The sequence below is a fragment of the Heteronotia binoei genome, chromosome 2 (assembly GCF_032191835.1).
Source record: "Heteronotia binoei isolate CCM8104 ecotype False Entrance Well chromosome 2, APGP_CSIRO_Hbin_v1, whole genome shotgun sequence".
NCBI lineage: Eukaryota > Metazoa > Chordata > Lepidosauria > Squamata > Gekkonidae > Heteronotia > Heteronotia binoei.
Window position 1 is genome coordinate 80,772,234 of NC_083224.1, and position 144,179 is coordinate 80,916,412.

General features: G+C 44.5%; 2 protein-coding genes across 3 annotated transcripts; one reads left to right on the top strand and one right to left on the bottom strand.

Moving 5' to 3' along the window:
* The first annotated feature begins 355 nt into the window (after window positions 1-355).
* On the top strand, window positions 356-84,468 carry USP49 (ubiquitin specific peptidase 49). 2 transcript variants are annotated; one of them, XM_060231410.1, is made up of 7 exons: window positions 356-420; window positions 64,859-65,000; window positions 65,690-67,100; window positions 69,745-69,949; window positions 81,278-81,386; window positions 82,833-83,038; window positions 84,047-84,468. In XM_060231410.1, exons 3-7 carry the CDS (start codon window positions 65,718-65,720, stop codon window positions 84,235-84,237), a joined length of 2,094 nt encoding a protein of 697 aa, XP_060087393.1. In that variant the 5' UTR covers window positions 356-420; window positions 64,859-65,000; window positions 65,690-65,717; the 3' UTR covers window positions 84,238-84,468. The 2 variants fall into 2 exon arrangements, with proteins under 2 accessions (XP_060087393.1, XP_060087394.1); XM_060231411.1 differs by having other exon boundaries at window positions 82,833-82,887; window positions 84,047-84,230.
* A 7,430-nt stretch (window positions 84,469-91,898) lies between these two features.
* TOMM6 (translocase of outer mitochondrial membrane 6) lies at window positions 91,899-99,605 on the bottom strand. The gene is made up of 4 exons (XM_060231422.1): window positions 99,374-99,605; window positions 95,419-95,680; window positions 93,310-93,414; window positions 91,899-92,266 (listed from the first exon to the last, which is right to left on the bottom strand). Exons 2-3 carry the CDS (start codon window positions 95,538-95,540, stop codon window positions 93,318-93,320), a joined length of 219 nt encoding a protein of 72 aa, XP_060087405.1. The 5' UTR covers window positions 95,541-95,680; window positions 99,374-99,605; the 3' UTR covers window positions 91,899-92,266; window positions 93,310-93,317.
* Between the last annotated feature and the right edge of the window lie 44,574 nt (window positions 99,606-144,179).

Below are 144,179 nucleotides of genomic sequence, written 5' to 3' on the forward strand. Positions count from 1 at the left end.
CGTTAACCAGAAAGGGAATTCGTGCTTTTCAGCTACGCTGTTAAAATAAGCTGCATGGAAAGAATCTCCTGAAATAACCCCCTCCCCTCCCACACATAGCTTCCGACGCGTCACTAGCGTAAATTAGTGAAACGATTCCCGCTCTTTCCCGTTACGCATTTGGCGTTAAGAAGAAAAAACGGTCAAAGAAAACTGCCAGGAGCCTCCTTACGCAGGGAGCCTAAACTAGATCGTTGAATGGCGAGTAGACGTACGGCGCCACCAGCCGAAGGTGGGAAGGAAAGAATGTGTGGCGTGCGATTCGGCCAATGACAGTCCGGGGCGGGGAGTGGTCATCAGCCAATGGCGGGGAGGGGGCGTGTCAGGCACCGGTTGGGGTGTCTCGCGCTTGGTGACAGCTCGCGCGTGCTGATGATGGCGGTAAATAAAGGGGCCGGAGGGAGGCGGGAGCTTTATCCCCTTGGGGCTCAGACCCTAAACGGGGGGAGGGAAGGACCCGTACCTGGGTTGGAGCGGGGGGCCTCACGTGTGACCCAGGGAAGGGGGGGGCTTGACCCCCGAATTGGGGTGGGAGGTTCGAGGGTGCTCCACCCCTTGGGGGCTTAGATTCTAAAGTGGAGGTGTGGGATTGTGTGGCTTAAGCCTTGCCTTTGGCCTGGAGGGGATCTCAGATGCCCCTTTGGCCAGGCCGACAGAGGGGAAGAGATCTCGACCCCCCCCCCCTTCTTGAAATAGTGGAGGGTTTGAGGAAGACCCTTAACACCCCCCCCCCCACTCCTCACAGTAACCGATATGGAAGGTTTCGTGCACTAAAATGTGAGGGGGGGCGTTGACCCCTTGTGAGAGGGCTCTTGCCTGGTGTGAAGGCTGGAAAGAGCATCAACACCAACTGAAAAGGAGGAGAGTTGAGAAGACTTACCTTACGCCTCTGGCTGGACAGGCAAAGATACTAGCTTTAAATGCTTAACAACGGACTTCCACCCCGGTTGGATGAACAGAGATTATAGGGTCGTGCCCTACCCTTCTGTGGACCTAGGGGCATATCAAACTCGCAGGATTGGTGTGGGGAGCCAGAGGGCTCAGCAGGGGATAAGTGTGTGTGTGTGGGGGGGGGGGGGGTGCCGTCTTCAACTAACTGAGAACAATATAGGAAATAAAGCTAAAGCAATGTCAAGGGAGAGAAGAACTAAAAGCTGGATGTGTGTGGTGTAGTTGCTGAACAAGGAGCTGTTTGAGAGTGAGTGTAGTGAAATTAATAGGGTCCTCCATTGCTGGGAAGCAGCAGGAGTTCAAAGAAGTACTGAGAAGTAACCAGAATGGAGCTAGGACTGTAAGGAGTAATTATATTATTGGAGGTATTAGCATGGGCAGTGCTGAAGATAACTTGGATAGTGATGGGCAGTAGGGTGGTAGATATTGATGCTGCTAAGCTGCTTGTAGTTCTTTGTTTGCCTGAAGTAAGATGTTTAGGTGGTTCATTTCAAGTGTGATGTTACTAACTTTTCCTCCCTTTCAGAGTGTTGTCCTCTTAATCATTGATTTTTTTTGTCCTTTAATCTTGTAGCATTTCCTTCCTCCTGTGTCAAATTAAATACATTAGTATGAAAATAATTTGACAAAAAGAGTTTTACTGTTGCTCTTGTGACTGTGTGCGTAGCAGTGCTGGTGAAGTTGTTTGAGAGAAAATCATATGATGGAACTTGGGTGTCCCTGGTGTTATTGCAAATGAGGATATTTAGCCTTATGAGATGTGTTCAACTTTTGCAATAACTCCTCTGCAAATGCTGTTTGTCATACAACAGTTATGCTGTTGAAGGCAATGCTGTTACACTGCCTTCATATATAAAAAGAATGGAATGGTAATCGTTTTTCACACAGTGCTGCTGATAAAATGATCCTTATTTTAAATGTTGTATACCTTATCTCGTGAAAGTTAAAGAAAAGTGTTATATTTTAACAAACTGTTTCTTAAAAAGCTTCAGCACATGTGAAACAAATGAAGTTTGTTGAAGTTTGTTTCCCCTCCATAAATTGATTAGTTGTTTTGTAGAATGAACATATCTTGAATTGGTAGCATATTACATAAATGAGCCTTTTGCAGTCACCTGCTGAATGTAAAGACAGCGGGGTTAAGACTGGGGTTCTAGCCATTTAAGATACTGCTGGATTCCTGATGCTTTACTAAGAAGGAAGAAAGAGCATTTCATTTACTTGGTATCAGGGTGTGTTGTTTTCCTGGGGGAATACTGTGGAACAGAGTTCTGGAACCTCTTGCACAAACAAAATTCTCAAAAATGTTTAAATGTTCAGGGAGGCATCCATGTGTTTCTCCTTCTTTTCCCTCTTGAGAGTTCCAGCACCTTGGGATGTTCCAGGAAAAAAGCTCCGCTTGGTATGAAGTCCCCCCCCACACACACATCAGTTCTACACTCATTGTTTTTTCAGGTGGTGCAGAAAATAGTAAAACAGATGCCAGGTTAGGTATCTCTGTTTCTTTATATTGCTGCTCTTATTCTCTAGAAGCCATATTTTGTTGGTGGTGATCACATTTAAAAGAAAATTGCAGTGTAAGAAGGCAAAAGTAGTTATTTTTTTGTGTGTGAAACAAATTTGAATTTAATGCTATTTTGTTTAATTACTTGTAGGTCCCAAGCTTAATTTAACAATTTTGTTGGGTCGGTGGCAATGTTCGCTCTAAACTGTGGAGTCTTGTGAGCAAAAATTCTACTTAGTTTGCTCTGAGGCCATTTTTCCTGAGCGAAGAAAAAAATGTGTGTTGGAGGCTAAAAAACTGTGAGCTGGCTCATGCTAATTCAGCTTAGAGGGAACACTGGTTGGTGGTACTTGTGCACAGAATCTTAAAGCTAGTGATTTGAATCAGATAAGTCCTCTTGTTCCTTTAAGGGTCTAAAAGTTATTCAGGATCCAAGTAAAAAAATACTAAGTGCATATTTAAAAACAATTCTAGTCATTTACCAGGCGCTGCTGATTGAAGGAATCACGATTTCATGCCATTTTATTTGTAACTATAGACAAGGAAAGTAGACTTCTCTTTTCAAAATGTAAATGTGCTGTCTAGTAACTGATGCATTTATCTCTGATATAATGGCAAAACTGATGTATTTATCTCATTGATGTATTGATTTCATTGACTTTATCCTTTAATATATATGGCAGCTACTTTAAAAATATAAAACCTAATTGCAATGCCAAACTCAAGCTGCTAAATTTCAGATGCACTCTAAGGTTTCTCCAGGGATCTGTTGCCTTTGGGTAGCGGTGTTATTAAAGGAAAACTGAATAGAACACCTCAACATTGGCACATGTGCTGTAGTTGAGAGAAGATGAATAAATCAGTTAAAGTAAACCTTTTATTTAATTTTGTACATTAGCTATTGAAAATCAGATAAAAATGATCTGTCTTATGGTGAAAAATTTCCAGCTTCTAGGCATTTGCTGTATTTTTGTTTTTTTTTAGATTTCAGGGTGACCAGGCATCTGGGATTATTCTAGCCCTGCCTTAGCCATTAAAAGCCTACTTAACACATTTCATTGCGTCCTGGGGATCTGGCAAACATCCACATAAGCAGTGTTCCAGAAATGGAGTATAGGAACTGAGAATGCTTCTATATGCATTTGTCTTTATTTGAGGTACTAAGAAGGCATTATCAGGAGACAGTCCCAACACTGGGAATATTTCTTTTTTAAAAATATTGATATGCCACCTTTCTCCCCAGATAACTGGGACCTGAGGCAAGTGAAAAAACATTGGGGAAAAAACACCTAGAATAAATAAGCATTAAAACAACACAGACAATAACAATCGTTAGTTATAATTCTCATTTAAGAGACTGCTGCCCATCACAAAGGCATAGCAATCGTTTGGACATCTCTGCTGTCAAGGGACACCAAAAGTCCATTTAAACAGTCCTGGCAGTTGTTACAAAACTGCATCAAAGATTAAGCTCTCCTAGGTTCCTCTAGAACAGGGGTGAGGAACCTCCATCCCGACGGCCATATACAGCCCTTGAGGTCATTTGGTATGGCCCTTGGGGATTGCTGGACCGAACCAAGCCATGTGGTAGCCTCCCGGGGCCTGGCTGGCCAGCCAGAATTGCTGCAGGGCCTGGAAAAGTTACTGTCACAGTTCAGTTTGCACTTGATTATCCCAGATGGTGTGACCTAATATGCTAATATTAGGGGATGTGGTCTAATATGCTACTGAGTTCCTGCTGGGCTTTTTCTACAAAAAGCCTTGGATATATGTATTTGCCTAGGGCGGTGGGCCGTGTGTGTGTATGTGACAGATTAGGCTCTCCCCACATGACTTCAAACAGAAAAACAATTATTTGCATTAATTTTGCTGGCTTGAATCATTCTCCCTCGGCGGAGCAGTGTTTTTTAAGTTGATAATTTTTATGGCCTGTGAATGATGTTATAAATATCCATATGGCCCTTGGCAGAAAAAAGGTTCCCCACCCCTGCTCTAGGGTATCATCCCAGAGGATGGGAGCAGTCAATGAAAACCCAGTAATTGAGCAGCAAGTACTCACTCATTTGGGGAACACATGTTCAACAAATGTTACTATAGTGTTCAGTGAAATAATCATGCGGGCTCATAGGGAGTGAGGTCATGTCATTCTTCAGGTATATATGTCTCAGGCCATGAAGGGCTTTAAAATTAAGTACCAGAACCTTCAACAGAACCCAGAAACAAGATGGCAGTCAAGTAACAGATTTTAAAATAGAAATAAAATGTTCCTCTGGTTAACATCTGATATTATATTGGGTAGCCACATTCTGTGCCAGTTGAAGTTTTTCAGATATTTTCAAGGGCAGCCCCATGAACAGGATGTTACTCAGTCAGCATGGGAAGATACATGGTCTTCAGAGGGGTACATGTTTTGTGCTGAGTGCTGCTGGAAAAAGCATATTCTTAGTCATCTACTTCTCTAATAAAAGAATGATAACCAACAAGACCTGGGAGACCATAACAGATAGCTTTAGGGATCTGGACCCTATCCACAGTAAAGATCATATTCCCATCAAACACAGACACCTTGCTGACCAGCATCACCTCCATCTTGTCAGGATTCAGACATTTCATTATGGCAATCGAGACCTAGCCTTAGACAGAGACTGCAGCATCCAGAGGCTTATTTAATGAGAAGTATAGCTGTGTATCATTTGCATACTGGTGACATCCAGTTCCAAATGATCTTGTAGTATTCGCCATGACAGATCCCACATCATAGGCAACTTGTTTCCTCCAGCTACCTTCTGTATATCATTGGCTAAAAAAGACACAAACTATCTCAAGGCCACATCTTAAATTCCAATGCAACATTTTAAACACCTTCGAAGCAGCAGGTGAAAGATTACAGTATGAAAGATTACAGTTTGCAAATAAATAAAATCAAGGCAGTCTAGAAATGAGGCATTTGCCTAATCTAGCTCTCAATAAGAATCACAACTAGGAATGGCTAATGCCATTTCTGTCCTAAAATCAGGCCTGAATCCAGAATGAAATGAGTCAAGGGAAGATATGTCATCTAGGTACTTCTGGAGCTCCTCAACCACAATTTGCTTTAAAGAAAAATAGAAAGTGGCCTATATGTGGCCAGCATTTGAAAAACCTACAAGGGCTTTTTAAATAGTGATTTCATCATTGCCTGCTCAGTACTAGTGAGGTAAATCTCCACAACTAATTCTGCACGGTGGAATATAAAATGAGTCCTTTCAAGATTTCAAGACCCATGACTGGCAAGGGTCTAAGCCAAGCGTGTCAAACATGGGTTCCTATCAGGCCCCCGAGCAACTTCATCTGCTTCCTTCACCCTCTTTCTTGCTTCCTTCTGCATAACAGCTTGCTTTGCCAGGCTTGCTCAATCATACAGGAACTACAAAGCAAAACCTCTATTATTGGCTCCTCCTTTGGGGAGGAAGGGGGGGAGGCAAATCTTGCTTTGCCAAGCTCTCTCAACTGCCCAGTAGAGCTACTGAGCCAAGCCTCTCTTCCTTCTATTGACTCTTCCCCCTCCTGGTCCCCTGGGGAAGGAAGGAAAGAGTCAGAGCTTCCTTTGCCCAGTTTCCTGGAATCCATGGGAGAAATACAAAGAAAGCACCTTTATGGCCAACAAATGCTAATGTTTTAAGCATGTTTTATTTTAAGTTTTTTTTAAAAAAATCTTTGTGTTTGTCTGTGTTATTTATAAAGTTTATATCTCTGTTACCTAATCTTAAATAATTATACACATGGCCTGGCCCGACCTGATAAGGTCTCATTTATGTCAGATCCAGCCCTCATAAAAATGAGTTTGACACCCCTGGTCTAAGCTATACACTTTACAGAACTCAGAACCTTGTTGATAGTCTTCAAGGAGATCAAGCTGTCCTGAGTTAAATAGGGTCCTCACAGACCCTATTTAAAATGTTCACCCACACCCAGTCCCCACTAGCAACCATAGTATAAAGAGTGTAGTATTAGACACATTTTGGAATAAATGGTACCTACAACAAAACCTCCAGACTCAGTAAACATGCCCAGGTGCCATCTTATGTGGATGTTAGTTTAAGATTCTTTGGTTTAACAGTAGTGTGGAAGCTCAGAAATAAACAAACACAGGGATCTCTCAGTCTCCTTATGTGATTATTTTCTGGTTGTGTGCTCCGTTTAATTTCAATTTAACAGTAAAAATTGACGTTGCTGCCTGTCAATCTTCTGGCTCTCCCCTTCCAGCCACTGGCTGAGATACTGTGAAGTTATACAGGCTTTGAGTAGAGATGGAGAGGAGTGGAAATAATAAATCAGAAAGGGAGAAGAAACTGAAAGTGAGTACTGGGGCCTAAGTTAAGGAATGTGGAACAAAGGGGGACAGAGCAGGCAGTAGAAAAAAAGAAAGGAAAGGCCTGGAAAAGTAAGTATCAGTAAAGTAGAGTAGGAACCTAAAAGAAGGATGAGTAGGCCAGTGCATTGAAAGAAAAGCAGGGCATGAAAGGCGGGGAAGACTTAACGGGGCTTCCACTTCTTGATGCAGATTGATTTGCTATCACATGGATTTCGCACAAAGCAAGAAAAAGAAGGCCTGTCTTATTGGATGGGAAAGGTTGGGAGAGTCAAGAAAACAGAATTCCACATGTTCTCTCTGCTTCTGGGGGGCATAGTCATATCACCAATAACTGCCTGAAGCAAAATGTTCTCCAAGAAAATACAAAAGTCCCAGATTTTCCCGTTATGGCAGTGACTATTATGGCTTTGGCTCACTTGTTTGGCAGACAAACATATGCAAGTTTTAAACATAGCTACTTCTGTTAAATTTGAGCCATTTGCTAGTGGAGAGAAGGCATATAATGGTGACTTTTGACTGTATCATTATTCAGAATGTGGGGAGCAAGGGAGTAATAATGGTAATAAGAGAAAGAGTATTTGTGTAATCCATTGCCTGTAGCGCAAGTAATTGAGAAGAGTAAGTAGTAAGCAGAACCCAAAAGTGATTGCACCTAATGCTAGGTTAATGTAAGAATGCATGAGAAAATAGAGCTTTAGCAACAGATACCAGCCTTCTCTTCATAAAAGTACTCCCCTAAATTTTTTACAAATTACAATTATTTACATTATATTAGATAATGAGTGTCTTGTTAACGATACTGAATATGTAGGTTGTGGAATTTGAAAATATATGCCACTTGCTCCTTCATACTTCACTAGTTCTTTAATATATTTTCAGTAGAAAAGAGCAAGAGTCCAGCAACACCTTAAAGACTAACAAAATATGTGACAGATTATGAGCTTTTGTCAGTCACTGTTCACTTCTTCATGCCCTGCCATGAATTTTGTTAAGTCTATAAAGTGTTACTTGCTGGAAGGTGCCTGAATTTTTTTTTAATAAATGGATGTATTTAAGAATTGGTAAAAGATGAAAAGTTAGTATATGATTCATCTGGATTAGTTTTGTTTGCAAGGATTATCAGGGCTTGGTTTGGATGGTATTGGACATAGCTCCATGGAGAGTTTTTTGACAGAACAATGCAGTGTAAATAAAAATGAAGATAGTAAAGCCTTCATAAAATGTGTGATGAAGAATTTTTGCTAAGCAAAACTAATTAGAGACTTTAATTTTAGTTGTCTGCTATCTCTATATATGATAGGTTCTAGTTAATTTTTTTACCCCTGTGGATTGTTAGCAAGTAAGGCCAATTCTTCATTTCATGTTTGTTGTTCATTTGGAATTTATTTAGCAGTCTCTTTTTGACCTTATTGGGTTTTGTAGCTTAAAAAAATGGTTGTGCTGTGAACACCTTTTTACACAGTCATTTGAAAATATTGTGGCCCCCTGGATAATCTTGTGTAGTTAATGATCTAGTGTGTATCCCTGCCCTGTGCAGGATTCAGCATTCAGTGTGTACAGATAGGCACAAGGAAGGAAAGTTCTGGAAAGGTTACACTGTTGCAGCAAGAACACACAGGAATCTTGTGGCACCTTAAGACAAACAGTTTTTTTCTTGGACTCTTAGAAATACCACCATACTATTTTGTGTTTTAGAAAAAATCATCATTTCCTAAAAGCTGATTTCTGCATATGGCGGTGTTGAGCAAGAACTCAAGCTTTTAAAACTGTGATAAAAGAGAGGCTCTTAATTATGCTCTTTTTTTACAAGTTATGGTGGAGACAAAATATTTTAAGAATATTTTGAAATAAATTGGTAAACATGGCCAAATAGATCTGATTCTGGTTTAATTTTCAAATGAAGATGTGCAATGTAATATCTTTGAAATTCAGAGGTCAGGTTTTCAAAGCAGATTTAGTTGTGAACCAAGTTATTAAAACCTTACCAATAAGGACATCTGGGGTAAGTGTTGAAGTATTCTATTCATAAGAACATAAGAGAAGCCATGTTAGATCAGGCCAATGGCCCATCCAGTCCAACATTCTGTGTCACACAGCGGCCAAATATATATATATATATACATACATACACGCACACACATACACACATACACACACACTGTGGCTAATAGCCACTGATGGACCTCTGCTCCATATTTTTATCTAACCCCCTCTTGAAGGTGGCCATGCTTGTGGCCGCCACCACCTCCTGTGGCAGTGAATTCCACATGTTAATCACCCTTTGGGTGAAGAAGTACTTCCTTTTATCCGTTTTAACCTGTCTGCTCAGCAATTTCATCGAATGCCCACGAGTTCTTGTATTGTGAGAAAGGGAGAAAAGTACTTCTTTCTCTACTTTCTCCATCCCATGCATTATCTTGTAAACCTCTATCATGTTACCCCTCAGTCGACGTTTCTCCAAGCTAAAGAGCCCTAAGCGTTTCAACCTTTCTTCATAGGGAAGGTGTTCCAGCCCTTTAATCATTCTAGTTGCCCTTTTCTGAACTTTCTCCAATGCTATAATATCCTTTTTGAGGTGCGGCGACCAGAACTGCACACAGTACTCCAAATGAGACCGCACCATCGATTTATACAGGGGCATTATGATACTGGCTGATTTGTTTTCAATTCCCTTCCTAATAATTCCCAGCATGTCGTTGGCCTTTTTTATTGCAAACGCACACTGTCCTGACATTTTCAGTGAATTATCTACCACGACCCCAAGATCTCTCTCATGGTCAGTCTCTGCCAGTTCACACCCCATCAACTTGTATTTGTAGCTGGGATTCTTGGCCCCAATGTGCATTACTTTGCACTTGGCCACATTGAACTGCATCTGCCACGTTGACGCCCACTCACCCAGCCTCAACAGATCCCTTTGGAGTTTCTCACAATCCTCTCTGGTTCTCACCACCCTGAACAATTTAGTGTCATCCACAAATTTGGCCACTTCACTGCTCACTCCCAACTCTAAATCATTTATGAACAAGTTAAAGAGCATGGGACCCAGTACCGAGCCCTGCGGCACCCCACTGCTTACCGTCCTCCACTGCGAAGACTGCCCATTTATACTCACTCTCTGCTTCCTATTACTCAGCCAGTTTTTGATCCACAAGAGGACCTGTCCTTTTACTCCATGACTCTCAAGCTTTCTAAGGAGCCTTTGATGAGGAACTTTATCAAAAGCTTTTCTGGAAGTCAAGGTAAACAACATCTATCGGGTCTCCTTTGTTCACTTGTTTGTTCACCCCTTCAAAGAAATGTAACAGGTTAGTGAGGCAAGATCTTCCCCTACAGAACCCATGCTGAGTCTTCCTCAATAACCCGTGTTCATCAATGTGCCTACTCATTCTGTCCTTGATAATGGTTTCTACCAACTTTCCCGGTATTGAAGTCAGACTGACTGGCCTGTAATTTCCCGGATCTCCTCTGGAACCCTTTTTAAAGACGGGGGTGACATTTGCTACCTTCCAGTCCTCAGGAACAGAGGCAGATTTCAATGAAAGATTACAGATCTTTGTTAGAAGATCCACAAGTTCAACTTTGAGTTCTTTCAGAACTCTCGGATGTATGCCATCCGGACCCGGTGACTTATTAGTTTTTAATTTGTCTATTAGTTGTAGGACCTCCTCTTTTGTCACCTCAATCTGACTCAGGTCTTTCAACACCCCTTCCAATATTAGTGGTTCTGGAGCGGGCAAACACTTCTCATCTTCCACAGTGAAGACAGAGGCAAAAAATGCATTCAGCTTCTCAGCCATTTCCCCATCCTCCTTCAGTAATCCTTTTACCCCATGGTCATCCAAGGGCCCCACTGCTTCCCTGGCTGGTTTCCTACTTCTAATATATTTGAAGAAATTTTTATTGTTGGTCTTTATGTTTTTTGCAATATGCTCCTCATAGTCCCTTTTTGCCTGCCGGATCACAGTCTTGCATTTGATTTGCCACTGCCTGTGTTCCCTTTTATTAATCTCACTTGGACTGGTTTTCCACCGCTTAAAGGAGTCCTTCTTACCTTTTACAGCTTCCATTACTTTGTTTGTTAACCATGCTGGCCTCTTCTTATACCTGTTTGTGCCTTTCCTAACTTGTGGTATGTATTTTATCTGAGCTTCTAGGATTATAGTTTTAAATAGTCTCCAAGCTTCCCTAAGGGTTTGACCGTATTTACCTTTCTTTTCAGTTTCCTCCTCACATGCCTCCTCATCTCAGAGAATTTACCCCTTTTAAAGTTAAATGTGGTTGTGGCGGTCTTTTTGGGCAACTCCCTATTTATACAAACAGTGAAATCAATAACATTATGGTCACTGTTCCCAAGCGGCGCAATCACTTCTACATCTCTCACCAAGTCTTGGGCATTACTTAGGACCAGATCCAGGATCGCCCCACCCCTGGTAGGTTCTGAGACCATCTGCTCCATAGCACAGTCATTGAGAGCATCAAGAAACTCAATCTCTTTCTCTCGACCAGAACACATATTGACCCAATCAATCTGCAGGTAGTTAAAATCACCTATTACGACACAGTTTTTACGTTTAGCCGCTATCTTTAATCCTTCCATCATATTATAATTGTCCTCTCTCTTTTGATTTGGTGGGCGATAACAAACTCCCATAGTTAAATTTCCTTTTGGGCCCTCTATTTCAACCGAAAGCATTTCTAAAAGGGAATCTAATTCTCTGACCTCAGTCTTACTGGACCGTATATCCTCTCTGACATACAGAGCCACCCCACCTCCAACCCTTCCCTCCCTATCCTTCCGATATAACTTATATCCAGGGATCACCGTGTCCCACTGATTCTCCTCATTCCACCAAGTTTCTGAAATTCCCACAATGTCTATGTTTTCTCCCAACACTACTAAACATTCCAATTCACCAATTTTACTTCAACATCAAGCTTTAACAATGGGATGGGATGGTTGTTGCTCTGGCTGGTGGAACCAGAGGGTTGAGTTGGTGCTACAGAGTTCTTCAGCAGATATGCCTGAACAGGGCTTTTTTTGTAGACAAAACCCAGGAGAAACTCATTTGCATATTAGGCCACACCCCCTGATGCCAGGCCAGCCTGAACTGCATTCCTGCTCAAAAAAAGCCTTGTACCTGAAACTGAATTGAAGGCCTAATGTCCTTCTGTTGGCACTGCAAACAATGAGCTATGATTATTCCTGATCAGATATATAAAAATATGAATGCATAGTTTTAGGGCATATTTACGTCAGTCATATTCCCAATACTGTGCATGCTTAGGAAAGCAAAATGAAAGCTAAGAATATGTAAGACTGGGAACATGAGTGGTGTTAATATGTCCTAAAACTAAGTAGATATTGTAGGGCTTTATGTTAGGCATGGGGGTTTTTTGGTGTCGTTTTGTAGTTTTCATCTTTAATGGTTTTACTGTATGTGTCCTGTTGACAATTAAGCTTTTATGAGAATAGATTCTGCTGATTCCTACCCACTTGTATTTTGCACACTTCTTGGGCAGGAAAAGCCTTGAATGAAAGAGCATTGGGAATCACTGTTTAAATTGTGTCCAGCATTTCCAGCGCTATTTGAAATGCAAATGTGAAGAGTTAAGGTTGCTATTGTATTTTTTGCTTTCCAAAACTTAAACTTGACACATTAACATTTTTTGTTTGTTTTCTAGTAGCTAGTGTATTGAACTAGATGTAATTTTTGAAACAAGACTAGCAATTCATTAGGGGAGAATTTTACAGCCTGTCTTGGAATCTGAGATTACTGAGTTCCAAATCAGAAGGGGCAACGTAGAGGTTCTAAATTCCAACTCAAAACATAAGCACAGGATGAGTTTTATAGGATACTATATACGGAGAAACTGATTTGAATATTTGTATTACTTTAAAAATACAATAAATTATTTGTGGTCCTCTACCTTGGTGAATAATACTCTCTGAAAGAACCATTAATGACTGGGGGAGGGACATATGAAAAGTATGTCTCAGTGCCGTTCTTTTAGCAGGTTCTCAGTTAATCACGTTGGAAAAGGAGAAGGGGGGAAAGGAAATTGATAAACCCTTTGAAGTTTTTGCCTCAGCTGTTGTATTGTCGACATATAACAAAATTAACAGTTCAGCTCTCCAAATGTGTGTCCTTGCTTAGCAGCTTGTTAATGTAATTCTGACATTCTTTACAGACTAGCTCTCTCTTTTTCCCACCCTCACCCTTATCTTAGTGAATGTAAAATTGTTCTGATTGGGCATAGAGCAGGGATGAAAAAAAATCTGGAAAAGAGCAATCATTTTATGAAACTTTATATTATTCAAATATATTATAACATGTTTTAAAGGTGTAACGCAGACATGGTTTTTAGATGGTGGTGGTAAGCCATTGAACATAAGTACAGTTTTCCTTGTAGTCAGACATGGAACTTTATTATTTAAACTTAGATCTGATAGTGGATGTGTTATGGCAATGCTAAACACATTTACGATGTGGTTAAATCAATTCATTAATGAATTTTTAAAATATTTTAAAGCTGATTTTAATTTGCATTGCCCTTTGTTAAAGGACTAATACCATTTCTGGATTTAGGTAATGCATGATTTTTTTTTTTATGGCTCACTTTTTAGGTAATGCATTATTTTTAAAAAACGGCTCTCTTTTTGTTCATATTGATTCCACCTTATGTCATGAACCTTTGTCTATCTGAAATGCTGTTGACATTGGGTCCCATTTGGAAGCCAATATAACTTGGATGAAGATCCAGTTGAAACGTGATACAATACCTGGAAGTGTGTCATCGTTTGGTTTTTGGAACTTTGCATGAACCAATGGTCTACTCCTTAAGGAACTTTGGGCGTATAGATATTGATTAAAGAGGAGATTTTTGCAGGGGTGAGACCAACATACTTGTAGTTTTTGGATAATTTGCTATTTGGGACCTTTGTATACATGTACATATTGTTTTGTTTCACTTTGGATATATGAGAATATTGTATATTGGCTTGGGACCACAAACCATTTGATATGAACTTTAAAAAAGGAGACTCAATATAAGATGAATGTGGGAGGTTTTACTGTGCGAATGTATACAGTGGTCTTAACAGTGGTTCTGTTTTTTCCCTGTTGAGTTTTAAAAAATGACTCACATTTTGTTCCTTGACCTGTTCATTCTTTCCACTATATAGTGAAATCCAGTGCAATAATGCTGGTAAATATTATGGAACTGGGATAATTTGTGTGTGTTAAAGTTTGTCTCCTTGCATTCTTTATTTATGCTGCTTTTTCTTTCATTATATCGAATATCCATGTCCTTTATTTCTTGCATCAGTGTTTTGGTACTATGTGTCCCCTACAGTTGCCAGGTTTTTAATCTTGATTCTTTTCCTGTCATTTTATAAAATAATAATAATAATACATTTTATTTATATCCCGCCCTCCCCGCATGGCATGGCATAAGCATGTGAAGTTTTTCTTCTGTATGCCAGTCTGGTGCTGAGGACACAGGAACAGGGTCAATAAAAGAAGGTGGCAACCCTATTTGGCCACGTCCAGATCAGCTTAGCTTTTCCAATACAGCTGCATAATATGCTTTCAGATCATTCTGAAAGCATATGAGCAAATGTGTGTGAGCATAGTAGCACATAACCTATGGGATGTTCTGCCCCTTGAACATCCTCTTTCATACAGTGACTGAACACTTACTGTGGAGGGCCAACAATAGGGCATAGAGGCCAAAAGCTTCCCCCAGTGTTCAGGGCCAGTGCTGGTCACAGGGGCAGTGGATGCCCCCTCCCAGCATACCACCTCAGGCCCCTTGCCACTGCACTTATCCTCACCGCCGCCTGCCTCTCCATCCAGCCTGGTGGCCTACCAGGAGTGCTGCAGGTGGGTGGTGGCGGGGAAGGGAGTGCAACATGTGCACTCCCCCTCCAGCATGCCACCTGAGGGCAGAGGCAGGTGAGGTGCGGTGAGGTGCCCTTGACTCATGCCCATCACTGCCGCATTGGCCCTTGCTGCTGCCCACCTCTCCACCACCCTCCTCAGCATCAACAAGCCACAAGGGCCAGGGCCCCCATGAGACCTGGCTGCTTCGAAGTCCTGACTCACCCCCCATACTCCCCAGAGCAGCCTGGCCACCAGCAAGAGTACATGTGGAGTGTCCACCCCGGGGTGAGCAGAGGGAGACAGGTGGCAGCGGGAGGGGAGTTTCAACCGCCCCCAACTTGGGTGCCTGCAGGCAAGAGCGACCTTCTGAGGTGCCCCCCCTCCTGTCCCCACTGCTCACATGCTGGTCTAGCCAGGCTGGAAGATGCGGGTCAAGGACTCTCTAGGCTCCCCAACTGGCTCTTGAGCTCAGGAAGTGATGGCGGTGGCTCCTCCTCTGCTTGCTTGGCGGCCAGAGCAGGGGGTGCAGATAGGAGCCCCAATTGCTCACAGGCTCCAGCAGATGGAGGGGCCTCACGTTGGTGTCAAAAATTTGGTGCCAGCCCTGCCAGTGTTGCTTCCCAAAACTGATATTCCCCCCCTCTAGCCAGTTTAGTGTAGTGGTTAAGTGTGCGGACTCTTATCTGGGAGAACCGGGTTTGATTCCCCACTCCTCCACTTGCACCTGCTAGCATGGCCTTGGGTCAGCCATAGCTCTGGCAGAGGTTGTCCTTGAAAGGGCAGCTGCTGTGAGAGACCTCTCCAGCCCCACCCACCTCACAGGGTGTCTGTTGTGGGGGAGGAAGGTAAAGGAGATTGTGAGCCGCTCTGAGACTCTTTGGAGTGGAGGGCGGGATATAAATCCAATATCTTCTATCTTCTTCTTCTCTAAACATGGAGGTTCCCTTTAGTCACCATGGGTGGTGGTCCCTGTGTCCTCTGTGAATATGGCTAAACCCATCTAACCTTGTGACCATAACTACATTCTCTGACAATTAATTCCATGTTTTGATCATTTGTTGAGTAAAGAAATCTTGAATTATGCGTAGAATTATGTCCCATGCATAATTTTATAAACCTCTAGCATGTTCCCTCTCAGTTGCCTTTTTTCTAAACTGAAGAGCCCCAGACACGTTAGCCTTTCCTCATAGGAAAGGAGCTCCAAATCCTTAATCATTTTAGTTGAATCTTCTGTTCTTTTTTTCCAAGTCTGCATTGTCCTTTTTGAGATGCACTGACCAGAACTTCAAACAGTGTTCCAAATGAGGCTGCCCACAGATCTATACTAGTGCAATAAAATACTGGCTGATTGATTTTCAATCCTTTTCTTAATAACCCCCAGCGCAGAGATTGCTTTTTTCACCTCTGCTGCATACTGAGCTGACTTTCATTGAACTATCCACCATAACCCCAAGGTCCCTATCCATCTCAGTTTCAGACTAAATTTGCTTGTTCCTAAGATTCCATTGAACTTCATTTGCCACATTGTTGTCCACTCACCCAGTTTGTGTAGATTCTTCTGGAGCAGGAGTGACCAAACTGCAGCTCAGGAGCCACAGGTGGCTCTTTCACACATATTGTGCGACTCCCAGAGGTCAAGGAGAAACGTAATGCAGACTTAGTCTCAAATAAGCATGTTTAGCATCAGAACTTCAGTCATCCTCTGAGCACTGACCCATGGGTTGGTGTCATGAACCCAGTGGGTTGCTGCCTTACACTGCCACCACTCTGGATTGATGGTCCCTTGGGAAGGCCCAGAGTACCCTCCCAAGTCCAACCAAAATGCCTTTTAAGCCAAGAAAAAAACCAGGCGTGATGACCAGGCCGAAAACACTAAAAAAGATAAAGGTTTATTAATACAGGGATGGGTATTTAAACAAGGCAAGGTGCTTAATAGATATAACAGTGGATAAAGGAAAATGAAAATAAACCCTAACATGGCTACCTGTATTCCCCATGCCTGTTAGTTGTCAGGGACCACAGCCCCTTTCCCCAGGCCGACTGCCTGTGACTCACTCTACCTTCTGAGTGAGAGATCCTTCTCTCAGCCTGACTCTGCGAGAGAAAAGAGAGCACAAGAGCTGAGGGAGCCACTGGAAGGAGTGACAGAATTAAAGAGGGCTGCACAGGGTTCCCCTTTAATTTCATAGCTCTTGTAGGAGCTATATTTACCAATCTTGTTGTTAAGGCAAAAAGATGATGCAAACGGTGGCCAGTTATTTATATGGTAAATGTGTGTTTTTTTCTTCCACTGGTGTAAAAAAAAATAATTCCCTAACCTTTCCCTATGCTGGTCTTATGGGGAATGTTATTTCCAGCTTTTGTTTTTGAAAAAGTCTCCTTCCAGCATGATTGTGTTGTAAAGCACACAGATATGTATTCTACCTTTCTGTGCAAAGAAAGTATTAAGAGTTTTAATAAAGACATGTGTGTAATATTTGTTCATGTCTTGTGATTCTCAAATATTTGATGCTTATTTTATGTGGCTCTTACATTAAGCAAGTTTGGCCACCTCTGTGATCTGGAGCATTTTACAATCCAACTTGATTTTCATCATACTAAGTAGTATTGTATTATTTGCATGCTTGACCATTGTAGTGCTCACCCCAATTCCTGTCTTTGTAGGATGCCCTTGCTTAGTTCTCCTCTCAGGCAGAGAATGCCTATAAGAGGACCTCTGAAGTTATCTCCTGACTACTAAAATTACTCAGGATTCTTTGACCAGGTGATTTATCAAAAGCCTTTTGGAGATCAAAATATATAATATCTACTGGATCACTGTTATCGACATGCTTGTTTACTTTCTCAGAGAACTCCCAAGGGGTTGGTGAGGCACGACTTCCTTTTGCAAAAGCTATGCTGAGTTTCTCTCAGCAGGCTTTGTTCTTCTGTTTGTTTAATAATGCTGTCTTTTAACAGCTTTATTAATCTACTTGCGACAGGCATTAAGCTAGCAGGCCTGTCATTTCCTGGTTCCCCTCTGGACCCCTAGTTAAAAATCAGTGTAACATTTGCTGTTTTCCAGTCCTTGGGCACAGAGGCTGATTTGAACAGCAAGTAGGGTTGTCAGGTCCTGCTTCCTCCCCACTGGAGGACTTTAGGAGGCATTCTTGGAGGAGGTGATGATGCCCCCCCATGTGATAACATCACTCAGAAGTGACATAATTACATTGGGGACGTGCCTGAATCCCAAGCGGCAAATTTGAAGCTTGGAATTCAGGCACTTTCGGCTCCCCAAAGCATTTAAAGGGGTGTCAAACACATGGCCTGTGGGCCAGATCAGGCCCACAGAGGGCTCCAATCAGGCCCTCCAGCAACTGGCTGTCATCTGCTTCATTTTCCCTTGCCTGCTTTTTTTGGTCGCCATTTTGTGTTTCTCCCCGGATAAGCCAGGCAGCAAAGCAGCCTTTCCCTCTCCCCCCACCCTTTTCCCAAAGGGAGGAGGAGGGAGGAGCAGCCTCAGCCAATAAGACAGCTTGGCTCTATAGCTCTGCTGGATGATTAAGTTTGCCAGGCTCAATTAATCACCTTGCAGAGCTACTGAGACAAGCTGCTCTTCCTTCTAATTAATGGCTGAGGCTCCTCCCCCTCCTCATGCCCCAGGGAAGGAAAGAAGGAGCTAGAGCTTCTTTTGCCAGTCACCACCATCAGGAGAGCTACAAAGAGTGTTTTTAAGACTAGCAACGTTTTAGTGAAGGTATGAGCTTTTTGCCTTGCTACAGAGAGAGAGAGTTTTGTTAGGCTTGTTATGGGTGTAACTGGGTTCCCCTCCTCTTTTTCTCTGTACTCATGCCCTCCAGTCTTTCTCAATAGGAAAGCATGTGAACTATTTAGAAATATCAGCATTAGGCTGAGAGTGTGTTCCACTCCAGGTTTACCCAGCAAATTTTCCTTAATTTTTCTATCACGTTTTCCTTTAGTTGGGGGTCTTGAATTTAGAATTCCCAGATAGTATGCTGACTCTTACCACTGTACATGGCTGTCCCTCTGTTCTTGTAGTTGTTTTTTGGGGGGAAAGTTGTATTTTTTTTTAGTTATAGTCATTTTTCTGTGGGAAATTATGGTTTTGTTGACAAGCACAAAGCCCTCAGTCTGTGCCATGGTGCTTTCACATGTTCTTGCCTAGTTCGTGAAGCAACTTCTGTACAGAAGCTCACAATGCCCAGCTGCTTCATGTTCCTCTGAGTCTTAGGCTCAAAGCATTGACCATGAGATGTCTGTAATGAATGTCAATCAAAAGTAGGTTTGCAACTTACAGATGTGCACACCTGAACAGCACATATTCAAGACTGGTACAGCACAGACATTGTCTGCAGTTTTTGATGCAATAATTCATAGTAAGAGGTGAGATTTATCAGAGACTGTAAAACAAAATATTGCAAGTCTGCTAATATTTTAAGCATGTTTTATTTTAAGTTAAAAAAATCTTTAATTGTATGTCTGTGCCCTTTATAAAGTTTATATGTCCACTACCTGGCATTACATTTTATGATACACATGGCCCGGCCTGACAAGGTCTCATTTATGTCAAATCCGGCCCTCATAGCAAATGAGTTTGACACCCCTGATTTAAAAGGTCCCTTTAAATGGTTTTGGAAAGCAGGGGTTGCATGCACCTGAATCCCAAGCTGTGATTCAGGCACGCACAGACCATACTCTCAAAAAGGGTCCCTTTAAATGCTTTCAGAGGAGTGGGGGCACACTGGATTCACTGTGGTGGATTCACTGCTTGGAGTGCAGATGTGTGGCCACCAGCCATCCCTCTCCCTCTCCTTCTACCAGATTGAAAGGGCCCTCCAGTTAATTGGTGGGCCACATGCTCCCACTGATCAACAGGAGGCCCCTTTAAATCTGACAGAAGAGAAGAGAGAGGGCTGACTGAGAGGAAGAAGGGGTGACTGGTTTTGGGTGTGGGGCTTCCCCATGCCGGCCAGCTGACCAACGAGTGGAGGAGCCCCTGAAATCATGGGATCCCCATTCCCTCTGGGGACTAGCAACCCTAGCAATAAGTAACATATCCCATTTTTGTTCCTAAAGAATCCTGTGTTATATGCAGGCCTCATTTTGGGCCAGAACAGCCCGGAACACCACTCCAGAAGATCTCTTACCCCCACGTCCTCCCCACATATCTCTGCCCTCCCCCATGGCCTCTGCCTGGCCTGGCCTCTCCCGGGGCAGCAGTGAGTGGCTGCTCCTTTGGGGGGGGGGGGGGGGGGCGGAGAGCATCTGGACTGGGCCAGGCCTTCCCTGGCCCCAGGTGACCCGGGGAAGCCTAGGCCTGGACTCTCCTGGGGTGGCAGCAGGTGGCTGCTCTTCCTTGCAGGGGTAGGGGGCAGTCAGAGAGCAGCCAGGCTCCTGTGCAGCACAGAGTATGTTGCTCCAGTCAGTGGCACAGAAAATCTTGGATTTCCTTTCTCTTGGCCCTCAGTGTGGGGTGGAGGTGGCTGTGAGGGGCCAGTCTCTTTCTTTTTTCTGTCCTTCACTTCTTTCTCCCTGTCTATTTCCTTTATTCCCAACTTCCTCCCTGCCTGTCTCTTTTTTTCTCCCTGTCTATTTTCCCACTCCCCCTCTCTATTTATTTAGTTATTTCTGTCCATTTGCTTTATTTCCCCCTCCCTCCCTCCCTCCCTCCCTCCCTCCCTCCCTCCCTTCCTTCCTTCCTTCCTTCCTTCCTTCCTTCCTTCCTTCCTTCCTTCCTTCCTTCCTTCCTTCCTTCCTTCCTTCCTTGTCTCTGTTTTTCTTTCTCCCTGTTTGTTTGCTTTATTCCCAACTTTTCCTTCCTTCCTTCCTTCCTTCCTTCCTTCCTTCCTTCCTTTCTTTCTTTCTTTCTTTCTTTCTTTCTTTCTTTCTTTCTTTCTTTCTTTCTTTCTTTCTTTCTTTCTTTCTTTCTTTCTTTCTTTCTTTCTTTCTTTCTTTCTTTCATCAGTATGCTAAAGATGCTTTCTTTTTAATATCAGAACCAGTATCAGAATGTTGTTAGATTTGTGTCAGAAAATCTCTGTTGGCAATCAAAATCTTCTTTGGTAAGTCCCAATTCAAAAGTTACTGAAGTCGGGGGTGGGGGTGGCATATGCAAATGAATTATACAAACAAGTTATGCTAATGAGTACCTCTTTTTCTACAAAATGATCTCTGATTATATGCCATCTGGATCCAGTGACTTACTAGTTTTTAATTGTGCCCAGTAGTCTTAGAACATCTCCTGTCACCTCAGTTTGACTGAGTCCTTCAGATTGCATTCCTGCAAAACTTTTATTTTAGGTTTCAGGTCAAAACATTCCTTTTTACCCAGACTTTTAACTTTTGCTGTGGCCCAAAATGAGGCTACCCCCTCCCTTCCTGTCCCGTCCCTTCCGCTCCACCTCCCCCAATGTGATCACAGCGCGCTGCATCTCTGCCCCACTGGCAGCGATGCGGCGTGCATCTTATCCTTCTAAGAATGCACTGGAGGAGGCTTGGCTCCCCCTCCCTTCCAGTTCTGGAAAGCAAGGGGGAGAAACGTCCTTCAGCGCGTTCTTAGAAGAAGGATAAGATGCATGCTGTGTTGCAGCTGGTGGAGCCGAGGCACCACGCACTGTGATCACGGCGGGGGGAGTTAGTAGGCAGAGCGGAAAGGTCGAGGCAGGCGCATCACAGCCGGGGGAGGGGAGGCGAAATGGGGGGAGGGGCAGTGCCAAGGCACACTCTGATGTGGGGGGCAATGGAGGCGGGGCGACGGGAGGGGCGCTGTGTTTTGGCCTGTCCCTGGTGCCAAAAAGGTTGGGGACCAGTGGGCTGCTTGATGTTTTTATGTCCTCACTTGTATTTTAAAAATTGCACTGTAGGATTGGGACCTAATAACTCCAAATTAAGGAACACCTTCTGAAAACATAGGAAAATGACATATTATAAGTGTTAGAATATTTCCAATACTTTATGAAATATTCTATCCTTAACAGCTTTTTTCAGGTATGCTACATCCTTTCTTTTCCGTAAATAAGGAGTAGGTGGCAAACTTAATATATTTTCCATCTGTTTCCTTGTTATCCCAAGCATTCATACTTTTTATTTATTTTTATTTAGTTTATTTCTATCCCATCCTTTCCTGCGAATGGGCTCAGGGTGGAATGCAACATTTCAACAATAACAATAATTAATCACTGTAATTAATTAATAAAAACACACCATTAAAACAAAATCAACTTCAACAAGAAGCAGTTGTGGCACAATAAAACATATCAATGCTATAGCAGTAGGCCCAATACGAGGTAGAATGACATAACAAGGGAAGCTGAGTTAGATGTGTTATGGATGTCCGCTGCCTCACCCAAAGGCCTGGCAGAACAGCTCCATTTTATAAGCCCTACAAAAAGATAGCAACTCAGGTAGGACCCAGATCTTTGCTGGGAGCTTGTTCCACCAGACCAGAGCCAGGGCAGAGAAAGCCCTGGCCCTGGTGGAGGCAAGACGGACATCTCTTGGGTCGGGGACAACCAGTAGATGTTGATTAGTTGAATGTAGAGATCTTTGGGGCACATATGGGGAGAGGCGGTCCTGTAGGTATGTTGGTCCCAGGCCATGCAAGGCTTTAAATGTCAGTACCAAAACCTTGAAACAAATCTGGTATTCAATGGGTAGCCAGTGCAGTTGGCGTAATGCTGGCCATATGCTTGCCCGGAAGGGCAATGCAGTTAGCAGGCACGCCACCGCATCTTGCACCAACTGGAGTTTCCAGATTAGCCCCAAGAGCAAGCCCACGTAGAGCAAGTCATAGTAGTGCAACCTAGAAGTGACCATTGCATGGGTCACTGTTGCTGAGTCCTGAGGGAAGAGATAGGGCACTAGCTGTCTGATCTGCCGACGGTAATAAAAAGCAGACCTGGCAACCACAGTGACCTGGGCCTCCATGGAAAGTGAGGCATCCAAAGTCACTTCCAGACTTGTCACCTTCTGGGCCAGCACAAGAGGTGCACGCCGTCCAGGGCTGGGAGCCAGATACCCAATTCTACTCTGCCTCGGCTCAGGTTCAGGACCTCCCTCTTAGTTGGATTAAGCTTCAATTGGCTCTGTCGCAACCATCCAGGCACAGCTTCCAATGTCTCAGCCAGATGATCTGGGGCGGAGTCTGGATTGCTGTCCATCAACAGATAAAGCTGGGTGTCATCTGCATGTTGATGACAACCCAGCACAAAGCCCTGGGCAAGGGGACCCAGGCCCAATCCAACCCACCCACTGACAACCCTCCCTGTAAACTTCAAAACTTCTAATTAATCTCAATAAAATTAATCCATTAAAGTAGGTAGTCAATATAATAGACTAATCAGGGCTAAAATAACAATTCTTCGTTCCTCTGACCAGATTCCCTACCCACTTATCACTATTTAATAATTAACTGCTAAAACGTTATTACAATCACAGTTAATTCATCTAACAAACTTGATTAATTGCTACAACCATATTATAGGGAAGCTGTCATATCATATCATAAGTAAATCCTGTTGAAATAAATGAAACTTCTGAGTAACATAGATCAGTGTTTCTCAAATTTTTTCCGACCGTAGCCCCCTTCTGTCCTTGTTTCCTTCCTGTGGCCCCCCTGTCCTACTGGTATAAAGGTATATATTTTATATGCCAATAAAGGTGTTGTGCTTGAAGGTAGTTATTTCAATGTTTTGTTTGTAAATACCCAGGGAACAAAGAAGCATAAGGAAAGGAAAGGAAAGGGAAGGAAAGGAAAGGAAAAGTCCCTTTTGCAAGCACCAGTTGTTTCCGATTCTGGGGTGACGTTGCTTTCACAACGTTTTCACGGCAGACTTTTTATGGGATGGTTTGCCATTGCCTTCCCCAGTCATCTCCACTTTCCCCCCAGCAAGCCACACAAAATGTACACATGCAGTTCTTATTGGGAAATTGAAATATTATGTATGTTTGCAACTGCAAACTAATAAGGAAGATCACTTCTCAGAAATAAAACAGTGTCAGAACATCTGAACAAACACAAATGAAAAATTATGTCTGATCCCAATAGATCTTTACAATGAGAAGCAGCTGAACATGGCAACCGTGAAACGAATGGCAAACACAATGGCTTAAAACACCTGAAGATTACATGCAGAACTCTTGCATGCAGCAACATACCTCTTTTCACAGTAATACTTGTGTAACTCTAATTTAATTAAAACAGGGATACCAAAGAAAACTTTTCAGTTAACGGAGGTCAAGTCTTTGACAATGGGATCCCACCTCAATTAACATGTAACAGTTCAGGCCTGCTGTGTTCAACCTGATCAGGGGCTCAGTCCTTTCTGACTTCTATAGTCCCATGAAGGTGAACACCCTTGAAGCTCTGCGCTGTCTTGGTCTGTCAGTTCCTCCTTTCAAAAGTTCCATGTAGCCCTGGCCTATGAATACATTCTTGTATAATAAAGCTGTAGGGCAGTTCAGGCCCTCCAATAACTCTCAGAAGATTCATATAACATCCGTTACAAACATTCACAACAACAATCAAAATACTGATAGCCAATTAACATAAGTATAAGGAATTCTCATACCTAGAATATCAAATATGTAGGTTTATAACAAAATCTGGAGTCCTTCAGGCCTCCCAATAACTGTTTGGAAATTGTGCTTTTTCTTCCTTATATGGAATACCCCTGCTCTTTAGCTCCTCTAGTGGACTCAGGGTTACACTTGTATGAAGAAACAGCACCCCACGCACTGTCTTTTCTGTTTTCTTTTTTTGGTCACTTCTCTGTTTTCTTCACTTCTCACTTCCCGCTGTGGCCCCCCATTTATGCAATTTTTACCTGTGGCCCCCTTGGAATATCCTGGGGCTCCCTGGGGGCCATATGGCCCCAGGTTGAGAACCACTGGCCTAGATTATGGTTGCCTGCAAGTGGGTAGTGGTTGCTGTTGTTACTACTAGTATTATTATTTTACATCCTCAGATTCATTCAGCATTCCTGTGGCAGAGGAACATATTTAGTCAAAGCTAACTTGTTTAAAAAATCTGAAGAAGTGTGCTTGCGCACAAAAGCTCATACCTTGAATAAACTTTTGTTGGTCTTAAAGGCGCCACTGGACTCAAAATTTTTTGTATTGCTAAAAAAAAGTACTGTGTGCAAATAGCACACCTTTTTCTTCATCACTTTAAAAATATTTCCATGTTGTTAGTTTTATACATCTGGTAATGACTTTTCAAAATAATTATTTCAAATTAAGGGAGAGAAATGTAGGGAATGCTTTCAGTTCAACTTGGCATTTATGGCAGCTAAGGAGGCAAAGAGGCCAGTGCCTGCTCTTAGCTGGGAACTCTTCTTTTACTATCCAGCTGAGGGGTCAGAGTTGCTAGGACAGCAGATCTTTGTGTGTGCTTTCCTCTGCCAGGAGAAATTTTGATGCTAAATTGTTTCTTGTCCCATATGCTGATTGCCATAAATTTTTCATCACTGTACTACTTTAACTAGATAATATCGCAGTTAGATGCTCTTTTCATTGTTCCTCACACTCTACAGCCTTCTATTCGTGGCTTCTCTCTGAGGTCTTGCACAAGTGGCTTCCTGGCAATCTTCCACTTTATGGTAAAATCCTTGAAATTCCATGCTCTCCAGTTGTTACCACACTTCTTGAATTTGGAATTTATTGTTGGTGGAGGTTTGACACAGCCTGTATACTTTTGCATACTGAACTTTGACAGATCTGTGTTTTGACTGTGTTTGGACTGAGCTTTGACAGATCTGTGTTTGGACTGTGTTGTACTGCTGTTTTGATAGATGCTTTAGTACTTAGCTACAAACGATTAAATCTTATTAATCATCTAACAGAGGTCCATTGTTTTGCAAAGACAACAGAATGTCACTGGTGATATTTTATTCTTTATTTCTTGTGAACGTAGATCCAGAGGAATAAATTACAGGAAAAGTAACTTCACCTCACATGTAGTACTAAAACTGCTGTTGGTCATATGCTATAAGATGCACTGAGTGGGAAATATTTTAAAATAGAAGCTAATAGTTATTTCAGTCAAGTCCAGCCCATCTTTATTCAGAAATAAATGCCTGATTTTACTTAGGCGAATTCCTTTGCCAGTCTACATAGGAATGCAGCTTTTGTATTGGCAGCTGGTGATTGCAGTGTGTTTGGTATAATTCCCTAAACACTGGTGGCATGTGAGCATCTCATGTCAGCCTTAAAAGTAAGACTGAAATTAGGGCGGGCATTCTACTGGCCTGGTTTAAGGCTCTGGTAGGGCAGCTCTGAGTTGCTTCTGCATGGCTCAGTTTTTGTTCCTAAGCAGCCCTTTTAAGCTTGAAGTGACAGCACTGTGATGTATAAAGTAACCTGTCATTATAAGGTCTTGGGCCAGTCATTATCTCTCAGTCTAATCTACCTCAGGGTTGTGATGCTAGAATGGGCAGAGAGGAACAGTATATGTCATTTTGAGGTTCTTGTTAAAGATGCACAGTCCCATGTTTATCTGTGATTAGGTCTTCTGCAGTGTTTCTGTATATACATGATCCTGAGATACTATAAAAATGCCTCTGAGAAATCATAGATACAGTAACTTTGTTTTGTAATAGAAATTGATTTTCATATTTAAGCAGTGTAGCCTTGTATATGTGAACACATATGCATGTATGTAAACAATATTAAAACCTTTGAGAACATGTTGTCTTCTATTGCAGAACATGAATTTTTATCCATTAGGTGTAATTTTTGATCCCTATGCACTCTTTGTATACCGTATTGGCTTCTGCTTTTGTGCAATGTCTGAAAGCATTTTCCAATAATATATCCTTCCTGCTTCATGTAGGAGTTACATATAAGTGTAGATTTATTAATATTTTGTAGTAGCAGAAGAGCCTTCCATCAGGCTGACATGTCTCTTGTACTAGAGAAGGATCCTTGTGCCAAGGAAAGGCTCTGCCATTAGTGGACTGAAGCACAGAGTTAAGATTTTTCCAGTCTGTTCTGCTGGCACCAGTGTGTTATTCTATTGCAAGGAGCCTTCTGTTGACAAAAGAGACTCTTCCATTGCTGCAAGAATGCACCAGTTCTAATAGGATGGATTGCTGAACCAAAATCTATAATGAAAGATATTGAATAGCAGATAACATTTTTGAGGTATTTGACACTTGATAAATGATTTTTATTTTTAATTTGCTGCTCAGTATGACTGCCAGGTTGCTTCCGTGGAGATAATTGTTATGTTAATTATACTTCTTTAATTCTTAAGACAGATAAAAACACATTTCTGAACCAAACGATCACCCTCAGATAGGCTTACAGAGAACTTTAAAAGTCATTAATATGAAGATATTCTTGCATACTTAATACTGAGGAGCTGCTACTTCATTGGCAAAAAACTTTAGATTGTTGGATGTATTAACTTGCCTTCATTATTATTATTACTGTCTTGTGTTTAAGGAAACCATTGTAAGAATTTGTTTTATACATGGCCAAAAGTAAACATTGGAAATTCTACTATTTTAATGGTTCACTTGACAATTTTAATTCAACCATAGATTTAAATCATAAAACTGATGACGTGATTTAACTAATGAGAAGTATTGGGGAGGCACAATTGTTTGAAATGCCTTCTAATGGATGGAAATTTTACTATCTCAAAATATATAACATTAAAAATTTTATGTAAGACAATGCTGTGCTAAATAAAATATCTTTTTGAAGGAATGCTTATTGCTTGAATGTAAACCATTTTGTGAACGAGTAGTATGATATAATTAATAAATTTCTAATGAGTTGTGTTTTCTAAGTAATTAACTTGATATCTACATATTATGACTGTATAAGATCATTTATATCCAAATATACTTTATTTTACTTACAAATTTGTTTTTTTTTTTATTTTGAATGTTTATATTGTCCTGCCTCTTGGCAAAAAATAGCATACATATGTTAAGGTAGCCCAGATTCAAGCAGTATGCATCTCTGTCAAGTACTGGATCCATTTGCAGTGTTTGCTTGTGGAAAACATTGGCATTTACACTTTTACATTACATAAATATGCTGATTTCATATGTTAGATAATTTAAAATCATGTGTTTAACATTGCTAAAGGAACAAAATAAGTTTAAATTTGCATGTATTCAGTTTCCCCCCAAATTGCTGTTTTCCCTCACCTACGGCTTCAAAGTTCCCAGAATTTTTATAACTCTGACTAATATACTTTTTTTTTGTCAAATTGCAGCGGACATGCCAAACCCCATAAGGTTTTGAAGGCAAGAGATGAACAGAGGTGGTTTGCCATTGCTTGCCTTCAGGACTTAAATTTTGCAGGAGCTCACAGGAGCACAGCTCCTGAACCTCCAGCCAGGGTCTGCATGCAGGGGGTAGTTCTCTCCCTGCTGCACACAGATCCCAGGGCATATGCAAATGAGATATGCTACTGAGATCCTGCACCTTTTCCCCCCTAAAAAATTACCCCTGCCTCTAATATACCTGTTAGTGCATTCTAAAATAATTTGTTATGTGGGAAAAGCTAGCTTTTGCTTATATCGTTCAAATACAGAAAATAGATACAGAAAATGCAGCTACGGAGTAACATTAATCTAAGCCCATTAACTTCAGTTGATTTAGAATGGTGTAATGCTGTTTAGGAATTCAATGTGTTTCCAGTTAGAGGTGCCAACTCCAGCTTGGGAAGTATTTGGGGGTTGTGCCTGGGAAGAACAGTTTTGGGAGGGAAGAGAGCTCAGTGAGGATGTGATGCTGTAGAGCAGGGATCCCCAACCTTTTTGAGCCTGCAGGCACCTTTGGAGTTTTGACATAGGGTGGTGGGTTGTAATGTACTGGGTTCGGACACAAGTAACAGTCAACATTATTAGCTAGTACATCACAAAGACAACATGGCGGGGCCGGGTCCCTGATTATGTACATTACCCGGAACAACCCCTTTCCTGGTCAGGTCCAATCCTGACCAGTTAAACTTCCCTCCAGTGATCGTCATAGGCAGATTGCATTGGTCCCTTACATCAGCGCCTGTGGTTGTGCTGTGTTGTAAATTCAGGGACCGAAATGCAAGACCACAACACTCCTCCCCCCTAGTTCAAGATACACAGTCAAAATAAGCTGGTGGCTGCTGCTCCCTGTGGACCGCCAAGGTTCAACCTGGGGAACGGGGACTGCTGGAATCAAGTGCGGAGCAGCATGTTCCTCGCTGTGGGACGAGGCTGGAAGAGCGCCGCCCTGCGTCTGAGGCTCCTCCTGTTCCTCTGCTGGGGAAGAGTCGCTCCAATCTCTGTAATGCTCCACCGTCTGTAAGACCGGGGCTGGCAGGGCACCTGCTGGTGGCGTTCCTATGCTCTCCCCGTTCCCTGCTCCCTCAGGCCCCACCGGTTCGTCCAGCAGGGTGCAACAACGCAACTGGTCAATGTGCCTATGGAGGAGCTGACCCCCACTCTATTGAGATCTCATACGAACGAGACCCGGTGACCCACAGCACTCCGGGCCGCTCGAAAGGTTCTTCATGTAGTCTGGATCCCCTGGAAAGAATCTCCTAGTGGCCTTCCAGGTCTCAGGGAGCTGCGGAGGTCCAGAGCCTGGTCAGGATGCAATCTATCTAGCCTGGTGGTAAGTTTCCTGCCCATGAGTAGTTCAGCTGGGCTTAGGCCTGTGACTGGGTTTGAGGTGATCCGGTTCCCAAAAAGAAAGGCTGCCAGACGGTGATCCCAATCCCCCTGAACTATGCGACCCAGGGCCTCCTTGGTGGTGTGATCCACACACTCCGCTTGGCCATTTGTGGCCGAGTGAAAGGGAGCGGACTGTATGTGCTGGATGAGGTACCTATTCAGGAACTCCTGGAATTCCCGGGAGGTAAATGCGGTACCGTTGTCCGTCACTATGGTCTCTGGAAACCCATGGGTGCAGAAGACTCTCCATAAGGCCCTAACTGCATCCAGGGTGGAGGTTGAGGGTATGGGAATCACCTCCAGCCACTTCGTGTAAGCGTTAACCAGGATGAAGAATATTTGACCTTGGTATAGCCCCGCGAAGTCTAGATGTAGCCGGGATCAAGGTTAGATTCCCAGCGGTGAATGGGGGCGCTGGGCAGATCTGGACGGAACTTTTGGCAGGGCTGGCACCTTCTAACCCAACCTTCTATCTCTTCATCCATTCCTGGCCATCACACATAACTACATGCCAGAGCCTTCATGCGCATGATCCCTGGGTACGTCTCGTGCAAGGCTTTGAGCACTTGCTTCCAAAGTGGGGAGGGGCGGAACTACCACCCTGCTGCCTCAGAGAATGCAACCCTTTTGTGCTGAAAGTTCATCGCAGCAGGAGGCAAAGAGCCTAAACTCCACATCAGTTTTTCCCGTGGACCAACCCCTTCCCACCCAGTCCAAAACACGTGCGAGGATGTGGTCTTGGCCTGTGGACTGAGCTATCTCAGCGGCATGGAGGGGCCTCTCTAGCAGAGTCTCTATTAGCATCACATGGTGAGCTGGCGCTTGATCGGGGTCCTCCAATGGGAGCGGGAAGCAGCTGAGGGCATCTGCGTGGCCCATTGCTTTGCCCGGATGGTAGACAAGGTTGTATGAGTATGCCCAGAGGAACTCGTTCCAATGCAGGATGCACTAGGACAAGATCCGAAGGGTGGGAGGGTCTGAGGCGAGTGGCTTGTGGTCTGTGGCAACCGTGAACTGCCACCCATATAAATAGTCATTGAATTTGTACAGCCATGCCACAATTGCCAGTACCTCTTTATTGATCTGAGTGTAATTGCGCTCCGCCAGCGTTAGGGTGTAGGAATAATAAGCCACGGAAACCTCCCTCCCATCCGGCAGCTGATGGCCCAAAACCGCTCCTTCACCATATGGGGAAGCATCACAGCCCAACATCACCAGGAGGGACTCATCAAAGTGGTGTAGAACCTCATTAGACACCAAGATGTCCTTGACTGCCTGAAAGGCGGTGGCCTGGGTTTTTTTCCAGACCCACCGGGCATGTTTATTGAGGAGTCTGTGTAGAGGTTCTGCGAGGGCGGCTTTGTGGGGCAAGAAGGAATGGTAAAAGTTCTGGAGCCCCAAGAAACGTTGAAGCTCCGCTTTGCACGTGGGGGCCGGAGCTTGGGTTATCGCCCTGGTCTTGTCGGCTGTAGGGTGGATTCCCACGGCATCAACTGCGAACACCAGGAACTCCACTCTCAGCACCCCAAAAGAGCATTTCTCCCGCTTCACCTTCTCCCGTTTCACTGTCTGGAAATGGCGTAGCACCTCTCAAAGGCGGCGACTGAATTCTTCGACATCAGGTGCTGCAATTAAAACATAATTGAAAAAGGTTGTACTCCAGGAATCCCTCTGAGAATAGAGTCCATTATGCTTTGAAAAATTCCTGGAGCCATGCTAACCTCGAATTGCAGCTGCTGCACCTTGAAATCTCCCCAGTGTGTAACTATGGTCTGGGCCTCGACAGTCTGTGCGTCCACCAGGAGCTGTTGGTAGGCTTGGGCCAAGTCCAGCTTCCCTAAAATCTTAGATCCAACCGAGGACGTGGCTAACCACCTGGACAGGGTACGGGTGGTCCTGGACAGCTTTATTTATTGTGCATTTATAGTCTGCACATATGCGCACCCATTTGGTTTTACAGGAGTGACTATGGGAGCCTCCCAAGCAGTGTGGGAGACGGGCTCTAGCACCTCATGGGCCGCAAGGCAGTCCAGGTCGACTTCTATTTTTAGTTTCAGCACAAACGGAACCCGCCAAGCCTTTAGTTTTATGGGCCTCACCATGGGGTCAAGCTGCAGTGCTATGGGTGGCCCTTTGTAACATCCTAGAGCACCTCTGGGAATTCCTGGCACACCTGGTTGAAATTATGGGTCTGAATTTGGTTCACCTCGACTATTTCTATTCCCAGCAGCTTGAAACAGGCCATTCCCAGCAAGGTGTTGAGCTGGCGCTTTACCACAAGTAAGTCCAGCACATGCTTAAAGTGTTTGAACTCTACCCTGACTCTGGTCCACCCCTTAATCTGGACAGGGTTTTTCTGAAAGTCCCTCAAAATGAACTCCGCTGGCCGCAACTGCAGCCAGCCGTGGGGGCATAGTTTATTAAGGGTATCCTCCAAAATTATGGAGATGGAGGACTCCGAGTCCAGTTCCATCAGGCAGGGAGCCCCCTCAATCTGGACCGACACTTTGACCTTATTGGGGGTGCCCAGGGGCAAGTTCATTACCTGGAGGCTGGTAGATGCAGTCATGTATGCGTCAGTCAAGTCGTGTGTGGACTGGTGCCTCCAGTTGGTCTTGGCCTGGCAGGCTCGTGTGATGTGGCCCAGTTTCCCGCAGTTTCTGCAGTCCACGTTTTGGTAGGGGCAGTCACAGTGCTCATGTGGATCCCCGCAGCTGGCGCACTTGGCAGAAGCAGGCTTCTCGGCAGCCCTGGGTTGGATTGCGGGCCTCGGGCCTCAGTGCGGCCATTGCCTGTCAGAGTGCCTTCACAAGAGTGATATCTTTGTCCTCAGTGGCCAACAGATCACAGCGCAGCTTCTCCTCTCTGACCCCCACTGCAAAACAGTCGAGTAGGATCTTCTCCAGGTCCCCCGTGAAGTCGCATCACAGGGTGAGACCCCAGAGCTCGGTGAGGTACTCAGTCATGGATTCAGCCTGCCGCAGTTGCCTTGTATAGAAAGCATGTCTGCGTGTGAGGCGGGTCAGTTGTGAGGATAGGTGATTCATCATCGTCTTGATCAGGTTCTTGTAGGTGGCGGCTGCAAGGGTGGTCGGTGCGATGAGTCGCTTCATCAGCTTGATGGTCTCCATCCCGCACGAACTCAGGAGGCACACCTTCTTTTCCGCCGCACTCTCCATCTTGTGTAGCTCAATGTAGTAGCTGAGCCAGTCCAACCATGATTCCCACAGGTCAGGTTGGGTGGAGTTGAATTCCGGGAGAGATTGTCCTGGAGCCACAGCCATGACCTCAACCCCGTGCATTGTGCTGAGCGGAGGGGAGCACGAAGCTAGGTACGCGGAGCTAGTGGTGTGGCCAGGCTTAGGGCTGGCTGCTCAACAGGATCCCACCTTCATCACCAGTGTAACGTACTGGATTCAGACACGAACAGTCAGCATACTTTATTAGCTAGTACATTACAAAGACGACATGGCAGGACTGGGTCCTCGATTATATACATTACCCAGAACAATCCCTTTCCTGGTCAGGTCCAGTCCTAACCAGTTAAACTTCCCGCCAGTGATCTTCATAGGCGGTTTGCATTTGTCCCTTATGTCAGCACCCGTGGTCACGCTGTGTTGTAAATTCAGGAACCGAAATGCAAGACACAACATGGGTGCAACCATAAAATGGCTACCACAGGAGGCAGAGCCAAGCACAAAATAGCTACAACAAGAGGTTGAGCCAACAACAAAATGTCACAAAGTGAGAACTTGCATAACTCTCATAATAACTCTGACATTTCAAGCAGAACTCTGTTTAACAGGATGCCTTTTATTGTTGTTTTCTTCGTGCACACAGTTTGAGAGCCAGTTTGGTGTAATGGTTAAGTGCGCGGATTCTTATCTGGGAGAACTGGGTTTGATTCCCCACTCCTCCACTTGCACTTGCTGGAATGGCCTTGCTTCAGCCATAGCTCTTGCAGGAGTTGTCCTTGAAAGGGCAGCTGCTGTGAGAGTCCTCTCAGCCCCACCCACCTTACAGGGTGTTTGTTGTGGGGGAGGGAGATAAAGGAGATTGTGAGCTGCTCTGAGACTCTTGAGTGGGGGGTGGAATATAAATCCAATGCCATCTTCTTTTTCTTCTTTTTCTTTTCCTTAAATCACACAGTAAAGATCTCTGTCCTATGGTGGCAGCTGGTGCTGAAGCAACATTTTAAAAGATCTGTATACCCAATCAGATCTCCAGTGGCCTTTCAGAAGCCATGCTGGACACAAGCCCCACCCACTTTTTAAAAACACTTGGCAGGTGGTAGGAATTGTCATGGACATCATGTTGGGAACTCCTTATTCTAGAGTCTACTCTCCAAAGCTGCCATTTCTTCCAAGGAAGCTGAGGTTTGTTAACTGTGTTTCTGATGATGGATACATTCAGTTAATGGTTTCAGTGAAACTCTGTTCCAAAATATGCATTCTTAAATTTGCAGCTCATGTTGTAAATGTACAGTGCAAGTAGCTGCCACATAGCAAGTACAGTGTAATCTGTGGATGGCTGTGAATGTATTCCTTGTCTCTAATTATTCCCATTGAGGCATTTGTTAAAAAATTCAGAAGGTTTCCAATTAAAACATTGTCTAGTTTTTAAGTGTAAAGAATGAGTAGGCACACATGCCAAACAGCAGCGCACCAGACTATTTTGCTCAGCATGTTCACTCCCTTTCTCTAATCCCCCCCCTCCAAAAAAACTCCAGCAGTGTAATCAAGTTGGGATGGGCAAATATCACAGCTGGGAGACTGAAGGGTGCGCTGGAATCAGCTGGGTCCTGAAAAGGGATCTCTTTCTGTAGAGTAGCAATTGTTTAGAATTTGGTGTGAGAGAACTCGTGAGTATAAATTTTTTTTAGTGTAAACTCTCCCACTGGTTCCCTCTTGTTCCACTAGGGCTCTGTTCAGAAAGAATCATTCTAGGCATTATGCAGTAATATTTGTGATGTCAAAAGCAAAACTGCTAATGTTGTATTCTGACACCTCTGAAGAAGCTTTATTTTAATCCCTTACTTCCATTAAAAGCATCTGTATGCAACATGTGCCAGGTGACTGGCAAAGTAGTCCTTATCTCCTTTCTCTTGTTTGTTGGCACATCAGCATCTTCACTTGGTGAATGTTGTTCTTTTGGCACTTCGGCTTCCCTGGTGTAGACTAAGAGAAACCGGAGCAGTAAAACTTGAATGTGTTCTGTTTTGCATAACACTGAAATATGAGATTACTTGTTCTGTAATCTCAAGGACCTCTTTGCTTGTTTATTGACAAATATTTGTGACACTGAATTTGCTGGCTGCTTTGATTCCAAAATAGATTGAATGTTGAGAGGTGAAGACTAGTATATACCCAGATTTTTACCAAATTGAATTCTGTTTGTCATTTTATACTTATTTAAGGTATATGGCTAAGATAGGAAGTTTGTAGGTATACATTTGGGGAAACAATATTTAAATTTATGTAGTTTTTAAGATTAAATTTATGTAGTTTTTAAGATTAAATGTTTCATTGACATCAGTAGCAATGGCTTAATAGTGAATGTGATTAAGATTCAGTTACAAGGGGAGATAGAATGTTGAATTTATGTTGTATGAAACTTCTGCTGGTTTGAAAGTTTTGTGTGTTTACTTTTATATAAATTACGAGGAGAACCACTTTAAGAAATGGTTCATCTGTAATGCACTTTTGCTCTGTGGGCAAGCCTTGTGTTCACACCCTCCTGCTGTCTGTAGTGTTTTCTACACAAGGACAGGTTTCTGGAGTTTGCCCATTGCTGCTCTGGCTTCTGATATAGCAGAGCAGCAACTGGGCTTCCATATATGTCTCAGTTTCCTTGCAGCGCCCATCCCCCCATGCCATCAGGTTTTTTAATTAGCAGCTGAATATCATCATGATAACATACCAATGCATTTATCAGGTTCTCTGAATTCTCAGCGTTCATTTGACAAGATCCTGGCAGTTGTGACACCCACTACATGCCTCCCAGAAGAGTGTCCAGTCCTCCTTGGGAGATATAGCCTATCTATATCTGTCTTCAGGGATCTTCCCACTGGATGTTTTAAAGGAGAACATAAGAACATAAGAGAAACCATGTTGGATCAAGCCTTCCAATCCAACACTCTGTGTCACACAGTGGCCAAAAAAATCAGGTGCCACCAGGAGGTCCATCTGTGGGGCCAGGACACTTTGCCCCCCCCCCCAAGCACCAAGAATGCAGAGCATCACTGCCCCAGACATAGAGTTCCAACAATACATTGTGGCTAATAGCCACTGATGGACTTCTGCTCCATATGTTTTTCCAATCCCCTCTTGAAGCTGGCTATGCTTGCAGCCACCACCTCCTGTGGCAGTGAATTCCATGTGTTAATCACCCTTTGGGTGAAGAAGTACTTCCTTTTATCCGTTCTAACACGACTGCTCAGCAATTTCATGGAGTGCTCATGAGTTCTTGAATTGTGAGAAAGGGAGAAAAGTACTTTCTCTACCTTCTCTGCCCCATGCATAATCTTGTAAACCTCTATCATGTCACCCCTCAGTCGACGTTTCTCCAAGCTAAAGAGCCCCAAGCATTTTAACCTTACTTCATTGGAAAGTGTCCAACCCTTTAATCATTCTAGTTGCTTTTTTCTGCACTTTTTCCAATGCTATATCTTTTTTGAGGTGCAATAACCAGAATTGTACACAGTATTTCAGATGAGGCCATCTATATAGGGGCATTATGATACTGACTGATTTGTTTTCGCTTTCCTTCCTAATAATTCCCAGCATAGTGTTGAGAATTTTTTATTGCAGTCACACAGTCTTGACATTTTCAGTGAGTTATCTGCCATGACTCCCAAGATCTCTCTCTTGGTCAGTCTCCACCATTTCACACCTCATCAACTTGTATTTATAGTTAGGATTTTTGGCCCCAGTGTGCATTACTTTGCACTTGTTCACTTTGAACCTCATTTGCCATGTTGATGCCCACTCACCCAGCCTCGACAGATCCCTTTGGAGTGCCTCAAAATCCTCTCTGGTTCTCACCACACAACAATTTAGTGTCATCCGCAAACTTGGCCACTTCACTGCTTACTCTCAACTCCAAATCATTAATGAACACGTTAAAAAGCATTGGACCCAGTAAAGAGCCCTGCAGTACCCCACTGCTTACCACCCTCCACAGCGAAAACTGTCCATTTATACTCACTCTGTTCTCCCTAAGAGGCGGAGGACATCTTGGGTGTTTTCCCACCGTCCAATCAGGGAGGCAGGAATCTAAAAGATCTTCCCCTTCCTGTGACTGTGGGAACCACCCTTCAGTTCTGTTCCTGCCTCAACAGAGAGAGCAAGTGTTTAGAATAGGCTCCTATTCTTTTCTTGGAGAGAGACTAATTTCTTAAAAAAAAAAAAAAAACTTTCCTCAGATCTTTTTCTTCTCCTTCCTAATCTAATTATTCTACCTTGCCCTTCGTCTAAATCCTGCAGCCTTTTGTTCACTCACCAGCTCTTCTTCTTTCGCTACTCCTCCCCCCCCCCTTCCATTTTCCTTCGGAGAGAGGAGCGGCGCCGTGGAAACCGCGAGCGAAACGCAAGCCGCGGCGCGAAGAGAGGCCAGATGGCACGTCGGGGGAGAGACCCCTTCTTAGATGACGACTCGGCGCCCGACGCATCGCGCGGGGCCGAAAGGCCGCTTCCCGGAGCCGGCATGACCTTGGGGCTTGCCTCGGCTGCCGGCAACGTGCCCTGTAGGGGCAGAAGAAAAGACGAAAGGAAGCGGCGCTGGTCTTATTCTGCAGCGGAGGAGGCCTCCTCAGAGCTGCATTCCGGCCACGACGGCCATTTTGAGCGCCACAAAAAGGCGCGAAAGGAAGCGGTCCGGCAGGCCGACAGCCTCCAGTGGCGGGGGACGATGGATGCCAATCTCCAGGCGGGAGTCCCCAGCGCCTTCAATGACCAGCCAACTCAGGAAGCTCCGCAGACCTACCAGCCCCAGAGGGGCTCTGGTAACGTACCCACCATGGGGCCCTCTTTGTTTGCAGAATTTTTAGACTCCATAAAACAGACTGTGGGTCCAGCAGTTATGGCAGCCACCCACAAGAGACCAAGGTCCCCTAGCCATGCTTCCTCCTCCAGATCCCCATCTCCCAAGAGATCCAGGGGGCATTCTAAGGCTCCAAGGGGTTCCTCAGCCAGTGATTTCCGGGAGGGTGAGAGGCTCCCATATGAAGCTCTATCGGAGGAGTCTTATGGGGAAGAACGGGAGGAGGGTGAATTCCTCTCAGATGAAGAAATAGAGAGCACTACTGTGCCAGAACCCTCCTCACGCCTTTTCAAACCAGAGGAGTTTCAATCTCTTCTTCCCAAAGTGCTAGCTGCACTGGACCTTCAGGGGTCACCTGAAGAACAGGAAACAACTAGTTCCCTGACTAACCCCAAAAATAAGCCCAAGGGGAACACGGAGTTCTTCCCGAGGTACCGTGCTTCGGACAACGTCTTCCCCTTCCCAGAGTTCTTTGAACGTCATTTAAAAGCTGAATGGGCCAAACCAAGCGTCAGCAAGCAGGTTCCCAATTCTGTCAAAAAATTGTATGAGCTTCCCTCCTTTGCTAACGATATGTTACAGGTTCCCCTGGTAGAGGCTCCCGTGGCAGCCCTACAGTCCCAGGGGTTGCTAGCTGAGGACGGTCAGGGTTCAGTCCGCGACAGTTGGGACAGGAAAATTGACCTGGCCTTGAGGAGGAGCCACGAGGCCACAGCCCTGGCCATCAAGGCAACTACTGCTACCTCTATTGTGGCTAGAGCAGCAATAGTGTGGGTCAGACGCTTAGCACAACTCATACCTGACACGGATAAGAGGATTCTGGAGGGCACCAGCAGACTCATGCGGGCAGCAGAGTTCTCAGCGGACGCCTCACTGGACTCTCTTTCGTTCTCAGCCAGGGCGATGGCAGCTAACACCGTCGCGAGAAGGGGCCTATGGCTGAGAGCGTGGCCAGCCGACAATCACTCAAAATCCATCGTGTCAGGCTGTCCCTTTCAAGGAGAGAAGCTATTCGGGGACTCACTGGAGAAGATCCTGGTGGAGACGCGAGACAAAAAGAAAGCAATGCCAAAGTTTCTGAGACGCCCCGACAGACGGGGGTTCGGTTCTAGTTCCTTTCGTACCACAGCCAACTTCTCCAAGCCTAAACAAGAATACAGAAGACAATCCTGGAGTCAATCCAAACAAACTTTCCGCAAGAACTTCTCCAACCCCCGATTCCAGAGGAACCAGCCCAACCGATCGGACAAGTTTGAGAAGGGCCCCAAGCCCAGTAAGGCATGACTGGGATCACATCCCAGTAGGGGGCCGCTTGCTTCACTTCCATCAAGCCTGGAGGGAGTCACGGGCGGACTCATGGACTCTGGACATTGTTACTCGGGGCTACCCATTAGAATTCAAGCGCTCACCCCCAGACCGCTTTATCGTTTCTCCTCTTCGCTCGAACCCGGGTCGGAGGAATGTTACCCTCAGGGCTATAGACCACCTCCTAGAGATCGCAGCTATAGAACAAGTTCCCTTGAATCAGAGATATCAAGGTGTCTATTCGATCTTCTTCACAGTGCCCAAAAGGAACGGGGACTGGAGGGCGATCCTGGACTTAAAATTCCTGAACAAGAACATCAAACTTCGACACTTCAGAATGGAGTCCATCAGGTCCATTACAGAAGCCCTACATCACCAAGATTACATGGCATCACTGGATCTAACGGAGGCTTATTTGCACATTCCGATCCTACCCGCGCATCGCAGATTTCTTCGATTTTGCGTGAACAGATCGCACTACCAATTCAGGGCCCTTCCATTCTGCCTGGCGACGGCACCGCGGGTGTTCACCAAGGTCCTGGTGAATCCGATAGCCCACCTCAGACAGAGGGGAATCCACGTGCACCCCTATCTCAACGACCTGTTGATAAGATCTTCGTCGAGGAGGGAAGCGGAATTGGACGTCCAGCGCACTGTCAATTGCCTTCAACAGCATGGGTTCTTAATAAACCTATCCAAAAGCCAACTGCATCTGACCCAGAGACTGGAACATTTGGGCATGATAATCGACACCAACTTGAACTCCATATTCCTTCCGGAGGACAAGATCTCAAAGACCAAGATACTTTACAGCAGGTGATTCAGGGATCATCATCAACGCTCCTGACACTAGCAAGGCTCATGGGTCTCCTGATCTCGAATCTCGAGGCATTACAGTGGGGTCACCATCACACCAGACAGTTGCAAATGTTTCTACGACCCTATCAACTCCGCATCATGGAGAGATGTGCCATCTCACTGACGGTTCCGATGAAGGTCAAGGAGAGTCTTCTGTGGTGGACCAAGACCACCAACCTTCAGCAGGGAAGAATCTACGCCGCAGAGAGAGAACTACAACTGTTCTCAGACGCCAGCCTCTCAGGTTGGGGGGCTACTCTCAACGAGGTTCCCACACAGGGTCTGTGATCAGCCAAGGAGTTGACTCTTCCAATCAACCTTCTGGAGCTCCGGGCCATACGATTGGCACTACTCTACTTTCAGGTCCAGGTATCGGGACAGCACGTGCTAGTGCGAACGGACAATATAGCGGCGAAAGCCTACTTAAACAATCAAGGGGGGTCCAGGTCCAGTTCCCTTCACAAGGAGGCTGCGAAGTTATTCGAATGGGCGGAACTCCATTTAAAATCAATAAGAGCGGAGCACATCAAGGGAGCCTGCAATGTCCAAGCAGACTGGCTCAGTCGGGAGAGCATTCAAGCAGGGGAGTGGTCGCTCAACAGGGCCTTGTTTCTGAAGATAGTGAACCATTTCGGCCCACCTTCACTGGATCTCTTTGCGTCTCACCAGAATCACCAGCTCCCTCGGTTCTTCACGAGGTACTACCACAGTCGGGCGGAGGCCACAGACGCCTTAACATCTCCATGGCCGCAGGACCTCCTATACGCCTTTCCCCCGATACCGGTCATTCCCAAGTTGCTCAGGAAGATCAGCCGGCTGGGGGCCGAGGTCATACTAGTTGCACCCTGGTGGCCTCGTCGTCCTTGGTTTTCTTCAATTCAGCAGATGTCGGTAGAAGAACCTCTCCACCTGCCAGTTCAACCAGACATGCTATTGCAGGGACCAGTATGGCACCCCCATCCCGAATGGCTGAGTCTGACCGTGTGGAGGTTGAGAGGAGATCACTGCTAGACCTAGGCTATTCTAGCGATGTGACCAATACAATTCTAGCTTCCAGAAGAGAATCCACTACACGGATCTATAACGCGTCTTGGAAGGCCTTCTACAGGTGGTGTAGGAGAAAACAGGTGGACCCGCTACAGCCTTCGGTCCCTAGGATCCTACAATTTCTTCAAGACGGCCTCCGATCCGGACTGAAACCAGCTACCCTCAGACGACAGGTCACGGCCCTGGCATCAGTTCTCCAACAGGTAGATGGCGTACATCTGCCATCCCATCCACACCTCCGGCGGTTCCTTAGAGGGGCTTCCTTGAGCTCTCCACCACAAATGCATCGCTTTCCAACTTGGCGACTGAACACGGTGCTCTCGGCTCTAACCAATCCACCCTTCGAACCATTAATGTCCGTACCATTAAGGATAATGCGCATGAAGACGATTTTCCTGGTGGCAATAACCTCGGCCAGGAGGAACTCCGAAATCGGTGCGCTGTCAGTCAGGAAGGAACTTTGCGTATTTCATAAGGACAAGGTCGTTCTTTACCCGGATCCCACTTTCCGCCCGAAGATTTCCTCTAGATTCCACCAGAGCCAGGAGATCAACCTGCCATCGTTTTGTCCAGATCCCAAGCACCCGAAGGAGCGCACGTGGCATACCTTGGACGTGCGCAGGGCACGCAAGATCTACTTGGTTAGGACTGAGACATTTCGTAAATCTGACGCCATGTTTGTCAACGTGGCAGAACCCAGAATGGGACAGAAGATGTCCAAGTCTGCCATCAGTTATGCAATCAAGCAGTGCATAACGGAGGCGTACAAGGCGTTACACCTCAAAGTTCCACAAGGAATCACGGCACATTCGACCAGGAGCTCAGCTGCCAACGCGGCCTTCAATAAGAACGCCTCTGTCGAGGAGGTGTGCAAGGCAGCTACGTGGTCTTCAATATCCACCTTTATTCGGCACTATAAACTGAATGGCTACGCATCAGCAGACGCCGCCTTCGGCAGGCGAATCCTTCAACACGTCCTGCCCGAGTAGGGCGACCCCACCCTGCTTAACAATACTGCTCTGGGAGCACCCAAGATGTCCTCCGCCTCTTAGGGAGAACGACCCTTGGCACTTACCGTGAGGGGTCCTTCTCCTAAGAGGACAGGAGGACATCTTGCCCTCCCATCTATCTCCCTACCTTGGGCAGCCTGTTCCTACTCTTTCATTCTACACCTATTGCTGGTACCTTCTACTAATTATGTCCATTGTCATGGACCTGTTTTTTCCTCTTACGTTCCTTTTTTAGGGCTTACCTTGAATTTCAATCTGCCGCGTTTAGGCAGTTGTACCTGACGTACCGTTAACTGTTTGCATGAGAAGTTCTTTTTTTATTAGATATAGGATTTTCGTACTGCTTCTCAGAGTCACCCGAACTGAAGGGTGGTTCCCACAGCCACAGGAAGGGGAAGATCTTTTAGATTCCTGCCTCCCTGATTGGACGGTGGGAAAACACCCAAGATGTCCTCCTTTCCTCTTAGGAGAAGGACCCCTCATGGTAAGTGCCAAGGGTCGTTTCCTGTTAACTAGCCAGTTTCTGATCCACAAGAAGTGGCAATGATGCATCTACTCTTGAAGAAGCCGTTATTGGACCCTGTGGTCCTTACCAACTATTGCCAACTATTCGAACCTACCTTTCCTGGGCAAGATGGCAGCAGAACAACAAGTTTTCTTGGTTGATGCTACTATCCTGGATAGATAGATAGATAAATTTATTGTCATTGTTCTCAAAAAAAAAAAAATGAGAGCAACGAAATGAGGTGCTCTTCCACAAACATACCAACACATCAACACCCACAAAAGGACATATACATAGACCATTTAAATGCATCTAAAAACACACAACCATTCATAACCCTGCATTTAGCTTAACCACGGCACTTGGATAGAAGCTGCCCTTGAATCTATTTGTCTTTGCCTTCAACACTCTAGGTCTGTAGTCTAGGTCTAGGATCCTTTCTAGGCCAGCTTTCACCCTGGTTGTGGAATGGTTACCTTGTTGGTCACTCTTACAAATGACCTCTGGAGACATCGGGATTGAGGTGGGTTGGCTCTGCTGTTATTTCTTGCCTTAATGGCAGTGTTTGACACAGTTAACAATGACCTTTTGGCCCACTGCCGTCTCAACATTACGATATGGGGGACTGCTTTACAATGGCTTTTCTCCTTCCTTTATGGTCAGAGACAGAGGGTGGCACTTGAAGAGGAGTTGTCCCAGTGGCACCCACTTGAATGCGGTGTGCAATTCTTTCCCCAGTATTGTTTAACATGCACCCCCTCGCCCAGTTAATCTGGGGGTATGGCTGGGCTGTCATCAGTATGCTGATGATTACTACAGCATAGTGCTCTGTGGGGTACATATGGGGAAAAACGGTCCTGAAGATATGAGGGTCCTATCTGTTGTTGGATGGAAGGATGGACTCCACCTCAGAATCATTGGCCAGGGTACTACAGACCTTGTCTGGATAGCTTAACTAAATCCATTGAAGATGGGGGTCCTGTACCTGGGTCATAGGGATTTGGGGCTGGGAATCCAAATTGGTGCCAGTGCCAAGGGTGAAGAGCCTTGGGGTGATTTTGGATCCTCTCCTTTTCCATGGGGGCCTGGATTACCACCATTGCCAGATGGGCCTTTTGTCATCTCCAGCTGGTCAGACAGTTGGTTCCTGGGACTTAGCTACAGTGATTCAGGCAATGATCACTTCCAGGCTGGATTATTGTAATTCACTTTATGCGGGACTGCCTGGAAACTGCAGCTAGTGCAGAACGCAGTGGCACAAGTTCTGACGAGATGTCTGTGTGGGTGCTTATTCAGCCCATGCTGTGCCAACTGCACTGGCTGCCAATAGATCCAGTTCAAGGTTCTGGCGGTAATCTTTAAAGCCCTCTTCAGCCAAGGACTCTCATATCTTCAGGACCGTTTCTCCCCATATGTACCCCATAGAGCACTATGCTGTAGTGATCACCATCTAATAATTGTCCCTGGCCTGAGGAATGTCCAAGTAGCCTCGACAAGGGCCAGGGCTTTTTGGCAGCCTGTGTTTTGCCCCTCGAGTCTTAAGTTCCTGAGTGCATTTTGTTTATTCTTAGTGTGAAAATGGAAGTGACTGTTATAATGCTTGTATTGCCATTGATAGAGGAACTACATAAAAATACAAAAAATATTAATGGCACATCATAATGTTTTGTAGCTTCTTTTTCCTCACACATAAACTCAGATTAATATGGCTTATACTGAATCAGACCATTGGTCCATTAAGGTCAATATTGTCTGCTCAGACTGGTAGCAGCTCTCTAGGGTCTCAGGTGTAAGTCTTTCACATCACCTACTGTCTGATCCTTTTTATTGGAGATGCCAGGGATTGAACTGTGACCTTCTGTATGCCAAGCAGATGCTGTACCACAGAGCCACGCCCCTCCTCAAATAAAGCAAAATTTTAAACTTTCCAAAACTGTGGTAAAAACAATTGCAGTAACACTGGGCTAATTTCTATTTGCTTTGTGATCTGCAAAATCCAGATAAGTAAGATAGAGTTTCCTCTGCTTTGTTTCCTGTCTTTTCAAATAGCAAATGAAGCAGCAAGTGTAATTTTTAAAAGATCAATAGACTTTAGCAGACTGCTCTAAACATTGATGTTTGCTTCTAAGCAAGGACACAAATAGTGTCCTTAAACAAATAGCACCTTAAACATGTCGTTGCTACTATTCGCAGTTTTGTAATATGAAGCATTTAAATGAAAGATAGTTACATAGTCCATTCATTTTTATGTTGGAATAGAATCTAAAAGTTTAAAGGAGTTTGACAATCAAAATCTTGTTTGTGGTTTAGCCACTCATGCCCCAGTTACTTCAACAGCAGCAATAGTACTATAAGCAACTTAACAAAAATAACATACAAAGCCAGAAAATCTCACAATATTAAAACCTGACACCTATAGTGAGAAGAGGAGACACACATCCACATTAGCAGGTATGATAATGGAGGTTACCTGTCTGTTTTCTAGGGAAGTGACATTCAGGGATAGTTTGGCTAACCCTGCTTAGCTTCTGAAATATGATGAGATTGGGTTAGCATGGGCTATCCAGGGTGGTCCCAAGCCACATAGGGCTTTAAAGGCCAATACATGGTTTTAGTAATAACTTCCATTATTTCCATTTTTCTCCATATAAACACTGTATTTCAGGACATGGTATAGTACACTCAAAGCTCCAACTCCAATCCTATTCACTGTCTTACAGATTAAAATAAAGTAGAAGCACTGGTCTAATACTGCTAGTTATCACACTTTTAAGGATGCAAAGCCAGAAAAAATACCGACCAATCTTTCGTTGTAGTGTGCTGTACGCATACATGTATGCCCTAACCTAACACTTTAATATAGAGATGCTGGCTACATTTGTAGCAGAGCACATATGAATGCACTTTGTGCTGTTGATGTAAATTCATTCTCAGTGTTCTGTCCGCCACATTTGGAGAAAGCCATGGAACTGACCAGCATCATTTTATATGATGCATGTAATATGTGCACGTCTGTATCTTTCAGATGTATCTCTCTCTCTCGGCTTGGCTTCGCGAACGAAGATTTAAGAAGGGTGCAATAGTCCACGTCTGCTGCAGGCTCGCTGGTGGCTGACAAGACCAATGCGGGACAGGCAGGTCCGGCCACAGTGGCTGCAGGGAAAAGTCAGATTTAGGGTTGGTGCTGTAGCAGTGCGATTCTTCCTCAATCTCCTTTTGTCCTCAAGACCAGCTATGCGTGCGTTCTCAAAGGAAGAGACAGCCTGGTGGATGGTGTGCCTCCATGCTTTGCGATCTGAGGCTAGGTCAGACCACTGGTGATGGTTGATGCGACAGATGCCAAGGGATTTCTTCAAGGAGTCCTTGTACCTCTTCTTTGGTGCCCCTCTATTTCGATGGCCGGTGGAGAGTTCGCCATACAGGGCAATCTTGGGAAGGCGGTGGTTTTCCATCCTAGAAATATGCCCTGCCCAGTGCAGCTGCGTCTTCAACAGCAGTGCCTCAATGCTGGTAACCTCCGCCCGCTTGAGAACTTCAGTGTTGGTCACAAAGTCACTCCAGTGGATGTTGAGGATGGTGCGAAGGCAGCGCTGATGAAAGCGCTCAAGAAGTCGCAGGTGATGACGGTATAAAACCCACGATTCAGAGCCGTAGATGAGGGTTGTCATCACAACCGCTTTGTAAACATTGATCTTTGTGCCTTTTTTCAGATGCTTGTTGCTCCACACTCTTTTGTGCAGTCGGCCAAAGGCACAGTTTGCCTTTGCCAGCCTGTTGTCGATCTCCTTGTCGATCTTAGCATCTGAGGAGATGATGCACCCCAGGTAGCTGAACTGCTGGACTGTCTTCAGAACTGATTCACCCACAGTGATGCAGGGAGGGTGATAATCTTCCTGGGGTGCAGGCTGGTGGAGAACTTCTGTCTTCTTCAGACTAACTTCTAGGCCGAATAGCTTGGCAGCCTCTGCAAAGCAGGACGTCATATGCTGCAGAGCTGATACCGAGTGGGAGACGAGTGCAGCATCATCAGCAAACAGTAGCTCTCGGATGAGTTTTTCCATTGTCTTGGTGGAGTGGGCCTTTAGTCGCCTCAGGTTGAACAGGCTGCCATCGGTGCGATAGCAGATGTAGACACCATCGTCATCATCTAGATCTACTGCGGCTCTTTGAAGCATCATGCTAAAGAAGATCGTAAAGAGAGTTGGCGCGAGAACGCAGCCTTGCTTTACACCTGTGCCTATTGGGAAGGTCTCCGAGAGGTCGTTGCAGTGTCTGACTTGGCCTCGTTGGTCTTCGTGTAGCTGGATGATCATGCTGAGGAACCTTGGGGGACATCCTAAATGTTCCAAGATTTGCCACAGGCCTTTCCTGCTAACGGTATCGAAAGCTTTGGTAAGGTCGACAAAAGTCACATACAGAGCCTTGTTTTGTTCCCTGCATTTCTCTTGGAGCTGCCTGAGAACAAATACCATGTCGGTGGTGCTCCTGTTAGCTCTGAAGCCGCACTGGCTCTCTGGGAGGAGTTCTTCTGCAATGGCGGGCACCAGTCTGTTCAGGAGTATTCTGGCAAGGATTTTGCCTGCGATGGAGAGCAGGGTTATCCCCCGGTAGTTGGAGCAGTCTGACTTTTCCCCTTTGTTCTTGTATAGGGTGATGATGATTGCATCGCGAAAGTCCTGTGGTAATTTGCCTTGTTCCCAGCAGGTGACAAGTACTTTGTGAAGTGAGCTATGTAGTACTGTGCCCCCATGCTTCCAGATCTCTGGTGGAATTCCATCAACTCCTGCTGCCTTGCCACTTTTCAGTTGCTTGATGGCTTTAACAGTCTCTTCTAGAGTGGGGATCTCATCCAACTCTGTTTTCACTGGTTGAAGTGGGGTGAGGTGAATTGCTGAATCTTGAACTACGCGGTTGGCACTGAAGAGAACCTGAAAATACTCCGACCACCGGTTCAGTATGGATGCCTTGTCTGTGAGGAGCACTTGGCCGTCTGCACTACGCAAGGGACTCTGAGTCTGATATGATGGACCATATACTGCCTTCAGGGCTTCGTAGAACCCTCTTAAAATCACCAGTGTCTGCACACAGCTGGGTTCTCTCAGCAAGCTTGGTCCACCACTCGTTCTGAATGTCTCGAAGCTTGCGCTGGAGGTTGCTACATACAGCGCGAAAGGTTGCTTTTTTCCCAGGACAGGAGGGCTGAGCAAGATGTGCTTGGTAGGCAGATCTCTTTTTTGCCAGTAATTCTTGGATCTCTTGATTGTTCTCATCAAACCAGTCCTTGTTCTTCCTTGTGGAGAACCCGAGGACTTCTTCAGAGATCTGCAGGATGGTAGTTTTTAGGTGTTCCCAGAGTGCTTCTGGAGAAGGGTCTGTGGGGCAACTGGGGTCCTCAATTCTTGACTGGAGTTTTGCCTGGAAGGCAGCTTTAACTTCGGCTGACTGGAGGCTACCAACCTGAAACTTCCTCCGAGGGATACCTCCTCTCCTGGGTGTGGGTTTAAAGTGAAGACGGAGATTGCAGCATACAAGACGATGATCCGTATGACATTCTACACTGGGCATTACTCGGGTGTGTAAGACATCTCGAAGGTCTCTCTGGCGCACCAGAATGTAGTCGATAAGGTGCCAGTGCTTGGACCGTGGGTGCATCCAGGTTGTCTTCAGGCTGTTCTTCTGCTGAAAGATAGTGTTGATGATGGTGAGCTGGTGCTCCATGCAGAATTCTAGCAGGAGGCGCCCGTTATCATTGCAGTTGCCAATGCCGTGTTTGCCAAGTACTCCTTTCCAGGCTTCCGAGTCTTTACCTACTCTGGCATTGAAGTCGCCAAGGATGATCACCTTGTCCTCTGTAGGGGACTTCCATACGAGGTTGCGTAGATCAGATAGAACTTGTTCTTTTCTGCACGTTCTGCTTGAAGGGTTGGGGCATACACACTGAAGAGTGTTGCATGCTGCTTGTTTTGAAGTGGGAGGCGCATGGACATGATGCGATCTGAGTGACCTGTTGGCAGGTTTTCGAGTTTGGAGGCAATGGAGTTCCTGACCATGAAGCCAACGCCAGAAAGGCGGCTCTCAGCCTTTGACTTACCCGACCAGTAGAGGGTATAGCCAGCACCGTGTTCTTGAAGACTACCTTCCTCAGGGAAACGGACCTCACTGAGAGCTGCTATGTCGATATTCAACCTGAGAAGTTCGTGGGCAACTAGAGCAGAGCGTCGTTCAGGGCGACCACTGTCTACTGTGTCAAGCATGGTTCTGATGTTCCAACATGCAAGCTTTAGTCTTTGCACACTTTGTGAGGCAGGTGCATGCCTTTTCTTTGTTGTTATTTTTTGACCGCAAGTAAGGATGCCCGTTGACCGCGGCTAGCCAACTGGGGTGGGGGAGACGAGCTTTGTTTAGGCCACCTTTTCTAGGCCCCTCTCCATGCGGAGCAAGCAGTGCTGTCCCTAGATAAGGCTGCTTTGTCGTTCAGGGTACTGCCAAAAAATGCTTTCGTCTCCGGATCAGCATCAGGCAACCAATACCCTGAACTGCCTACATGCAGGATCGGGACTGCGGCTTCCAGTGGCATCTTCCACCTGCCGTTTCGCCCCTTGCCCATCGCTGCAGGACTTGGTGTGTTGTGGGTTGGGGATGTGGATATGCCCTTCAGGCCTGCGCAGAGGAATTTTTAGGTGAAGTACAGTGTGCGCGGTACTGGCTCCACCCTTTCACCTTGGGGTCATCTGCCATGGCCCAGTAAGCCGGGACGCCGGCAGTGAGTCCTCCAGGTGGTAGGTGTTACATTAACGAGCTCTATCTGCCTGGGTTTGATGTTAGAGTTTTCCTTCTCTTGGCTGGCGAGGTTGGTGAGCCCAGCCTGCCCATCCGGTTATACCGCCGGACATTCGGTCGCACTATGACGTGGCAAACTCTGTGAGAAACGGGGGGGGGGGGGACCAGCGGGAAGGTGTTGCCATGGATGCAGTAATGCAGGAGAGGCCATTGCAGTGACCATCTGCCAGGCATAGCCGGACAGTGACCACGCAGCGTTCACTACACCGGGAAAGGAGAGGCTATGTATTGCGCATACACTTTCCCTGGGGGGGCAGGATACCCAAGAGGGAGCCCACCCCCCCTCCCCCCCAAGAACATATAAATAATAATATAATAATAATAGACAAATGCTCAAATACTGCATGTAGGAGATCAACAAATCCCACAGTATACCCACCTTACCAACCATTTGCACATTGGACTTCACACTTACATGAACACAGCCCCATGCTTGTTAAGTTCCTATGCAGAAGTGAAATTCACTTCTGACTGGACCATATCACACTCTTCAGGTATACAAAGAATTAAAGCTTCTACAGAGAGTTAAAACTGTTACAAAGCTCAATAGTCATAACCTAGATTTTCCTACTGAATAACTGCTGTATTGTGGGTTGAAATCAGTACCAATATGACTGGCATCCAGCATTTCTCATACTTTATGAACTTGGTAACCTTTCTCCTGCTTTCAAGCTGTTTTTGCCAAGGAGGTAAAAGAACTGCTACAGTTACCAATACAAAATGGTAAGCAAGTGGAAGGTCCCCCACATCTATTCTAAGAGAGATAACAAGAGGGCAGTTCTATCAGCACCATTCAGGTGTCCCCATGCCTGGACTGACACCCTGAATGTGGGTTTGCATGCATATACAAGACAGGGATAGGATTCCCATCTCTCCTTTCTCAAGTCTATACTGTGGTAAGAACTTAAAGCTGCTGGCTCATAAAGGAATATCCCAGGAGGATCTCTTAAAGCTGAAGTACAAATTGGAAAGGTTTTATTCTACACACATACAACTACTATTGAGGAAATCTACAAGATAAAACTATTGAAAACAAAAGAAAAATTGGATTTTTTTTTTTTGCTTCATTAACACATACAACCTTCAGACATCTCCTTGCCTGGGAGTTGGATCATGTGCCCCCCCCCCCCCCCCCAGTCTGGGCTTGGAAAAGCATAACAAAGCCTGCACCCTTCTGGTTCATATTTTCAAGGTTTCCTCAAACAAACTGTTCCTTTTCTGACCCAATCAGAAAGCAGCAGACTCATTCAAAATTAGTCAATGATTTTTTTCCTCGTACCTCAGAGTTTTTTGAGCATAGTGTAGTGGGCACATAGAGAGCTAATCACAAGCAGGGAAGAACAGCCATCAGATATATGTGCAGATATCCACTCCCTCGAGGAGAAAGGGATCTTTGAGGAAAGAATGAATATGAAGTATGTATGAAGTACCTTTCCTTTATAAAAGGAATGCTTTCTTATCTTTCTGGAGACTGGAATTTGGTGCTCAGTGCCTCACCTTGCATGCAGCATGAGGTGACAGGGGTTCCACTGATGCTGTCCGCCTGCCCTAGATAAGAGGCAATTTGGTTTAAGCACTTGTGGGAATTCTGCTCTGTGATAGTAGCTCACTATGTATACATCTGAAAGGGGGAGGGGTGGTGGGGTGGGCTCCCTCTGGGTATCCTACCCCCCCAGGGAAAGTGTATGCGCAATACATAGCCTCTCCTCTCCCGGTGTAGTGAATGCCGCGTGGTCACTGTCTGGCTATGCCTGGCAGATGGTCACTGCAATGGCCTCTCCTGCATTATTGCATCCGTAGCAACACCTTCTCGCTGGTCCCCCCCATTTTTCACAGAGTTTGCTACGTCATGGTGCGACCGAATTGTCCGGCGGTATAACCGGATGGGCAGGCTGGGCCCACCAACCTTGCCGGCAGTGAGTCACGAAGCCAAGCCGAGAGAGAGAGGATGTCCCCCAAGGTTCCTCAGCATGATCATCCAGCTACATGAAGACCAGCGAGGCCAAGTCAGACACTGCAACGACCTCTCGGAGCCCTTCCCAATAGGCACAGGTGTAAAGCAAGGCTGCGTTCTCGCACCAACCCTCTTTACGATCTTCTTTAGCATGATGCTTCAAAGAGCCACAGTAGATCTAGATGATGACGATGGTGTCTACATCCGCTATCGCACCGATGGCAGCCTGTTCAACCTGAGGCGACTAAAGGCTCACTCCAAAACAATGGAAAAACTTATCCGAGAGCTACTGTTTGCTGATGATGCTGCACTCATCTCCCACTCGGTATCAGCTCTGCAGCATATGACGTCCTGCTTTGCAGAGGCTGCCAAGCTAGAAGTTAGTCTGAAGAAGACAGAAGTTCTCCACCAGCCTGCACCCCAGGAAGATTATCACCCTCCCTGCATCACTGTGGGTGAATCAGTTCTGAAGACAGTCCAGCAGTTCAGCTACCTGGGGTGCATCATCTTCTCAGATGCCAAGATCGACAAGGAGATTGACAGCAGGCTGGCAAAGGCAAACCGTGCATTTGGCCGACTGCACAAAAGAGTGTGGAGCAACAAGCATCTGAAAAAAGGCACAAAGATCAATGTTTACAAAGCGGTTGTGATGACAACCCTCATCTACGGCTCCGAATCGTGGGTTTTATACCGTCATCACCTGCGACTCCTTGAGCGCTTTCATCAGCGCTGCCTTCGCACCATCCTCAACATCCACTGGAGTGACTTTGTGACCAACACTGAAGTCCTCAAGAGGGCGGAGGTTACAAGCATCGAGGCACTGCTGTTGAAGACGCAGCTGCGCTGGGCAGGGCATATTTCTAGGATGGAAAACCACCGCCTTCCCAAGATTGCTCTGTATGGCGAACTTTCCACCGGCCATCGAAATAGAGGGGCACCAAAGAAGAGGTACAAGGACTCCTTGAAGAAATCCTTTGGCACCTGTAGCATCAACCATCACCAGTGGTCTGACCTAGCCTCAGATCGCAAAGCATGGAGGCACACCATCCACCAGGCTGTCTCTTCCTTTGAGAACGCACGCATAGCTGGTCTTGAGGACAAAAGGAGATTGAGGAAGAATCGCACTGCTACAGCACCAGCCCCAAATCAGACTTTTCCCTGCAGCCACTGTGGCCGGATCTGCCTGTCCCGCATTGGTCTTGTCAGCCACCAGTGAGCCTGCAGCGGACATGGACTACTGCACCCTTCTTAAATCTTCGTTCGCGAAGTCAAGCCGATAGAGAGAGATTTATATGTTCCTAAATATGTTAGCAATCACATCAACAAATGGAAAATGTTTTAATGCATTATACCAAAAAAAATCTTTTGAAGAAGAATCTGCAAGCCGCCTTGAGCCTGCCCTGGCGGGGAGGGCGGGATATAAATAAAAAAATATTATTATTATTATTATTATTAGAAAGTGGAGTGAAAAGTGCGCTCAAAGCAATTGGGAGAAACAAATCACCAGGAGTAGATGGGATATCAGTATAGTTATTTCAAGCCACAGGAATGGAATCGATCAAAATCTTAGCAAGGCTGTGCCAACAAATATGGGAAAACAATGGCCCACAGACTGGAAACACTCAGTATGCGTTCCAGTTCCAAAAAACAGATGTCATAGACCACAGGTGTCAAACTTAAGGCCCACGGCCACACCCAAGCCACCCAGGGCTTTAATCAGTCCCACAGCTCTTTCCTTCTCCCGCTGCTGTCCTCACTCGTTGAAGCTCCAAGGCTGCTGAAGTTCCCAGCTCCTTCTGCCTTGTCTTTGCTGGCTGCAGCAGGAAGTTCTTCTGGGCTTGCAAAGCTGAAAAGAAAATGCGGAGTAAATTTTCCATTAAGGTCTTCGATAGTAGTCTATCTGGGCCCAGAGACCTTAATGAAAATCCATTTAGTGTTTTCCTTGCAACTTAGATGCCTGTATTACTGACAAATGTGGATTGAGTCTGTTAATTAAATAGGAAATATCATGAAAGGAAGATTAGTTGACATAGTAGCAGACTGCAGCACTTCTCCTTTTGGCATCCTCATTAAATGGTTTGAAGAATACTCCACTGTAGATGTTTTAATTGAAATGAAGATTAGATTAGATTAGATAATTTTATTTATATCCCGCCCTCCCCGCCGGGGCAGGCTCAGGGCGGGAGTCTTTAATTGAAACCCGGGGTCTTTGTATGGACTTCGTGGACAATTAAGATCATCTGCATGGAATATTAGTGTCATGGGTGCTGGGGACCCTTCAGAGGAAGTTGAGTCTGATGAGGAAACTGTGCCCCTGCCACCTGCACCAGTGCCCCTGCCTCCTGCTGGAGAAGATCCCAGCCCCCCTGCCTCGCCCTCTCGGGTGGCTCGTGTGCGTGACCACCTCCGGCAGGACCTCAGGGATCGGAGGAGGGCGGCACGCTCACAAGCAAGACGCTCCCTGAGCCCTGAGTTCTGAGAGGATTCTGGCCCTTCTAAGAGCAAGGATGCTTGAGTGGTAACAGGATCCTGGCTGCCCCCCTGAGCCAGCAATTAGCCCAAACGGGCAACAGCCAGCAGAGGGCTATATAGCTGTGGGCTTTGGGAGGAAGCTTTGTGGAAGCAACTAGTCATCTCCCTGACATTCTAGCATCCACTCCGGCTTGACTTTGGTTCCTGACTCCCTGACTTTGGCTTTGGACTTCTGGACTCCCTGACCTCGGCTTCTGGACCTCAGACCTGCGATACTTCTACAGTGATTTGGATTTGGCGCCTCGGACCCTCCTGCTTACTGGCTAAAGACCTCGGACTGCCTCTGGACTTTGCCTGACCCGGCCCCAGCCGTGACAGATTGCTTCCACCGACAAACACCCACTCCACAGGATGGATGCTGAAGCAAGTGAAACCACAGAACTACTGGCTGTGCTCCAAGCCCAGGTACAGCAGCTAACACAGGCAGTAGTGCACTTGCAGCAACAACCTGCGGCCAGTGCTCCAGCCAAGTGCCCAGTTCCCCCACCTGACAGATTTGGGGGTGCCGTGGAAGAATTTCCTGCCTTCCTAGCACAGTGTCGGCTGTACTTTGAACTGAGAGCACGGGACTTCCTCAATGACAAAACCAAGGTGTGTTTCGTCATCAGTCTGTTAAAGGGGCAGGCGGCCAAATGGGCCACACCCTTACTGGTCGCGTCCTCTCCCCTACTGACTGATTACCAGGGGTTTGAGGCCCACCTGTCTGCTGCTTTCTCAAACCCAGTCCAAGCAGCCACAGCCAACCGGAAGATCAGGGCACTGAAACAAGGCAACTCCTCGGTGGCTCAATATGCCACTGAATTCAAGCTCCTGACCCAGGACTTGGCGTGGAATGAGGCTGCCCAGATGGACCAGTTTACTGAGGGGTTGGCAGAGGAGGTCCTGGATGAACTGGCCAGGGTGGAGCAGCCACCCACGCTCCAAGAACTTATCACCCTCTGCCTCCGCATCGATGGCCGCCTGGAAAGTCGCCGCCAAGCCAAGACCAGAGGGCGCCAGCTCCCTGCGCCGTGCTACCTGGCTCCTCGCCCGTCCCCAGCTAGTACCAGCACCAAGGATGAGCCTATGCAGCTTGGAGCTGCTCGACCCCGCCTGACCCCAGAGGAAAAGACCAGACGCCGCACGCAGAATCTGTGCCTCTACTGCGGCACGGCAGGCCACTATGCCGCTGGCTGCCCTGCTAAGCATCGGATACCTGGACCTTCGCTGCCACCGCCGCCAAAAGGGCAGCCCCAGGCGTAAGTGGACCCCCCAGCCTGGGGCGACTAGCTGGGTCCTCCGAACAGCGGGCTGATACCCCAGGGCCATTCCTGCTACCAGTCAAACTCCGTCTGCCTGACGAACGCTGGCTGTTCGTGTATGCCATGCTGGACTCGGGAGCGGCCCACTGTTTTATAGATGCCGCCTTTGTGAAGCAGCACCAGATCCCTGTGCAGACAAAAGGGATTCCGTCGCTGGTGGAGGCTATTGACGGGCGCCTCCTCCGTTCTGGCCCCGTCACCCAGGAGACCTGTCCCATCACCTTCCACGTCCAGCAGCACCAAGAACAGCTGCGGTTTGATGTCGCCCGCATGCCTCGCTTCCCGCTGATTCTAGGCCTTTCCTGGCTGAAGCTGCACAACCCCATCGTGGACTGGGCCCAGCAGGAACTACGCTTCCGAGACCCATGCCCCCATCTGACTCCTCCCACCACTCTAGCAGCTGGCATCCCGAGTGGTGGTCCTCAGCTCCCTCAGAAGTATGCGGACTTTGCTGATGTCTTCGAAGAGACAGGAGCTGATCAGCTTCCCCCTCACCGGCCCTACGACTGTGCCATTGATTTGGTACCTGGGGCACCACTCCCGGTGGGGCGTCTGTACCCAATGTCGGAGCCGGAGTTGGCAGCTCTGCGAGACTTCCTGGACAAGAACCTGAAACGCGGATTCATCCGACCCTCAACCTCTCCCCTATCTGCTCCAGTGCTCTTTGTGAAGAAGAAAAGTGGGGAGCTCCGGCTGTGCAATGACTACCGGGCCCTGAACAAGATCACCATCCGCGACCGGTACCCTCTACCACTGATCCCTGAACTCTTGGATCGCCTAAAGGGGGCCCAAATCTACACCAAGCTGGACCTCCGTGGAGCGTACAATTTGGTGCGCATACGGCCCGGAGACGAATGGAAGACCGCGTTTGGGACCCGATACGGGCAGTACGAGCACCTGGTAATGCCCTTCGGACTGACCAACGCCCCCGCTGTCTTCCAGAGGTTCATGAATGACATATTCCGGGACCTGCTCGACCGCTTCGCGATCATATACCTGGATGACATCCTAATTTACTCCCGCAATCCTGCCCAGCACGCCGAGCACGTCCGCCAGGTCCTGCAGCGCCTACGAGCCCATGGTCTCTACGCCAAGCTGGAGAAGTGCGACTTCGACCTGCGCTCCGTCGAGTTCCTTGGGCACATCGTGTCACCGCAGGGGATCCTCATGGACCCGAAAAAAGTAGAAGCGGTCCTGACCTGGCAGGCTCCTCAGAATCGCAAAGACCTGCAGCGGTTCCTCGGTTTTGCCAACTACTATCGGCAATTCATCCCGGCCTACGCATCCCTGACCACACCCCTGACTCAACTACTCCGCCCCAAAGAACCCTTCCACTGGTCCCCAGAGGCCGATAACGCCTTCTCCACCCTGAAGACTCGCTTTGCCACCGGGCCACTCCTGAGATACCCCGACCCCCAGCTTCCCTTTACGGTGGAAGCTGATGCCTCCAACGTGGCCCTGGGAGCAGTGCTGTCCCAGCGCGAGGAGCCGTCCCAGCCACTACAGCCCTGCGCCTATTACTCGCGGCAGCTCACTGCTGCAGAGAGGAACTATACCATCTGGGAGAGGGAGTTGCTCGCGATCAAGGCGGCGTTTGAGGTTTGGCGACATTACCTCGAAGGGGCTCGCCACCCTGTTCAAGTGCTCACCGATCACCGGAACTTGGAACACCTCCAGACCACCCGCCGTCTCAACCAGCGCCAGATCCGGTGGTCCCTATTCTTCTCTCGCTTCGACTTCCGGATCTCCTACATCCCCCATACCCAGAACCGGAAAGCAGACGCGCTCTCCCGGAAACCGGAATACGCCCCTGCCTCAACTGAGACCGCGCCCGCTGCTCCAATCCTGCCGCCCTCAGTATTTGCAGCCACCTCCACTTCACCAGCACTCGTGGAGGACATTCGGGCTAGCCAGGCCAATGATCCCTGGGTCCAGCAACACCTCCAGGCTCTCCAAGATGACCCAACAGGGGAGTTCACGACTCGAGGCGGCCTCTTGCTACACCGCGAACGCCTCTATGTGCCGCCCGGGCCCTTGCGGGCAGAAGTGCTACGCCTGACCCACGACTCGTTACCCGCCGGGCACTTTGGACAGCATAAGACCACCCACTTGCTGACAAGGGAATTCTGGTGGCCACGAGTTCGCGCTGATGTTGCCCGCTATGTCAGCTCCTGTGACGTCTGCCGACGGGCCAAAGACATCCCAGCCAAACCCTCAGGGTTGCTGCAGCCCTTGCCCACATCTTCAGGACCCTGGGATACCATCTCGATGGACTTCATCACGGAACTTCCACGCTCCAAGGGTCAGACTTGTATCTGGGTGGTCGTCGACCTATTTACCAAGATGGCCCACTTTGTTCCGTGCCCGAAACTCCCCACAGCTCAGGAGACGGCCCAGCTTTACCTGCAACACATCTTTCGTCTGCATGGACTCCCAGCCCATCTGATCTCCGATCGGGGCCCTCAGTTCTCCTCTCGGTTCTGGCAAGCCCTCCATTCCAGCCTGGGTACTCGAGTGCACCTGTCCTCGGCCTACCACCCACAGACAGATGGCCAGACAGAGCGCACCAATGCCACGCTAGAGCAATATCTCCGCTGTTACACCTGTTACCAGCAGGATGACTGGACCACTCTATTGCCCCTAGCGGAGTTTGCATACAACAACGCGGTCCATTCATCCACCCAAATGACCCCGTTTGCTGCAACCTACGGGTACCACCCTCGGTTCTTCCCAGCGATCCTACCACCCACGAATGTCCCCGCCGTCGATGCCTACCCGCAAGAACTCCGTGCCAGCCAAGACTTGCTCCGAGAGCAGCTACAGCAAGCCAAGGAGGCATATAAACGGGCTGCGGACCGAAAGAGGCAAGAAGGCCCTCCAGTGCAGCCGGGGGATCAGGTGTAGCTCTCAACTCGCTACCTGCGCCGGCCTGGTCGGTCTCACAAGCTGGATGCACGGTTCATTGGACCCTACCCCGTCGTTGAACAAATAAACCCCGTCGCCTTCAGGCTCCAGTTGCCACCCCACCTCCGCATTCACCCCGTGTTTCATCGCTCCCTCCTTGTTCCGGCTGCACCCCCTGACCCAGCTCGGACTCCTTCCCCACCGCCGCCACCACCAGTGTTGGTGGATGACGAGGAAGAATATGAGGTGCGCCAGATCCTGGACTCCCGGTACCATCGTGGAGGCCTCCAGTACCTGGTGGACTGGGAGGGATACGGCCCAGAAGACCGGTCTTGGGAGCCCGAGGACAATCTTCATGCCCCGGACTTGGTGCACCAGTTCCACAACGACCACCCCGACCTTCCAGGTCCCTCGACGGAGGGGGGCCCTGGGGGGGGGATAGTGTCATGGGTGCTGGGGACCCTTCAGAGGAAGTTGAGTCTGATGAGGAAACTGTGCCCCTGCCACCTGCACCAGTGCCCCTGCCTCCTGCTGGAGAAGATCCCAGCCCCCCTGCCTCGCCCTCTCGGGTGGCTCGTGTGCGTGACCACCTCCGGCAGGACCTCAGGGATCGGAGGAGGGCGGCACGCTCACAAGCAAGACGCTCCCTGAGCCCTGAGTTCTGAGAGGATTCTGGCCCTTCTAAGAGCAAGGATGCTTGAGTGGTAACAGGATCCTGGCTGCCTCCCTGAGCCAGCAATTAGCCCAAACGGGCAACAGCCAGCAGAGGGCTATATAGCTGTGGGCTTTGGGAGGAAGCTTTGTGGAAGCAACTAGTCATCTTCCTGACATTCTAGCATCCACTCCGGCTTGACTTTGGTTCCTGACTCCCTGACTTTGGCTTTGGACTTCTGGACTCCCTGACCTCGGCTTCTGGACCTCAGACCTGCGATACTTCTACAGTGATTCGGATTTGGCGCCTCGGACCCTCCTGCTTACTGGCTAAAGACCTCGGACTGCCTCTGGACTTTGCCTGACCCGGCCCCAGCCGTGACAATTAGTGTCTTTGCCAGCAGTTCATTAATAGATTGGTCTTTAATATTTCTGTTATTAGTGATGGTTCTATATGTCTTTGCAACTTTGTCAGTCATTTCATTTTCCAGCATTCGTATAGCCAGTTGAAGCTGTTGCTTTCTGAAGTTGTATCCTTGCAAATAAAGGGTTGATGCTTTGAGCCAGCTTGTCTCTACTAAGTGGATCCGAGAACTGGTGCCTTGTGAGTAACCTGGGAACCCATAGCCAAAGGGGGGGGTATTATATTGGAGAGCCATTGCCAATCTGAGAAGACTAGTGGGGGGAGGAGAGAGAAGCTTGCAATGCCCAGCCATTTTGTGTTTTCCTAAACCCAGAACATTTTTATATTTTTGGTTTATATTTTGTTTCTGCTGTGATCCTTGTGCTTTTTCTTGATATTTTATTTTTAACACTGCATTGCCAAATCCCACTATTCCCTCACCTTTCCATTTTAAACAAAAAAGTGCAAGAGTTTAAGTATGTTTGTATTTTAAGTAAAAAATAATATATTTAATTGTGTTTCTCTATATCCTTTATATCTCTACTACCTGACATTACATTTTGTGATATGCATGGCGTGGCCCCACAAAATCCCCACACAAATCTGGCTCTCGTAACAAATGACATTGACACCTCTGTATAGACTATGGCAACCCTTGGACCATCAAATAAATTTCTTATTTGAGTAAAGCGATGCTTGGAATAGAGGAGTATATTTCTCATGGCAGCTGTTTTTGCCATGAGTAGAAGCCATCGTTGTTAATCTCCATGCTTGTACAACAGCATCGTTTCCCCTAATTGCATTCGATGGAAGAGAGGGAGAGACTAGACCCACCTGCACCTCAATTGATTGCAACACTAATCCATGTGCTGACAGAGACAAGGGCTTCCAGGTCCTCTGTTATATCTTAGTGAGAATAGCCTGTTGCTGTGTCAGTTTCAGGATTACATCTGAACATCAAGAATACAAAGAAGCTGCATGAATTTAAGATTGATGAAGAGATGGAAATTGTTAAAGATTATGTATTTTTTGGCCCCACCATCAACAAAAAGGGAGAGCACCACCAAGAAATCAGGAGATTTGAGGCTGGGAAAGGCAAACTATGAAGGAGCTAGAAAAGATCTTTTAAGTGTAAGAATGTGTCAAGCGTGACCGAGATCAAGTTAATTCATACTGTATTTATCTACTTTATATGCCCCCCGCTTCCTTGACAAGTGAGGTTCTGGGTAGCTTATATCAAAATAAAATACAGTTCAATAGACAATGTTAATTATAGACAATTATGTATGTAATTAATAGACAATATTAATAGGTTTCCCCATTTCTGTGTGTGGGTGTGAAAATTGGACAGTGAAGAAAGAAGACAGGAACAAATACTTTGGAGGAAAGTTTTTCATTTGAAATGTGGTTTTGGAGGACAGCTTTTGAGATACCATGGACAACAAAAAAGACAAGTGGATTTGAGATCATTTTATGCCTGAACTCTTTCTAGAAACTAAGCTGCCCAAACTGGCTATCATACTTTGGTCATATTATGAAAAACCAAGAGTCACTGAGAAGACATTATTGTTAGGAAAACTTGAAGGCACCAGGAAAAATGGAAGATGCACTGTAAGATGGATTGATTCTATCAAGGAAACTACAGCCTTCAATTTGAAAGGCCTGAGCAAAGCTGTTAATGATAAGATGTTTTGCAGGTTGTTAATTCATAGGATCACCAAAAGTCAGAAGCAGCTTGGCAGCACATAACACATACACGCACAGAAAAGGAACAAAAAGTGAGAACACTTGCGTGTGTGTGTGTGTTTTGCATTCTTTAAAGTGTACTTGTGTGGAATATATGTGAGCCAATTTAATCTCTGTCAGCATTTGAAGTAGTCCTCTAAAAGCCCTCTAAAGGGTTGTCTATTTAACGAAAATCTACCAAAGACACAGGGGAGCTTTTACTAGTATAATAATCAATAGATCTAATTCTCAATATGCTTTATTTATGGACACACATCTGGAAACTGGGGCCATGGACATAAAAGACAAACCTGACAAAAAAGCCTGAGCTTTGCAAAGAAATCTAAAATCTTAAAACAAAACAAAACATTGGTGGGTTAAAACTCTCCAAAATAATAGAAGCACTGGCTGTAGCTTTAAGAAATAAATACCCTTTGTGGTTATTCCTAGGCAACTACATCAATACTGCAAGTTTCTATTAATCAAAGGCAGAGAGCGGAAGCAGGGTCCTTTCCAGGCCTGTTTTAGTTATTGAGAGAGGGCCTTATCAGGGCCAGGCCTAGTAAAAGCCACCAGATGAATTGCTGCTATGCATCGTCTATGACTTACCCAGTCCACCTGGTTGCAACTGTTCAATGGCAACCACCATATGAAAGCTAATGTGGTATAGTGGTTAAAGTTTTATACTGGGAGACCCAGATTGTAATCCACAGTTTGCTGTGGAAGCTCATTGGGTGACTTTGGGCGAGTCACACACTTTCAGCCTGGTGTTGTTGTGAGAATAAAATGGAGAGGAAAAAATGGAGGACAATGCTGTAAGTAATTTGGGTCCATATTATGGAGAAAAGGGTATTAGCTGAAGATGGAGGGCAGATATAAAGTAGGTGTTGGTTAGTTGGTGGAAAGTAGCATGCATATGGGGATTGCTAGGAAAAGAGGAAGAGGAAATATTGTGAGGAAAGGGATACAGGAGAAAGTGAGGTGCCCCTCACGTGTCTTTACAGTTATCATACAGTGCAGCTGGGTCTGGTGGCCAGCACTGTGCAACTTGGCCAGAGTTTTCCCAGCTTCCAGGATGGTGGTGGTAAAGCTGAAGACAGAGGGGTTAAAGATTCAGTTGGCTAGTGCGAGGGAAGAAAGAAGAAGAAGGGAGAGGCGAGGCTATGGGGGAAGAGAAAGAGGAAATGTGTGAGAGGTGAAATGATACATCCTTCCACAAGTAAATTCTTCCTTGAGAGTGGGAGTTCCACCACAACAAGTACTCAAGGAGACAGTTAGTAGCCTTATTCAGAGAGGTCGGGGGGGATCCCTGAGCCGTGTTAGGTTAGAAAATTTCTAGCCAGTCTCCAATCTTCCATTCTCTGGCAAAGTTCTAGAGCAGGTTTTTGCCTCATCAGGAAGAGGCTGATTTTTTTGAACCATTTCAGACTGGGATTTGGAACAGTGCTTTGTTTGCCCTGGTTGGTGACTATTGAGAACCAGATGGGCAATGTGACCTTTTTTTTTTTATGGACCTCTCAGCAAATGTTGATACTATAAATCGGAATATCCTACTAGGCCACCTTTTAGCACTGGGATTGAGGAGCACCATACTACAATGGTTTGAGTCGGGGGGGGGGGGGTTGATCTCAGGGGATTCCTACTCTGTCCCATGACTGTTGACCTGTGGGGTACTGCAGGATTTCATCCTGTCTCCCATGCTATTTAATATCTACATGAAGCCACTGGGAGAGGTCATCAGGAGATATAGACTGTGATGTCATCAATATGCAGATGATACCCAGTTGTACCTTTCTTTTCTACGTAATTCTGAGGATGCTATTAATATTCTGAACTATTGCTTGGAAACTGTAATAGGCAGGATGAGGTTGAACAAGCTGAAACCTAGTCCTGTGACAAGACAAGTTATCTGGGTTAGTAGAAAGGCAGACTAGAGACTTGAGGTCTCCCCCTTCTTGGATGGGGTTATACTCCCTTTGAAAAGCCAGGTTCACAGCTTGGACTGTTGCTTGACACAGTGGTCACCTTAGAAACCAGGTGCTGCTATAGCTCAGAGTGGGTTTGCCCAGTTCTGGCTATTGCATCAGCTGTGTCTGTTCGCAGGGTCGGCTCGCCCACTAGGCAAACTAGGCGATTGCCTAGGGTGCCAGGAGGATGGGGGTGAAAAATTGGGCTCCCCCACCCTCCCGGTGCCCCAAGCAAGTGCCTAGTTTGCCTGCTGCCTCCGCCACTCGCCTTTCCTTTCCCTTCCCCGTCCCTTTGCCTCCCCCCCCATCATAGCGCGCCGTGCCTGGGCAGAACCAGCCCCGATGCAGCGTACATCTTATATTTCGGAGGAGGCACTGGAGGAGGCTTGGCTCTCCTTCCCTTCCGGCACCTCCAGCGCCTTCTATGAATGATAAGATGCACACTGCATCAAGGCCGGTCCATCCCAGGCGTGGCATGCTATGATTTCAGGGGGGGGGGGGGGAGAAGGCGAAGGGACAGGGAAGGGAAAGGAGGGGCAGGCAGCAGCAGCATGCTCTGATTGCTCGGGGGGGGGGAGGTGATGGGAAGGGAAGGAAGACACGGGCAGGGGTGCGAGTTACGTGGGAGGGAAGTGGAGAGGAAGTAGCAGCGGTGGCCACTTTTTCAGTGGTTTGCTGGTTTTTCCCGCCGCCCCCACCCCTGCGCTGAATGTCTGCCTTGAAAGAGCCCCGGAGCTGGTGCTTCACCACTGGTTCCCTGGGTGTTAAAATTGGGAGGGTGAGGAGCCGCAGGGGGGCGGTGGGCATTTAGGTTGCCTGGGGCACCATGCGCCCTCAGGCCAGGCCTGTCTGTTCCTGGATCAGTGAGACTAGCCACAGTGATGCATGTCTTAGTTACATCTAGAATGGACTGTTGCAATATGCAAGTTTTTAAACTATGACTTGAATGAATTTTATAGTAGCTGTTTCATTGTGTTTTTATAATATTTTTATATTAGCAGCCACCTTGAGTTCCACAGGGGAGAAAGCTAACTAATAAATGTTTTAAATAAATAAATAAAATGTATGCTTTGTGTACTATATTTATGATGGAAATGGTTTCTCAAGAAGTCAGTCCTCTATAGTTCTCATTAACTTGATTTGCTTTAATTATTTTGTACATATATAACTATATTGCAAAGTCATATAGGAGCAAAGCAAACTCATTAACCCCCCCCCCATCAATAAAAGCACCATTTTCTCAGTAATTAATCCAAAAAGTGTGTCTTTCTGTGTTTTTCAAAAATGTCGCTTCTCAATATGATGGGCTGTTTGTTAGAAGATATAGAATAAATTGTCTATACTAAGATGATTTACTATAATATTAAGGTGGGCCTTGACAAATTTTGTTTCGCTCTTAGAAGTAGCCAACATTTTTGGAACCAGACTAATTTTTCAGCGTTCAGGGTTTTTTATTTTAATGACCAAATTTTCTAATAGTTACCCCATAATCTAATCCTAACCTCTTCAGAGTTTCTCATAATAGTATTAAAGCCATGACACAAGCATTATAGTATATAAATAAATATAGGGGCAGGCCTCAGATTCAGTGGGAGCTCACAGGAGCACAGCTCCTGAACCTTTCTGAGAGTTCCACCTCCTTGTCCATTGAACAGTATGTGCAGCTGCATAACAATCCCTGGATGAGCTCCACCACCGATTTTTCTACAAAACAACCCTGTATAGGGGTAACTCTGGTTGTCATCACAACAAAAAAGCTATTCACAAACCTAACATAATTTCTCCAGTTTCTCATAATTTCATTACGCTTAAAAAATCTTAAGCCAATTCAGTATTTTAGGCTGTATAGAAAGCAACTAGCTACAAAATGAGTTCCTTCATTACTTTTGAATGATGGTTAAGTTTACATATAAACAAGTTGTTATAAGAAACTGATGCACATATATTTTATGTTGTACAACCAAATATTCTGATGCAAACAGATAAATAAACTTGGGGTTGGAAACAGCCAGCTTTTTCTCAACTAATTCTTCTGCTTGTTGCAGCCCCCATTATAGGTGATTTTTGCCAATGTAGGTCCCATTATCTCAAACATACCCTTTTGGGGGGATCAGAGGGGGCCTTTTCCTTCTTTTTTTCACCTATGGAAAAACTGGTCATACTTCTGCTGATAGATAATACAGTAAAACCATCTCTGAAAATACTAGGTGCTATGGCAACACAGCATCTGTGATTTGTCAAGCCCTATACTAAGGCATGAAAATTTGGGAAAAAAAACAAAATCAGAATGCCTTTCCAAATTAATTTTAATGAGTTTTTTTAGTCTATCACTTAATTCCTTACAGTACTTAGAAGAACATGTTCTAAAGTTAGGGTCTTTTTAATGTTTTTCACAAGCATATTTTCTTTTTAGGGCTTTTGTGCTGCATTGCCTTTTCTGATGAAGATCTAAGCTATAATTACATTTCTCAAAAAGTGTTGAGGATCCTGTTGACTGAAATGGGGAGATTCCAGCCTCTGGTCATTGAGTTGCGAGAATATTTAAATATGAATCGGTAAGTATTATGTCTTGTTACATTATTAGTGTGTAACCTGTAACTTTTCTCTCATATGGACACATGTTACAATACAGCCTGAGAAACACCAGATCTTTTTGCCTTGTCTGCAACTGCACTGCAAAGCTCCTCAAGTGCTAGTGGAACTTACACATCTACATTAAGTGCTTTTCATTGCAAGTGATTCATTGCTTGTATGAAACGGCAGTAGCTCACAAAGTAGAATTTTTGCTCGCAAGAGGGAGCATGGAATTTGATACCTTTGATTTCGAGAAAACCACCTCTGTGAATCTACCAATGAGAACTGTGTTGATATGTTGAGCATCTGAGATGTAGCAAACCACCACCCCCCTAAACACACACACATAACCCTGGAGCAATTTAGCGACTCAATTGATTGTGTAAAAAATTAAGGTGATGAATGAAAGCTTAAATGAATAAACATATATTCATAGTTGAGGAATACCAAAACTAACCAATGAATTAATGTTTAAATCATTGGTGTGTATATCTTTAGAATTTGTCTAGTCCACTATGTTCTGTTTTATAAAGTATATTTGCCTGTCCCAAACTTTAAAAAAAAAATTAAAGAAAATGCAAGAATCTGGGATGTGGTGTTCTTTTTAGCATTTCTTTATTACTGAATTTTTAATATATATAATGTCTAAATCTTCTGTTTACTTTATAAGGTTAAAGCAGTGGAGCCTTATGTAAGACATGGATAGATGCAAACATGTTGGGCGGCTACGACTCGCCCAGGACCACTCTATTCTGAACCCCCAGAAGTGGCACTGCATGGACTGCAACACCACAGAATCCGTTTGGGCTTGCCTGAAATGCTCCCATGTGGCCTGTGGGAGATATATTGAGGACCATGCACTTAAACACTTTGAAGAGACCAGGCATCCTTTGGCTATGGAAGTTAATGATCTCTATGTGTTTTGTTATCTTTGTGAAGACTATGTATTGAATGATAATCCTGAGGGTGACTTGAAGTTACTTAGGAGTTCTCTGTCTGCAGTTAAAAGTCAGAAGCATGATCCATCAGCAAGAAGTGGTAGGACACTGCGGTCAATGGCTTTGGGTGAGGATGTTTGCAGCCATCAGAGGGCCCCTCAGGGACAGCCTCAGATGCTTACAGCTCTCTGGTACAGACGGCAATCATTGCTAGCAAAAGCACTGCGGACCTGGTTTGATAAGAGTTCTAGGGGCCAGCTAAAACTAGAACAAAAAAAGCAAATGGAGGAATTGGAGAGGAAGAAAGAAGTCGCTAGGCAGCGGCGTCAAGAGATGAAGCGGAGATTGTTGGAGGAATTGGCAAACACTCCTCCAAGAAAGAGTGCTAGGCTTTTGTCACACATTCGCAGAGAGAATCTGATTCCTCGAAAATTCAGAGATATGGAAGCAAGTTCTCCTACCTCAAGACGAGTGCAGAGTAGCAAATTTAAACAGTTCTATTCCATCCGGCGCAAGCCCCTCATGACTCCTGGTGTGACTGGACTAAAGAACCTAGGAAATACATGCTATATGAACTCTATCCTTCAAGTATTAAGTCACCTCCAGAAGTTCAGAGAATGTTTTTTGACACTGGACCTTTGTGAAACTGAGGAACTCTTAGCTAAGACCGTGAATGGGAAATCTAGAATGTCTGGAAAGCTGGTCAGTGGGCTTGCTCCTACTGAATCAGGGAGGAATGATCAACTGGGATCATATGGCAGGCAGAGCTTGCCAGCTGGCCTAAATGGTGGGTCCTCAATAAACAAAAGTTTAGAATTAATACAGCCCAAGGAGCCAAGTTCAAAGCACATCTCTCTTTGCCATGAACTACATACACTCTTCAGAGTCATGTGGTCTGGGAAGTGGGCCTCAGTTTCTCCCTTTGCTATGCTGCATTCTGTGTGGAGTCTGATTCCAGCGTTTCGAGGTTATGACCAGCAAGATGCTCAGGAATTTCTCTGTGAATTGTTGGACAAAGTGCAGCAGGAGCTTGAATCTGAAGGAACAAAGCGCAGGATCCTCATCCCTTTTTCACAGAGGAAGCTCACCAAGCAGGTCCTGAAGGTGGTGAATACCATTTTTCATGGGCAGCTACTCAGTCAGGTATGCATATTACTGAATCTCAGAGTCTCTAATGAGGTATGCCCATCTATTAAAATCTGGCAAAGGGAATGGATTCTTTAAGGAAAATTGGCATTTTTAGCATATACTTCAAATGGTATTTATATGGCGAGCTAGAAGCTGTTCCTTGCTGGAGTTGTGTGACCTTGCAAATAAAGGGTTGATGCTTTGAGCCAGCATGTCTCTGCTGAATGGACCTTAGAACTGGTGCCTAGTGAATACTCCAACCTGGGAACCCACAGCCAAAGGGGGATATTACACTGAAGAGTAGGGTTGCCAAGTCCCTCCACTGCTGTGGTGGGGGACTTGCATGATGATATCACGCTAGAAACACTCTAGGATTTGTGGTAAAACTCTATGGTACCATAGAGTTTTCAGTGTGAGTCCTAGAGCGTCCCTGCATGACGTCCCCAGCACGATGACATCATGCACTGACGGAGCTCTTCAGGGGTGGGATCCCCCTGGTGGCCTGCCCCCTGCCAGAGGGTTGGGGCCCTCCAGGGCGGGGGATCACCCAGCCCCAGCAGGAGCTTGGCAGCTCTACTGAAGAACCATCACCAATCCAAGTAGACCTGGGGCCAGGGAGAGAGAGAAGCTTGCAATGCCCAGTTATTTTATGTTTTCCTAAGCCCAAAGTATTTTATATTGTTGGTTCATATTTTTAGTTTCTGCTGTGATCCTTGTGCTTTTTCTTGATATTTTATTTTTTACATTGCATTGCCAAATTCCACTATTCCCCCACCCATTTAACCAAAACACCGCAAGAGTTTTAAGCATGTTTGTATTTTAAGTAAAAAATAATGTATTTACTTGTGTTTCTCTGTGTCCTTTATAAAGTTTATATCTTCACTGCCTGGCATTACATGTTACGATATGCTTGGCCACAAAGTCCCATTTATGTCAGATGCAGCCCTTATAGCAAATGAGTTCAGCACCTCTGTATTAGAGGTTCATGTCTAAAGAAATACCTCTTTTAGACTATCCTAATCTCTATGAATGTGTAATTGCCATGCAACCCCCCTATTATTGTTTTGCATTACCAACTAAATGGTAATAGTGGCAATAAACATTCTAAAATGTCCTAGATTGTAGAAATGAAGAGCTGAACTCTTCCATGTGTAATACTGATGAAGAAAGGTAAAAAGGATGTATATTGAATACATTAGTAAATTGCATTGATATTTTACAAGATCCGAGTTGTTTTTTTTTAAGTTTTAAAATTTTATTTGATGTCAATAGAAGTACATAGCACACAAAAAGCATCATACAAAGCAATCATGAAAAAAATCAGGGGAAAATTAAATAGCTAAATAGGTGTAACCCAAATATACAAGCTAAAGTAATGATTTATAACAACATCAATGAATCAAAGATTGAAGATCTCTCTGCTTATAAGGTGTAATATAAACAATGAGAACAAATTGAAAGTTGAAGAGATATGAAAGAAGGATTAAAGTGAGGAAAAAGAAAATTAAAATAGAAAAGGGGGATCACGGTAAAGTAAATGTAGATGAAAGAGCTGGTTTGGTGTAGTGGTTAAGTGTGCGGACTCTTATCTGGGAGAACCGGGTTTGATTCCCCACTCCTCCACTTGCACCTGCTAGCATGGCCTTGGGTCAGCCATAGCTCTGGCAGAGGTTGTCCTTGAAAGGGCAGCTGCCGTGAGAGCCCTCTCCAGCCCCACCCACCTCACAGGGTGACTGTTGTGGGGGAGGAAGGTAAAGGAGATTGTGAGCCGCTCTGAGACTCTTCGGAGTGGAGGGCGGGATATAAATCCAATATCATCTTCTTCTTCTTCTTCACTCCCCCTGCCCTGAAATAAAGCGTGAGGTGAAAGGTAATCGTTGAATATAGAAACTGAGTAAGTAACAGTTAGAAGATAGAGATTAGAAACAAATCATAGCCATCTGTGAGGAACTGTATGGTGGAAGTTCTTGTGTAGTGACATATTCCACAAAAGGAAACCATTTGTCCGCAAAATGTGAGGTTGTATGAGGAGAGGTGTGATCTTTCAGGTTGTCTGTAATTTTTTCCATTATGAAGTGTTCCCAGATTTTCGAAAGCCACGTAGTTGTTGAGGGACTTTTTGAAGCTTTCTAAAAGGACGCTATGGAAGCTTTAGCAGCAACAAGGAGACTTGTGATCAGTTCACGATGTATCTTTGGGATATGCTGGGAGCCCCATTGGTTCAAGAAGAGGAGACCAGGCTATAAAGGAAGTGCATATGAGGTGATTTGTTGGATGAGGTGAAGGACCTCCTGCCAAAACTGAGTTGTTTTTAAATTTACAATTTTAGATAAGATTCAATTTTAAACAAGCAATTCAAATGGAAAATTTCCCATTCTAATGTAGATGAGACCATTAATAGAAAGGTATCAGTGGCACCAAATTTGCTCTTACATTAGAGGATTATGCAAAGGAAGTATACTCATACAGAACCAATTATTTTGATGATGTATTTTATTTGAGAATTCCTAAACATAATCTCTGTCTTTCCAATGATTATAGAGTTGGGTCAGTATAGTACCAGCCATCTTGTCCTGGTTATTAAGCTCTGGCCTCAGTGTATTTGTGAAAATGCATCTAGAGTAATATATGTATCACTGTGCAATTCTTTTCTTACTAGGTCACCTGTATAACGTGTAACTATAAATCTAACACTGTGGAGCCCTTCTGGGATCTTTCCCTGGAATTTCCTGAACGCTATCACTCCATCAACAAAGGGATTGCCCCTGTTAGTCAGACAGAGTGCATGCTGACTGAAATGCTGGCTAAGTTCACAGAAACAGAAGCTTTGGAAGGGAGAATATATGCATGTGACCAGTGCAACAGTAAGTGAAGGACTGTTCTGTTCCTACAGATTTAATTTTCCATTGTGTCTGGTGAGAAATGCCCCTGTATTCTTGTATGAATACATAGGTGCCTCTTTAAAGACTTTTGAATTGCTGTGCAACAGTTAAAATTACTTCTTTAATGGCTTCCAGTTTTGAATACATACTCAATATTGTTTATATATTTCTGGTATTGAATACTGTTTTTAAAAAACATTTATGCCACCCAGAATGGTTTCATCCCATTTCTGAACTCTTAATTGCTTTTATTTTAGTACAGAATTCTTCTCTATCTTTTGCTGTTTTCCCCACCAAAACCCCCCCCCAAAACACACCCAGAAAAGCAGTTTACCATTTTTCTGCCAGATGGCTGAAATTGTGAATTTGCCTTGACTAGGAGAATTAGGTGGTGTTGTTCAGTCGCACAGTTGAGTCCAACTCTTTGCGACCCCATGGACCAAATCACACCAGGCCCTCCTGTCTTCCACCATCCTCCGAAGTCTGCTCAAATACGTGTTAGTTACATCAGTAACGCTGTCCAGCCATCTCATCTTTTGCCGTCCCCTTCTTCTTTTGCCTTCTGTCTTTCCCAGCATCAGGATCTTCTCCAGTGAGTTCTCCCTTCTCATTTTGTGGCCAAAGTAAACAAGATCTAGAAAACCAGTTTCTATTTGAGAAGACAGCCTGTTGTGTAGCATCTTTGTATTCTGAAAAGTGTAAAGGGAAGGCGCATTGGAGGAAGGCATAAGAAATAAAAGATATAACAGCTCCACCATATTTAGAAATGTTAAACTTGGACACTTTTAACACTCATGATTATAAGCAAGCTGTCCAGAACTCTGTCTTGAGTACTGTGCCTTTTTTCCAGAAGTAGTGCCCCATTGCAGAGTACATTTCTTCAGTGTTTAGACAGTTTCTGCTCAAGTAAGATGAGCCTCTTGTAGTAAGCAGAAAGCACCTAGTGCCAGAGGAAGGCACTCTGCAGTAGAGCTCTGCCTTCACACAGGAGAATAAGGCTGTACGATTGGAAACAAAGTATAGAATCCAAGGCTGTGTGCTTTTTTAAACAAATCACATTCAACAAATAAAATAATTTGCAGAACCCTGGTAAATATGCACAACTTGATCATCTTTCTCATAAGAAGAATTTTCAATATGAACTTCCCCTTCATTTACCTGATGTGAGCTGTGACTAACAAAAACTTCACTGAAATATAGTGCTGTTAATCTTTAAGGGGCCACCAGACTCCTGTTTTACATAATTTGATCACCAGGTTTTGGTTTTGGATTTATAGAGGGCCCCCTCTCCCCACTAACTGTGAACTCGAATAGGGAAGTGACCTTGCCACCCTCAAGAATGTCTGGTTTGGGACAGTTAGAACTGCAGATTGCAAATTGTTTACAAAATAGTTTTTGAATGTCATAAGAATTGGAATCTGTAAAAACGTTCAGGAAGAAGTTCTATATTTTCTCTACAGGAGATCCTACCCACCCTCACTATAGCCTTCAAAAATTTTGCAAGAGTAATTTATGAACTTTTAAAATACAATCTTGAGGGCAAGAAAATTTCATGAAATCTCAGATGCACATTGAGATAATTATTGCATTTGAAGCGTTTCCTTTGCTAGTTAGTGCAATAATGCCATGCAAATGTCCAGCTCTCATAATTCAATTTACAGGCTATGCAAAAGGCTGCATAACTTCTAAACTGATTTTTTGTAAAAGGGGGCCATCCCTTCCCCTTATTTGCACTCCCACCCCCTGCAATAATAGGTTGCTGCTGAGGAGACAATGTTTCCTGACCAGTAGGGGTGTGCAAAAAAAAAAAATCAGAAAAAATGGGATTCAGAAATATACGGGGCTAAAAAATTTGGAATACCGTATATTTCAGAATATACGGCCCCATTATATACCCTATGGCCATTGAAATCAATGGCAAAATAGGGTATATTGGAAGCTGCTTGAAGGGGAGAAGAAGAAGAAGAAGAAGATATTGGATTTATATCCCGCCCTCCACTCCGAAGAGTCTCAGAGCGGCTCACAATCTCCTTTATCTTCCTCTCCCACAACAGACACCCTGTGAGGTGGGTGGGGCTGGAGAGGGCTCTCACGGCAGCTGCCCTTTCAAGGACAACCTCTGCCAGAGCTATGGCTGACCCAAGGCCATGCCAGCAGGTGCAAGTGGAGGAGTGGGGAATCAAACCCGGTTCTCCCAGATAAGAGTCCGCACACTTAACCACTACACCAAACTGGGTTTGAGGGAGAGCCCCCAAAATTGCAAAGGACTCTCCCCTACAAAACCCCCAAGTCCCAAAAAGATTGGGCCAGGAAGTCTCATTCCAGTGGCACCCAAAGAGGGTGCCCCTATCCCACCATTATACCCTATGGGCCATTGAAATCACTGGCAAAATAGGGCATAATTAGAGGCTACTGGGGGGCAGGGGGTTTGAGGAAGAGCCCCCAAAACTGCAGGGAACCCACAGGAGACTCCCCTACAAAACTCCCAAGTCCCAAAAAGATTGGGCCACGGGGTCTCTGTCTTTGAGCTCTCCATAAGGCCCATTGCCACCAATGCTGGGGAAAGCCCAATTAGCCACTTCCTCCACTATAATTGCTGTGGGGAAAGTGGCTCTGGCCAGAGGGGGGTTTGAGGAAGAGGCCCCAAAACTGCAGGGCAGCTTCAGGGGACTCCCCCGCATGCAACCTCCCTGGCCCAAAAAGATTGCACCCATCTGTGGGCACCCCAAAAGGAACAAAGTTCCCAATGGTGAGAAAAAACCAATTAGAGCCACTTCCCCCATTGTAATTGTCGTGGGAAAAGTGACTCTGGAGAGCAGGGGGTTTTGAGGAGAGCCCCCCAAACTGCTGTGCAGCTTCAGGGCACTGTCCCACACAAAACCCACAAGGCCAAAAAAAAAAAAAATTGGACCAGGGGGTCCAATTCCTGGGGCACCCAAAGCCAAACCTAAGTTGACACCAGAGAATTTCTATAGGACCCAAATGCACTACATCCATCTATCTACTTTATGAACCCTGCTGGCCTGGAACCAATATAAACCCAGTTGCCTACGTCACTGCCACACAAAACACAATCTGCTCAAGGTCTGCTCTGCAGACCTGGTTGCAGCTCTCCAGCCCTGCCCCAAACAACACGGGGAGAGCTGGCCAAGCACAAGCATGCTGGTTCTGGGTCTCTAACCCAGATTCCAGCTTCCCTGCCACAGAACACACCATCTATAGATGCCAGCTCTCCAGCCCTGCCCCAAACAACGCAGGGAGAGCTGGCCAAGCACAACAAGCATGCTGGTTCTGGGTCTCTCTCCCAGATGCCAGCTTCCCTGCCACACTACACGCAATCTACAGATGTCAGCTCTCCAGCCCTGCCCCAAACAATGCGGGGAGAGCTGGCCAAGCACAACAAGCATGCTGGTTCTGGGTCTCTCACCCAGATGCCAGCTTCCCTGCCACAGAACACACAGTCTACAAATGCCAGCTCTCCAGCCCTGCCCCAAACAACACAGCTCTCAAACGAGAAGTGGTGGACCACATCTAGCTCCACATCATTCTGTATCTGACACAAAGCAAGAAGCATTTAGACTTACCTTGAGTGATGGATGGTTGGCTCTTTGGCGTTACCCAGGGTGCACCACGAGGAGGAGAGCCAGAGTTGCACCCCAAATGAGGAAGATCACTGGGAGGGCCTCCGATTGTGTGAGAGGAAGGGAATCATTCCTTCTCTCTCAGCTCAGCAGCAACACAACAGCTATCACTGTCCCATTAGAGGGACTTCAGCATTGGTATGGCTGCTGGCTGCCTGTACCTCCCTCTTTCTTCCTCCTGCCCCAGAAAAAAAAAAAAACTGGATTATCCTGGCTGGGCCTGTGGGTGCTGTCGGTTACAGTTGGGGGCTGCAATGGCCCTTTCGGTATTATTAGGCATGTGTGGGTGGGGGCTGGGGAAATTTGGATTGCTTTGCAGATTTTAAACCAGCATTTACTTTTGGTTTGGGGATGGATGATGGGTTGGTGGGGGGGTACATTGCCATTCAATTTGTGAGTGAGTTTTTGGGCTGTATTTGGACTCTATTTTTAGTGGGAGAGCGTTTTACAACCACCTTCCAAGAGCAGGCCAAGAGGGGGTGCAGGCACAAGTAGGTGCTCACTTCATTCACTCTCAAAGTCTGCGTTCGGGGAGCCGAATAGAGGTAAGTTGACCTTCAGGAAGACCAACTGCTCAACTTTCCAGGGTTGCAGACAATTGCGATGTGGGCAGACGATGTCGTCCATATGCGAAAAGACATGCTCACTCTGCATGCTCGTCGGTGAGCATGAGAAGAACACCTTGGCCACGGAGGAGAGGGCCAGCCAGACCCCTTCCTTATGGCGTGAGTCTGGTGGGAAACACTGCCTAGCCGGGGAGGTTGGGGATGAGCAGCAGTGGAAGTGGCAGATGAGCTGCTTCCACCCTCCTCCTCCTCAGCTACCGGCACTGGGCCCGCTCTGACTCTGCAGCGCTCGACCTTCTGGGAGAGCTCGTTTCACCAGCGATCAAGCTCATTGGTCTGCTCGGCGTCGTGCCCTTAAAGCGTGGGTCTAACATGGTCACCATCATATAGACCTTATCCTTGGTGAAAGTCTGAAAGAGGGCCTCAAGCCCTTCCTGCAGCCTAACAACCAGGGCGTGCACCACTGGAAGAACGTCTACACGGCCTTGAGCTGGCACTAGAAACGAGGCCAGGTCCTCACAGGCCACGTGGACCTTGAGGACAATCAGTGCGATGCTCACCGTGTCAGACAAGAGCATTTCTGGGTGGGTCTTGAAGGGCCCAAGAACCTCCACAGTCTGAGAAATGACCACCCAATCCTCTTGGGTGAGACGGTTCTCATCCTGAAAGACACTCATCTCAGAGACAAAGGCATCCAGGGCTGCTCTCTGCTCCACCATGCGCTCAAGCATGGCACAGCTGGGGTTCCAGCGTGTGCTGATGTCACCAATCAGGCAGTGCCCTGGCCTGTCAGTGTCTGTTTCTCACGCAGCAGATACGAGTCCGTATTGCTGCGTGCGAAGTGACCTGTCATGTGCCGACACTTCTGGAGCAGAAGTCAGTACTCATGGGTCGCAGCTAGATACCGATGATCCTTTCTTTTCATCTGGCCCAAGCATCCTTAACCACGAGGTGGAGAAGGTGGGCCACTCAAGGAAGGCGTTGTAGGCCCTGACGCTGGACAGCTGCCTTGATGTTGGAGCCACCCTCAGTCACCACGAAGCCCGTGGCGACGTCCCTGCTGCCTACCCAGCCCTCTAACTGCCGTGAGAGGATGGCTCTGAGAGTGTTTGCCGTGTGTGGCGTGTCGATTGCTTCGGCGTGCAGCAAGGCCCATCGATAGCCAGCCTGGCGGCCCTGACCTTAACTGCCGCTACTGCCACCCCCACCCTGCAGCTCACTGGGTTGCCACCAATGCACAGTCAGGGAGAGATACCCCTCGAACGCATGTTGAGAGCTCCAAATATCTGAGGTGAAATGAACAGTCCCCGCGGCAGCATGGGACAAATGCACCTTCACCACAGATTTGGCACCCTGAAAACAGCTGGCACAATGGTCCTGCTAATGGTGGATCTAGCAGGAACTTTGTACCAAGGCACCAGGTACTCGAGCAACCCTAGCACCCCAGGATTCTCGACCACTGAAAATGGAAGCCTACGGGCGACAGACCTGGCAAGGTTCCAGGCGATGACCCTCCTGCCGTACCTGATTCCCCCTCTTGGCACGCAGGTGCCACCCCCACCAAACATCTCAGGCAGAGATGCCTGGCATCCCTGCACTGCCACGGAACTCTCCTGGAGAGCTCTGAAGGTAGTCGCAATGGGACGGACCTCCTGGCTGGGTGGCATTGGCCGCTTGGGCACCCCAGCACCAGCCTGCTTCTCCCCCTTAAGAAGCACCGCCTGATGGTGCTTCCGAAGGTGGTTTCACATCCCCCGCAGAGTCAGGTGGGCAGGGTCCCGCCCACGACTGATCCGGGCTTTGCACAGCTGGCACTGTGCATAGCATGGATCCTCCGTAAGTCGGAAATGCTTCCAGACTTCAGAGGTGTATGGATGCCCAAGCTGACCGGAAGCTTGGATGTCCGGAGCCACCTACTGTGAGGTGCTCGGGGCAGACACATTGTGTCTCGGGGTGGCAGGAGGGGCTGGCCGGGGGGGAAGTGGGCAGAGCTGGAGGCACCTAGTGTGTCTCCATTTCTTCCCCCTCCACCCCATGTGGCCTCCTCTCCTGGCCATCCCCTGAAGGACTGCTGGTGCCCGAAGGAACCCAAGAAGGGGGCTGGTCCTCCTCAACCAGCTTCTCCTCCAGCTCCTGCATGACACTCTGCACCCTCCTTGGGGTGATCGTTTTGGACAAAAAACTGTCCCCAAAGCTCATCTCCAAGGAAGGCTGCTCTTGCTGCCCCTCCTCCAGCTGCTGAGGCCGAGCGAGATCAGCTGGAGGAGAGACTGTCTGAGCAGCAGACCCCTGCACAGTGACAGCATCTAATGGCACCTCTGCTGGGGGTGCCCCAGCAGCAGCCTCAATGAAGGACCAAAGGTGGGACTTCTTCATTACACTCCGGCTAGAGGTCAGAGTGCTGCAAGGGGGCTGTGGAGTGGTCCTACGCACAGGTGGGGGGGAAAACTGGGTCCTCTTCCTCCCCTCCACCCCTCTAGTCTTCTCCTTGGCCTTGCCCCCATGACCCCTCTTCTGCTGTCTGTCACTCACGTCACCCTTGGCCAGTCTCACACAATCTGAACTGAGAGTGGGTTTTTTTACAAACCTAACTCACTGCACTGTACCCTGAACTAACAGGTGCAATTACTTCTTTTTAAAAACCCTCCCACCAAAACTTGTTTGTTTGTTTGTTTTGTCCCTAACCTTTCCTTCTTTGGGTTGGGGTAGTAGTAGTCTAGTAAAGTTTAGGAGACTAGGTGATGGTGCCTCTACTTGGCTACAGTTTTTAAAAGGCTACCTTGAGATGAAGGCAATCCTTGTTATGTCCTCCTAGTTAAACTTCTCCTAACTAGATCCTGAGACAAACCGAATTTCCTTGCAAACTAGAAATCAGGTGTCCCCTTTAACTTGAGAGAAGCTGTGGTTTACCCTATGGAAATCTAAGGATGCACCAGCTTTCAGTGGCTGAAAGCAAGATGCACTGCAACCCTAGTCTCTTTAAAAGGGAGCCTGATGTGGCCTACTAGTCACGCTGCCTTTTATGAGAAACCTAAAATCTTTTTAAATCACCCTTATCTGGCCTAGTTGAATTTTGGGAGAAGATAAAGCCCTAAACTGGATTAATTTTTTTTTAAATTTCAAAAAAACACAATCCATGAAAACACCCTTATTAGTGGGGCAGCCTATTTAGTGGCCCTAGCCAAACCAAAAGCACCCTCAGACTCCAAAAATAACTCTATAAAAACATGAAAGTAACCCAGCCCACACACCAACTCCCTCACACCAGCCAGAGGTAATTTAAAAAACAAAACAAAATGTGACAAAGATACCTAACTTTTCACACCCACCCCACCCCTCCCAAAACCAGAACCAGGAAAAGGGACAACAGGACAGGATGCAAAATCAGCAACAACAGAGAATAGATCCAAACAGATCACTGAGAAAAGGCCAACAAACTCAACTGTGAAAAAGTGACCTTTTTAACAATGAAAATTAGGCCAAACAGCCCCCCACCCCAAGAACCAGAAGAGAAAAGGAACAACAGCAGCACAACACAGCAGCAACAAATCAAACACAGAATCCTTTTAAAACAGTAAAAACCTGACTTTTAACAATACAGGAACTTTACCAACCCCTCCCCCCAAAAAACCTTCACCCTAACCCCAAGAAATCCAAGCCACCCAAATCAGGAAAAGTAAAAGGACACTGCACTTTTAAATGTCCTCTCACTAAAGTAAGATATGGGCAAATTGGCAAAACCCCCCCACCCCAGGCCCCCACCCCCAGCAGAACCCCCTAACCTCAAATAAGCTACCCAGTTCTCACCCACCCAAATCTGGATAAGTAAAGGGACTCTGAGTCTTAAAAAGTCCTTCTACTAACTAAAATAAAAACAAGAACCCCAAGACTGTCTTACCTTAGATGTCTTCTCTTCTCCAGGCAGGTCACACAAGGCTGAGAGAGCAGCAGCAGCTGAGGCCAAGGGCCAGCGCAGCACAATCTCTCTCACACACCAACACACCTACACAGCAGCAATGGAATGGAGTCCAGTCAGGCAGACTCCTTAAAAAGGTTCTCTGGCCCTACACAGAGCAGTTTCAAAAAATACCACTGCTCTGTGATTGGCCAGAGAACACTGTTTACTTGGATACCCAAGTAAACAAAAGAACAACAATGTTGCTGATTGCCTGGGGGATTAGCCCAGCCCTCAGCTACATAACAGCCCTGCAAAGCATGCATTTGCAATGCATTTTGCAAATGCATGCTTTGGATTGGCTGCTGGGGCTCCTCTCCCCCTTCCTTCCTGATCCCAGGGAGGCTATAGGAGAGGCGGGAAAAGGCTTCCAAAGGCGGGAAAGGAGGCAAGCAGCTCCCCTGAGGCTGCAGAAGCTCCTTTCCCGCCTTTTCCATGGAGTTCCATATACTTCCAAATATCGATTCGGAAGTATACGGGGAGCTGTATATGACTCCCGTATAATGGCTTCCAATTGGATTCGGAAGTATACAGCACCATATACTTCCAAATCAGGGGTGATTTGGAGGTTTCTTCAATTCGGCCGAACTGAATGCACACCAGCACCTTTACTCTTCATTCTCATCCCACTTAACAATCAATGGGATACAAAGGCTATACAATGAATGCTCAGGGTAGGGTTGTTGTATTCCACTTGCAGATAATCCCTGCATGAAGACTTATTTTTATTTACAGATTGCTGTCATAGGACATAACTATAATGTGAGGAATTTACAAGGCGGGAGACCCTTCTTGCTGTTGGTGCTATTTTGTTAAGTCAAGTTGTCAAAAACAACTTCATGTATTCCCAGACTGAATCCCATAGGAACTTGTCCCTGACCCCCGAACCCTCCGAAGGTAACTTCATAGAGTCTTTCAGGGCGGCTGAAACCACTGTGGATGTGAGGACAGTCCCTCCTCAGAGCCCAAGATCAAGAAATGCAGTACTTGCATGATTGTCCGTATATTCCTCCAGAGATCATGTGTGTGTTCCTCATTCTGCCTTGGCGGCCCCTGGCTGTTACCAGATAGGATTTGAATCTGTCCCATTACCACCCGTCTGGCCCTTCTGCAGCTGCTCCGGCTTTCCTGACAGTTTCAGCCCTGGGCACTTGTTTTTGTGACTTTCCCAGGGAACAGAAAGCAGGGGTTCCAAGAGACTCAGAGTCCCTTTAAACTTTTGCTTTCTGCTTTATCCATGTACTGCTGTAAAAGTTTGTAGATAGCCCCGTCACAAACCACAAAGAAGGCTAAATTTGTGATTATTTCTGCTTTGTGGTTTGGTTCATGCCCATGCCTGTTGTTAAATAGTAACTGCATACATGTGGAAGGGTCCTGAGAAATCTGTGAGTAGATTTTCCCAGTGGCTTAAAAACGGGAATAGCCCTATTGCGGGGCACAATTCAAATCAGGGCCATAGTGTGAGGAATGAGTCTGGGTTTTAACCATTCCTTTTCACTTGATTTTGCCAGTTTGAAACTGCCTCCTATGGACTGTTAGGACTGGGAAAAATGGCAAAGAAAGGGTGTCCCCCCCACTTTCCTTTCCAGAGTTCATAATAGCTGAGTTTGTTTTCATCAGTGAAACACATCTTTTCAGTATGAATCAAGGCCCTACATGTCTGTTATTTCCCATTCATAGATTTCCAAATTTTACTTTTGGTTTAACCCGTAGTATAATGTATAAAGTACTATAGTTCTGTCCATATCTGGAGTTTTCCAGTGGAAGGAGTTTCATAGCTAAACTGAACAAAGAGGAAATGGTGAAATGTAAGCAAGCCACATAGCAGAGAAAGAGGTTTTTATGGAGTCTGATGTATTGTGATGGGAACTGGACTGTATTCTCTTCCTAGTAGTCAGAAAGTCTGTTTCAACAGGTTCCTTTCATACTCCTCCTACATGCTTAGAAATCAAGTCTCCTTGAAAGTGCTGGAATTTGCTTCTGAGCGTAGAGTTTTAACTGGGTTTTAATTACAAGCATGATCTCCCTGTTGTCCTGATTTGAACTGCAAATTTATTAGTGCAAATTGTATCCTTCTACAGTTCACATTAATAAGATAATGAAGTGCTGGATTAGTGGGAGCTGTCAGTGAAACACTATTGTCAGAATACATGGAGTATTTTACTAGGCAAGAGGAACTCTCCTTTCCAGAGTAAGGACACAATTCAGCTCAAGTTAAAGGACTTTAATTATAAATAATCAGTGTAGAGTAAGTCCTGCTGAATTGAGAGAAACTTCTTTGTGAGTAAACCTGCTTAGGGTTGTGCTGCAGGTCTCCTTTCTGTCATTGAGGAGAAAGTTTAAGCAATGGGATTTAAAGATGTACTTCTTGCTGTAACAGTTCACAATGGAACTGGATAAGATGGGAAGAACAGAACTGAATAATAGGGGTGGAACTGTGTGCAACAGTTAGAGGAAGGGCAGAATGAAAGTGTGTGTGTGTGTGTGTGTGTGTGTGTGAAAAAGAGATAGAATGCTTTTTAAAGTATCCCTAGAAAAATAGTTAAAATTGCAGTTTTGTAAAACAGCGTGACTTTCTGAGGGCTTGTGGCTTTTCTCCCTCTTGTGCTTCTACCAGTCATCATCTCTACAATACTTGCTACTGAACAGGAGAGTGAATCCCAGAGAAGTCAGTGAAACTACTGTGACACAAAGCTAAAATTCACTTGTAAAAAGAAAACTAGGACTGGATCCTATGAATCCTTTGTACTGGCTCTGGAAGCCTTGCACAGGCAGAAGGCACACTACTGGTACTAGAAGAAAGAGTAGTGATTACACTGGCTTTCCCTGCCTTACTGCAGTTGGCCACATTCATTGTTTGGCTTTTCGTTCATATGGATCCTCCAGCTTCCTGACATCACCTTTTGGTCCTCATGGCTGGACTGCTGAGAGACTTCCTGTTGGCACTGTGCAGGATCTAAGTCCTAGTTTCCACCACGTTCCTGTTGTTTATTTAATTTTCCCCATTAGAAGTTGCTAATAGTTCCAGCATTGTCTGTAAGGCCCTGGCTCTTGTTAAAATTGAAGAAAAGACTGTATGTGCAATTCTTCCTTTTGAAACAGAAAGCCAGTAAATTCTCCCTGTTTTGTGTATTTCTCCTTCATGCAGGCAAACGACGGAAGTCTTCTCCCAAACCTCTTATTCTAAGTGAAGCTAAAAAGCAGTTAATGATCTACAGACTACCTCAGGTCCTCCGGCTGCACCTTAAACGATTCAGGTGAATGGAGGGGTGAGGGATTATTTTTATAGCTAAAACAATAAGATAGATATAATATTACTAAATATTTCAATGTGTGGCACTCATAGATAGCCTCATACTTTGAACAGAACTAGAAGAGTGATTTGTATCCCTTTTTGAATTTTGTTTGACAAGTCAAGTAGGAAGTTACACCATTGTTCACTTTCAAAGAGTTCTGGCCAGATGTTGTCCATTGTATTGTTTCTTCATAATGTATATGTGTGTTTGGGTCTGGATGCATATCTCATTTCTTTTAGAAGTGCTAATTTTTCTTCTTTGCAAAGGGATTTAAACGTTTGAAAGCTGAATTGTTTCCAAGTATTCATAATTTGATCTCTTTTTCAAAGTTGGGACCAGATGTCACAGCCATTTAACTCAATATAGGTGGAGTAAATCTAAATGGAAAGTAGTAGTAACAACAAAACTACTGCTATCTTGTTTTTGAAGCCACAAAATTTCATATTAGAAGCAGCTCTCTGGCTCATGTACTGCAACTACTTACAATCTATCTGAGTCTGATGTCTGTTAAGTAGATGGAAATTGTATCCAACCAGAGCAAACCGATCCATTTCTTCCAAGGGATGGTCATTTTGGACTCTGGTTTGTGATGTATCTTCTGCAGTGAAACTGGTGGGAAATGGGAGCTCAATTCTGGCCTCTTTTGGCATGAAATTTTACACATAGCACTTTTTGTTTTGGCATTTCTATCTCATTGGAGATTAGATCCAGCTATACAGTACGAATGTTTAAATAGGAAAACCCATTCATGCCCCAAAGCAAGTTATTTTATTGGATAAACTGACAGACATCAGATTCATCTTACGGTTTTAGGGCAGAAGGCAGAACTTGGAACTATGTTCTATTTCTAATGGGGAAAGGATCTATCATGAATAATTTCCTAGGATATTAGTAATATGCCTGCGCAATAATGACTACATAACTCTTCCAAGTTATTGATTTTAAACTGTGTTTATTTTATCCTCTGTAATTGCTGCTAGCCTTTTTAAGGGAGTTTATAAATGAGCAATTCCAAAGAAAGAAAGATTGGAAAGCGATATATTCAGGATTTTTGATTTTTAAAGAGGTCATAATATTTGCAAGCTGGAACTAATATGGAAAGACAAGTGGAATGAAATGAGTTTTGTAAAAAGCTGTAATTAGATATGCACAATATGTATTTCATGTTAAATATTTAAATTATTTGAGCAGTTTTCAGAATTTATCACACAGTATAAAACCCAGAGGCTTTTGCTGGAAAAAGTTTATATCATATGTAGTATTGACTATTTTATGAACTGCAGTAAATTTGGCAGTATTTTAGCACTTGTCACTACCCAGCACTTCAGTGTTTACAAAACCTTTCAATAGCTTTGATGCAAACATCCACATTAAAAGTTCTTTTGCTTATACATTTTTATACTGCAGGTGGTCTGGACGTAATCACCGTGAGAAGATTGGGGTCCATGTCCTCTTTGACCAGGTATTAAACATGGAACCTTACTGCTGCAGGGACACTATCTCCTCTCTTGACAAAGAGACCTTTGTCTATGACCTCTCGGCTGTTGTGATGCATCACGGGAAAGGGTTTGGCTCAGGACATTACACGGCATATTGCTACAACACAGAGGGAGGTGCGTGTGCCTTATTACAGGGGATTTTAAAAAACTTTCTGCATCCTGTAGATTTTTTAAAAGCTTAAAAACTGTAGTTTCCCCACAATGTTATAACTCTACTTTTACAGTGCAAGTGCTGATAGTATATCTGCACAATAGGAATAAAAGCTGGGGGGGGGGGGTTTCTTTCTTGTTGCACTCTGGAGCTGACTTGCATTGTTTGCTTTTTTAAAAAGGGTTCATTTTTTCTCTCTCTTTTCCTCACAACCATATTGAACTAATCCGTTTGCTTGCTGAATGCTTATCCTTCTGAGATTAACTAGCAGACATCTTCAGACCAGGAGTCTCCACTATGCATGGAAGGGAAAAAAAAACCTTTCCTCCCCTTGTTCTTGACATTTCCTTTCATCTACCTTTAAAATGTTAATGTAATATTAAGCAATACAGTTCTCTTTTGATAGTTTTTCAGACTTAACACGGTAAACAGAGAAGCGGTCATCTCAGTAGTATCTCTGGCTGAGATCCAAAGAGCTTCTTATAGCCATGCTCAAAGCTGCTAGACATGTCCAACTGGATTTTTGATATATTCAAGGCTTTTTTTGTACCAGGAACACCTTTACATATTAGGCCACACACCCCTGATGTAGCCAGTCTTCCTAGATCTTACAGTAGACTCTGTAATAATAGCCCTGTAAGCTCTTGGAAGATTGGGTACGTAAGAGGGGTGTGGCGTAATGTGCAAAGGAGTTCCTGCTACAAAACAACCCCTGGATATATTCATTGAACACCAGATACCATGGCATTTCACAAAGTGCTTGTTTGAGAGTCCCTCAATTTTAAAAGTTGCTTGCCATGTTAAAGCAAAATAAGCTCAAAGTCTGTATAGCTAGCTGTATGGTTCTTTAGATCCTAGGCCAACTGAAAATCACAGATTTTGAACTGTCTTCTCAAAATGTTTCTGAAGCAGGCCAAAGACAGCCAGGATATGGTTTTGCCATTAATATACTTTTTTTTACTCCTTTTCAGGGTTTTGGGTCCACTGCAATGACTCCAAACTGAATGTATGTAGTGTGGAGGAGGTATGTAAAACCCAGGCCTACATTCTTTTTTATACTCAAAGAACTGTGCAGGGCAAAGCAAATATCTCAGAAACACAACTTCAAGCTCAGGTGCCGTCCAAACTCAATGATAAAGACAGAAGACTGACCCTCCCCTGAAAGGAAGCATTACTGTCTCAATCACCTGATTCACTTTCAAAACCTTTGGAGTTCACTCATCTTAGCTGGAACAAATACTGCTGCAGGAATTATTTGGATCCACGGTCTCAAAAAGTGGGCGTCTTACTGTGCACAACTCTGTTCTATGAGATTGTAGCAGAACATTTTTTTAAAGAGACAAATGTATTTGTAAACCCCTTCCTCTTCTAAACAAAGCAAAGAGTAACAGCCTCAATGTCTTGGACCATCTATCATCTAATGTGACATGGAAAAATAGGGGAGTCCATTCTTCTGCATACAACCAGGATACAAGCCATCAAACTGGCCATATGCATAAATTCCTCCAGAAGAATGCACAGGTACAGTAGAATCCCATTTAATTTTTGCTCTCTTGTTGAGATGAACAGTTGTTGCACCCTCTGGGTGTAAATAACTTGTCCATTTATTGTCTTTCTTGTACATCATAACGTGGGTACATGGAGTTGTACTGTACCAGACCTCCCTCAGCTCTTTCATGCTAGCAAAATGTGCTCTCCTCAATACCCCTGCAGTCATTCTAGTTTGCTGGAAACAGATGAAGTCTGAAATTATTTTGAAATATTAGGAATATGTCACCTACTTCAGTTTAGGTCTTTGCTAAAATGTATGGAAATAACTCCTTTTCACCTTACAAGTACTGAAAATGTGACACACACTTAGTGTGAACTCATTCTACATGTAACAATTGTAGCAATTTATGGGAAAGCTAGGACCTTTCAAAGCTTTCTGCTAAGCTTTCATTGTCAGTTATCATATGATGATCACCCCATGAAATAACTGGTTATACAGTTACACAGTTGAATAATAGGTTTGGTTACACAGTTGAATAATAGGTTTGGTTACACAGTTGAATAATAGATTTACTGAATTATAATTCTTTTTTTTCCCTGCCACTGTTATCACAATGTATCAACTCTTGGTCAAATAAGCAACAGCTTCTTATTTGCTGAGAAGGATGATCAGGGATACAGCAGTAATCATGCAGATAAAGGGGGAAATGCCTTGAATTTCTTGCCCTTTAAAATCACCACTACTCCCATGCTGGGGGGTTTTTTGTTTGTTTGGGGGGTTTTGCGGGGGGTTAGGGTCACGCCTGAATTATGGGTGGGTTGTATTCATCCTGTTCCTCTCCTTTCCACAGTTCTCATATTAATGGAATCAAATTTGGCATACTGCTACAGGAATCAAATTTGGCATACTGCTACAGAAAGTTACCTCCATATTGTGAGGTTGTGGCATCCCCATTCAGTACTTTGTATGCATGCAGTCACTGACAGGGTTTTCAGTACTGTTAGGTATCTGTGGTAATTTGGACTAGGGCTAGAGCAGTTGCTGATCTTTGTGATTACTGCTGCTGCAGTCCTGCAGAAAGGGCAAATCTGAACACTGATTTCTGTATAGTTGGACATCTTGCTTCTTTTAAATCTGGAAATATTGGTAGTTATAAACACATACAAACATTGTATAGTCAAAAATACAGCACATGAAATATATGTAACTTTTTTGATTTTGTAGCTAGGCTTTGGAGGGAATTTTTTTTACAGTTTTGCTGTAATAAGGAATACCTAATTTTTCATAGAGAAAAGGGGCAGATTAAACTTGGCAGAATATGGATAAAGCCCCCTTGTGATGGAAATTGATCTAGTTGCTATAAATAGTAAGCATCTTAAAAGATTATGAAAAGGCTGATCTTGCAGTTGTAATGATTAGGTATCACTGTCTACCACTGGATACCGTTTTTTAGAGCAATGCCCATGTATGTTTTAGACTCCAGGAAATACTTTCAAGAAAACCATGGGCTTCAATCCCTATGTCCTTGTATTTTTCAGTGTATGACAGCAAATGCTCAAATTACATTTGCAGCACCCTGCCAAAAGCCAGATCCTGGCATGTGAATGGATGGTATATGACAAGCTAGTTGATGTGTAGGGAGCATGTGCAGGATTTTCAAACATTTTCCCTTTGTTACCGTTCACCTGTTTTTAAAAATCCATTGTTTCTTAAACTTTTGGCCGAGTTCTCTTAAAAATCAATCTGTTCTTATCAGGTTACAGTCAGTCAGTAGCTTCATGATAAAAACTGAATTGTAAAAGAATCAAAACAGCAAATCTGAGGCCTCTTTAGTTTTCTACTGAGCACTAATATGGAAGTTGAGGGAAAAGGTAGCATAGGATTTTTGCACACAGCTTGGACTGCGCCATACATGTTTATTCCATGGTCTGTGGTTTAGACTAGTAGAGATTAGCATAGCTCTCATGCAGTTCACAAGTACTGGGTACACTGAATCAGCACACAGGAAATGTTTTTGTTTGGAAACATCCTTAGTAAGTTTAGTTAATGAAGTCCAACTTTCCAACAGCAGCATTATAATTAATGCTCTTTTAAATAAAAAAAGGAATCTATACAAATAATGATAGTATAGTAATACTGCTATGAACCCAATTTTTTTTACTGTTAAGGTCATCAGCTTGCCAAAAGAAGTTTCACCTGCTCTAGTCCCTCTTAGTGTTATTTTTTCTATGCAGAAATAATAGCTTTGTTTTAATACTGCAAAGATCACTCTCAGATACTATTTGTCAGCAATGTGAAGGTGCTGATAAAGGCACAGCTAGAGACCTGTGACCCTAGAACTTGGATAAAAGCTTTTAAAAAGGGGAGACATCAATATTGGAGCAGACTACATAGTTGTAGCCATGAATCCATCATATCTCCTCAAGCAGATTTGGACATTAGTGGCCTTTCATGAATAATGGAGAGACATTAGGATGTGGGAAAACATGAAATTAAAATTTACTGAAAGAAGGAAGAAAGGAATTGTACTTTGAATTAAGTTTGCTGTTTCCAACACTGTGAGGTCTCTAATCACTTTTATTTGGAAGTTATAACATACAGCATTTTTATGCTGTCTACTGCAAGCAGTATTCTCACTATGCTGTACACTGTTTTAAAGTTTTCTGGTTGACAGAAAATTTAATTACAGTTGACTTCTCATGATAGCTGCATTTGTACTATTATAATAGAAACCCAACAGTGTAAAACATTGGCCGTGTCTTCCCATGTTAATTTTCCCAGCCACATTTAGCTCTTATATGTTTGCATATATGTTGCATATATTTAGTCATCCTTTATCTGGATGACATTACAGAAGAGTGTTTCAGTTACAAGGATGCACAGGGTTACATCTAAACACATTCTGGCTTGGTACGGCCCCAAAACACCCACATGGTTCCACTTTTCTTAAGACTACAATCCTAGCACATGTTTACCAGAAGCAAGTTCCAGCAAACTCAGAATGGTTTATTTGGAATAAACATGCTAGGGATTAGGGTACAAGAAAGTGAACAACATTTAAAACAGTCTTACCATTGTGAAAGATAGCAAAACTAGTTCTGTCCATATAACTAAAATTGTTTTGGAAAGCAAAAAGGTGAGGCAATGAAATACAGTGCATCATGTTTTTTTAAAGGAGTCTTAAGGAAGTAAGCATTTTATTAACCTAATGTAATTATTTCAAAGTCTCTGCAATCTGTGAAAGTGCAAGGAGCCACTGACCAAAATTTAAGTAATGAATAATGCTCCTTCAGTAAATTTGGAGCACTTTCATTATTGCCTGCTCCCTTTGCTTGAGGACAGAACTGCCTGTAATAGCCAAGTCAAATTCTCCTCTCCTTATGTTTAGACAAACCTGTACCTTGTGCGTTTCCTTGCCTTGCCAATAAGAGAATGTACATGGTTTGTAAAAACAGAAGGCTTGAGTTGGGAAAGAACTTGCATCAGGATGCTGCCATTGAGTCAACCCCGTTTTTAGTGTAACAAGTGGCTTCGCCATGAATCTCACCATCTTTAATCTTTTAAAACAGATAAAGGGATATTTGAAAATTGTCCTCAGTATTTGTAACCCTAGGCATTCACTGACCTGTTTTTGGTTCATGCTCAGCTTTAGTACTAAACTGCAACCTGCATTATCTAACTTCATCTCAGTCTTTAAATCTGTGAGGAAAGACTATATTATCACAGAATCACTTTTTGAGGCCCACAATGGGAGTTGGGAAAATATTATATAAACCATGCAAATTAATTAGGACAATAGCCCAGCATATTGCTTGTCAAATTGTGATATTCTTTTGTGTTGTTTCCAAACTAGATGTTTTTGTCAACTTCAGGGAAACCATAGCACACCCATATGTTAAAATGTAGGAAAAAATGGAAATGGTGTTAAATATGTCCTATGGACTCATGAGACATTTAAAAAGCATAAATGTTCTGTGATATACTTTGATATAGAGGCCTCTTTCTGATTGTAAAATTCCATCTGGTGTGTGTATGAGTGTCGGAGAGAAAATCAGCAAGTGGGCTTTTATTGTCAACCAATACCCCACCCCAAACTGCAGCCACATTCAAACAGTATTTGCAGACTGGAAATAATTTGTATGAATGGAGTGAGTTGGGATGGAATTAGTTTTGCCTACCGATAAAGCTTTGTGAACAAATTTTTTAAGGAAAAAAATTGGTGCCTTGTATCTAATTACATTTTGCATGGGACACAAGTTTTACTTTTTGGGGTGTTTTTTGTTCTCCCAAATTTGTGTCTTTACAATACTTTAGTACCATTGGCTTTTTTAACATTTCATATCTGTATGTGAATGGAAAAAAGTTTCTACCAGCAACTTGTTGTATCTTACTGTGTGTCTGCAGACTGTTTCTAATGCACATAACTTGCTCAAAAGCAGATAATTTTGGGTTTTATTTTAAATATTGGTCAGTAAATACTTTTTCAAAGTAGGATTACTTCTCTAAGCAAGTACTTCGCCAAGTACTTACTATCTGTGGTTTGGAAAGTAAAAAGTTCCTCTTAACAACACTTAAGAAAAGGCTTATAAAATCACTGGTGCCTTGCAAAGATAACTATTTTCTTTACCATGGTACTATTACAGAGTTTCTATTAATAGAAAAGCAACTGATTACTCCTTGATGCAGATAATACTACAGCAGTGAAAATGCATATGTACAATTGGGCTTAGAGAAACTAAATTTCACTTTGTAAAAATGCTTAGCAGAGAATCCAGTATCTACTGAATATTGTTTTTTTTATATATGAGAGCCAAAAACTGCTCTGAGATGTATCTAGGAATATGTTGTTGCCTCAACTAGAAGGTATAAGCACAGTTGCAGTGTTTCAATATGCAACTACTGAAGGAAGTAATGAACAGACAGAGTACATTTAACTCACAGTGCAGCGTGGAAAAAATTTTTGAACACACCCTCAAAAGTAAAGCAAAATTACTGTGATGTACATTTGCAGAACATGTCTTTCTTTTTAGGTTTAATATACAGCAGCCTGGGAAGAGACTTGAAAATGTACAGTTAATTAGAAGAATTATAAATCAAGTGTTTAAAGTGAGAGTAGTATTCACAGCTTCTGCCTATCCAGATGTCCTGTTAATTATCACAGGAGAGGAACACAGGTACAAGGCAGTTCAGTTCCCTCACTACCTTTCAGTGCTTTCAAAGGATATTCATTCTCATGACTGTAACCAGAAACTTTGAATCAAGTAAGCAGGTCTTACAAATTCTATTCCTACAAATCTCCTTTAAAACCCCAAATAGTTTGATAAATCTGGTTTGTGAAAGAAATGCATTAGACTGAATAATGAATTTAACATTTTGGCATCTAGTGCTGTTCGGTTCAAGCCAAGAACTATTTTGTAACTAAGGAATCCAGCATGTAAAACCTTGGGGGAACAGACTTTCTAATCCCATTAAGGGTTTAACAAATGGCTCAAACTGTAGAATACATTCTTATAAGCCACATGCATACAGTTACTTCCCAGATTTTTGAAGAAATGTTTTTTTAAACAATATCTGCAATATCCCAATAGTCAACACATTGGCATGACATTACTGGGACGGACAGCAGGAAATAAGGTAATCAGTAAACCACAAAAGAGGAGCATATCTACTATCCTTACTGGCAGGTGTTGCAGAGGAAGGTAGGTAGATTTAAACTGTAGCTTCCTCTCTCCTACCAGCACCTAGTAAGAAAGGTATCTAGCTCCCTTCAGCTGCTGCTGCCTCTTATTTGAATGTACTGTCTTGCCAGCTGCCTCCAGCTTCAGTATCCCTAAGTACATATAGACAACAAGCATAAATAGTCCTTATTGAATTGCAAGGATAATTAGAAATTTTACATTACTGAACCATAAAACTTATTTGCTTAGTGAAACATTCAAAGGCAATATTGAATGCTAGAACTAAATCTTAAATTCAACAAACTTATTTAACTTAAGTTCAAACACAACACACTCAAAAATCAGGCATATTTTGAACCAACTGTAAAGCTACAATCCTAACCCTGATCCAACAGATACAATAATTTAAGAGCAGAATGCTAGTCTTAAAAAGTAATTGGCAGCAAGCAGATTACATCATTTTCAAATTCTGTGTAGACAGCTGCTATTTTTGAAGTGCTCAGCAAAGTAGATTTCAGAAATCATTGGGCACAAAGATAGGTTAAGAGAACTCTTCAGAAAAAAGTAGCACCATCCAATATCACTTCACCATGAAAGATTTAACAGAGGTGCTACAAAGCCATGCATTTTCTTAGTGCAAAGTTTCTCACAACTAACGTGTTGAAAAAGTAGTCTGCACCATTTTATCTTTTTTTGCGGGGGGGGGGGGGGGGTCGTCTTAAGTACAGATACTAGTGACTTGTAGGAATCTGACAAAAATGCCCACAGTCATTTTGGTTACTATTACATGCTGTTAATTACTTAAACAGATATACTTTAGACACTGGCAGAGTGGCTAAGCCAGTCTTTACTACAAGGCTTTAAAAAAATTATTAGAGTAATTAGGGAGGACATGGATTTTTTAACTTCATTTAGCTGGCTCATACCAACTCTGCATAATTTTTTTTTAAATGCAGCTACTGCTCTTTCATATGGATTTAATAGCTTGCAAATATAAAATCAACCAACCATGCAAAAAATGTAAAGCAGCAGATTGAAATTTTCTGTCAAAGACAAGGGTTTTTAAAAGGTGCATTATCTTGTTTTCTTTCCATTCAAATAATATCACTGTTTCTGACAGGCAGATTTCATCCTAGTAGGATGTATTCTCTTATTCCCTGTGATGGAATCTGAAGTCTTAAATAGAAATACTCTTGTGCCCCCCCAAAGAAGAAATTGCTCTAATAACCATCATATAAAGGAACTAGAAGATCGCTGTAGTGGTATTTTTCTCTGAAAGAAACAGCATCCTGATTCCTGTTTTACAAACTTCATTAGCAAGTGGTTTCCTGTAACTTCAAAGGCAATAGAAAGTAAGCTAAGGCACCGAAATGCTATGCAACACTAGTTCATTTTCCACATGTCATCAATCATAATCCATAGCACCACACAACCTTTATGCTGGCAGAAAATTGTTCATAATTCAGGCTCACCTAGGCCTTTTAAAATGTACTTCCCCTATGGATAGCTAATGTCCTACTTAAACACGAGACTGGGGCTTGTTACTTCCTCTTTTGAGTGTGAAATATGAATCATGTTTTTATGATTTTTGTAAATCTTTACTCTTTTTACCTTGTTTTTGTAAGCTGAAATTTCCTATTAAAAAGAAAAAAATTCAATGCACTGGCATATCTTTATTTAATACATCAATTCAAAATTCTTAGTACATAAATCAGTTTCATCCGCAAAAGTTAACATGGTTTAAATAAACTAGCTTTTGGCAAAATACAACATGGTGCTAGGCTGCAATTGGAGTCAGCTATTGTTTCCAAGCACACAAACTTAATTTTCCGAAAATAAGTTTATACAATGTTGTTACAGTGACTTTTTCCAATCCTCCTTATTCGAATTAGACTTCTAGTGCTGCTGTTACTTCAGATTCTTTAGAACAGGCACCACATGGAAGCTAACATCACAGCTCATGTAGTCATACAGCAAGAAGGAAAATCCTCAGACTTGATGCTGGTCTACTTTCTTTTCATCTGTAATCAAGTATAAGAAACAGAGGACTAAATTTGATGCTGTCTTGCACAAATAGACAACTTAATAGTTTCCCTTCAAAAAAAGTATAACCCCCGCCAACTGTTAAAAGTTCTATGTAACCCCAGGTTTATTTTCAAATTTCTAGCTTTTATTGCCATGTAAACTTGTCTGGAGAACGTTAATGTCTAAAACACACACTACGCAATGGCCCCCCACCCCCCCAAAAAAACCCTTTCATATCCAATAGTAACATAGTGAAGTAGCAATTTGGAGGGGACTTGTAGGATGCAGAAATACTAGTAATCTTTGTGCTTTCCATAATTTCTCATCCTTCCAGGAAATAAATTCTGTGCATGAATATTTGGTTAATACAAAGAAATTACAGGTGAGTGTTTCAAGCTCATCCATTTTAAGGAGGGATACAACACTGCTTGCTATACATTGTCATGGGGGGGGGGATTGAGCTACTGCAGTTGCTGCTAACATGCATACATGAACACAAAATTCAAGGTAATTTTAGGCAGACTTGGGGAACTGAAGCATACATCAGAATACCTTCATTATATATATACCAATGTAAGGTATTTACCAAGCTCTTTTCTTGACCTATATTGTAACAAGCATTCAGAATATCTCTAGCACTTTTGTTTAGGTTACGCCAGAGAAATTTTATCAACAAGGATCACTAATATTTTGTTTCTGTATGGAGTTACCATCAATAAACAGAAACTACTGAATGGCAGTCAAAGGTAAGTCCAATTAAAGTGATTCTGAGTTGTTCAGTGGCAAAATGCATTTCGAACTGTGTTGTTAGGATGCCTTCTTTAGGACAAAATTCCAGATTTTGGAAATTTCCTTAAAGTCCAGTGGCACCTTTAAAAAAGACTAACAAAGTTTTATTCAAGGTGTAAGTTTTTGTGTGCACACACACTTCTTCAGATACCAGTCCATATGTATAGGTAGAAGGTGAGCAGTAAATTAACATACAATATGAAGATGTTTAACAGATTTAATGACCACCCACATAATCTTGGCTACTCACCTTCTCTGCTATGCAATGGACTGGGGTGTCACCAGATCAATATCTGTTAAGTTTCTGGATACCCAAACTCCCACAGCAAAGAGACCCAGGTTAACTATGAGGTTCCTGAAACAAATCAGAGAAGGTTTAGTGATTAGTTGGGTCAGCATATATCACTGTTTGCTTACACACAAGCCTGCCAGAAGATTGCCTGCCTAGAGATGTTAATACTAGACATAAATGTTAAGGAGTGACACATAATCACAGCAGAACAGTCTACCTAATGGCTAACCATATGCCAAAGCTGCAGGGGAGGGGGATGCACAGTTCTTTGCTACCTGTTGAGGGAAAAGACAAGCAGATTAGAAAATGTCCATATTGCCCTCCCTCCTTTCTTGTAGCTAATGAAGTATGCACAAAGATGGAATGCATTTGTCTGCTCCTGCTGCTTATTTTCTGTCGCCCACTGTTGAAATTTATAAAAAAAAAAATTATATGATCAAGTGGAGCAATAAGCAAAACACAGCATACTCTTGGATATCAACTTTTGCCATAACAGACAGACTCTGCACAAGGAACTTTAAACATTCATCATCTTCTGTTTATACACAAACATATCAGAAATAAAGTAATTTTCTTTTAAAATGTGGCAAACCGTTATTCCAAGAACCACAATTATAGACCAGACAAACTCCACAAACCCTAAAACCATTATTTATACAGAGGAATACAGCTACAGAGACTACATCAATTAGGTCAGCACATTTGGCCAGTGACCACAGATGTGTCCCAAATGGGAAGAGACATACAGCTCAATAACTTCACTATAACCCTATTAAAAAATACTAAATATTCGTTATAGACATTCAGGGCCAAAGGAACCATTTATTTGAGGTATTCTGAGAAAGTCATGTCCTTAACTGAATGACAATCGTAGTTTCTAACTTTTCCACAACTGGGGTTCACCTTCATCCCCAGGTGTCACCAGGGATCACTTGAGGGGTGCATATGGCATGAAGTCATGCAACAGGAAACAACTTGCAGGTAGGGCTCCACAATCCACCTGAAGATCACTGGACTACAATATACTGATAAAGTGATCACACAAGAACAACTTGTAAGCCTAGTTCTAGTGCAGGCAAAACACTGAATTCCACAGCCAGGTTTGTTTGTGGGAACCTCAGATATATACCAAATCTCAACACTTCTCAAGCTAAAATTAAGGCAGAGTGAGCCTAAAGGGTTGGCTGAAAAAGCATGCAACTACCTGCCAAAGGAGATTGAAAACACAATATACTAAATATGAAAATTTAAGATTTTCTCATTCTAGATGCACATAGGAAGCGGTTGTGGAAAACAATGGAGGCAGAAATTGTTTTATGGTAAGTCCTAAAGCATGCTACAGTTCTTTGTTCGGAGCCAGTTTGGTGTAGTGGTTAAGAGCAGTAGGACTCTAATCTGGGGAATGGGGTTCATTTCCCCACTCCTCCACATGAAGCCAGCTGGGTGACCTTGGGTCAGTCACACCTCGCAGCGCGCTCGCAGCCCACAAACAAGCCTAGCTAGCAACCTTCAGCTGCTAGCCAATCCTTGGATCTCCTGGTTATATAACACTGCCATACGATAATTATTAGTTCTTTGCTCATACCTGATCATATCTACATTCTATTAACCAGCACAGCGCCTTTAAGGCACCGATTTTGTTTCCAACATGCGCACCCCTCGCTTGATCTTCAAGCCTTGTTTTGTAACATTTCCGGCTCCCTTTTTTCTATCTGCGACAATGCTTGTATGCGTATTTTACAGAACGACCCCTGATAAATGCAAATACACATCATTCTCTTATTTAAGTGAGCTTCAAGTGACAAGAATTTATGCCACAATAAAATTGTTAAAAGACTTCTAAGACATTTCAGGAGTCTGTCGTTTAGTATGCCAGAACTTAGCGCGATGGACACGCTGCCCTTGTAACGTATACGAGTCGCTGCAAAGGCTACTTAAGACATGAATAGCAGCAAAGACCAAACATCAGAACTCTGCTTGATCCCGAACACCCCACCCTAGAAACACTCCTGCCCGGCAGAATTCACCGTCATGTCCCTTCCCTCAGAAACGCAAAGCAAGACCCACCTACGGAAGTCGTTGCGATCAGTGGCGAAGCGATAGGCCCCCCGGACCCAGCCTCGCAGTCCTTCGGGAGTCACCGCTGTGGAAGATCCTCCGCTGGTTCCCCCCTGCCCACTCGGAGCCATGCTCGCCACTCCACTTCCCTTCAACGCCAATCGCGTGCTTTTCTCAATGCAGGAATTGCTCTCCGGTCGTCGCTGAGAGAAACGTCAGTTCCGGCATACTTCATACCTCAGTTCCTAGCGGGTCTATGAGGAGGAGAGACCTGGAATACGAAACACGGAAAAGCAAATTGATTACTGCCGCAAAACACGCTCCCTGTCAAATTCAGAGAGATCTCGCGTATCCCACAACGAAAACCCGTTGTTCAAATACACCTGCGTTGCTCTTCGCGCTTTCCCGAGCACTCTGTCGCTCTTTAAATCTAGTGTCACAATTGCATTTTCTTACATCAGAATGAGCCAGAAAATAGCGGTGACCAAAGTGTCTACAGGGTGGGAAGCACTTGTCTCACTTAGACGCTTATCAGGAGCACGGAGCTGCGACAATAAAGCTCCCCTACACCACCTGCAGCTAAATAAAGGAAAACGTGAAACTTGAGGCTCCTTAAAGATACAATCGTTTTATGCTTCAGTACGACTGGTGTTTGCACAGGGGATTACCTTTACTTTAAATCTGCTAGGAACAAACCAGTAGTACCTCAGACCAACACGGTTTTCCCGGTGTAAACTTTCGAGCAGAGCCTGATTAACAATTAAGCCAAATAGGCACTGGCTCCCTAAAGGCACGGGGGCCCCAGACTGACCCCCCCCCCGGTTTTCCCCCTTTCTATTCCTCCCAGCCTGCACAAGCAGCCGGCACCTGAGCTGCTCTTAACCCATGTTGCCTGGTGAGGCTGCTGCCGGCGTCACCAAGTTTGCCTCTCTCTGCCTTTCCCCCGCAGTTTGGTAGAAGAGGCTTTTAAAGAAAGTGCCTGCAGCAGGGGCCATGGGCAGTGGGGTGGGCACTCAGATTCTGCAATAATTTGTGAGGGGCCCCCGAAGATTTCGACTGCCTAGGAGCCTCCGCAGGGTTTAATCCGGCACTGCTTTCAAGAGTCAAAGTTCGCATCGTCAGATACCAAGACAGCCTTAACTCTGCAAAGTGTACACTTAACACAGAAGCTTATTACACATACACAGAGCTTTGAGTTTGGGAAGCTTCTACTCCAAAATATTGTAGGTCTCTTAAGGTGCTAGTGGACCCCAATCTAGCTGTTCTACTGCAGAACGAATGGGCTACCCTCTGAAACTATCTTTAGTGAATCTGGTGGACTTTGAACCTACTACAAGATGCATTTTTCATTTTGCTGTAACAAGCTGATCCTGCTATCCTGGAGAGGGGGGAGCAGGAACTGACATTTTCTCTGTCTTTCCTTTTTGTGTCACTACGAGTGAAGATGCCATAATATTGCCAATGCCGAGGTGGGGCCTGGGGATTTCCCAGAAATAGAACTAATCTTTAGACTAGGGTTGCCAAGTCCAACTCAGCAAATATCTGGGGACTTTGGGGGTGGAGCCAGGAGCAGGATATGACATCACTTTTGTGATTTCATATCCTGTGATGTCACTTCCAGGTCAAAGATCAAGTGATGTCACTTCCACGCTCCACTTCTTTCGATGGCGTCACTTTCAGCACACTGCACCCAAACGCCTTCCCTTCCTGTGATGTCACTTCCTCCTTCCAAATTTAAATTTATCTCTTTACATTGCTTTCTGCTACTCAAACATTTGTTGAGTAGCAGATCTCCAGCCACCACCTGGAGGTTGGCAATCTTAATTTATATCCTACCTTCCATGGGAACCCAAAGCTGCTTCCATCAGCGGTTGAGAGTATTCCAATGTTACCCAGCAAGTTTCCTTGGCAGAGTGGGGATTCAAATCCAGATCTCCCAGACCCTAGTCTAGCACTCTAGGTTAGACTTTATCCTTTTAAGCTTAGGATCCCCAGGTAGTTCCCTTCTTTGGTTTCCAAATAGTTAGCAAAACTGATTTACTGTGTCTCTCCCCACGCACCCCTCTCCAAATGGTTGTGGAATATCTTTGTTGGCCACTGGAGAAGGGTGAGCTGGGAGGTAAACATGCCTATCACCTTCTCCTCTCCACATGATTTGGTACTCTCTTAGCCACTACACTAGAGTGTTGAACCAGCCCTTTATGTTTTATAAACAGTATTCAGAAATATGGAGAAGGCCATTTAATAACAAAGAAATCAAAGAAAGGAAGAAGAAAGGAAGAAGGCATTTTCATCCACCAATCTTGGTACCCAGCTCTGCAAAACACCCTACAGACTATAGATTGCAGAAATTCACAGAACAACCAGTACATTCCACAGAACAATCAGCACAGTCAACAACCATCTTCCTTAACTTCACACCCCTTCCAACCCTCCCAGCAATTAACACAGAACAATGGTCACATTCAACAGCAAGTTTCCTTATCACTACCCTTCCAGGAAGCCCCACCAAACAATGGGCACATCCACAAACCAATTGCCCTTTCATCACAGCCCCTCCAGCCTATAAATAGCAGCTCTCCAGCAGCCCTGGCCCCACTCAATGCACAGCAGCCAAGAAGGTCAGAGCACCTGAGGATGTTCTCCGCAGCTGAGAACGAAACGTCTGGAAGGAAAACTTTCTCCAGTAGAACACGGCACTTAAGCCCGAAAGATTCTACAAAGCCTAAATCAAAGAATGCTAGTTAGACATCAGCCCACAGAATAAGCTGTCCTATTAATTCTGAGATTCTCACTATATGGATTGAGAAGTCACACCTTTGTATGCATGGCTAAGAAAGCAAGAAGAGGAACTGCTAAGTTTCCTGAGACAGTGAAATCTTGAGAAAAAGATGACATAGCAGAGCCCTAAGAGCCCCGTGGCACAGAGTGGTAAAGCTGTAGTACTGTAGTCAGAGCCCTCTGCTCACGACCTGAGTTCGATTCCAGTGGAAGCTGGTTCAGATAGCCGGCTCCAGGTTGACTCAGCCTTCCATCCTTTGGAGGTCGGTAAAATGAGTACCCAGCTTGCAGGGCTGGGGGGAGGGAAGTGTAGATGACTGGGGAAGGCAATGGCAAACCACCCCATAAAAAGTCTGTCATAAAAACGTTGTGAAAGCAGTGTCACCCCAGAGTCGAAAAACGACTGGTGCTTGCACAGGGGACTACCTTTACTTTTTTTAATGAAATCCACCACAATATGCTTAAATTTTGTTAAGTTCATTCAGTAGAAATAGACTTAACACTGTACCCAATATACTGTTGAAGTAAATATAGGAATGGCTTAAAATCTATTGCTCTTCAGTTACACATTTTTAAAATTTCCATCTTCAGTTTAACTAACTTTTAAGAAATGCTAAATATATAATTAGTATCCCATAAGTATTTTAAAAGGGAAACCAATAGTTTAAAGGTTCATTTCATTTGTAATGAAATAGTAGAGAGTGAGGGTGTCATTTTGAAATAAACTTTCCTCTTCTAAGCATAAATAGAGGCACCTTAAAGTAGTGTCTCCTCTCTACTGTATTACCAGAAAATTCAGTTGCAAAAATGATAAAACTCTTGAAAAGGATGTAAAGAATTACTGTACATACCAAGACCTTGGGGTGTTTTTGGTGTTGTTTCTCCTAGAAGGCTGGCTGCATTAGTGAATATTTGATTTACAATGACTAGAAAACAAATTCATCTGTGGACAAAACTTCCTTAAAAAACAAAGATAAAGGAACCTGCATAATATCAATTTATAATGGTGTGTTCTCAGTAGCAATTTCTGGCAGCTGAGAGGGCACAAAATATAGTAGTCCAATTACCAAATTAAAATGTACAAACTACAAATTATAAGCATTCCTAATTTCAGAACACATAGAACTTTTAAAACACAGAGAGACTAAAAATGAACACAGCCAAATATACTGAAACAATTTACCATCCATGTTTACAGTCTCTCATCACACCAGAACACTCACTGAAGAGGGGGTGGTGGAAATTTGGTTAATCTTAAAAGGTGCTCCTGCTGTTAAGTGAAACACTGGCTGGCACAGCCTTCCCTCACCTCCAGCAAACAAACAAACACGGAAGAGGAGGGGGAAACTTTGTTGATCTTAAAGGAAAGGGGGCGGGAAGCATGCACAGTCTTCACCCCCACACAGGAAAAACTCAAGGAGGAGGGGAAGCCTCCTTGATCTTAAAGGTGCAGTGCTGCTGGGGAAAACAATCCTGAGGAGAGTGAGAAAGGATGGCATTTATAGCTCCCCTTCACCTCCAGCACGCACTCGCTCGCTCACTCACAGATGAAGAGAGAAAAAAAACTTTGTTGATCTTAAAAGTGCTCCTGCTGGGTCAAATGCGATGGTGAGGAGGACAGACCCAGCCTCCCTTCCCCCACTTGCAACGTCAGTTGAGCGGACAGCTGCTCGCACTCGTCCCATTCTGTGGCTCTCTTTCCCCCCTGCCTCCACCCTCCCCTTCTCTCATTTTACCTCAGAGGTGGAGCGGGCGACGCTGCTGCGCTGCCGCCTCTTGTCGGCTTCCCACTGTAGCTGCTGCACCGAGATGGGCTCGGAGAAGGACTCGCTGTTTCCCCCCTCCCCCCTCCCGCTTCCAGAGTTTTGGAGAGCGGGGGATGAGGGTGCAATTCCAGGAGTCCCCCGGCAGGGCGGGGGGGTTGGGAAGCCTACTTTAGACTAAAAAGATCAGTTGCTATAGCAGTAGAATAATGAGGCCCCACACATTGCTTAGTTTAAACTGAGATATTTTACTTTGATATCAAAGTGAACTTTGTCAGCATAAGCTTCAAAATGACAAAGTTAAAATCATCAGCCTTCTGACTATTTTTATTCATCCCCAAAACAAGCAGACTAGCCCACAGTCCTTATCTGATTCAAATGCTCCACCTCCTGCTTTCCTTTCAGTAATTTCTTGTCGTTTTCCATTGCTGTGTTCCTTTGCTTATCAACAAAAAAGTTCCTTCTCTGCAGGCTCCTGTTATCTTGGATTCACACCCTTAGTATGTCTGGTTTTTAAGTTTATCAGAAGCTCCTCTAAGGAGCCTCTTAACAGTCACTCTAAATGTTGCATCAGACATTCTCTTTTGAAGGCACAACCATATTTTCAATTATTATTATTAGATAGATAGATGAATTTATTGTCATTGTTCTCAACAAAAAGAGAGCAACGAAATGAGGTGCTCTTCCACAAACATACCAACACATCAAACACACATATTCATAAACCATTTAAATACATCTAAAACCATTAAACCATTAAAACCATTTAAATACATCTAAAACGGATAAACATTCATAAAACCATTAAAACCATTTAAACCATTAAATAAACATTCATAAAACCATTAAAACCATTTAAACCATTAAATACATCTAAAACAGATAATCCTTCATAACCCTGCATTTAACCTAACCACAGCACTTGGATAGAAACTGTCCTTAAATTATTATATTATATTATTATTATATTATATTATTATAGGGGTGTTCATAATTATTCAGGGGTCACCCTTCATTGCCATGGAGAAAATGGCTGTTTTGGAGAGTGAACTGGACCCTGGCATTTATACCCCACTGAGGAACCTTCCTTTCCCCAAACCCTGCCCTCTCCAAGCCCAACCCTCCCAAATTACCAGAAATTTCCCAACCTGGAATTCGTAGGACTAAATGCTCCCAAATGCAGGCACCCAGAATGTCTTTCCTGCAGGTTGTATGCAAAATTAGCCATCTCTCCAAACCCTTCCAGTATTTTATCAGTTTTCGGCTCTGTCTCTTGTTGCATAGATGCAGTAACTGTTAGCATCAGGTAACATGCTGATCCTGGCAAGCAAGGCATCCTTTCTATTGCTGTATGTGTTGTATGTATGTATGTATGTATTGTGCTGAAGCAAGGGGATTTGTAAATAATGTTGCTGGTGTATGTGTTGTGCTGGAGACAAGAGGATTTGTAAATAATGTAGCTGCTTCGAATAGTACGTTTTCATGCACTGGGTGAGAGAGCTTCAGTTTCCTGTTGCAGGCCAGATGTTTACTTTCTAGGCTTCCCAAATCCCCCGCCTGGGCTGGGGACCCCCGATTTGGAGCCTTCTCCCCCCGCTCGCCAAAAATCTGGAAAGCGGGGGGAATGGCAGCCCCTCCCACCCAGCCCCGATCCCAGCAGCTTCTCCTCACCCCTTCCCTTCCCATCCTTGAGGGCAGCCCAGCCAAGTGGCTCCAGAGGCGGCAGCGGCGCCGGGCGTGCCTCACTCCCGGCTGGCTGCCCACTGCTGCTACTTCCAAAAGCATGGCTGGAGCTAGAGGCGAGCCGCAGCGCTTCCCTGGGGCCCTGCCTCCTGCCTTGCCCTCGCCTTCGGTGGCTGGAGGAGCGCCGGTCAGGCATCGCGGGGAAGGCGCGCGGGGACCAAGTGGCGGCCTCCCTACAGCCTTCGCCGCTCAGCCAGGCCGGGGGGGGTGGGGACCAGAGAGAGCCAAGGTGCCGGGAGTGGAGCAGAGTCCGGCTGGGAAGGCAGCGCGCAGCCGGGCTGGCCCTGCGGCTGGAAGGCTCTTGTGGCGCTGAAGAGGGAAGGTGCACCGGCCCGTTTGGAGAGCCTCAGTAAAGGGCGGCGAGGGGCCGGTGAGGTCAGCTCCAGCCAGGATGGGAAATGCCTAGAAACGCACGGGAGGGGGGGCGTTGCTTCGGGTGGAGAACAAAAGACCTCCTCGGCCGGACCTAAGCCCCCCCCCCCTCCGGGAATCTGGACTTTGGGAATTCTTTGTAATTCTAGGGAACTGCCTACATGCCCTCACTGGCTGGCCTGCAGGACATGACGAAGATTTCTACAGTTGGGCGGGGGGGGAGGGCTCAGAGGAGAATATTCCCTCTTGGGGGGAGGGGGTTGCCAGCTGGGCGAGGGGAATTCCTGGAGATGGGGGGGGGGGGGGGTTGGAGGCTGTTTTTTGAGGTAGAGGCACCAAAATTTCAGTATAGCATCTAGTGCCTCTCCCCAAAATAACCCCCAAGTTTCATAAAGATTGGACCAGGGGGTCCAATTCTATGAGCCCCAAAAGAAGGTGCCCCTATCCTTCATTATTTCCTATGGAAGGAAGGAATTGAATAGGTGTGCTGTCCCTTTAAATGTGATGGCCAGAACTCCCTTTGGAGTTCAATGATGCTTGTCACAGCCTTGATCTTGGCTCCACCCCTAATGTCTCCTGGCTCCACCCCCAAAGTCCCCAGATATTTCTTGAATTGGACTTGGCAACCCTATTACTTCCCCCCTTTTTTGGTAATTGTCCACTTTTACTCATAAATTCCCTTCTTGGTTAGAGCTGTGTGCATGCCTATTAGCTAACAGAAATAAAGTAAATGCAGAACAAGATTAAGATTTAAAGGATACAAAATCTGTATTCTTGTTCTCCAGAGCAATAAGCAATTTAAATAAAACAGTCATCTTCTAAAACCAGACCTGTGATTGTTATGACCAGAAAAAGAGTTCCAAACAGGATCAGCAAAGCAAGGCAGTTTATTTCATGTTTGCAAGCGTGGGAAGACCTGGCAGGTATCCCTACCCAAAGATCTTCCAGGTCTGCTATGCTGGCAGCTCATTTTTAAGGCCTCCCTGTCCAGCCTTCTCTGTCTCTGTGCACCAATCGGCCACAGGCTCACAATCTGTTCAACCTACCCACGTACATTACTAACACGCGCGCTTCCCGTGTTTCTCTCCCCCTCCCTTGTGCTCTCTTAAGATATACCTTTGTTCTTCTACAGCTGTATAACTTGGCTCATTTTCCTCATTAACTTTCTGTTCACTTGTTCCTATGCAGAGGATGTAGCTCTTATCTATTTGGCTGGTGTGCTTTCCTTTTTGGCAGCGCAGTGCTCCCTAGTGTATGCCTGAATAACTACGCTTGCATCCTGTCGTGTATCTTGTACACCTAGATGGTTTTTATATCACAAAATAAAACATTTTCTTTAGTCTTTTAACCCTATCATGATTACAAGTGCAGTCCCTTTTTACCCCATTGTTCAGGCATACTACTTGCTGCAACACAGCACAGCTACCATTCTCAATGCTTACTTCTATCAGTTATGCTGTTTTGTAGAAAGTTGTTTGCTTATAGCCAGTGGTTCACCTATAGATGTAGCTGCAAAGGAAACTGGAAGCCAGAAGTATATAGCAGCCAAAAAGAACCTGCAATTTCTTCCTTTATTAATTTTTTATTACTAATAGTTTACAGGTCAGCAGGCCCTTTTAGGCCAGGATCACACACAACCAATTACTTAATGCACTTTCAGAGGCCCACTTCACACAACCATTTTCTGTATGCTTTTCCCCACCTCCATTCTGGCTTGTACCAAGGTAGGATGGCAAGTGGATCAAATGTTAGCCTCCCAATAATTATCCCCCATACACATACACCCTGGGTGCGGTCACACGTACCATTAAAAGCGTGTGTGTAGCGGTCACACGTACCATTAAAAGCGTGTGTGTAGCGCTCAAATCTGAACTGCTGAATATTGATTCGATGCAGGGCAGTTCAGACGAGCATCCAAGAATGCAATTCATTCTGTTGTGCGCTATCAGACATCCAATACTATCACACTCATTTCTTGGAGCATGCATAATCAGATGGTGATTTCTGGGAGGGGAGGGGGTCCATTGAACATGCGCCCAACGGTTTGGAGCTGGGAAATCAAAACTTTCTTCAGAGGCAGGGGGAAAGGGTGAAAGTTTCCAGAATTAACGTTGCCGATCCAAAACATGGAACTGCCAGGAATTATTTTCCTAGAAATTGGCAGTGACAATGATATCTTGAAATCCTCCACATTGAAAAAAAATAATTTTTTCCTGTTCTGAATAGTGGGATAACGTTTTCCCCTCCTCCGATCCTGTGTTGATTGGAGAAGCAGAAGCGTCACCTCAGATTCCCGGATGATCTGGCAATGCGCATGTCTGCTGGGGCTTTTAAAAAAAAAAAAAAAAGGTGAGAGGCAGTATCGCGCGTGAGTTGGCCAAACAACAAAAAGCCGATCTTGTGCCGCTGTTTTGAAAAAGGGCCGGACTTTATGTGCTGTCAAATTAACGCGGCACTGATCCGCAGCAAGTCGGAATGACCCCGGATGACGCTCGATTGCCAGATGTGCATGTCTGAATGAACACATTTAATCCGTCAGCCAGACGGAGCTGTGTCGTCACTAATGGTACGTGTGACCGCACCCCCTGACACCTTTCTATTTGTAGGTTTCTGCATGTGTGTTTCTATTTGGCAAGTAATACAACGGTTCTTACATATGATGAAACAGGCTTTGGCTCAAGAAAACTTGTATTATAATACCTTCATTAGTTTTTAAAGTGCCACAAGACTTTTTCTGTTTTGGCTGCAAAGACTATTAGTAGTCAGACCCCTCCTCCCAAAGAGGAAGTAGTTAAGTGCATAGAGAGAAAGAGATAACCACCCTTCATACAAATATCAGCTCAAAAATTATAGTTATAAGACACTGTCTGGCCCAAAAGCACACAAAATGGATTCCAGTCAGAGTGAAACCAGAAGCCAAACCTGAGGAAAAATTTGAAGGTGAAGCCAAAAGGCAGCTGGTTAAGAACCCTCTTCATAGGGAGATGCATAATTTGGGACAATTGGTTTCCCATATAACTAATCCTGTCAACTCCAGCATCACTTCCCCCCTGACCTATTTACCCAAGTTCAGCAGTTCTTAACCATATTCTTCACACCTGCTAGTTTGCCTATCCAGGATTCCCATAAAATTCCTCTCACCTTATTGTTCACTTTCTGAAAAGCTCATCAAAGTATTGTTTGGGGGGTAAACACGTCAGCATTTCCTATATTAAGCACATCTAGACACCAGTGTGTTCTCAGTGTCAACCTCACAGCTGCACTTGTGTGTGAGCTCTCTTCTTCGCTCCATGAAACTCTGGTCATTTTGCAATTGCCTCCGCAGACCTTGCTCTTCAAGACTGGCAGGGCTTTTTTTTTTTTTTTAGCAGGAACGCACAGGAACACAGGCTGGCTTGGTGTCAGGGGTGTGGCCTAATATGCAAATGAGTTCCTGCTGGGCTTTTTCTGCAAAAAAAAGCCCTGCAGACTGGTAATTGTATAGCCTTCCCTGAAATCACTTTCTCCCTCTCCTCCCTTTAATTTCCTCTTAGTCAGCTTGTGTGATTTTATAGACTGTGCGTGTGTGTTGCATTTTGCTTATTTTTCAATAAAGACCTTTCTGGTCAAACATCGGTCTGTTTATTTTTCTGTATAAACAATTTTATTAGTAACATATGGTAGCAGAACTATATCTACAACTTATAAAAAGCTTAAAGTAAAAGAAAGATCTTTCTACCCCATATCTTACTTTCCCCCCACCCCTCCCTCCGTTACTTGACCCCCGCCAGTGTTATTTTCTTTAAAAAAACAAGTATTAAAGGTACCCTTAACTATTAAGAAAAAACAAAAAAACCCCCCAAAAGTTATATTCTTATTTTAAAAATCTTAATCCTCATCAAAGATTGTCCAATGTCCTTTTATTTTCCACTCTTTTTCTACGTATCTTCTGAATTTCTTCCACTCCAACTTAAAAAGTTCCAAATCATAGTCTCTTAGTTTTCTTGTTAATTTGTCCATTTCACTCCATGACATAACTTTTGTAATCCAATCCCATTTCTCTGGTATTTTTTCTTGCTTCCACAGCTGCGCATACGATGTCCTAGCAGCTGAGAGCAAGTACCATATTAAAGTTCTATCTTCTTTTGGAAATTTTTCCATTTGTAATCCCAGCAGAAAAGTCTCTGCCACTTTGTTGAATTCATATCCCAAAATCTTAGAAATCTCTTGCTGAATCATCTGCCAAAACATTTTAGCCCTTTCACAAGTCCACCACATATGGTAGAAAGAGCCTTCATGCTTTTTGCATTTCCAACACCTATCTGGCATCTTGTTGTTCATCTTTGCTAATTTTTTTGGAGTCATATACCATCTATACATCATCTTAAAACAGTTTTCTTTAATACTATGACATGTTGCGAGTTTCATAGAATTCTTCCACAGATATTCCCAAGATTCCATCTTTATTTCTTTATTTACATTAATTGCCCATTTTATCATTTGAGATTTCACTACTTCTGTAGACCATTGTAAGAGTAATTTGTATACTTTTGAAATTAATTTCTCATTATCTCCAAGCAGAACTCTTTCCATTTCTGTTTGCTCTTTCCTTATTCCTTCAGTTTTAATATCATTCTCCACCAAACTTTTTATTTGTTGCATTTGAAACCAATCATATATGTAACTCAGTTCTTCTGCAGTTTTCAGTTCTATTTTCCCACTTTGTATTTTTAGTAACTGGTTGTATGATAGCCGTTTTTCTTTGGCTGTTTTAGCCGTTATCTTTATCACTTCAGCTGGCACTATCCACGAAGGTCTCCTCTCATCACCATATTTCTTATACTTTATCCATACATTTAGTAGATTACTTCTTATATAATGGTGAGAGAAAAGGCCATCCATCTTCTTTTTTCCATAATACAAGTATGCATGCCAGCCGAATTTTTTTCCATGGCCTTCCAGCACTAAAAGTTTTTTATTTAACAACGTTATCCATTCTTTCATCCATACTAAACAAACTGCTTCATGATACAATTTCAAATCTGGTAATTGGAATCCACCTCTCTCTTTTGCATCTGTCAAAATTTTCATTTTAATTCTTGGTTTCTTCCCGGCCCACACAAATTCTGAAATTTTCCTTCGCCATTTATCAAACTGTTTAGCATCTTTCACAATAGGGATAGTTTGAAACAGATACATAATCCTTGGTAGAATATTCATTTTTATTGCAGCTATACTGCCCAACAATGACAATTTGAGCTTGTTCCACTTTAGCATATCTTCCTCTATTCTACGCCATAGCTTCTCATAGTTATTCTTGAACAAATCAATATTTTTCATTGTTATCTCTACCCCTAGGTATTTTACCTTAGAGGTAACTTCACAACCCGTTTGTCACGGCTGGGGCCGGGTCAGGCAAAGTCCAGAGGCAGTCCGAGGTCTGTAGCCAGTAAGCAGGAGGGTCCGAGGCGCCAAATCCGAATCACTGTAGAAGTATCGCAGGTCTGAGGTCCAGAAGCCGAGGTCAGGGAGTCCAGAAGTCCAAAGCCAAAGTCAGGGAGTCAGGAACCAAAGTCAAGCCGGAGTGGATGCTAGAATGTCAGGGAGATGACTAGTTGCTTCCACAAAGCCTCCTCCCAAAGCCCACAGCTATATAGCCCTCTGCTGGCTGTTGCCCGTTTGGGCTAATTGCTGGCTCAGGGAGGCAGCCAGGATCCTGTTACCACTCAAGCATCCTTGCTCTTAGAAGGGCCAGAATCCTCTCAGAACTCAGGGCTCAGGGAGCGTCTTGCTTGTGAGCGTGCCGCCCTCCTCCGATCCCTGAGGTCCTGCCGGAGGTGGTCACGCACACGAGCCACCCGAGAGGGCGAGGCAGGGGGGCTGGGATCTTCTCCAGCAGGAGGCAGGGGCACTGGTGCAGGTGGCAGGGGCACAGTTTCCTCATCAGACTCAACTTCCTCTGAAGGGTCCCCAGCACCCATGACACTATCCCCCCCCCCAGGGCCCCCCTCCGTCGAGGGACCTGGAAGGTCGGGGTGGTCGTTGTGGAACTGGTGCACCAAGTCCGGGGCATGAAGATTGTCCTCGGGCTCCCAAGACCGGTCTTCTGGGCCGTATCCCTCCCAGTCCACCAGGTACTGGAGGCCTCCACGATGGTACCGGGAGTCCAGGATCTGGCGCACCTCATATTCTTCCTCGTCATCCACCAACACTGGTGGTGGCGGCGGTGGGGAAGGAGTCCGAGCTAGGTCAGGGGGTGCAGCCGGAACAAGGAGGGAGCGATGAAACACGGGGTGAATGCGGAGGTGGGGTGGCAACTGGAGCCTGAAGGCGACGGGGTTTATTTGTTCAACGACGGGGTAGGGTCCAATGAACCGTGCATCCAGCTTGTGAGACCGACCAGGCCGGCGCAGGTAGCGAGTTGAGAGCCACACCTGATCCCCCGGCTGCACTGGAGGGCCTTCTTGCCTCTTTCGGTCCGCAGCCCGTTTATATGCCTCCTTGGCTTGCTGTAGCTGCTCTCGGAGCAAGTCTTGGCTGGCACGAAGTTCTTGCAGGTAGGCATCGACGGCGGGGACATTCGTGGGTGGTAGGATCGCTGGGAAGAACCGAGGGTGGTACCCGTAGGTTGCAGCAAACGGGGTCATTTGGGTGGATGAATGGACCGCGTTGTTGTATGCAAACTCCGCTAGGGGCAATAGAGTGGTCCAGTCATCCTGCTGGTAACAGGTGTAACAGCGGAGATATTGCTCTAGCGTGGCATTGGTGCGCTCTGTCTGGCCATCTGTCTGTGGGTGGTAGGCTGAGGACAGGTGCACTCGAGTACCCAGGCTGGAATGGAGGGCTTGCCAGAACCGAGAGGAGAACTGAGGGCCCCGATCGGAGATCAGATGGGCTGGGAGTCCATGCAGACGAAAGATGTGTTGCAGGTAAAGCTGGGCCGTCTCCTGAGCTGTGGGGAGTTTCGGGCACGGAACGAAGTGGGCCATCTTGGTAAATAGGTCGACGACAACCCAGATACAAGTCTGACCCTTGGAGCGTGGAAGTTCCGTGATGAAGTCCATCGAGATGGTATCCCAGGGTCCTGAAGATGTGGGCAAGGGCTGCAGCAACCCTGAGGGTTTGGCTGGGATGTCTTTGGCCCGTCGGCAGACGTCACAGGAGCTGACATAGCGGGCAACATCAGCGCGAACTCGTGGCCACCAGAATTCCCTTGTCAGCAAGTGGGTGGTCTTATGCTGTCCAAAGTGCCCGGCGGGTAACGAGTCGTGGGTCAGGCGTAGCACTTCTGCCCGCAAGGGCCCGGGCGGCACATAGAGGCGTTCGCGGTGTAGCAAGAGGCCGCCTCGAGTCGTGAACTCCCCTGTTGGGTCATCTTGGAGAGCCTGGAGGTGTTGCTGGACCCAGGGATCATTGGCCTGGCTAGCCCGAATGTCCTCCACGAGTGCTGGTGAAGTGGAGGTGGCTGCAAATACTGAGGGCGGCAGGATTGGAGCAGCGGGCGCGGTCTCAGTTGAGGCAGGGGCGTATTCCGGTTTCCGGGAGAGCGCGTCTGCTTTCCGGTTCTGGGTATGGGGGATGTAGGAGATCCGGAAGTCGAAGCGAGAGAAGAATAGGGACCACCGGATCTGGCGCTGGTTGAGACGGCGGGTGGTCTGGAGGTGTTCCAAGTTCCGGTGATCGGTGAGCACTTGAACAGGGTGGCGAGCCCCTTCGAGGTAATGTCGCCAAACCTCAAACGCCGCCTTGATCGCGAGCAACTCCCTCTCCCAGATGGTATAGTTCCTCTCTGCAGCAGTGAGCTGCCGCGAGTAATAGGCGCAGGGCTGGAGTGGCTGGGACGGCTCCTCGCGCTGGGACAGCACTGCTCCCAGGGCCACGTTGGAGGCATCAGCTTCCACCGTAAAGGGAAGCTGGGGGTCGGGGTATCTCAGGAGTGGCCCGGTGGCAAAGCGAGTCTTCAGGGTGGAGAAGGCGTTATCGGCCTCTGGGGACCAGTGGAAGGGTTCTTTGGGGCGGAGTAGTTGAGTCAGGGGTGTGGTCAGGGATGCGTAGGCCGGGATGAATTGCCGATAGTAGTTGGCAAAACCGAGGAACCGCTGCAGGTCTTTGCGATTCTGAGGAGCCTGCCAGGTCAGGACCGCTTCTACTTTTTTCGGGTCCATGAGGATCCCCTGCGGTGACACAATGTGCCCAAGGAACTCGACGGAGCGCAGGTCGAAGTCGTACTTCTCCAGCTTGGCGTAGAGACCATGGGCTCGTAGGCGCTGCAGGACCTGGCGGACGTGCTCGGCGTGCTGGGCAGGATTGCTGGAGTAAATTAGGATGTCATCCAGGTATATGATCGCGAAGCGGTCGAGCAGGTCCCGGAATATGTCATTCATGAACCTCTGGAAGACAGCGGGGGCGTTGGTCAGTCCGAAGGGCATTACCAGGTGCTCGTACTGCCCGTATCGGGTCCCAAACGCGGTCTTCCATTCGTCTCCGGGCCGTATGCGCACCAAATTGTACGCTCCACGGAGGTCCAGCTTGGTGTAGATTTGGGCCCCCTTTAGGCGATCCAAGAGTTCAGGGATCAGTGGTAGAGGGTACCGGTCGCGGATGGTGATCTTGTTCAGGGCCCGGTAGTCATTGCACAGCCGGAGCTCCCCACTTTTCTTCTTCACGAAGAGCACTGGAGCAGATAGGGGAGAGGTTGAGGGTCGGATGAATCCGCGTTTCAGGTTCTTGTCCAGGAAGTCTCGCAGAGCTGCCAACTCCGGCTCCGACATTGGGTACAGACGCCCCACCGGGAGTGGTGCCCCAGGTACCAAATCAATGGCACAGTCGTAGGGCCGGTGAGGGGGAAGCTGATCAGCTCCTGTCTCTTCGAAGACATCAGCAAAGTCCACATACTTCTGAGGGAGCTGAGGACCACCACTCGGGATGCCAGCTGCTAGAGTGGTGGGAGGAGTCAGATGGGGGCATGGGTCTCGGAAGCGTAGTTCCTGCTGGGCCCAGTCCACGATGGGGTTGTGCAGCTTCAGCCAGGAAAGGCCTAGAATCAGCGGGAAGCGAGGCATGCGGGCGACATCAAACCGCAGCTGTTCTTGGTGCTGCTGGACGTGGAAGGTGATGGGACAGGTCTCCTGGGTGACGGGGCCAGAACGGAGGAGGCGCCCGTCAATAGCCTCCACCAGCGACGGAATCCCTTTTGTCTGCACAGGGATCTGGTGCTGCTTCACAAAGGCGGCATCTATAAAACAGTGGGCCGCTCCCGAGTCCAGCATGGCATACACGAACAGCCAGCGTTCGTCAGGCAGACGGAGTTTGACTGGTAGCAGGAATGGCCCTGGGGTATCAGCCCGCTGTTCGGAGGACCCAGCTAGTCGCCCCAGGCTGGGGGGTCCACTTACGCCTGGGGCTGCCCTTTTGGCGGCGGTGGCAGCGAAGGTCCAGGTATCCGATGCTTAGCAGGGCAGCCAGAGGCATAGTGGCCTGCCGTGCCGCAGTAGAGGCACAGATTCTGCGTGCGGCGTCTGGTCTTTTCCTCTGGGGTCGGGCGGGGTCGAGCAGCTCCAAGCTGCATAGGCTCATCCTTGGTGCTGGTACTAGCTGGGGACGGGCGAGGAGCCAGGTAGCACGGCGCAGGGAGCTGGCGCCCTCTGGTCTTGGCTTGGCGGCGACTTTCCAGGCGGCCGTCGATGCGGAGGCAGAGGGTGATAAGTTCTTGGAGCGTGGGTGGCTGCTCCACCCTGGCCAGTTCATCCAGGACCTCCTCTGCCAACCCCTCAGTAAACTGGTCCATCTGGGCAGCCTCATTCCACGCCAAGTCCTGGGTCAGGAGCCTGAATTCAGTGGCATATTGAGCCACCGAGGAGTTGCCTTGTTTCAGTGCCCTGATCTTCCGGTTGGCTGTGGCTGCTTGGACTGGGTTTGAGAAAGCAGCAGACAGGTGGGCCTCAAACCCCTGGTAATCAGTCAGTAGGGGAGAGGACGCGACCAGCAAGGGTGTGGCCCATTTGGCCGCCTGCCCCTTTAACAGACTGATGACGAAACACACCTTGGTTTTGTCATTGAGGAAGTCCCGTGCTCTCAGTTCAAAGTACAGCCGACACTGTGCTAGGAAGGCAGGAAATTCTTCCACGGCACCCCCAAATTTGTCAGGTGGGGGAACTGGGCACTTGGCTGGAGCACTGGCCGCAGGTTGTTGCTGCAAGTGCACTACTGCCTGTGTTAGCTGCTGTACCTGGGCTTGGAGCGCAGCCAGTAGTTCTGTGGTTTCACTTGCTTCAGCATCCATCCTGTGGAGTGGGTGTTTGTCGGTGGAAGCAATCTGTCACGGCTGGGGCCGGGTCAGGCAAAGTCCAGAGGCAGTCCGAGGTCTGTAGCCAGTAAGCAGGAGGGTCCGAGGCGCCAAATCCGAATCACTGTAGAAGTATCGCAGGTCTGAGGTCCAGAAGCCGAGGTCAGGGAGTCCAGAAGTCCAAAGCCAAAGTCAGGGAGTCAGGAACCAAAGTCAAGCCGGAGTGGATGCTAGAATGTCAGGGAGATGACTAGTTGCTTCCACAAAGCCTCCTCCCAAAGCCCACAGCTATATAGCCCTCTGCTGGCTGTTGCCCGTTTGGGCTAATTGCTGGCTCAGGGAGGCAGCCAGGATCCTGTTACCACTCAAGCATCCTTGCTCTTAGAAGGGCCAGAATCCTCTCAGAACTCAGGGCTCAGGGAGCGTCTTGCTTGTGAGCGTGCCGCCCTCCTCCGATCCCTGAGGTCCTGCCGGAGGCGGTCACGCACACGAGCCACCCGAGAGGGCGAGGCAGGGGGGCTGGGATCTTCTCCAGCAGGAGGCAGGGGCACTGGTGCAGGTGGCAGGGGCACAGTTTCCTCATCAGACTCAACTTCCTCTGAAGGGTCCCCAGCACCCATGACACCGTTAGTCTTTGTAATTCTTGTTGTCTATTTACCTGCATATTCTTGCACAAAATTTTTTATTTTTCTTTATTTATATAAAGTCCCGCCAACTCCCCAAACTCTTGTATTCTCATTAATAACAAAGGTGTAGCTTGTATGGGATTTTCATTTATAAACATTATATCATCAGCAAATGCTCTGTACTTATAGATATATCCTTTTATTTGTAACCCTTCTAAATCTTTTTCTTCTTGGATCTGCATCAATAAAATTTCAAGAGTCATTATGAACAACAATGGTGAAAGCGGGCAACCTTGTCTAGTACCTTTGCTGATTTTCATTTCATCTGTAAGATCTGCATTAACACACAACCTTGCCCTTTGTTCAGAATATATTGCCTTTATCATTCTTATAAAACTTTCTCCAAGCTCCATTTTTTCCATCACTGCAAACATAAAGTCCCAGTTTAAATTATCAAATGCTTTCTCTGTATCCGCAAAGAATAATGCTACTTCTTTTTCTGGATGTCTTTCATAATATTCTACAATATTTACAACAGTTCTAATGTTGTCTCTTATTTGTCTTTTGGGAAGAAAACCAGCTTGATCTTCCTTTATAAAGTTTATCAAATGTTGCTTAAGTCGTTCTGCCAGAATTCTTGTAAATATTTTATAATCATTATTCAAAAGCGAAATTGGTCTGTAATTTTTCACATTTGTGGCATCTCTATCTTCTTTAGGTATCAAAGAAATAACGGCTTCTTTCCATGTATTTGGTACATTCCCTTTGGTTCTTATTACATTCATCAGCTTCTGCAATTTTGGTATTAATTCATCCTTAAAAATTTTAAAGTATTTAGCTGTATATCCATCTGGCCCGGGAGCTTTGTCATTTTTCATCGCGTTGATTGCTGCTTCAATTTCTATTTTTTCAATTGGATCATTCAAAACTTTTCTCATATTTTCAGTTAGGGGCTCAATTTTTATTTTTTGTAGATATTCATCTATCTTTTCTCTCTTTACTTCAGCACCTTTAAACAACTTGGCATAGTACTTAAAAAATTCTCTTTTTATTCCCTCTTGAGTAACTACTTCTCTTTCATCTATCACAATTCTACTAATTATTTTGATCGGTCTGTTTATTTTTGAGAGTTCTCTAAGGGAATAATCCCTGTAGACTAAAGGGTGCCAAACTGGGGCTCGGGAGCCACATTTGGATCTTTCATACATATTGTGTGACTCTCAAAGCCCCCATTGCCTCATTGACCAGTGTGAAGAAGGCATTTATTTCTTTAAATCAAATCTCCAAGCGAAGCTAGCCAGTGGCTTAGGGAATGCATTTAAAGTTAAAGTTTCTTTCTTTCCACCTCTCCTTCCTGCTGCTCTCAAACAGCTGACATTTATTCTATGTGGCTCCTATGTTAAGCAAGTTTGGCCACCCCTGCTGTAGACATTAGTGGAAATCCCAGTTACCCCTCTCACTTGTCTCCTTAAGCTAATTTCCCCCAATTAAATAGGAGACTGCCTCTTTGGGGAACAAGACAAACACAGCTACTCCTTTGGAATTTGTTGTTATACAAGGCACTGAATTTAGCCACATGAAGTGGAAATCCATCAGCCTCACAAAATAACCAAGTAGGCATTGGTTATAACCAACATTAATGGAATGGAAGTTGTGAAATTGGACTTTCTGCCTCCAATTCCTGTTGTAGGTTGTTGTGCCTCCACAATATGCCACTCATCTGCAATGGGGCTATTTGATATCCCCAACTTCATTCTGAGACTATGGAGAGCCACTTCCAGTCTAAGTTGACAATATTGAACTTGATGGATCACTGGTGTGAGTTCTTATTTTTTCTTAAATAAGAAGGCATTTAAATATAAGGCAACTTCATGTAGCAGCAGAAGCATCCTTCCAGTGGTGGGAAACAGCCATGCAATACAAGCCATCTTCACAGTGCAAATAGTAGCTGGACATCATACCAAATCGGCTGAATCTGATCAGCATCTTGGGCAGCAAAATGGAACAGATTAAGAATCCAAACTGGACTCTCACATAATGAACCAATCTACCATAGATTCTTGCAGTTTACAGGTCTTTTCAGATACAGGGTAAACCATATACAGAAGGCACTTTGCTTCTCTGCAAAAAGACACCAAACTACCCTTGCAAGTTACATGGAGCCACAATAAGAGTATCCCCAACTCATCCTGCAGCATTGTCTACCTAACAATCAAATTTATACAGAATGGTTATCTTATATGGGGAGCCCTTCTACCCTTCAAGAGCCACCCAAGTGATGCAGTTCTGCAGTGATTTGGAAGCATATTTCTACCATCTCCAACTCAATAGAATCCTTCTCTATACCACTTTCACTAATATACAGTCTGTTAGTACATATAACTGTCACTAGTGGGGCAAATATAGACTCCTTGGGGTTGTTTTAGGTCAACAAAATGGTATGGGGAAAAGCCCCACCTCTCTTTGCATCATTATCCTAATCCAGACTGAGCCAACATTTGACTGACAGGACAGACACGCAGGGGACGTATGTACTTACATAATTAGGCCTACTTTGCTACTTCATCCTACTTTCTGAAGTATTCATCCTCCTTTCCTAATTCTTCTTCCTTAGCAACTCTGATTGGACATTTTCCTTTTTTAAAAAAATAATATTTTGTTGTATTAAACGTTAATACAATACAATACAATGTCATCTTAAAGCAAGAACTAATCGAAGTATGAGATCATACATGCTATAATCAAGTTGTGTGTAAATATTTCTATATACTACAATAAATGATTAATCTACGCATCCTGTTACATTTTTTCTGTATACATTCTAAACTTAAATTTAATAAAGATACCATTTATCCATAATATTTGGAACCTCATCCTGTGCAATCAAATAATCTAAAATTGGAAACCAAATAGTTACGAATTTAGACATCCGAGTTGGATATGTCATAGATCTTACATTTTCTGTAATTTTACTCATTACATATAGATTCAAAAATTTTTTATGCCATAGTTCAACTGTAGGCTTTTGAGTGCTTTTCTATAGCACTGCTATCATTATTTTTGCGGCATACAATAAAAATGCCATACTTTTATTTATAATAGATGGTATATTTTCATTCAATCTCAAGTTAAGTAATAACGTTTGTGGGGAGACCTCAACTTGGTACCCAGTAATAGTTTTGATTCTTCGAAGTACTTCTATCCAAAAGGGTTTAATTGTTGGGCAATATAGCCAACAGTGGAGATAGTTGCCTTCTTCATTACAATTTTTTCAGCATTTTGGTGTAACATTTGGATTTATGTGTGACAGTTGTAAAGGAGTAGTATACCAGAATGTCATTATTTTCAAGGATTGCTATCTCATTTCAATTATTGGTGAAGACCATTTCCTTTTTTCACTAGATCTTGTTTTAATCTGTGCTCTGCAATGTAGTAACACACACAAGTAAAGCTTACTGAATGTAATACCTCAAGCATCATAAGAACATAAGAGAAGCCATGTTGGATCAGGCCAATGGCCCATCCAGTTCAACACTCTGTGTCACACAGTGGCCAAAAAAACAGGTGCCATCAGGAGGTCCATCAGTGGGGCCAGGACACTAGAAGCCCTCCCATTGTTGCCCCCCCCCCAAGCACCAAGAATACAGAGCATCACTGCCTCAAACAGAGGCCGTTTTCGCACTTAGCGTTTGCTCCCCTTTTTCCGCGGCGCAATTATGTCCGGATCATTTTTCTCGTTTTCCCACTAGTGACTCTTTGCGGAGTCGCCTTCCCTGAAGCCCCGGCTCAAATCGTTTTCCCACTGGCATCGGCTTGAGTCCGATGCCCTGTCAATCTTTTTTTTTTTAAGCGCAAGTCTGGTTGCGTAATGACGTACTAACGTAACATCGAGCTGTTCCCTCCCCTTCTTTTCTTGGACAAACCGCATCACGTGTGCTGCTGCTGCTTATGGATTGGCTGCAGCTGTAGAATCCTCCACAGCCCTTTATGTATTAACGGAAGCATTCACAGTGGAGAATCCTAGCACTAGATTCCCCCCCCCCAAATTCTGAAGCACTAGATCCCCCCCCAAATTTCCTCCGCTCTCTTTCCCCTCCCCGGCTGGCGCTTGCAACGGGGACCTGACTGATTCCTGCTGCCAGAGCTCCCCCCCCCGCTCCATTCTCTCCTTCCCCTTCTGTGGCGCGTGTGAGGAGCTCGCTCGCGTCTACTTTCTAACCGAGCGGAATGTAGCCAGGGAGAAGAATGCAGGACTCCAACTTCCCATTTTATACATGGCGATTTTGTGCAGGTCCAGAAATCCTGGTGGCACAGCTGAGGGAGGCATTCCCTTTTTAAAACACACACACATGGACGCTTTGGCCCGCACCGGCACTACATTCCCCCCCCCCCCAACAATGGTCGTTTTCGCATTATCGAGATAACGCAACAGCGGAATAACGCAACTAAAGTCAATAATAAAAAAAAATTCTAACGAAACCAATTGAAGTGCCAATTGAGGCTATTCCAGGAGGGGTTTTTTTTCCTATTTGTTAATTTCAAAATATCGCTATTACGCAAAACTGTGAAGTTTAAAAAAAAAAATGGCCGTGCCGGCACTTTGGGGAAGCGCTGCGAAAGGCTGATGATTGGCCAAGCGGGTGGATGGGGTGGGAGGACGGAAAGGGAGAGGGTGACGCCCCCAAAGCAGTCGATCCGGCGTGGATGGATTTCGCACAGGAAACTCCGCTGAGTGGATCCGGAGTGGATCCGGAGGTTTTCGGAAACTCCGGCAACTTGCTGAAAAACATACTCCGGCGTAAAATCCCTGAAGCGCCGGAGCAAAGCGCAGCGCCGGAGCAACATGTGCGAAATCCAAGAGAAGATCCGGAGGTAAATGGGGCGCTACGCCGGAGCAAACGCTAGTGCGGAAACGGCCAGAGAGTTCCAACAATATGCTGTGGCTAATAGCCACTGATGGACCTCTGCTCCATATGTTTATCCAATCCCCTCTTGAAGCTGTCTATGCTTGTAGACACTGCCACCTCCCATGACAATGAATTCCACGTGTTAATCACTCTTTGGGTGAAGAAGTACTTCCTTTTATCTATTCTAATCTGACTGCTCAGCAATTTAACTGAGTGTCCATGAGTTCTTGTATTGTGAGAAAGGGAGAAAAGTACTTCTCTACCTTCTCTATCCCATGCATAATCTTGTAAATCTCTATCATGTCTCCATCAGACAAAATGAGCTCTGAGTCACAAAATGGTACATTGTGCTACAATGTTACCTATATGCTCTACATACCAAATAATCCATTGTATACAGCCAGGCTCTATGCTGCAGTCATGTCTTCTCCAGTCCTACAGAGATTCTTACCTGAGGGATCTACAACAAACCTTTTTGGAACTAAAATATCCACCTGATGAAGTCAGGAAACAGATTAACAAAACCAGAATGGTACTCAGAGAAAACCTGTTTCAAGACAGGCCCAAAAGAGACAATAACAGAACACTACTGGGGTCACATACAGCTCTCAACCCAAAACAGTTCAATGCATAATCAGTGACCTACAATCTCTACTAGATAATGGCAGTTCACAAGTACTGTAGGTCAAATATTTTCTTGTGCACAGATAGCCTCCCTAATCTCAAACAACTCTTCACCCACAATAATACAACATGTAATTTGAACCTGGACACTGGCACCAGATGCAATAAACCCAGATGCCAGATGCAATAAACCCAGATGCCAACTTTCCTGCCATGTACATCCAGACAACACAGTAATCAAACCTAACATTAACTACACCATCTCAGGCTTATTCACATGCTCATCTTTTAACATTGTATATGCCATTAAATGCCAACAATGCCTTTTGGTTCTCTATGGAGGGTAAACAGGTCAAAGGCAAAGGATGTTGTTGTTCAGTCGCTCAGTCGAGTCCAACTCTTGATGACCCCAGGGACCAAGTCATACCAGGCCCTCCTGTCTTCTACCATCCTCCGAAGTCCGCTCAAATTCATGTTAGTTACATCAGTAACGCTGTTCAGCCATCTCATCTTTTGCCATCCCCTTCTTTTTTTTGCCTTCCATCTTTCCTAGCATCAGGATAAATGGATACAAATCTGACATCAAAAACTACAAGACTGAGAAACCTGTAGGAGAACTCTTCAGTCTTTCAGGACATTAAATGAGTGACCTTAAAATAGCTGTTTTATTACAAAGGAATTTCAGGAACAGAGTGGAAAGGGAAATTGCTGAATTACAAGTTATTACAATAGAACACCCACCCAGGACTTACCAGGGATACTGGTTTCTTATCTCACTACATATGCTTCATTCAATCCTTACATATGTATTCTCACCAAGAAGGGCTATACATCCTCTTTATTTTCGTGTATTTCTTATTTGGAATAGTAGATTGGAATAGTGATTGTAATGTAATGCAATGGATATTGGAATGTATTTCTTTGGTGACAGAGGAGACACAATACTGCACAACCATTAACCCTCCTCAAAGAAAAGGAAGATGTTAGTTACCTCCATGCTTGAGAGGAGACAGATGGTGCTTAACAACAGTTACACATTAGTCTACTATTTTGACATATTTGCTTCACTCTGTTTCCTCCCATAAGTAAAGCCAAACAAACTGAGACCATATAAACTCAGCTTGTAATTCCTGCTTGATCTTTGCATCTGTTAAAGCATCTTCATTATGTTGTATGCTAATTTGCTGTTCACCCTCTGCCTCATATGTATGGACTGTATCTCAGGAAGTGTGTGTGAACACAAAAGCTCATACCATGAATAAAACTTTGTTGGTCTTAAAGGTGCCCCTTGACTCAAACTTTCTTCTATGCTGCAATGAACTTGTGAAGGAACAGATTTGCAAACCTCCCCTATTCCTCCTGGGAGTTGGAAAACCATGTGGCTGTCCCAAGCCTACACTTGGTATCACCATCCCTTCCCCTCATTTCCCATAGTTGCCAAAACAACAACAACCCTGGGTTTCTGCTGCCACCAATAACTTTGAGACCATTTCCTGCTGGATGGAGTTGTATGTTTAATGCTGTGTATCTGTGTTACTGTTTAAAGGCTCTGCCAAGTTGCTAAACCTGCCTGTTTCACTCCACAAGCTAGTGCAGGAAGCAACATACCACAGCCTTACAACCTTTGCAGCAGGGTGTGAGGTGGTAACCCATTTTCTTACTTCAGCCATGCTCATTAAGAGCTTGAGTGTTCTGTACTGGGAGCTTGATGGCACCTTTCTTTATTCTCTCATATTCTTCCACCTACTAGTCTGCAGTTAGTCCAGGGCTGTAGGCAGTGGTGGGGGGGACACAGATTCAGTGCCCCTTATAGAATATGCAGCATCCCCAACCAATCTTCCCCAATCTTTGGGAAGAGATTGAGTGGGGGTGCTGCAAATTCTATAGGGAGCATTGCACCTGTGCCCACCCTCCCTGCTGCCTATGGTCCTCAGCTAGGCTTCTGTACATGGACAGAGAACAGTCACAATAACTGACATAGTGAATAGGGGTGTGCAAAAAAAATTTTTGGGAATTAATCGGATTTGGAAATATACGGGGCCAAAATATTTGGAATACCGTATATTTCCGAATACCGGTAATCGGAATAGCTGTATATACGGTAGATATACAGCTATTTCCAAATATACGGCCTCATTATACCCTATGGGCCATTGAAATCAATAGAAAAATAGGGTATATTGGAAGCCACCTGGAGAGGAGGGGGTTTGAGGGAGAACCCTACAATCCCTCCAAATCCCAAAACTATTGGGCCAGGGGGTCCCATTCCAGGGGCATCCAAAGAGGGTGCCCCTATCCCACCATTTTACCATATGGGCCATTGAAATCAATAGCAACATAGGGCATAATCAGAGGCTACTGGGGGGTCAGGGGGTTTAAGGGAGAGCCCCCAAAACTGCAGGGAACCCACAGGGGACTCTCCCCTACAAAACCCCCAAGTCCCAAAAAGATTGGGCTATGGGGGCCCTGTCTTTGGTCTCCCCAAAAGGCCCATTGCCACCAATGCTGGGGAAAGCCCAATTAGCCACTTCCTCCACTATAATTGCTGTGGGAAACATGGCTCTGGCCAGAGGGGGGTTTGAGGGAGAGGCCCCAAAACTGCAGGGCAGCTTCAGGGGACTCCCCTGCATGCAACCCCCCCCCCCCGGCCCAGAAAGACTGCACCCATTTGTGGGCACCCCAAAAGGAACACTCCAATGGTGAGATAAAACCAATTAGAGCCACTTCCCCCACTGTAATTATTGTGGGAAAAGTGGCTCTGGGGAGCAGGGGTTTTTGAGAAGAGCCCCCCAAACTGCTGTGCAGCTTTAGGGCATTGTCCCACACAAAACCCACAAGGCCAAAAAAAAAAATTGGACCAGGGGGTCCAATTCCTGGGGCACCCAAAGCCAAACCTAACTTCACACCAGAGAATCTCTATAGGACCCAAATGCACTGCATCCATCTATCTACTCTATGAACCCTGCTGGCCTGGAATCAATATAAACCCAGTTGCCAACGTCACTGCCACACAAAACAAAATCTGCTCAAGGTTTGCTCTGCAGACCTGGCTGCAGCAAACCCAGATGCCAGCTCTCCAGCCCTGCCCCAAACAACACGGGGAGAGCTGACCAAGCACAACAAGCATGCTGGTTCTGGGTCTCTCACCCAGATTCCAGCTTCCCTGCCACGGAACACACAATCTATAGATGCCAGCTCTCCAGCCCTGCCCCAAACAACGCGGGGAGAGCTCGCCAAGCACAACAAGCATGCTGGTTCTGGGTCTCTCACCCAGGTGCCAGCTTCCCAGCCACAGAACATGCAATCTACAGATGCCAGCTCTCCAGCCCTGCCCCAAACAACACAACTCTCAAACAAGAGAAGCGGTGGACCACACCTAGCTCCACATCATTCTGTATCTGACACAAAGCAAGAAGCATTTAGACTTACCTTGAGTGATGGATTGTTGGCTGGTCCAGGCTCTTTTGCGTTACCCAGGGTGCACCATGGGGAGGCGAGCCAAAGTTGCACCCCAAATGAGGAAGATCACTGGGAGGGCAAAAAAATGCACTCGCTGTGCATGCTCATTGGTGGGCGTGAGAGGAATGCCTTGGCTACAGAGGAGAGGGCCAGCCAGACACCCTCCTTCGCGACCCAGTAGTCCAAAGGAGACATTTTCTGCGACTCGTTGGGCTCTGAAAGATAATTCCTCACTATCGCAGCACCTGTCTCCGCTCTCAGGGGCCTACTGCTCCCAGTGGGGCCAATGAGGCACCCGATGAGTGTCATCTCTGCACTTTTTGTGGCGTGGATCTGGTGAGAAATACTGCCTAGCAGGGGAGGTTGGGGATGAACAGTAGTGGAAGTGGCAGATGAGCTGCTTCCACACACACACCCCTCCTCAGATACCTGCACTAGGGCCGCCCTGACTCTGCAGCTCTCGGCCTTCTGGGAGAGCTCGTCTTACCAGCAATCGAGCTCGTTGGCCTGCTTGGCGATCGTGCCCTTAAGGCGCTGGTCTAACATCATGTAAACCTTATCCTGGCTGAAAGTCTGAAAGCGGGCCTCAAGCCCTTACTGCAGCATAACAGCCAGGACATGCATCGCTGGAAGAATGTCTACACGGCCTTGAGCTGGCACTAGAAACTGGTCGTCCCCATGTGGACCATGGGGACGACCAGTGCGATGCTCACCATGTCAAATGAGAGCATTTCTGGGTGGGTCTTGAAGGGCCCAAGAACCTCCACAGTCTGAGAAATGACCACCCAATCCTCTTGGGTGAGATGGTTCTCATCCCGAAAGACCCTCGTCTCAGAGACAAAGGCATCCAGGGCTGCTCTCTGCTCCACCATGCGCTCCAGCATGACACAGGTGGAGTTCCAGCGTAGGCTGACGTCATCGATCAGGCGGTGCCCTGGCACGCCTGTCAGTGTCTGTTTTTCATGCAGCAGATAAGAGTCCATATTGCTGCGTGAGAAGTGACCCGTGATGTGCCGACACTTCTGGAGCAGAAGTCGGTACTCATGGGTCGCGGCTAGATACTGATGATCCTGGCTTTTCATCTGGCCTAATGCTTTCTTAACCATGAGGTGGAGAAGGTGGGCCAAGCAAAGGAAGGTGTTTTAGGCCCTGATGCTGGACAGACGCCTTGATGTTGGAGCCACCATCAGTCACCACAAAGCCCGTGGCGACGTCCCTGCTGTCTACCCAGCCCACTAACTGCCGAGAGAGGATGGCTCTGAGAGTGTCCGCTGTATGCGGCGAATCAATTGCTTCAGTATGCAGCAAGGCCCAAGATAGCCAGCCTGGCGGTCCTGACCCTGCCTGCCGCTACTTCTACCCCCACCCTGCAGCTCACTGGGTTGCCACCAATGCACAGTCAGGGAGAGATACCCCTCGAATGCATGTTGGTAGCTCCAGATATCTGAAGTGAAATGAACAATCCCCCCGGAAGCACGGGACAAATGCTCCTTCGCCACAGATCTGGTCACCCTGAAAACAGATGGCACAATGGTCCTGCTAATGATGATTCTAGCAGGAACTTTGTACCAGAGCACCAGGTACTCAAGCAACCCTAGCACCCCAGGATTCTCGACCACTGAATATGGAAGCCCATGGGTGACCGACCTGGCAAGGTTCCAGGCGATCACCCTCCTCCCGAACCTGATTCCTCCTCTTGGCACACAGGTGCCACCCCCACCAAACATCTCAGGCAGAGATACCTGGTGTCCCTGCCCTGTCACGGAACCCTCCTGGAGAGCTCTGGAGGTAGTCGTGGTGGGACGGACCTCCTGGCTAGGTGATGTTTCCGCTTGGGCACCCCAGCACCAGCCTGCTTCTCCCCCTTAAGAAGCATCGCCTGGTGGTGCTTCCGCAGGTGGTTCCGCATCCCCCGCAGAGTCAGGTGGGCAGGGTCCCACCCACGACTGATCCGGGCCCTGCACAGTTGGCACAGCGCATAGCGTGGATCCTTCAAAATTCGGAAATACTTTCAGACTTCAGAGGTGTATGGATGCCCAAGCTGACCGGCAGCTTGGGTGTCCAGAGCCACCTCCTGTGAGGTGCTCAGGGCAGACACATCGTGTCTTGGGGTGGCAGGAGGGGCTGGCCACCGGGGGGAGGTGGGCGGAGATGGAGGCACCTCGTGTGTCTCCGTTTCTTCCCCCTCCACCTCATGCGGCCTCCCCTCCTGGCCATCCCCTGAAGGACTGCTGGTGCCCGAAGGAACCAAAGAAGGGGGCTGGTCCTACTCAACCAGCTTCTCCTCCAGCTCCTGCACGACACTCTGCACCCTCCTTGGGGTGATCGCTTTGGACAGAAAACTGTCCCCAAAGCTCATCTCCAAGGAGGGCTGCTGTTGCTGCCCCTCCTCTGTCTGCTGAGGCTGAGCGAGATCAGCTGGAGGAGAGGCTGCCTGAGCAGCAGACCCCTGCACAGTCACAGCACCTAATTGCACCTCTGCTGGGGGCGCCCCAGCAGCAGCCTCGATGAAGGACCAAAGGTGGGACTTCTTCATTACACTCCGGCTAGAGGTCAGAGTGCTGCAAGGGGGCTGTGGAGTGGTCCTACGCACAGGTGGGGAGGAAAATGGGTTCTCCGCCTCCCCTCCACCCCTCTAGTCTTCTTCTTGGCCTTGCCCCCATGTCCCCTCTTCTGCTGCCTGTCACTCACGTCACCCTTGGCCAGTCTCACACAACCTGAACTGAGAGTGGGTTTTTTTACAAACCTAACTCACTACACTGTACCCTGAACCAACAGGTGCCCTGACTTCTTTTTAAAAACCCTCCCACCAAAACTTGTTTGTTTTTTTCTTTTTTCCCTAACCTGTCCTTTTTTGGGTTGGGGTAGTAGTAGTCTGGTAAAGTTTAGCAGACTAGATGATGGTGCCTCTACTTGGCTGCAGTTTTTAAAAGGCTACCTTGAGATGAAGGCAATCCTTGTTATGTCCTCCTAGTTAAACTTCTCCTAACTAGATCCTGGGACAAACCAGATTTCCTTGCAAACTAGAAATCAGGTGTCCCCTATAACTTGAGAGAAGCTGTGGTTTACCCTATGGAAATCTAAGGATGCACCAGCTTTCAGTGGCTGAAAGCAACCCTAGTCTCTTTAAAAGGGAGCCTGATGTGGCCTAGTAGTCACGCTGCCTTTTATGAGAAACCTAAAATCTTTTTAAATCACCCTTATCTGGCCTAGTTGAATTTTGAAGGAAGATAAAGCCCTAAACTGGATTAATTTTTTTTTTAAATTTCAAAAAACAATCCCTGAAACACCCTTATTAGTGGGGCAGCCTATTTAGTGGCCCTAGCCAAACCAAAAGCACCCTCAGACTCCAAAAATAACTCTATAAAAACGTGAAAGTAACCCACCCCACACAGCCCACACACCAACCAGAAGTAATTTAAAAAAACCAAAACGTGACAGAAAGAAACTTAACTTTTAACCCCCCTCCAAAAAAAATCAGAAGAAGGAAAAGGGTCAACAGGACAGGATACAAAATCAACAACAATACATTCAAACAGATCACTGAGAAAGGGCCAACAAACTCAACTGTTAAAAAACTGATGTTTTAACAATGAAAATTAGACCAAACAGCCCCCCCTCCCCGCAAAGAGCCAGAACCAGAAGAGAAAAGGAACAACAGCAGCACAACATAGCAGCAACAAATCAAACACAGAATCCTTTTAAAACAGTAAAAAACTTGACTTTTAACAATACAGGAACTTTACCAACCCCATCCCCGCCAAAAAACTTTCACTCTTACCCCAAGAAATCCAAGCCACCCAAATCAGGAAAAGTAAAAGGACACTGTACTTTTAAATGTCCTCTCACTAAAACAAGATATAGGCAAATTGGCAACCCCCCCACCCCAGGTCCCCACCCCCAGCAGAACTGCCTAACCCTAACCCCAAATAAGCTACCTAGTACTCACCCACCTGAATCTGGATAAGTAAAGGAACTCTGAGTCTCAAAAAGTGCTTTTACTAACTAAAATAAAAACAAGAACCCCAAAACTGTCTTACTTTCGATGTCTTCTCTTCTCCAAGCAGGTCAGGCAAGGCTGAGAGAGAGCAGCAGCAGCTGAGGCCAAGGGTCAGTGCAGCTCAATCTTTCTCACACACCAACACCAACATAGGAGCAACGGAATGGAGTCCAGCCAGGCAGATTCCTTAAAAAGGTTCTCTGGCCCTACACAGAGCAGTTTCAAAAAATACCACTGCTCTGTGATTGGCCAGAGAACACTGTTTACTTGGATACCCAAGTAAACAAAAGAACAACAATGTTGCTGATTGCCTGGGGGATTAGCCCAGCCCTCAGCTACACAACAGCCCTGCAAAGCATGCATTTGCAATGCATTTTGCAAATGCATGCTTTGGATTGGCCGCTGGGGCTCCTCTCGCCCTCCCTCCTTGTTCCCAGGGAGGCTATGGGAGAGGCGGGCAAAGGCTTCCAAAGGTGGGAAAGGAGGCAAGCAGTTCCCCTGAGACTGCAGAAGCTTCTTTCTCGCCTTTTCTATGAACTTCCGAATACTTCTGAATATTGATTCGGAAATATAATTGATTCGTATAATGCATGTAAATTGGAAACGGAAGTATACAATGCCGTATACTTCCGAATTAGGGGGTATTCGGAGGTTTATTCGGTTCATCCGAACCAAATGCAGACCCCTAATCGTGAAGTGAATTCTTGAATGCATGGCATTTCTACACAAATTTACATCAGTAACGCTAATGTAAGTTGCTGTAAGACTTGCAGTAAGACTTGCCATAAGACTTGCCTTAATTATTGGTCACAGACTATGTCCTTCAGCTTCCATCTACAGAATCATCATTCTGGACCATTTCTAAGAACAGTTGGTGTCTGGTGATTTCTTCAATTATATAGCTGACATCAGGTCCCCGGTACTGACCAGAACTAATACTGGCAACAAGAGAACCTATTTGCTTAAACCTGGATCTCCCCTATTATATCTAAAGCACAGACAGGGGTCAGGGCTTTGGAATGAAAAGGTTATGCAAAATGAGCTAAACTACCTGTTGCTTAGTTTTCCATCCCCTTTTTCCTTACCCCAAAACCTGCATGTTCTTTTAGCAGTTCGTCCCAATAATTAAGCAGCAATATAACAAGATCTTTGTACAACTTAAGGCAAAGCAGAACTGGATGCCATCAGCATGATGGCATCAAATTTCCAGCCATATCTAGTTGCCTCATATTTTCCAGAAGGTGGGATATGACTATCCTCTATAAGAGCAGATGGTGTCTGGGTATTTCTCAACATAGAAGAATACAGGAGTTGGTTGTAAATAATACCCTAAATCCTGTAGATGGCAGCATCCTTGCAACTCCTATGCTAAGTGCACTGATCCTGTTAATTCACACACAAATCTTCTTCTATTGGTATATAGAAATTTAATTAGTCCTGTGATTCCCAGGGCTTTTTTTGTAGAAGGAAGTCCTTTGCATATTAGGCCACACACCCCTGATGTTGCCAATCCTCTTGGAGCTTACAGTAGGCCCTGTACTATCTGGAGAGCCAGTTTGGTGCCGCGGTTAAGTGTGCAGACTCTTATCTGGAAGAAGTGGGTTTAATTCCCCACTCCTCCACTTGCACCTGCTGGAAAGGCCTTGGGTCAGCCATAGCTATTGCAGGAGTTGTCCTTGAAAGGGCAGCTGCTGTGAGAGCCCTCTCAGTCACACCCACCTCACAGGACATCTGTGTGGGGATATAGGAAACTGTAAGCTGCTCTGGGTGTCTGATTCAGAGAGAAGGGCGGGGTATAAATCTGCAGTTTTCTTCTTCTTCTAAGAGCCCTGTAAGCTCTTGAAGGATTGGCTAGATCAGGGGTGCGTGGCCTGATATTCAAAGGACTTCCTGCTACAAAAAAAGCCCTGAAGATTCCAAATGAATTTAATACTCAAAAGAATTCTTCATGGGGAAATTTTAAAAAAAAATCTATAAACATGATCACAGAGCCAGGCTTCATTGATTTCAAAAGAAGTTTCTTCTAGCCATTGGTTTTGAAAGGGTAATTTAAAAACTTCAAGGCTAAGTAAATAGGGTGTCAATTTCAATTAGTGTGGCAACAACTGAGCTATAAAATAAGGTTGATTCTTACACCATCCATTTGCAGCCAGATACAGAAAGTTGGGTCATCACTACCATAAATTTTGCCCCCTTCCTCCCCTCCCAGTAGTCCCTTCTGACCCCTGGAATGTAGGTTTTTTGGGTCATGGGACCCATGTGCAATAGCCAACTGGGCTCAGGGATTGCATGGAGGAGTGCTTTCTGCTCAGAAGAAGAGGTACAGGGTAACCTAAAAAGGAATGTTTGTTCACTTACTGTTGCAGAATTTACTAAATAAGACTAGGCCTTTTTGAGCATCATTTTGAATTGACTTTAACATCTGTTCTTTGGTTCACTATCCCACAAGACTTTGCAGCCCAGCTAGTGCTATATTTCTCCAAATAATCATTGCCTTCTCTATGCCCTTTACATATGAGCATGGTTGACATTCCAAGAGACCAGGCTTGAGTCTAAACATAAATTATCAATTTGTGAGGCACCTTAATTCTCTATCTTTGAAGAGGCTGTCTAGAGCATGTTGACCTTACAGATAATAAACCAATTTTCAGCAAAGTTCATATTGCCAATGTAGGAGGGGCTGGATCTTGTCAAGCTTATCAAATTCCTAATTGACCATCTACATTTGATTCTATGGACTGCTTGTACTTTCTTTGTTTGGGGCTGCATGCCAACAACTTCCAATGATTCTGTGTGCATCTTGGCAGGCAGACAGAATATATTACATGTATTCAATGCACTCTTGCATTACAGGTATTCAGTGTGCTCTATCTGAGGTATTGAGTTTTTCTTTGTACTGTATATTATGCATCAGGGTATTTCTTTTGCATGTTCGGAAGTTCAATAAATATTTTTACTGTGGAACAACTGACTTTTTCTCTTCCTTGGAAAAGATTCAGTCTCTAGCCAGTCTCCATCCAGCCCACTGAACTCTGGTCGGGCCTGTGGTCCCAGGGAACACTCCTGGGCTCAGGAATTCACTAGCACTTACCATGAATTCTATTCTCCGTAGTCCTAGGGTGAGGCAGTCTGAGGGCTTTTCCACATGGTTTTTTTGAGGTCAGTTATAACTCCATATTGCTTCAGTTCATCCTGATTTTTGCTTACATTTTTTTGTGCCTTTAGTCTTTGCTTCTTTTTGGTGCCCCCCCCCCCATTTCTTCCCCTAGTTCTTTTCAGACCATTTTTATCCTGATCTTTTTCTGGAAGCTAGTTTTGAGTCCCCATTTCCATTGCACTAAGGATTCTTTTAGTTTTCTTTGTCCCACCCTCTTACAGTCACCTTTTGATTTTTTTTTAATTTCAATAAATTTTATTGAAGAACTAGCTACCACGTACAATAGCATTAAAGTTCAACATTGAACGTATAAGGAAGAAAAATACAGATGTTGCATGAAATACAATACTGAACAATAAAACATAAAACAGTATGGCTGGATATAATTTTATTTATTTCATTTGATTTATATCCCACCCTCCCCGCTGAAGCAGGCTAAAGGAAAGGAGGTACCAAATATTAACCAAAACAATAGAAACAATAACAAATAATTAGGAAGAGAAGAAAGTAGGTGTCGTGATCCAAATAAATCAGTCAGTGAATAGTTAGTAAAGTGAGGTATTCCTTTTGTGGGAGAGTAGAGGTTATGGAAGAGGAACCTAGATTCCACTGTAAAAAGGGTTCCAATCTACAAAGGAGAGAGGCATTAGACCTTGACAAGGAATGTGAAGGTTGAGAACTAACAAGTTTATCTAGAATAAAATATTCCCATAATTTGCATGCCCAAATGTGGATAGATGGGGAGTCAGACTTTTTCCAAGTTAATGCAATGGCATGTTTAGCAGCTGTGAAAATTAAAGAGATGAGTTCCCTTCGGGGTTTGGAGGTATGAAAATCACCCCAAATACTTAGGAGAAGAATCTTTGGATCAAGGGGAATGGAAAGGTCTGTCACCAGCACAACTTTCAACAGTATCAGTGACCAGAAAGACTTGACTATTGGGCATGACCACCAGCAGCAGAATTAAGTGCCATAGAGGCCACACCCCTTCCAACAAAGGAGAACTGGAGGGGGTTAGGTGAGATAAACGCACTGGGATGAGATACCATCTTGATGCCACTTTATATTTTTAGTTTAATATTCCTGGACCTAGATTTAATAGGGTGGGATTGCCTATAGGGTGGCTTCCTAATAGGGTGGGAAGCCATTCTGCATCATCAAAGTTATAAGACAAGTCTGACTGCCAAGCCATTCGACAAGCTGGAGAAAGGGTGGAGTCACAATTAAGGAGCATAGAGTACACTTTTGAAATCATGCCTTTGATCTGGAAATCGTTTGTGGACAAAAGATGTTCAAAAGTGGAAAGCTTCGCTCTTAAAGGTGGTTTAAAAGAATGTCAAGACATAAAGCTCTGGATTTGCAAATATTCAAACAATTGTAATGTAGAGGTATAAGCACAATCAGTATGCTTTTGGGCTTCAGGAGACCTTGAAATAGAATGTCATGGAATTTAGTAAGACAGGCCTTTCGCCAAAGAGGAAAGGACTGACTGTTAGAGCTAGGAAGAAAAGGTGGATAGATAGTAAATTCAGTTAATAGAGATGTAGGAGGAGCTATTCTGGGCAAACATTTATTCCAAACCTTAAACAATGCCTTTAAAAAAGGGTTGTAAATGTTTGTGAAGCACCTACGATGACTAATCCAAAGAGATTATTGGATACAGGGAATTAGACGTGAGCAAACAGAACTGGAAAGGGTCCTGCTTGGAGATAATGAAAAATTAATATCGCAAGTATACAAATTATAATTGAAATGGTCTACAGAAGAAGAAGTAGTAAAGTCTCAAATGGTCAAATGGGCAATCAATGTGAATAGAGAAATACAAATGGATACGTGGGAGCACCTTTGGAAGAACTCGATGAAGATCTCAACTTGTCAGAGTATCAAAGAGAACTGTTTTAAGATGATGTACAGGTGGTATATGACTCCGAAAAAGCTGGCTAGGATGAGTAAGAAAATGTCGGATAGGTGTTGGAAATGTAAAAAACATGAAGGTTCTTTTTTTCACATGTGGTGGACTTGTGAAAAAGTGAAAGAATTCTGAAAGATGATACAACAAGAAATCTCCAAAATTTTGGGTTATGACTTTAAAAAAACTGCCGAGACTTTCCTGCTTGGATTACAATTAGAAAAATTTCCAAAGGAAGACAGGACTTTAATTTGGTACTTGCTCTCAGCTGCTAGGACATTGTATGCGCAGCTGTGGAAACAAGAAAAAATACCAGAGAAATGGGACTGGATTGTGAAAGTTTTATCGTGGAGTGAGATGGATAAACTAACTAGAACTCTAAGAGACTATGATTTAGATATATTCAAAAAGGAGTGGAAGAAATTTAAAGGATATATGGAGAAAGAGTGGAATGTAAAAAGACATTGGACAATTTTTTTAGTATTAATGAGAAAAAAAAATTGAACTTTGATTGGTTAGTGGTACCTTTAGTATTGAACTTAATCTATAACTTCGGGGAAGTCAACATTGGAGGGAGGGGGGGTTGAAATATCATATGGGTTAGTACAGAAAATTTATAATTAAGTTTTGTAACCATATGTTATCAATAAATTGTTAAAACACAAAGAGATTATTGGATACTATATGGCAAGAGGCTCATCGTTTCTATATGTTTCTATTCTGCAATATAAGAAGGTGTGTTCAACTTAATCAGGCTAGACAATACCACTGTTTCATAATACCTCCAGACATCAGGAACTTCCAATTCTCCAGCCTGAGAAGGTAAATGTATGGTGGAAAAGCTTAGACGGGATTTCTTGTTCTGCCAGATAAAATAATTGATATCTTTCTGCCATTTTCTAAGAAATGAGATAAGAAGGTCGATGGGAAGAGCATGAAAGTAAAACATCATTTAAGGTAAAAGAATCATCTTGACCAACAGAATCTGTTCTAATAATGATAAGCACTTGGATGACCACTGAGTAAAGAGGTCAGAGATAATTTTAGAAAGTTCCTTATGATTAAATTTTAGAAGATTAGATAATGAAAGAGGAAATGTGATACCTAAATATTTCCAAGTGGAAGTCACCCAACTGTATTGAAAATTACTTTTAATAAAAGAAGAAACATCAGAATCAAGATTAATCAGATATAAAGTAGATTTATTGAGTTGATTTTAAGACTGGCAACTTTGCTGAAATCCTCAAGATGTTCATGAATTCTAAGCTATAGGATCAGAAACAAAAAAGAACCATATCATCAGCAAAAATACTGATTTTTACATTGAGATGACCTATAGAGATACCTGAAATGAGACAATCCTTTCTAATTAGAGTAGAAAGTGGCTCAGTAGCAAGAGTGAAAAGCAGAGGTGATAGAGGGCAGCCTTGACATGTACCTCTGGAGAGAGAAATAAAAAGTGAGTTTAAAGCATTAACCTGAAGAAATGCTTGAGGAGATAGATAAAGTGCATGAATAACCAAGCAAAATTTAGGGCCAAAACACATCGACCTTAGAAGAGCTTGCATTACTGTGGTTCTACAGAATCAAAAGCTTTTTCCACATCCAAAGCTAGTGCACATACATTTGAAATTTTATTTACATGACAGTAAGAAATAGTACTAATAAGTTTATGTATGTTGTCCGTTATTCTCGAGATGGGATAAAACCAGTCTGTTCAATAGAAATGTAATCTCCTATAATCTTGTTAAGCCTCTGAGTGAAAATATTAGTGAATAACTTGCAGTTATGGTTCATTAGGGAAATTGGGCAATAAGATTTTGGGTCTGCTAGGTCTCTATCTGGTTTGGATATGACAACTATTTTGGCTAAGGAATACGACTGTGGAAGCTGACCTGTGTCCAAAGCATAGTTAAAAGTAGCAAGTAAATAAGGAGATAAAGAAACATGTAAGCTCTTATAAAAAAACAGAAGAAGACTCATCTACACCAGGGGACTTATTGGATTTTATATTTTTAATAACTGACAATAGTTCATGCTCTTTTATAGATTGCTCTAGGAAGTCAGAATAAGATAGATGTTTCAAAGAAGGAATCGATTGGAGAAAGGACTCAATAGAAGCAGCAGAGAGATGAGTTGACTGATAAAGATTAAAATAAAAATTTTCAAAAATATTCACAATCATTTTAGAAGATGTATGCAAGGTACCTGAAGTATCTTTAAGACTTTGAACCCCAAAATTCATTACACGTTTCTTAATCTGCCAGGCCAGTAGGCTGGAGGATTTTGGGCCAGCATACCACGACGACTGCTTCATAAAAAGAAGAATTCACTTGATTTTGTGAACTTCAAGTGCTTCTAGTTTTTTTCCTTTCACTTAAAAGTAATCTGTAAACCATTTTGGAACAAGTTTTTTTATGTTTCAATTCCAGTCTTTTAATATTATCTAACAATTCAGAGCACATTTTTTTCTTGCTGTTTGCAATAAGCAGATGTTATGGAAATACACTGACCTCTCAAGACTGTGGAAATGCTGACCGTCTCAGATAAGTTGGTTTTTAAAAATTCATGAGTGAGCTGGTCCAGTCTCTTAACAATTTTCTCATCTTGGAATAAAAGATTATCAAATCTCCAAGTAAAACTTCTATCCTTGACACTGGCTTCCTTGAGTGTACAAAGCACAGTGGTGTGGTCTGACCAATATTTTGGGTGAATGCTTGCATCAATTAAGCTATTGCGAAGGGATTGTGAAATAAAAATATAATCTATTCTCATATGAGTTTGAAATTGATTAGAAAAATAAGTAAAATCATGTTCTAAATTGTGAAGGTATAGCCAGGTATCTATAAGGTCAAACTTTTGAATAAGCTTCTTGAGGCCAGTGTAGTGAGGACCAGAATTCATGGAGCTGCGATGTCTGGGATGTGCTGATAGTCTCTCTGCCTTAAGATCCATCAAATAATTTAGGTCTGCTCCCAAAATAATCAAGCCAGATTGAAAAAGCTGTAATTTAGACAGTAAATCTTGCGTAAAACCCAGTTGACCCATATTTGCAGCATATGCTAAAGCTAAATTAACTGCAGTGCCATTTAAAGTACCATTAACAAAAATATACCGACCTTGGGGATCCTGTTCTATATTTGAGCAATGGAACTGAACAGAAGCAGATAACAGAATTGCTACCCCCCCCCCCCCCCGCATGGGAAGAACCAGGAGCTGCAAAACAATGAGGAAAATATTTAGATTTAAAAAGGAAGTTAACATTATTTCTAAGATGTACCTCTTGGAGGAACATAACATTAGCCTTGAGACATTTCAGATAGGCTTGAATTCGTTTGGATCTGATGATGTTTTGTAAGCCTCTACAATTAAGTGTGATGAACTTCAGATCAGACATACTACAGCAAAATAAAAGTAGATACCAACAAAGAAATGAACCCACTGAGAATGAGACACAAGAGGAACTACTCTAAATTGGGATATCCAGTCCATAGAATTCATTGACAAGGAGTAAACAATCCTACCATTCCTACAATTATCTAGCACAACAACAAAAAATCATGTAACAACAATTCATTATATAGACTAAAACATTTTAAATCTCTAAAGATATTAAATAGTTTACAGTAAAAATAGCAGCGTGCAATGAGCAATGAATGTATAAGCAGTTAAGTAATATCATTATAAACACTATTAAATGCCATGCTGTTCTAATGTAATCACTGTAGAAACTGCAGTGGAATTTCTCAATAATGCTCAACAGCGTCTACCACAAAATAAGTAGTCTGATAAGAAAAACATAGCCATATCATGGTCAAAGAATGCATAGCACAAAAAAAAAAGCGGGAAATGAGAGATGACCCAGTAGCGGCACATAATGTTACCTTAACAACAGCAGCAACCTGGCAGAAAGAGAAAACCTTTACCATATAACTAAGAACAAAAGCCCCTCCCCCAGATAGTTCAAGAACCTCCCAAATCTTATAAGAAGAACAAGCACAAAAAAATATGAACTGTTTAGAAATACGGCAAATTGCTCCTGGAGAAAATCGCAGCCTGCCCCCCCCCAACCTCCCTTCCCAAAGAAAAAGAAACAACCACCCAAAAAATTGGATCCCCTCCAGGATCAGGCTATGAAAGCTTTCCAGCTGCGACCCCGCCCCCAATCAGGAGACAAAAGAATTGAGGAACCTTGGATCCACTAAACCCCAGCTCCCAGCCCTTAACACATGAAGAGAAGGAATACAATATTAAAACATAAGAGAAAACATTGAATACAGATGTCTCTTAAACTTTCTGGAACGAGAGAATAATCTTTTTTAAAAAGTTATGTTGCAGCATGTCATGGGCAATCCTCTCTCAGTGGCTTGGATCTTGCCAGATTTCTGAGGAGAATTAAGGTCACGTTTGCACTTATTAGATTGTTTTCCAAGGTCCATAGGGACTTCCAGATCTAGTGAGCACAGCAGCTGGAGACCTGCTTCAATATCTTCCACCAACCATGAGGCGCCTTTATGGTGGACCTGCAGCTTTCCAGATGGAGACCACTTATATCAGATTTCTGCTTCTGCCAGCTGGCGAGCAATAGGTTTCAAAATGCAACAATTATTGAGTGCCCTCCACTGCCAGATCAGGAAAGAGTTGAATCAGCTTGCCCTTATGGATTATGCCCCCCTTGTCTCTAGAGACAGCCAGGTTCTTGTTCCTCAAATGTAATGTAGAAAATTCGATAATCACATCTCTGGGGCCACAGGGACATACGGATGAACGCAGACCCACCCGATAAGTGCAGTTAATAAAGAGAGGTGGTTATTCTTCAGGTGAAATCAAATCAGAAAGCCAGGCTTCTAAAAAAGATGAAAGCGGGGGGCAGAGCAAGGCCAGCAAAGATGGCGGACACATAAAACAGCCACTCCAGAACCCTCCTTCCCGATTCTGCCACCTACCTGCTTTCAGGGCTCAAAAAAACCTCTCGAAGGATGGGCAACCTGAACGGAGCCCACTCTCAACAATCTTCTCGCCATTCCAAGATGCCCCGAGCTGCTGGCAGCCAGGAAATGCAACAGGCTGCTGCAGAAACAATGCCACTCTCACCAAACAAAATGGCGACTCCTGCGGACCAGGAAATGGATGAGCTTCAAATTGAGACCTCTTTCGAAGTCATCATATAGAACTCAGTTCAATCAGCCATCCAGGCTTTGGAAAAACCATTAGTAGAGAAGCTCACTTCTCAAATAGCTGACCTCCTAAAGCTCTTAAATGAACAATTAAAAGACATTACAAAAAGCTTGACTCAGACTGCTTAAATGGCAGATTCAGCTCTGAACTTAGGGCTTACTTTGCATGATGAGAATATCCAATTGCAGGAAAAAATGATCTCATTAGAGGCAGGTTTTAAACAATCTAATTTGAAGCTTCGTGGATTTGCTGAGGACGAGGATGGGACTGGGTACCTAATGCAATTTATTTCTGACTGGCTTGCAAAATGCCTTGCTTTAGATGAAGAAACTACTCCAGTACTCTATAAAGCTTATAGAATTGGTGCCCCTAATAACCTCAACAGGGAGTTCTCAAGGGACATTTTGATAATGCTACAAGACCTCAGGATGAGAAATGCAATACTGAACAAAGCAAGGGAGCTTGGGTACCTGACTTATAATGGAGAGAGAATTACAGTTTTTCCGGATATTCCATCTGACGCCCTAGCCATCAGAAAGTTACTTAAACCCATCATTCAAAGACTACAAGAAGCCAACATCAGGTATTGGTGGTTTATGCTCTGTAAGATTAAAGTCTGTCATAATGGAAAATTACACACTGCACATGACATGGACAGTGGCATGCTACTTCTTAAGACATTAAACTTGGGAATGCCTGTGTGTGGAAATAAGAAAACCTCAAAACGAAAGCTGGCCTTCACACCTCGAAAAAGCAGCAAGATTCCAATGAGGAGACCTGAATTGCAGTGAATAAGACTGCAGAATTTCTGGACTCTGGTAAACCTATGTGCAGAAACTCCATTTAAGTGTTTTTCAGATGTTGTAGTTATGACTCATATTCTAACTATTGTTTAATTGCATGGCTGTTATCGGAAAGGGGGAGAGGGGAATAATTGGACTGTTTTTTGAACCCCAAGAGTGTTATAGTTAATAAGTAGATATTTAAGACATTAAAGTATAGGTTTGATTAGTTAAGAGATAGACTTGTAGACATAGGATATAGATTGATAAATATTAGGATTAAAGAGAACTAGTTTTGAATTTAAGTTTTGTAATAGGCAAGATTAAAAATCATAGTTTAAGGTAGGTAGGACACCAAGTAAAATAGTAAAGTATAACAACACACTTATTTGTTATATTTGTTAAATAAAAAGCTATAGGAAACTTAAGGTTAGATAGGCACTAGACAAGTTATTTAAAACTGGAAATATGACAGAACTTAATGTTATGAGTCTTAATGTTTGTGATCTTAACAATTTCGCAAAACAAAAATGTATAACATCACAGGTATTTAAAGGGAAACCAGATATTTTGCTTTTACAAGAAATGCATTACTCACCCAGTGTTAAAAACCTCTTGGTTCCAACTTCTGGGATCTGTCATCTTGGCTTCAGAGTTACCTGCAGATCGTCTCCCTGCAGCAACTCTGAGTCTGGCTGTTGGAGGGGTGTCACAGAAGTGATGCCCCCATAGGAAAAAACCGGAGGGCTTTTTCTTCAGCATGGAACCTTTATGGGGGGGAGGGGGCCAGTGGCAACTGCCCTCTGTGCTCTCCATGTGTCCTGAAGCTCTGTGGCCGTGAAAGCTGGCATATCAGCAGAAAAAGAAGAACTCCCTATCACTTTTATGCTTTCACTTTCCCCAGTACATCTTTAAAGCAGCATTTTCCCATTCTAAAGCGACGACTCTACTTAACAAGTAGGTGTTTTGTTTTTTTTTAATTCTACTCCCTGATGGGTCACTCTGCATAACAACAAAAGACTAGCTCAAAAGATCAGCTCAAAAGGCCTCGAAACGCTATGAGCAGTCGTAACTACTTAAACTGGATTGAATATAATCACCAAAATTGACCCGGATTATAATTGGATATATATATCAAAGAGATTACCAAGAATATGCAATACGATCTGAAGACAAAGGAGATATACAGTAAAGAGTTCTGTCTCTACTGCATGACTGTATTTGAAAGAATGGTTTCTAAATTTTTAGTTGAAGCTGTTGTAGAATGGGGACTAACAGGAGAAAGTACAATCTGATTTAAGAGACTGAGTTTTGATATGGCACTGTTTAATGAAATGGCACATGGAAAAGATATTTGTGCAAATCTCAGTTTTCTGAAGGAAGATCTTATCTAATTTATGCAGCTCCTTAGAGATTATTTTATGCTGACAGCTAATGATCTGAGGGAAGAAATCTGCAGGGGTCCAGTGCGGCAGTGAAAGTAGAAGGGGAAACTGATATTGTGCAAAGCAAACAAAGGAAAAGTAAAATGGTCTCTTCTGATGCACTTTCAAAACTAGACTGGAAATTAAGCTGCAGTAAAATCAAGAAGAGAGGGAAAAATGGCGATGAATTCTTCCCCTTGTGGCTGAGGGGGCAGGCCATGTTGAGAAATGAAAAGTTGCATTCCAATCAACAAATCTGGATTTGGAAGACCATTCAAAAAAAGGATTTTGGATTTTTTTCTTCTGCTTTAGTGAATGGCTGAACAAGGAACTCTGACTAAGAAATGAAATGTGATGCCAAAAGATAAACTATGATTAAATGGGCTGCCTCGGATACAATTTGGGTGCAGAAATCAAAGGAACTTAAAAGTTTTTTAATCTTTGGGAAGGACTCTGGAATTTGGGTTTTTTTTCCTTTCCTGATGAATAAACAAACATGTAACCATTAATAATGAACAGATATTAAACTTTTAAAAGAACAAGGAAGATCTTGAAAAAGATATTAAAAGAACAAGGAAGATCTTGAAAAAGTAATGAGTGTAATTAACATATTTCTCTATATAGTAGATGTATTGACAGTTTGCCTATTTAGTGAGACTGCTTATAATGATGTAAGAATAGGATCAAGGGTGAAAAGGCAGATAGCATAATTGCTGTGGAATTTGGTAGAGTTGGTAATTTGATAAACTTGCTTTTAATATGTTATCAGGAGAAATGGTTTAGACGGAGATAGACAAAATATGCAGTTGTATTTTATGTAATTTGCTATGAACAAAGAAATGATTTTATGTGCTTCTTTTAATAAGGATTTTGCTAAATCAATAACTTACTTTGTGCTTATTCTAGGCATGAGTTAAATTAAATAAATTTGATGAGGAGACAGTCTTGAAAGAAAAAAATCTTCTTTCTTAACTGGTTACATTTAATTTGTGTTTAAGAAGAACTGTTTAGATTTGCATTGCTTTACTAGTTTATTAACAATTATTCTTTTTTTTATTCTGGTAAAAGAAAAAAGGAAGGTAATATTTAAGGAGATTTTTATACTTGTAGGTAGAATGATCTGAGCATTTTATTGAGAGGTGGAATTATAATTGATATATTTGTACTGGTTTCTGTTTCTGTTTTCCCCATTCTGTCAAGGCCCCTTTCCCCTCTTTTTATGTATTTTCTGCAATGCTTCTTATCAAGATAGACTAATTCTGTTCAAAGACTGATGGGTCCTGCCTGTTAAGAACAGGCCTGCTTAAAATCACGATGGGCCAAATGCTGCTAGGTTATTTTCCTTTGGTGACCCCTCCTTTCCTTTATGGCCGGTAATTGCTGTGAACGAAGTAAATTGTGCCTTCCCAGACAGAGGTGCAAGGGAGTAGGAGCCGTACATGTAAGCAAGGCCAAATGGTGTGATAACCAGCCTGGGAATGTATCTTTGTAGTTATGTGTGAATGCTCTTCCACTACCCTCCCCTTAGGAATTCTTTTGAAGTGTATCTTATAATGACTGTATCAATGTATTGGCTTCATTCTACTCAAGCGTCCGGCTTGAGCTACAGTAACGGTCAATCAATAAATGAAGTCTTTGTTTTATCTCTGACTCCTTGTTGAATCCGTCTACTTGACACTTCTTTATTGTAGTTTAAATCAATAAAACTTTTAAGTATAAAAACCCCCTCTTGGTTCCAGGCACAATTTCATGCACCAGGCAATTCAAAATCTAGAGGTGTGGCCATATTGTTGGCTAAACACCTCAGATATGAACACTCTGAAACACCCAGTAACCCAGGTGGATGATTTATTTTTATAAAAGACTTATTAGATGGCCAAGAAAGCACAATGGGCTCATTGTACGCTTCAAACTCTGACCAAATTTCATTCATTGAACAAACCTTCAACTAACTTAGAGAATTCCAAACTGAAAAAGTAACAATTGAGGGTGACCTTAATTATGTGCTAAATGTAAATCTAGACAAATCACATCAGGGGAAATGCCTGAGATGTACCAATGCAGACACTGAGTTGGGCATATTATTAAAAAATTTTGATTTATATGATTCATGGAGAAGTTGCCATCAAACAACTAAAGATTATACTTATTATTCGGCCCATTTTCAAACCTACACAAGAATTGACTACATTTTATTATCAAAGCAACTACTGTCAACTGTGCATAATGTAAATATTGGTCTAAGATTGTGGTCTGATCACTCCCCAGTCACTTGCATGCTAAATCACCAAAAACAAAATAAAAATGACCAAATTTAGAGGCTTGACAAAAGCATTTTATTGAATGCATATCATAAAGAACAACTATTGGCTGACATTAAAAACTACTTTAAGGAAAACAAGGAATGCGGAGTCTCTGTAAAGACTTTCTGGGAAGCTTCTAAAGCAGTGATGCGAGGCTTGGCAATCTCAAAAGCAGCACACCTGCAAAAAGAAAAAAGGAAAAAAATTAGTGAATTACAAGGAAAAATAAAACAATTGGAATGAACACATAAAGACACTGGAAGCAAAAAAGTTTTTTAAAAATTACAGGCTGAATGCAAGATATTAGAAGCGCTGGAAACCACTAAAATTAAAAAATAATAATTTATTTGAAACAAAGGTTTTGGCAAAAAACACCTAAATGGCTCAAATATCTTGCATGGAGAGTAAAACAAAAAAAGAGTAGATCAATTATTTATTCTTTGAAAGATGCCACTGGAAATCAACAGGTTGAATCAAAACGAATAGCACAAATAATGGATAAATTCTACTCACAAATCTATCAAACACAATCTCCAAATCTGAAACAAATCGCAGAATTTTTACAAAAATATCCCCCTTCTAAATTGACTGTAGAACACAAGCAATTTCTAGATAGGGATATTGACCCAAAAGAAGTGCTAGATGCTATCTCCCAACTTAGAGCCAATACAGCATCAGGCAATGATGGCTTTCCAGTCGAATATTACAAGTGCTTTAAAACTGAACTTTTAACTCCTTTAACTGTTCTTTTCAATGAAGTCCTATGCACAGGCTCTATGCCAAACTCATGGTCATAAGCCATCGTAACAATGATACCAAAGCCAAACAAAGATCTACAGCAACCAGGCTGTTATTGTCCCATTTCCTTGTTGAATGTGGATGTAAAATTTTTCACAAAAATCTTAGCCAATTGCCTAAAACCAGTTCTTCCAAATTATGTAAAGCCAGACCAAACTAGATTTATCTTCCAAAGAAATATTACTGATAATACAGGGCGAATCATAAACATAATCAATCACTGCAATAACTCTAAATTAGAATCTATCTTGCTATCATTGAATGAGAAAAAAGCATTCGACATCATGGAAATTCCATTTTTGAAAGCAAACCTAGCTGAGAGGAGATTTGGTAGCAAATTTTTAAAAGCAATTCAAGCTATATATCATAACCCAAATGCAAAAATTCTAATCAATGGACTTTTAACTCAAAAAAATTTCTTACAGAGAGGGACTAGACAAGGCTCTCTGCTCTCACCGTTGTTGTTTGCACTTGCTGTAGAGCCATTGGCAGAAGTCATTAGAATGACCCCGAGGATCCAAGGGAAAAAAAATTGGAAAAACAGTGCACAAAATTTCATTATATGCAGATGATATTGTTTTATCTCTAACAAACCCCAGCAAAATCATTATGTGAGGTTCAAAAATGTTTAAATCAGTTTACCCAAGTTTCTGGCCTTCACTTCAACAAAAATAAATCTGAATTATATCCAATTTCTCTAGCGCAGGAAACAGCCACAGCTATTAAAAACCATTTTACCTACAACTGGACAGACAAAAGGTGGCGCTATTTAGGCATAAATATCCCGGTAGACTTTTCTAAAATTTACAGAGAGAATTTTGAGGAACTATTTACAGAAACTTAAAAATTTAATTAAGAATTGGAACTCATTAGTCTTAAACATATCAGATAGGATTGACCTGATCCGTAGTTTTCTTACCTTTTCAGGTTTACTTACCTTTTCAGAACAATTCTGGTAATGATCCCTCCAAAGGACCTGAAAAAATGTCAAAATAAAATATTAAAATTATTTTGCACAAACAAAAAAGCAAGAATTAAAAAAACAATGTATATGCCAATCACCCAGGGAGGCTTGGAATCTCCAAGCCTCCCTGGGCAATTGGCATATACATAGTCTTACCCACAATTATGAGGCTTCTAGTTTATCTTCGTTGATTCGAGTGTATACACTCCCAGAACTTGAATGGGTTCAAATTGAACAGACTTATTTAAAACCTTATCCTCTCACTGATTTTTTATGGAACCTATTCCTAGTCCCAACAAAGAAATGGCAAGAAAATATATATTTAAAAACTGCTATTAATATTTGGGAAAAGTATAGGGAGCGTTTAGCTCTGGAAACTTCACTTTTATCTTCTTACACTAGACTTCCGGTAAGATGGCATGGTGAGGCACAGAGCATTTGCCGAGCTCCGGCGTGCGCTGTGATTTTGTCAGCTCTAGAGAGGTCCTTCTCCCTGAGGGGGCCTCTTAAGAAGTGTCAGAGCGATGCTTCGAAGTTTGGGGGAGCTGGTGGGAGTTTAGTAGGGAAGCGGAGGCTTCCCCTCTACCCCGACCTTTCCCTCGCCTGGAGCTTACCAACGCTTCGGCGTTTCAACTGGGCCACCGGAGCAGGAGTTGGCGGGGCAGCAGAAAACTCGGACGAGACTGCCCAAGCTGGAAATAATGAAAAAAAAAGGAAAAGGAAAATTGAAGTGAAGTGTAACTGAATACCGGAGAAAAGACAAAGCGGGGACCCCTGTTTGAAGTCGCAGAAGACAAGCGGAAGGGTGACCGATCGAAAGGCAGCGGCAGAGGGGCCGTGGTGGAGGCGAGCCGCGCGGATGAGACTGGATAGCGGCGGCGGCTGGACAGCGGCGTGAAAAAAGACTCGCGCATGAGGCCCGTTGGGAGCGGTGGCGGCGGAGAGCCTAGGTGAAGCTACCAGACTTAGCGGTAAGAAAAGCGGGACGGAGGCGAACCCTGCTAGGAATGACTAGGAGATAACAACGGAGGCAGCAACAGTACCTGGTGAAGAAGTTGGGGCGAGAATGGGCGGTTCGTGTCTTGGAGCGGCGGAGAGGAACAGTGAGCGAGTGCTTCAAGTAAAGAGTGGGAAGAGAGAGTGAATGAAAGACTTAAGACTTAAGAGACTATTTATTAGATATTTGTTAATGAGCAGGATAGTAGAAAGAAAAGGGAAGTAGAAGAAGAGAAGGAAAGGAGAGAAAGAAAGGGGGGGAAAAAGAGTCAGAACTGGGGAGTGACGAAGGGGGAGAAATGACGGCGTGGGAAAGAGCGGCGGAGAGCAAGCTGGGACGGTGTTTCTACGTAGCAGAAAGTTTGAGCAAGGACTGAGTGAAGGACTGAATGAAAGACTGAGTGAAGGACTGGGTAATTGAAAGTTGAAGGCTAAATAGTCAGAAACAGACAGATTATAAATATATTGCCTTGGAAGACAGACGAACAGAGATATATAAAGAGGGGGAGAGACGGTTTTTAGCAGTGGACTCTATTCAAAGGAAGGAGACAGAGACAAAAAGGGGCTCGGCCACCTTCCAGTCTACTTCCCATCCCAACGGTGGCAGGTAGTGGGGCCAAGAGGAATGGCTCGCCTCTGTCATTGGTGTTATGCAACGCCAGGTCCGTAAACAACAAGACTGCGATCCTGAGGGAGTTTCTGCTCCAACAGGACATGGAC

Coding starts and splice junctions, on each gene's coding strand:
- USP49 (XM_060231410.1), top strand. CDS start 65,718: ATGGATAGATGCAAACATGTTGGGCGGCTACGACTCGCCCAGGACCAC. Junction 69,950..81,277: donor TGCATGTGACCAGTGCAACA/GTAAGTGAAGGA, acceptor TCCTTCATGCAG/GCAAACGACGGAAGTCTTCT. Junction 81,387..82,832: donor CTGCACCTTAAACGATTCAG/GTGAATGGAGGG, acceptor TTTATACTGCAG/GTGGTCTGGACGTAATCACC.
- TOMM6 (XM_060231422.1), bottom strand. CDS start 95,540: ATGGCTCCGAGTGGGCAGGGGGGAACCAGCGGAGGATCTTCCACAGCG. Junction 93,415..95,418: donor GATCGCAACGACTTCCGTAG/GTGGGTCTTGCT, acceptor GATTTGTTTCAG/GAACCTCATAGTTAACCTGG.